Source organism: Pungitius pungitius, chromosome 16 (assembly GCF_949316345.1).
Source record: "Pungitius pungitius chromosome 16, fPunPun2.1, whole genome shotgun sequence".
Taxonomy (NCBI): Eukaryota; Metazoa; Chordata; class Actinopteri; order Perciformes; family Gasterosteidae; genus Pungitius; species Pungitius pungitius.
This window is the reverse complement of record NC_084915.1, coordinates 14,026,287-14,169,348: the sequence shown is the minus strand read 5'-3', so window position 1 is coordinate 14,169,348 and position 143,062 is coordinate 14,026,287. Positions and strand designations below refer to the sequence as shown.

At 43.8% G+C, this 143,062-nt stretch overlaps 7 protein-coding genes across 13 annotated transcripts; 3 read left to right on the top strand and 4 right to left on the bottom strand.

Annotated features, from left to right (window-relative positions):
* Positions 1-27,928: 27,928 nt before the first annotated feature.
* LOC119214933 (glutaredoxin domain-containing cysteine-rich protein 2) lies at positions 27,929-32,860 on the bottom strand. The gene is made up of 5 exons (XM_037466615.2): positions 32,490-32,860; positions 31,928-32,111; positions 30,938-31,047; positions 29,828-30,064; positions 27,929-28,293 (listed from the first exon to the last, which is right to left on the bottom strand). The coding sequence occupies exons 1-5, from the start codon at positions 32,544-32,546 to the stop codon at positions 28,120-28,122; spliced, it is 762 nt and encodes a 253-aa protein (XP_037322512.2). The 5' UTR covers positions 32,547-32,860; the 3' UTR covers positions 27,929-28,119.
* A 19,560-nt stretch (positions 32,861-52,420) lies between these two features.
* plac8l1 (PLAC8 like 1) lies at positions 52,421-54,815 on the bottom strand. 3 transcript variants are annotated; one of them, XR_009942523.1, is made up of 5 exons: positions 54,733-54,815; positions 54,033-54,265; positions 53,790-53,926; positions 53,267-53,604; positions 52,421-53,045 (listed from the first exon to the last, which is right to left on the bottom strand). XR_009942523.1 is itself a non-coding variant. In XM_062558110.1 (4 exons), the coding sequence occupies exons 1-4, from the start codon at positions 54,756-54,758 to the stop codon at positions 53,473-53,475; spliced, it is 528 nt and encodes a 175-aa protein (XP_062414094.1). In that variant the 5' UTR covers positions 54,759-54,815; the 3' UTR covers positions 53,127-53,472. The 3 variants fall into 3 exon arrangements, 1 of the variants encoding a protein (XP_062414094.1); XR_009942524.1 differs by having other exon boundaries at positions 52,421-53,032; XM_062558110.1 differs by lacking the exon at positions 52,421-53,045 and having other exon boundaries at positions 53,127-53,604.
* Positions 54,816-56,023: 1,208 nt separating this feature from the next.
* On the bottom strand, positions 56,024-74,355 carry LOC119215105 (leucine--tRNA ligase, cytoplasmic-like). The gene is made up of 32 exons (XM_037466944.2): positions 74,195-74,355; positions 73,727-73,848; positions 73,214-73,301; positions 73,025-73,105; positions 72,730-72,870; positions 72,384-72,545; positions 72,085-72,197; positions 71,718-71,781; positions 71,357-71,445; positions 71,043-71,268; positions 70,742-70,829; positions 68,498-68,574; positions 68,290-68,343; positions 68,045-68,185; positions 67,427-67,504; positions 67,201-67,286; positions 67,037-67,102; positions 66,702-66,784; positions 65,851-65,989; positions 65,243-65,455; positions 64,955-65,012; positions 64,597-64,660; positions 62,595-62,778; positions 62,217-62,307; positions 61,832-61,972; positions 61,026-61,166; positions 59,927-60,037; positions 59,624-59,734; positions 58,865-58,969; positions 57,893-57,988; positions 57,485-57,617; positions 56,024-56,928 (listed from the first exon to the last, which is right to left on the bottom strand). Exons 1-32 carry the CDS (start codon positions 74,198-74,200, stop codon positions 56,723-56,725), a joined length of 3,558 nt encoding a protein of 1,185 aa, XP_037322841.1. The 5' UTR covers positions 74,201-74,355; the 3' UTR covers positions 56,024-56,722.
* Positions 74,356-74,438: 83 nt separating this feature from the next.
* Positions 74,439-88,057, top strand: rbm27 (RNA binding motif protein 27). 4 transcript variants are annotated; one of them, XM_037466946.2, is made up of 21 exons: positions 74,439-74,777; positions 75,999-76,117; positions 76,466-76,593; positions 77,613-77,692; positions 78,335-78,531; positions 78,955-79,272; positions 79,901-80,128; positions 80,683-80,856; positions 81,332-81,478; positions 81,586-81,739; positions 82,112-82,265; positions 82,900-83,151; positions 83,267-83,398; positions 83,746-83,871; positions 84,077-84,151; positions 84,278-84,454; positions 84,596-84,700; positions 86,307-86,534; positions 86,670-86,753; positions 86,853-86,972; positions 87,470-88,057. In XM_037466946.2, the coding sequence occupies exons 1-21, from the start codon at positions 74,719-74,721 to the stop codon at positions 87,566-87,568; spliced, it is 3,156 nt and encodes a 1,051-aa protein (XP_037322843.2). In that variant the 5' UTR covers positions 74,439-74,718; the 3' UTR covers positions 87,569-88,057. The 4 variants fall into 4 exon arrangements, with proteins under 4 accessions (XP_037322843.2, XP_037322845.2, XP_037322844.2 ...); XM_037466947.2 differs by having other exon boundaries at positions 74,440-74,777; positions 83,264-83,398; positions 84,278-84,406; XM_037466945.2 differs by having other exon boundaries at positions 74,440-74,777; positions 83,264-83,398.
* A 3,682-nt stretch (positions 88,058-91,739) lies between these two features.
* Positions 91,740-94,126, top strand: pou4f3 (POU class 4 homeobox 3). The gene is made up of 2 exons (XM_037467613.2): positions 91,740-91,941; positions 92,295-94,126. The coding sequence occupies exons 1-2, from the start codon at positions 91,822-91,824 to the stop codon at positions 93,231-93,233; spliced, it is 1,059 nt and encodes a 352-aa protein (XP_037323510.1). The 5' UTR covers positions 91,740-91,821; the 3' UTR covers positions 93,234-94,126.
* A 6,661-nt stretch (positions 94,127-100,787) lies between these two features.
* On the bottom strand, positions 100,788-118,647 carry rad50 (RAD50 homolog, double strand break repair protein). Of its 2 annotated transcripts, none has more exons than XM_037468023.2 (31): positions 118,538-118,647; positions 117,780-117,917; positions 117,522-117,605; positions 117,222-117,373; positions 116,912-117,097; positions 116,587-116,791; positions 116,253-116,381; positions 115,839-116,004; positions 115,489-115,547; positions 115,233-115,367; positions 114,874-115,080; positions 114,455-114,637; positions 114,035-114,192; positions 113,772-113,947; positions 112,754-112,991; positions 112,062-112,251; positions 111,122-111,248; positions 110,377-110,570; positions 110,122-110,232; positions 108,414-108,506; positions 108,190-108,303; positions 107,853-107,980; positions 107,656-107,757; positions 107,309-107,431; positions 103,759-103,844; positions 103,492-103,634; positions 103,220-103,353; positions 102,015-103,040; positions 101,829-101,873; positions 101,557-101,688; positions 100,788-101,351 (listed from the first exon to the last, which is right to left on the bottom strand). In XM_037468023.2, the coding sequence occupies exons 2-28, from the start codon at positions 117,906-117,908 to the stop codon at positions 102,854-102,856; spliced, it is 3,939 nt and encodes a 1,312-aa protein (XP_037323920.2). In that variant the 5' UTR covers positions 117,909-117,917; positions 118,538-118,647; the 3' UTR covers positions 100,788-101,351; positions 101,557-101,688; positions 101,829-101,873; positions 102,015-102,853. The 2 variants fall into 2 exon arrangements, with proteins under 2 accessions (XP_037323920.2, XP_037323921.2); XM_037468024.2 differs by having other exon boundaries at positions 118,421-118,544.
* Positions 118,648-130,900: 12,253 nt separating this feature from the next.
* drd1b (dopamine receptor D1b) lies at positions 130,901-133,269 on the top strand. Its single transcript, XM_037468472.2, has one exon. The coding sequence runs from the start codon at positions 130,901-130,903 to the stop codon at positions 132,290-132,292; it is 1,392 nt and encodes a 463-aa protein (XP_037324369.2). The 3' UTR covers positions 132,293-133,269.
* Positions 133,270-143,062: the final 9,793 nt, after the last annotated feature.

The window sequence follows — 143,062 nt, the reverse complement described above, 5'->3', positions numbered from 1 at the left end:
TGCCCAGGAGGAGACCACAGCCGACCACGCGCACAACACACGGACACGTAGGGACACTCCGGCAAATCGCTCATCGGGGGGGTTTGACGATGCCACTCTGGCTCTCTGAGTGCTTGAAGCAAGGTTCATCAGCCAGCGAAAGAGGCAGAGCAGCTCAATCAATGCAGTGGTCAAAAAAATATATTTTCGGTTACCGGAGAGAGAGCTCAGAGGAGAAAAGACCGATTATCTGCAGAGAACACTTGACTGGCTTTGTTATTCTCGTGGGGCTGTGCCAAGATTGACACAAAATTTGTACTTTATTCTGAGAAGGCAGTTCTATTTTTTTGTTGTTTGTCTATTTCTCTTATCTGTACCTTTCTCCCACTTGTTTATGTCTGGTTTTGTTCTTGTCTGTCATTGGAAAGCGTCTTTGGGTACCCAGAAAAGTGCTATAAAAAACAAAAGTATTATAACAATAATACCATTATACTATTATTATTATTATTATGTGGCTTACCTCAAACTAAGCCCAAATTAAACAGACCCTCGTCTCTTTGACCTTAACGATTAATACCACTAAGAAAGCATCTCAAGAATGGTTAAGAAATAATAGCCCGTGCTGCAAAAGCATTTGAGATAACGTTGAATTAAAAATACAAAAAAAAAAGTCTAATAAGAGAAATTTAGAATTCTCAATTAAAAAAGCCAGGCTTCCATGGCAACAGTACTACAAATATTCATGTGACAGAGCTGTTAGAAACACATTCACTAAGACAACCTGACACCTATAGAGCGTAGGACGGAGTGTGAGGTTGATGGGGGGATAAACATGGAGTGTGGAGGGGGGGGCTTTGATAAAAGTTAGAGAGCGAGGACAATGTGAGGACAGCAGTAAAAGGATCAGAAAAGGGTGCGATGGTGCAAGGACGGCGAAGGGAAGGCATCACAAAATAAACGCACTAAATGAATCGTTGAAGTCGACGTGTTTCATTCGCTCAAAGAACTTCATCGTGAATATGAATCAAAGGGGAACGAGGGACCAATTATTGGAGGAAAAATAAAATGCACACAGTAGCAGCAGTCCAGCAAAAGTAGTCAGGTCCACACACCTGCTATCTCACAGGGAACTATGGATTTCTGCTCCATGTTTTCCCACGAGGTGAGTCACGAGGCCTGGGTGCTTTATTCATATTCTTTACTTCAACGGATTGATCACCTTACGTTCCTGGTGAAAGGCTGAATGTTGTTTCAAAGTCTCGTGGACGTTTCTTTAACGGCACGATTATTCAGAGGGAGAATTTCCCATTAAAAAAAAAAAAGAAATGATGATGAGTGCACATATTTCACACAACCCTAACTCAACGTTGGCAAGCGGCAGCGCTGGTCGCGCTCGGCATTAGTTATTAACATACGAGTGGGCACTGGGAATGATTGCGAGGTACAATCAGTATCTGGTTCTTTTCCATCATTACTTCCATCCCAAATGACAGTTAGACAGTCCGGCGTCCATTCCCACGTCCTCCATGACCCCGTGCCATGTATCTAATACGATCAATATCAATACCATGTGATGTGGACCTCATCGGCTTCATTATGTCAGAAAAGCTACATGAATAAACAAAGAAAGCACGTCGGCAGAGATGGAAACATCTGTGTTGTTTATACAACAGCACAAAGCGGATCTCCTTTGTTTTACCTCCGTTTCTCCCCAAGAAGCAGAGCAGGAAACAGCTCCCTCTCTCTTAGGGATATGTTAACTTGGCACTCCCAGTCTCCATAATTACCATCTGGTTTAATTAAAAAAACAAATGTTAAAACCAGCTGACTGGTAGGTAAATGTTTACATTGTCACCAGCACTTTGACACAAAGGAGTTATGCCTTTTACATTTAGACACAAGTCAGACAACGCTCTGTGTAATGTTTGGAATTGTGGATTCAAGTTAACAGCCTGATTGAAAATGAGAGAGAGAGAGAGAGAGAGAGAGAGAGGGAGAGAGGGAGAGAGGGAGAGAGAGAGAGAGAGAGAGAGAGAGAGAGGGAGAGAGGGAGAGAGAGAGAGAGAGAGAGAGAGGCCCCCAGCACTGCCGGTGTGGTTTTTGGTGCCCGTGTGACTCGGAGCCTTCATTTGTTACCAGTGATGGTTCTGGTTGGATCTTTGTCCTTGGTTGAGGACGGTGTCCCCCCCCCCCCAGGTCTTCCAGAGGGACAGAAGCAGTTGTCATGGAAAACAAAGCAACAGATGGCCGTCTTGAATTGAATCAAGTTGGGAAGTGTGCAGTGAGGCTTCTCGACACGGTGGCTCTGCATCAACTCGATGGGAAGCCGTCCGCCTCTTTTTTTTTCTTCTTTTTTTTTTGTTCACATAATGTTAACACAAAAGAAATGAGTGAGAAAAACAAAACATGTTAATAAGCAATTAGTGATTAACTGACTTAAAAACCTTATGGTAAATAATGAGTTTTTTTCCGCCAGTAGACAGAGATTCATGTTGACATTTTAAAAAGAGGTTTTCATGAATATGAATGAAACAAAACCACTTTCTTCCTTCCTGATCAACTTTTAACCAGCAAAAAAAAAAGACTTCAGCAACGACTCATCATTACTCTTTCTGTCAACCACTAATTAAAGTGAAACGTCTATTATACTGACATTATTTGTTTTAAACTTTCTAATTTTAGTCCGCTCAGATGGCTCCCACCTGAAAGATCAATGACCTCAGTCAAGATAGCATGCAGGTAAGTTAACATAACAAATCTTAAGCCTTTTTACAGCTGAGGACATTGCTGTTTAGGGCTGAAATCTTGAAATAGATTTGTGAAAACATTCAACCTGCTTTAGTCACACATACATAGATGAAATGACCCTTATTGGGTGTAACTATGCCCAAAGAAAGACCTCTGGAAATGTATTCTGCTTTTTTTGGCTCCACAAAAAGAATAAAGCAAATCCGCAGTGTGTTCGGAAACGTGGGCTGAAAAATCCAACTTTAGAGTTTCCACAAGCCTTAGTGGTCATCACAACCTTTCAGGAAGAGCAGGCGTGACACTCGCTGATGTGCTGGTGTGTGATGCACAGCGGGTTTAAGCGAGGCAGCCTTTAGCCATCTGTTTAACACGTCGGAAATCACGTTGTTATACATGAGCCTGGCAGCAGCATTCCCGACGTCCCACTGGCTTTGGGCCTAACCCTGTTCATGTTATTCTCCAGTTGCTCAAGCGGTAAAGACTTAAAAGCCAGAAGATTCGGGAGGTCTATGTCTCACTTTGCACATGCACCGATAACATACTGAGGTTCATGGGGTCAGTGAAGCAGTTTGATGTGTGTGCACTTGAAAAAATAAGGTCCAGAAGTGAAGATTTCTAAATAAATCAAACATACTTGTCATCTGTAAAAAAAAAAAAAGTTCTACTTTTCAAGTGTATTGAAATTTTAAATAGTTTGCGTGTTTCATTATACTGTTTGTAGCTTCCACTGCTGCATATTCAATATTCAGTACCTGGGGGATCAATGATTAGAGGCATTGTAGAGGGAGCAGCAAGTATTCAGAGTTATCTTTTTCTTTCCTGAATTAAATTAAAGAAGAAAAAAAAAAAAAAGATAAGCCAGGAGTTATAGCCCAAAATGAAAAAGAGATTTAAATATATGCTTAAATATGTATACATGTGTGTTTATGAGCATTAACTGTATTTGTGAAGAGGGCTTCTGTGTTTGGTTAAAGGTATTAATTTGTCTATATATACATGTAGCTCCTGGCTCGGGTGCTTCACCGAGGAGAGAAGGGAGAGATATTGGAGGAAGAGAAGAGCGGATGATTTCGGTGCAGCTCGGCCTCCGAAGAACCGATTCCCGAGGGGAAACTCGCAGGAAACTAACAGCCACGAGCTTCTAGAAAAATTAGGACACTGCCAGTGTTTTTTGGGGGGGGGGGGCGTACAAAACACTCGAGTGTGGGCGAGTAAAAAACAACACAAGTAGTGAAGGATGCTAAGGTTAAATGCATAAAATAATGCATTTTTATAACAGTGCTCAAACCTTTGACCATTTTCTATGAAGTGACCAGAGAACATGTGGAAGGTGAATAAAGAGAGAGGTGAGAGGTGGTGGAAAAGATGAGTCGATCACACGTATCCCCTCCATTGATTAAGCTCCTGAGCAGCCTTCGTCTATTTCTAGAACTGCAACCGTCCTCCAAAAGACTCTGTACGTGTCAAAATACAGTAATGGGCAATATTGGTGGTGCGAGTGCATTTTCTGCCAAGTAAATGAGACTAATTTCCAAACATATTAGATCAATTAGACACGGCGAAGCTCTCTCATGGAGACGTTGATCAGCAGTGAAGTGAAGGGCGGATCAAAAGCTGCAAGCTTACTGGGTCACAGTTATTGTTGTGCTCTCACATAGGGAGGCCAAAGGGAGCTGTGGTAATTATTAACAGTATTTACAGTCTAGTGCAGTATTTATTAGCCAGGTTAATCTAATTGAGATTTTAAATAAAAAACCTGGTCAAAATGGCAGCGCAGAGGTTTCACTTGAGGAGAGTGATAAAAAACAATTAGTATAAGGACATACCCAGCGTGCCAATGTATAATGAGTGCTAAAATGTTCCATTACCCCGTTTTTAAAAAGTGTGCACGCCCCTGAGAGACAGCAGCTGGAGCAGAGTGGCTGGATTTGTGCGACTTGGCATGTTGCGTCAGTGTGTTTCACATGCGATGGAAAATTGAGGTGGTGCTTTTCAAGCGTAATGCAATTTATAACCACCAACAGTGTCCGAGTTTAGCAAGTGGGTGCGATTAAAGAAAAATTACAAATTTGGCAGCAATAAATTCAGTTCAGTTTGAGGGTTTGACACCCGGATATAAACCAGTTAAAGGAAAACACACTAAAGAACAAGTGTTAAGCTCTTTCTGAACCAGTGATAAATCATATAAAAGGTGTGTTCATAAAATATGAACATGATACTTCTGCACTAATCTCATGGGTTCGTCCACCTGAATATGACCAAGCCAAACATTTGGTCAACAATGACGCAGCTCCGGACCGTAAAGTAGAAATACATGTTCCTGGAGAATTAAGTTTCCTTCGGCTTCTAAATGCACGTTGAACTATTTGCATTTGATCTGACCGTAGGCGGATCAAAGGCCTCAGTCTGGAGATATGTTTAATGAGAGCTCCCGGCAGCCAATTATTCAGAGTGACCTAATTGCACGGGTACAAACACACACACACACACACACACACTCCTTTTCTGTTCCCCTTCTTGCTGCGGTTTTCCCTTTTGCTTACATATCAACGTCCATCAGTCTCTTTCCTTCCTCGGCCCCTCTCACGTTGAATCGCATTCTCTGCGACTCCCAACGCATTTACAGATTTTCAGAGAAACATTGATCGATCGATCTGATTACAAAACCGCTGATTCCCGTGAAAGAACAGCCAGCGTTTGGGGTATTGATTCCGAGCCAGTTCACTTGATCCTTACAAACCCCACTGCGGGTTGTTTTGCTAAATTTAAAAAAAACGACCAGCGAAAAAAGAATACCTCACAGGACATATATATATACATATAGTAGTTTACTGCAAATTACTGTAATTTGCATTTAATTTAGAAAAAGGTCTTAAAAGATCCTAGTTTATGGACTATGATCCGTATAAGCAGTACTGTTGTGCTCAAAGGACTATTCTACGTATCTTTTTTTTTAAAGCCAATATAAGTCAGATCTGCTTTCTAAACTTTCTTATGAATCTCCTCCTATCGTTGCTCACCCTTTATTTACGTCTAAATGCAATTGATAAATGAAATCATTGACCTGTTTTTTTTTTTTTTTTTTTTTACAGAGTCACACGTCATTATCTTTCACCACATTATCCTCCATTGCCTTTTATTCTGGTCTCAGAGTGACTGATGCCTCTCTCCTTCGACAGATAACGGCTCTGTTGGGTTTCTCATACAGCCAAATCGCTGCTAGAACTCTTAAATCATCAGAGTGCACTCCGGAAATAAGGAAAGATGCATCTGAGTGGCGTGGCCAAAAGGCTTTGTGAGGAGCAGGATGGGAAACAGGAAATGTATTCAAAACAGAAGAAGACAGTTTCCCTCTCTCTCCACTTCAGTGTGTAAATACACACAGTAGATATTCAAATAATCTCCATTTTCTCTGCCAAATTCAGTCAAAGCATTTATTTTCAGTGCTTGTTCTGTCATGATAGCAGCAGAAACACTATTGTTAGAATTCATTATTTTTATAGATTTACATATCACTGGTGTTTAAGTTTTTTTTTTTTAAGGATGGGCATTTTGAACAAAAAGGAAGGAAACACAGCGTGCAGAACTGAAACATTTACTTTGGCGAATTAAGAAATAATTTCAGCCAAATTGTCGGAAGAGTGGAACAGGATTTCATTTTGTTTTCTGTCAAGTTTTCGTGAAATGTATTTTGCATTTAGATTCAGCCCGAATTTCAGATTACTAATCTAACAGAAAGACACAACGTGATTGTGCCACATAAAATAAGCCAGCATTACATCACTAAGCAGGTGCATGAAAAAACAAATTAAAACGTGAGGCAAGTCAAAACCATCCGACTTTTGTGTAGTTCATTTTCCAAAGTTCCACGGATCTGATCCCTTGCGTTTTGTGACAATTTGAGCAAACCCCCCTGCTCGGCCACGCTGTTCCCTCTCAATCAAATGTAGCATCACGGTTGCTTTTTGATTCATCAGCAGAGTTTGTTCACCTCGCTGAACAACGTTTCGCTCTAGACAGCTCATCCAGAGGAGGTACAGTGTGCCTTGTGAAGAACGGGCTCCTCTTTTCTTTAATCGAAAACCATGAATATACCAATGTGGAGGACTGTTTTTACGTCACGCCTGGGCCCTCTGCATCTTGTGATGATTCCATCCAAGCACTCAGCATCCCCCCTGATGGACCTCCAGAGGCATTGCCCCGGACTTCTTCAGCCGCCCTACATGAATTTTACCAACCACGTTTTTAATGTTTGGAAAGTTTAAGGTTTTCCTGCACTTTTAACCGACTGGTAATCTGTCGAGCGGTGGGCGTCACATTTCCAAATCAAATGAGTTCCCACGAATAATCATTCTTGAACTTTTGATAAAGTTTGAGACGAGACTCGCTTCATGATTTATAGGCTTTGTATCAGCGTAAGTATTGATATTGCTTTCACTAGATTGTTAGACTTCGATGCTGTGAGTTTCATTACGTCTATTACAGTAAATGTTTTAAGTTTAATATAAGTTCCCGTCCACGAGGTTTAAGGTCTTTGTGGAAAGTCTGTTCAGTGAAAAGATTAATTACAGTGGAGGAAAAAGACAATGTTTCTACCCCTCTGCTAATTATATGAGCCATTATTGGACTCAAATGAACAGTCAACATGACAATCCCATCCATTATAATGCCCTATGATTGGACTAATTACATGGCGGCTTTGCCCCTGCTCCCCTCAGAGAAATACTTAATTTATTCTTTACATACAGAAACGTGACTCAAATTGATTGGCACGATGAATGATTAGACGCTTGATGTGCCTTTGCAGATGATAAAAGTGCTTCTGAAGTCAAAAGCCAAGAAGTAATCCTCTTGTCTCCCCCCCCCCCCAAAAAAAAAGACATTTCTCATAGATCCTATCTGCTTGTGCTCATACTTTATCAGTGTGAGCGTGTAAATAAGATGAATTGCTTTATACCTCCCGGCAGTGACATTTCATAACACGTCATAGTCGCATATGTTGAAATGCTGCGTGGCTCAAATTCAAGACCTGTTGAATATTCATTCAGGTTTTGTTTTGCACACACACACTTTTAAAAACCAAAGCAAAACTGCAAAACTTTATTAGTCCCGCTCTAATGTCCACGCGTCGAATTGACGTAACCCGCTATAAATCATGAAAAAATGACTTCATTTCTTTGCAATGCTGCAACCAGGAGAACATCACTTCGAGTGACAGTCAGAGCCCATTTTCTCCCTCAGCTCACATTACGATCCTCTCACATACTCATGTTCCATAATTAATTTGCTGGCGGGCCTGTTATGACGAAGGGAATTGGTATAAGTTTGACTTGATAGCTAATAAACATCCCCAAAACATCCACACGCAGGCAGAAATAAATGTGGATGGCAGGGTGGGATGATAGAAGAAAAAAAAAACGTGCATGAATGAGATACAGAAATAAATCGGGGAGGAAGAGAAATTACATCGTAGACGGTTTCATTAGAAACTTAATATCAAATCACCTTTGTTGAAAAAGGAGACGCAGTGATGTTAATTAGCCGGTTAATTAGCAGGGCAAGAGTTTCTTGAAAGATGTACAAACTGGGAGAGGCTGGACTGAATGCAGTATTTCTTTCTCTAAACTGCCACATACTCGTTAGAAGGGGAAAACATTTAGGTTGAAAAGCATATGAATTGTGTCTTGCATGGGAAAATTTAAAATTTAAAAAAAAAAAAAAAATTCATCCTGTGATTTTATTTTGAAGGGACTTGCAGCGGAGTTTCGTCTTTTCGGCTTGTCATTAAGGGGTAAAGGTGGGTCCCGGAGCCAGACAAGTTGAGAACCACTGCTTTAAATAACAACCAAAACTATTATGATTTACATTTGCTTCATATTGTATGACAGATGCAGAAATCTCATTTGCACTTTGGCAAATGAAATATCCAAACATATCTCCCTGGCTAGATGCTATCAGGGCAAAGTGTGATTCGGATGAACTGACCCTTCAAAAATGATCATACCAACCATGTTGCTTAAAAAAACGTCATCTCAGTGATACTCTTTTTGACAATTTTGACAGCATGTCATGAAATCGGAACTTGACTCGAGTCACCAAATGCAACTCAGCAGTTTTAATGAGGCACAAAGACGCAGCTGGAGCCCTAAATATGCTGGCAGAACTCTCTCCCCCTCTGGGACCACTTCTACTGCTACTGATACTAATTAAGTGACTCTGGAATTAGTTCTTCACTCATTCTGTTTGCTCTGCTGCAAACCTCATCGTCCAAAAAGGCCCCGTCTCCCCCCTCTCTCTCTCTCTCTCCCTGTCAAATTACACAGGCTTTATGCTCATGAATTTCGATGTAGTAATGACTAGAAATTAGAATAATCGAATAATAAGAAATTAGAGGCTGTCCACCGGATATATTCACTTAACACACGGACACTCGTGGATGGAGACGAGACGAGACCAAGTGTCTGCTTTGGTCAAGCGAAAGTTCACAAGCAAAAACTGGCCAATTTACATCACAAACTCAGCCATTTATTTAAAAAATGACGACCTAGAAGAACATCTAGCACGGCCAAATGAGAGGACGGTGTGACGTTGTGCGGCTGGACGGATGCGATCTTTCGGAGAAGACAGAAAGAAATCACCAGCCCCGTCTCCTGGGAGACATTGAGCAGCAGGTTGTGACAGAGGCAGCTTTCTGAGACTAAATGTGCTCTCCAGCTCCGGCGGCCTCACTACCTGCTGAGGCAGCCCACACAATGTCTGCCCGGTCAACCAGAACCTTCTTTAGCTGCGCACACACACGTCAACACACACACACACACGCATACACACACTTTGTGACTTGGTCCTCCAGCTTCCAATATGACGAAAGAGGCTGTTGCTCGGGACACGGGGGGGTTGGTGGCGTTCTTCTCCTTCGCCCTTCTTTCTTCTCCTTGCTTAATAAATTAAGAGATAAGTGGTCGCACCCACAATCATGGTTTCAACCTAAAATTGAGTCAATACTGAGTACACCAGATTTTACGCGACCTTTTAGCTTTCAGCCCACAAAATTAAATCTCACAAATGATCGTTTTCAGGCAATGCGAGCTTTTGCATGGACAATTAATTTGGACATCATGAGCGAGGTGAATGAATGAGGTGATGTGGGAACAATGCGCTTTGCATGCACGTACGGGGACTATTTTTCCTCTAGACTGATGAAATGTGAAAGGCAGCTATTTACTATATTTATAATGTTGCTGGTAACCGTGTTATAAAAGCAATAAAGGCACGAGAAGCTGTACTTTATCGTCCAATAATGTAACAGTTGGAGGGTGTAGTTAGGCCCGAAGTACAGCCTCTCGTACCCTATTAGTTAGTTTCTTCTTTTGAGGTGATTTCGTGCAGTCTATATCGCCATATGGGCCGTCCCCGGCCCCAGAAACACAATGTGAAAAGGCCAGAGCATACCAGCAGCTTGGTAAACAACCACCTAATTAGACCCATTGATCACACACCTGGCTCAGTCAACCATGACATCACGGTCTGAACGGGGCCGCCAACATTCTGTCAATCCAAAAGGCTTCCGCACACTCGGCTTTGGTGTGATTCAGTGTGTGAGGGAGGTCGCACAGAGAGGGGGGGGGGGGGCACAAGGTTGTGCATGAGTGGATCAGAGCGAATTATACGTCTTTGACAAATAAATGCTTATTAGAGGCTAACATCCAACTCTTCTATTCACATTAAACTCTCTCCACTGAGCCATTAGTTTAAATGACAAATAGCTCAACGGTAAAGCAAGCAAGTCCTTAAAACACTCTGCCATTGCCTTCCAGAACCAAACAAAACATTCAAGCGGGCCCATTTTTATTTAAACAAAAATAAGCAAAGACTGAATGAAGATGGAAACATGTGCTTCCGCCGTCTGGTTCAGAAACCAATACCAGCCGACAACACATACATAACTACTGGAGGACTGGAGGGAGTGGGAACGGATTATTGCGATCAATATTTCTACTTTTTAGGTTGTGTGAGTATATTTCAAACGGCCTGAATCCATTTGAGAGAATAATCTGTCTCTGCCTCCTGTAACAAGGGGGCGGGAGAGCATCCTTCACAGCACTAATGGCATTTTCTTCTCGTCTAACTAAACTGATCTGACACACGTTTTATTTCTTCTTAACCGTTACATTTTTTCCCTTTTTTCAAATCGTACAAAACATCCTCCGTCTATGCTGCAAAGTTTCGCTCGGGTCTTACGGCATTGTCCACTCGTTGAAAGTCGCATCTGCGACGTCCCTCTGCTTCGCCCATCCGCCGCATTGCACTGCCCCCGCAGTCCCCTCCTCTCGGCCCGTCTCATTAGGAGAGCTAAATTAACCGTGGCGCTTACCTTCGGACCATGCAGAGATTTTACAGCGCCGCATCGGCCTCGCCTCACAAATGCTCCGACGTGTAATTGAATCTCAATCCTACCAGGCCCCTTCATTACAGAGGGGCCCTCTGCAGGCACATGCAGCGGCTGCATTACAAAGACACTAGTAGAGGCGTCGGGGGTCGGCTGGATGATGCTCTTTTCTACGGTGGATACAATGAGAGCTCGGTCCACGCCGACGCCAGATCAGCGCCGCGAGGGCCAGAAGGTGGAGGCGATGAGTATGGATTTTTTGGGAGGGGGTTTGACACTGTGCCTTGGCGGCCGATTGGTCACAGCGGATGCCACATGTGTGCAATGTCCTGTCAAGGTGTTGAGACAGAACACAGTGTAGTTTGATCTCACATGACTCTTCTGTTGAAGCAGTACATGATGATCAGTGATGATTAAAGCAAACTTTGAGTTCATTGTTAGACAAATGTACGCTTGCAGATTTTTCATGGTATGTATTAAAAAGAGCTGCACTTTGAATGGATTTAAAATGTATTTTGTTTTTAGAATGAATTTTCCATTAAAACATGGGTCCACTTATACATTTCCATTGCATTGCACAATGCATTGTTAGTTACTCTGAATCAACTTGATTTAGACTATGAAGCATTCATTTCAATTCTTGGAGGTAACCCAAAAATTATACTTTACCAATCCTGCTTTATACAGGTAGCATGTGTGTATCTGAATGTGTAATAGCACCCAATCTTGACAAAAGAATTGCCCGTTCATTCATTTTACATCACATTTGAATTGATGTGCAAGGGATAGAAAAGCTAAGATGTCAAGTTCACAGCCGAATACACTGGGCTTAAGATTCTTCAGTAACTATTGGCAGTTTGTAGAAGCTTTGATGACATATTTTCAATCCCAGAATGTACACACATTAAATGTCAGACATGCACATCTATATTCATTACTGCATATAGTCCAGCTGAGGGGACAGGGGAGTTTGCAGGGCAAAAAGAAGCTTCTCATAATATTAGTTCTCTCCAATCAGGTTTGTCTTTTTTTTTTACACATTCCCGCTTCCTGAGGTTTGTCTCTGATTTCACGAAGGCTTTTAATGTCACACACTTGAATCTCTTTTGCTCTTAGCTGTTGATTCTTCTCCAGGTTTGGTGCATCTTGTCTCCCCCCAGATCCCCCAAACGCCTCCGAGGCTTACTGATCCCGCATGCTGCCCCCTACGTGCAGCCTCCACTAATGCAGTCGGCACAGCCAGCTGTGGTGTAATTAATTTCTCATTAGTGTAGGCAATAATGACTATCTCGCAATCTCGCTTTCCCGTTCTCTCTCTCTCTCTCTCTCTCTCTCGCTCGCTGCTCGAAGCATCTTTTGTTGTCCCTCTCCTCAATTCACCACTGCTGCCAATTGCCTGCTGCAGGGAAACATTCACATCCCTCTGAAAAAAAAAAGAAGCAAAAAGCAAACAAACAACAATTAGCTTCCTGCTGACATGCAGAGTGGTAGACTCATCTAGTGCAAATTACCCCTTACTGAAAAACGGGCAACGGAGACTTTCCCTTTAGGTGTTCTTTAATGAACCGTCTACTAGATGCTGATTATTTACAGCACGTAGCAGCCGAGCCCCCACTGAAACAACACGTGCACGCCGTGCCAACGGGACAACGCGGCACCGACAGCAACTCAGACAGCCAGATGTGAGAAATATCCGCGCAGGTGTCCGTACACATATTTACAACTGAAGAACGAATCAATTCATCTTCCCCTTTATGGACTGAAACACTTCAGGCTTAACTAATGATATCAGTTTTACACATTTACAACACGGAGCATAATTTATCTAACAACCGAATAGAACAGTATTCAAACATTTTGAAGAGGATTTGGATTGTGTCATCCTGTCTCAATGTCTGATATAAAAACTTCTGATTGTAGTGAGAAAGTATGAAAACTTTTGATTCTTTTTAACCTGTGCTTCATGCGCTAATGTGCGTCTCGCTTTTTCCACCCCCCACCCCCCACACACACACACACACACACAATATCCATCTACTGCATATTTGTCCTCGCTTCCTTCCTTCCACTCATCCATACCGGTGCAAGTCCTTGTTTCCACTGTAATGTGGGAGAAAAAACCCACAAATGAACATCTTTGCAGGCCTCCTCTTGGAAACAATGTGGCATTAGAAAGGAATAACTCATGGCAAGCCAAAGTTCTTGTTTTATAAGAAACATGTTGAAATAGAAATTAAAACTTCAAATCTTGGATAGAGTCTTGAATCAGTGGCATTATCTCACGTGACGTGTCTTGATCTGGTTGTCTGTTTATACCTTAAGTTTGGAAACTGAAATTTTTCTAAACTAGCGTAATTTCCAAAAGGTGAAACCACGTTGCTTTGTTTGGCTTATGTTTCACATCACAGGATAACTATTTTCTATTGATTCCAAAGAAATAGCATTGCAGCCTGGCCAAGTTGGAATGATACAATTACCAGCAGTGCTGGGCTGCATTCTGCCCTGACTAAGTAGAGGAAGCTTAATAATTTAACACCAGGCTTCTTATCATTTATTAATATAAATGCAGACTCATCCACTTTTACGTGACGCAAACTTCGATATATCACTTCACTTTCAACCCGCTGAGTGTTCTACCTAATTGGATAAATAGTGCTTGGGTTTATTACAAGAAAGATCACCCTATTAGAGAGGGTGAAGGAAAAGAGCAAAGACTTGTCTTTTTTCTTCTTTCCCCGTTTTGCCTTCAAGACCCAAACACCCACGCAGTCATCGAATAAGAAAAGCCTTCATGGACTCCAAATTAGATACATTATAATGCCAGCATTGTCATTCCCTTGACAGTAAATCAACAGGCTGATTGAACAACATGATTTCCACACAGGTGTGCATTTGGCTCTTGACAATAAAAAAGGCCATGCTAAAAAGAGTGTGCCATCGGCCTGCTGACTGCAGGAATGTCCCCCTGAAATTGAATATCCATCCCACTGTCACGGTTTATCTCCACGGAGGTCCAACAAGCAACAGACGGGCTCGCAACCGCAGAAACACCGGTGACCCCACCCCCAGACGACCTCCACATCCAACCTCTTCACTTCACAAAATGTACAGTATATTTCAGAGTTCCTCCATGTCAAGAGAAAACTGCACATTTTACAGTGGTCAATTATTGTGACAACCACACACATAATAATACATAAGCTGCAAAGAACTGCAAGAAAATGAAATCCGATTAGGGTAACAAAAACGTATTAGGTCTCATTTAGGTGAATTGGCTGAAAATGATCTACGAAGGGCCGCCATCCAAGAGACAATCAATCAATTTAGCCCTTAATACTCATGACACCAAAACAGGCAAATCCGTATTTCACAACTCGTGAAATAAACAGTCAATCAAATAAAAGCCAAATTAGTTCACTGACTATAAGAGTTCGGAATTTATTTATATTATTGTAACCACAATGAACAAGGTTACCTTACCTTAAGTACTTATTTTAACCTAAACCATTATCCTCCGTTGAACCTAAACAGGCCTTCGTGCCTCACCCAACCAAAACCATGTGTCATAATACAGTCAGGCATGGGGAGCACTTTAAAAAACTTGAATAGATATTCTTGCACAAGTACAGAAGAGCACAGGATCAAAAGTAAGCGTATGTGCTCAGTCGGTTCCATTGAGAGGAAAAAATTAAATATGCTTTCTCCTCAGACAATGGAAAGCAACACAATATCCTCAGAGACTATTGACCACAGAGACCCCATCAGAGAAGGTATTGTCTGCAGTGTTCACAAGGAGTCGTATCTGCTGCCCTTTGGTTTCCTCCCTAAATCTTAAGGTCCACACAAATAATTGGATGCAGCCTTCGACACGCCCACGTGAACGAAAACACATGTTTATGAATGTAAAAACATTTACATGAATTCATGTCTGAAAGGAACACATCGACGCTGAAGTCTCAGATGAGTCTGAGCTCAGTTGTCAAAGAGTCACTCAGAATTGGTCTTACAAACAAATTCAACCAATCAGGGCTTGTGCTGCCTTTCATTTGTGTAACAGTGCTTTGCTTTCTACTCGCACAACCAGAACCCAATCAGAACATTCCCTGTTATTGAGTAAATCTCACAGCTAATCTGCGCTGTGCTCGATGTGAATTTGCCAGCATTAGAGAACAAGGCCCTCTGCTCTGAGCTGAACTCAGGCCGGACTTACAATGACCAGCATCTCTGCTGTTTGGAGGGTAATGGAACAAATAAATTATGCATTAAAGATTTAGCGTGCGGGGGCGGGGGAGGGGCGGTGGGGGGGGGAGTGGAGGAGAGAAGCTGGGCTTGAGCCAGAGACAAAGCCAGGCAGCGTTTGAGTGTAGTCTCTCTAGAGGTACTTCAGCAGGACGGGTCAAAGACAGGGAGGGATGAGAGAGTGGCAGGATGGGGGGGTGAGTGGGGGGGGCTCGGGGGGGGATCGATTGTGGCTTCATCTCTGGGAAATTGAACTGAATAAGAAAGAAATGAGTCAACTTACCACAGACAGAGTTAGGGGGATGCAGAGTTGCCATACACTGTAATATACACACACACACACAGTGAGAAGGGATTTGAAAAACCACAAGGTGCCCTGAACTTGTTTAAAATTATAAGAGTACTTTTTACCAACACAAGCGTCAGTGGACTGTATAGAATCCTAAAGCAATATCTAATATATATAATTCAACATTTTCCTCTCTCGGCAGTTTCAGCGTGGCAAGAATCCATGAACAGCAAGGTGTGTCTCTGTAAATGTCCTCAGAGGACACGTAGGGTACTATAAGTCTATAAGGCTCTTTATTGTAAAGGAATAGATAATAGAATAGATGGTCAAATTAAACTAGTAAACCTTTTGGGTAGAAAGTTTAACATATATATACATTGTAGGAACCGATCCAGGGACACTTGTTTCTCGTTCTTTTGTGTTTTCAGAATAGGTTGGATATGTAAACGAATGATGTGAATAAGACCGATAGTAGTTCATTTGCACATTTTAGTAGAGTAAAACCCTCATGGACCTGAATGAGGATGTTCAGGTGGGTAGGTGGTGTTTTTTTGTGTGTGTATGTTCCTCTTCGGCTTTATGGGACTTTTTCCTTGCTCAACAGCACTTATCACAAAAAACCTTATTAATATAAATACGGTGATGATTGATCATTTTTTACATATTTGTCCTTATTTGATGTTGATGCTTTTGCTACAATTCCATAAACACAACCATGACCAGCCCACCCTCTCAGGTGTTTTAACAAATTAAGGTTAATTAAACTTCTGCTCATGTGGAAGTTGGATACACCCCATCAACCATTTAGAAGTGCAAAAGGTTTGTTGACATCTTCCCCCCGAAACAGCTGCAACAAAACAGGTCAAAAGGTTCAGGCAGATGTTAATTAAGCACAGCGGGGCCTCAGGTTTGGTCCAGTGAGGTGAAAACATGAGGGAGGAATGCCACTGGGTTCTTAGCCCTGCAGAACTCTGGGTTTAATTCATTCTCAATAAGCCTCCACCCAGGGATGTGTCCCCCTTATTGACGGGGGACAGAGTGTCAGCGGAGAGACACGAAGCGGGTGTTGTAGGCTGGATGAAGACCGGACATGCCACTTGATTCTGGAGCCTCCACTGAGCAGAGCCGAGAGCTCAGCTCATCCTCACTGGGCCTCCAGCCTGGAACGGCATTGTACCCACTGCTGGCAACGATGACAAATGATGTCCTTGGTCCTCGTTTTTACACCGATAATCCCAAGTCATTGGCGGAGGAGGTTTTAATTAGTTAAGGGGGAATATCTATCTGGTTGAAGTTCAAATAATGTTGGTTAAAATATCATATATAATATAATCGTTTACTTTTCCGTCAACTGTGAACATGGCAGTTCTGTCCAAGATAAAAAAAAACGTATTAAAAAAATTAATTAAAAAAAAAAGCAAAACGGGTTGTTCAAATTTTTCCTTTAAAGTGCCACTCATTATCTCATGAATATATAGCCATAATTAACTCAATAACTTCATTCAGGATTCAATTAAGATACGGCACACTGATAGAGTACCATTCAAGAGCCAGTAGTTGCAATCTCCTCCTCCATCAAAGTACTACACCATCGCCTCACACCACAAACAGCTGTCTTTTATCCAGACGTATGGATGTGCTAAAAAGCACGTCTGTTGACTGTGACATATAAATGCATGAGCAGTTAAGCGTGTGCACACGTCACGCCTATCGTCGCGCCCATCGAGTTGCACATGAACACACACCCCGGCTACATTCACAGCACGATTCTTCCAAACACTCGTTAATCACTTGAGGTCCCGCTCGCAGGGATTGTGCCGTTCCTGTGCACTGCAACGCGCTTCACGGGAGGCCTGCATTAAAGAAAAGAGACAAGATAATAGGAATCGCTTCGAGCAAGGCTTGCTCCAAAATCAGGGTGTCCCGCGTGGCTGCAGAAACTGGGTGAGAATGTTGATTGCTGGTAAATAAGGTTGCAAATGAAAGGATATGAAAAGGGAGGATGCAGAGAAATGGATAAAGGAGCTGGAATCCAAAAGGACTGTTTGAATTATTAAGCTCTATTTACAATTTGATCCCAAATAAAGAGGCTTTTTGGCCCATCACTATCGTAGCGTTGAAAAATACATGTCATTAAATGCAGAAATGTATCAGTGCTGTAAGTGCATCTGTTTTTTGTAGCATCCAATTTCCATCTTCTTTTGCCTGAACAGACCTAAACATTTTTTCCATAAAACAAACATCAAGTCGGCTTTACCAGAAGAAAAAAAAGTTGGTAAGATTGGTATTTATTTATTTTTTACACAATCTGTATTCATCATTCAGAGGTTAACAGGCAAATGCTTATGTCGGCCTCATTTAAATGAGGAGGGGGAGGAATTATTTCGTCAGAGAGGGTCCAGGCATGACTTAAGCTTCCCAGATGTTATCTGGTCATTTCAGTAGAAAAGACTCAACACACAGATACATACATCTGACATTCAGTCAGTCGAAACAGATATTTCTTAAGTCACTTCACTTCCAAAAGATTATACATCACACTGGCACATTAGCCCAGTAGGCACATGTGAATACACACCCAACAATGTACACAGACTGAAAATAAATACCGTCACGTCTCCAGATAGTCCCCATCTTCTCCCTGTTGTTGTAAATTGACGCTGGAGCGTCGTGTTCCACCTTCTAATGGACGACCCCACTTTTGTCACCACCGACGAAGAGCTACATCTGTAGGAAAAAAAAAACCCTCCGCCTCGACCCCCCCAAAAAAAGGCCCACGTCACAGAAACAAGGACAAAACCGCGGTTCGATTTTGCCGTCGCCTCCGGGGAGATTCACGTGCGCGCCTCAACCCGGTGCCTTCACCTGATTCAGGCCCTTCCGGGTTGGTGGGATTGAGGCGATGCTTCCATCCAATCAGCACAAGGATCCGGACACACCTGAGCCCGACTCGCCCGCAAAGTAACGCGACGCAGCTGTTCTCTGGGGTTTTATAGAGACACAACAACCTCAACAACCACTATCCCCCCCCCCCCCCCCCCGCTACTCGTTTCTGTCTTATCTGCTCCCCCGGCAGCTCGACTTCGTCTGAACGGATGAGGTCGAGAAATCCCCCCCCCCGAGGTATACGACCTGTAATCCCGTCATTATAGGGGGAAATAAAGATAGCTCCAAGGGAGGAATCCCCCTATCCATCATCGTCCGCTTGTGATATAAAGCTAGAGCAGCTTTGAAAGAAGCACTTAAATCCGAAAGATCCAGAACAAAGGTTTAGCCCTCGACGTGGTCAATGTAAGACTATTTCCCAGAGTGCCACCTTGTTTATGGTGGTATGGTGTAGCTCCGGGGACGTTGATTGATGCTTCTTATTTAACTTTCTCCCTTTAACACAACGCACAGGTGTCATGAAATGAGAGAATACAAATACAAGGAATACAACAGACGTATTAAATGAAGCATAGGCGTAAATTCAGTCTGGAAGACTGGAGTAGCTACAGCCCCTCTGTCTATGTCCCTCCACGTCTCTTTTTGAAGTATAATGAATTGGACAAACTAACTTGGCACCTTCATTTCCCCAAACATACACGGAGCTTTGAGCTGTGCAACATCAAACATAAAAATCCACACTACCTGTAGCTCCAAGTGAACTAACAGTGTTTTTTACTTGTTAGATGTGGATAATAATGTTATAAGTAAATTAGGATCTACATGGACACCAAGCACGGGCAGGTGAAAGCACCTTGTGCGCCGCGGTCCTTGGTTGTGAGGATGTGTAACTGTTGACAAAACTGACCCAGAGCTGCTAATGGACGTGGTTTTGGTGGTATGTCTTCATGCCTGGTGAAAATAAACAGTTCGTGCACGCTTGCACATGGAAGAAGTTTGCCCTTCGGGGTATTCTGCTAAAAAAAGGGTTTATTTTAACTCAAACCAAAGATCTTATCCGAAACCTAACCGTTTGGTTTTTTGCCTCAACCCAGATTTCCTGCAGAGTGGCCTTTCTGACAGAAAGAGGATTTCTGGCAAGAAGCCCAGAAGGCAAACATCTCTCTTGTGTGTTTATCCATCCATGTGTGCTACAAACGCCAAAAAACACACACACACACACGCACGCACACACACACCTGAAACCAATAAATCAAAACAATGCCGCCATGAAAGGATAAGATATATCTATTTTATTTCATCTGCTGTGGGTGTCAACAATTACATAATAGAAAATATTAAGTGATGCAAAAAAAAAGGAAGGAATAACTTAGTGGTTCTTCGGTGTCAACAAGTCACTGTCACTTCTGCTTTAGAATTCCCTTCATCCTATCAAGGATGTCCTCTAAAAGCAGTCTAAAAAGATTTAAAGTTGGCAACCTAGAACTACTTGAAAATATGCTCTACTTCAATTCGATTGGACCATCTGAGTAGTGCAGAGTAAGAGTAGCTGCACCGAACACACAAAGAGCGCATTTTCAGATCAAAACCGTTTGTTCAGAGTTTGAGTGTAATTCAAGAAGTTAAAGGTCGATATGTAGTGCCTCCCACATTCGTCCAAGGCAAACAGAGGCTGCGGTCTATGGCGACTAAAGCGATGAATAGGATAGGTGGTGAAATTGGATAATTAACGTCCACGGTTGGTCACCAGCCACTTTTAATGCAGCACAACCTGTCGCTTATCTCCCACCTTCACTCTCAGTGGATGTGAGGCCCAAGCAAAAGGCGACAAAGGGACTCACCGCCTCCATGTGGCGCAAGCCAACAAATTAGCAGCAAGAACTGAAAGAGAAAATTGCTCAGAAAGGTGGCACTCAAGGAGCCGGCGGAGAAGGAAACAGGCCGAGGGGATCGGAAGGACTGGCGGGCACACTGAGATTAGGTTTCTGAAGTTTAAGACGGGAAATTGAGCCCTTCTTCGCTTCATTGGTTTGCCTCCGCTCTGGCAGAACAACCCTCCGTGATGACTTTCCATCTCGGGCTTAATATTCAGAGTCAGAGATGATTTAGAAAGAAAAAAAACACAAACAAAATTGCATGTGGCTGAATGCTGCTGGAACCGTTGGAGGCCAGCACGGCCTCATCAAATGGCGACCTGCGTGAATGGAGAGATGACAACATCAGCGATATTATGTAAGAGTGCACGTTTGGTCGTATTGCCAACGTTAAAATAACACAAAAGATGTTGAACATTAGTTTGTTTCTTCTGCCCTGCTCCAACGTAAAAGCAACCCCCACGAGATACTGTACAAGTAAAAGGTTATATAACACCATCATTAAAAAAATAAAATAACACAAACTATTTCACTAGCCCCTAGAGGTGTGAAATGATCACATCCACACTACCGCCAAGTTCAGTAACGGAACCCACACACTCATTCACACCACAGTTGTACCCACAGCTCGCCAAAACCATTCCCATAACTGCCAATGGAATCCAAGCGAACCCTCCTTCTCCCGCATAATGCAATCTGCTGCTGCAGCTGCCTCGACCATCGCCTCGGCATCTCTCCCCCCTTCTCCTCTTCCATCCAAGACAGGTCGGAGAGCAGCTCAACCAGGGATGAACCCGACGGCCCCGTATCTCTCCCTTTGCTGATTGGACTCTTCATGGTTGGGCGGCGCTGGCTGTGGTGGGATCTGTGGTGATTATTCTGTGCCACGGGCGGCCTGGTGGAAAACAATTTTCCTCTTGGTTTTTCTAACTGTATCACTTTTTTTTTTTTTTTTTTGTTGTATCACCTTTTTAAAATGAAAAGGGTAAACAGTCTTAGAGCCTCAAGACGTTTCTCATAGTTCTTATTTTTAGTCTCCTGATGTTGAATAATTCCCTGGGTGAGAAGGCAATTTTTTTTTTTCTGGACGTGCAACGCAAGCCTCGGGGAGAAGTTTGATTCATTTAGTCGTGGCCTGTCAGTCATGTTTGGTTAAAGTCTTCCAGGATACTTGTCAAACGTAGAATAGGAACGCACAAATGTCATTGACACAATCCTTAATATTGCGTGTGTCACATTAAAGGAATGTTTCAAGTGGTTTTAAGTCATGTTGGACTTGAGCAGCGAAAAAACATTTTTAAGACCCCTAAACAACCCCCCCACACCCCCCCCTTAAGAAACAAATGTCATTTTAGCTGAACGGTTGCATTTAGAAAATTTCCCATGAGTCCCTGAACTGAAATTGAAACTTGTTCATTCATGAAGCAGTGAAAATGTTCTTATTATAGAATGCCCTTAATGGAGTAAACCGATCAAATCTTTAAGATGTCTTTTTTTAGGTTTCTAGAATTCATCTCATTGCTGCTCCCGTCCAAGGAGTTAAAACCTTTGCTTCATATAAACAGAGATACTCAAATGAGACAATACCTGGCAGCGCTGCAGGAACATTTGAAATTTTCCAGCATTCTTGAGTTTCTTTCAGTTAAAGATGGAAGTGTGAATCCATCTAATGCACATATAGCAGGGCCTACATTATGTAAGATTAATAGTCGGCCATTAATCTATATTCACATCCTCTGCTATTGATTGAATTCAAAATAGCTTAAATTCTTAATGTGAAGCGGGATATTCACGGCTATGATGGTGCGCATTACTATATCTCCATGGATGAAATATTCTATTTCAAACCACAGCAACCTCTGTGTTATGCGTATAAACCTTTTCGAGTGGTGTGTTTTCAGCCCAGAACGGAGCGTCGCATCTGTCCTCACAGGAGAAAGCAAATGGATTCCATTTCAGGCGTTGTCACACAATTGTCTAACCGTAGTAATTGCAAACGCATGGTGAGGAGTTCAGACTGTGGCGCACACACAGAGGGAAGGCTCTCCATGTGTTCTTCAGTCGCTCAGGTCCGGAGAGAAGGGACACCAAGAAATACGGTAAAATACTGTGATTTTACTGTAAAAAACAAAACAACGTCTTTGTGTTAAAATAGTTGTTTAGTCTCTCCCACTGTTTACATTCTTTTACATTTCATCACGTTCAATCAAACGTGTTTCAATCAGTGAGGGCATTAAAGTGCCCATTAAATGACAGCGCAGTCAGATCAGGGGGAGAAGAAACGGCGTAATAGAGAAAAAGAAGCAGATAAAAGACAGAAACCGGCAGAAATACAAGCGGAAAAAATCCTCCATCCGTCAGATCAGCTAAGGAATAACATTCCTTCCTGTTTGCACTGCGCGAGGCAGATGGTGTCTGGAGCTCATTTAATCACCAGAGGGGTTAATAAAACAAACGTGAACTCCACTCGGCGAGTTACTGACTGAGAGGATTGTCGCAGTAACTCCGCGCCGCGGTAACCCCTCCACCTCCAGCCGGGCCCAGAAAAGTGCATCGGATGCGAAAGAGCCTTCGACATTCAGCGAACTCTTGAAGAAAGCCTCGTTGTGAAGGAAAAGGGGAAGTCCGAATGGATGGAATATGAGAAAAACGCCCCGACGTGGTTTTTTGCTTCGAGTGACTGATTCCTCCCTCCCGACGCGGCGTCCTCACCGCCACGCGCATCCGTCATCGTCTCAACCTCGGGCCCTTTGTTTCACGCCATATCTCAGTGTCTTTTGGATTGTGGTCTGCATAGATATGCAGATACCAGATATATATATATATATATTGTTTGGGCACTGGGGAGCGTCTTCGGGGTCAATGCTTATTGTGCCAAAATAAAAGAGTAAACACATTTATGTGATTTCTAATCATCTTGCGACTTCGATATGATTTCCTGAAGGAACAACAAATAAGAAAGCTGAGGCCATATTCTCTTTCTCGTATGGCAGATTCACACAATTTGAATCTACAGATAACTGTTAGGTGTGCAGAGGAATTCTTGTGCGTCTAATATTTGTTTTTATCGTAGTAGTTAGTTTGAGTCACACGGGGGGAAAACACCGGGGAATTTAGAGGAACAAAATGGAGCGCCGAGCATTCCAAGCAGTTACAATATTTTCATCCTCAACATTGTTTTCATACCGAGAGAGAAATTCATTCTAGTTTCCCCGACAGTGTGATGAAATGTTTTGCATTTGCAGGAGCGTGAATTAAATTCTGTCTGCGACTATGATTACAGTGGCCTGCGTTTGCTTGGGGTGGGGGGGGGGGGGTATTTTTTGACTAAAATAATTAAATTTGCCCTTTGCTTCAGGACTATGAATGTTTTAGTTGCTCTGTTCCCCTATGCACTTCTGCACCATGAAACCAAGCAGTGTCAAGAGTGGCTTTGATCAAATAATGGCTGTGAAATTAGTCGGTAACATATGCAAATGTTAATATACGGATTTGTAGATGTTCTAAGCAGCAGCCTTGAGGTACCGCTGCATGCATATGTCAATATACAGTTGGCATTCTATGAACTTGATTTTTCATTCATTAAAAAAAAGAAAAAATCCTTTTAGTGTTGAGCTTCAACAACAGTGGCATAATGTAAAAAGTGGTGATAATGGAGATTAATATTTAGTCGAGAAAACTATTCAGATGACCTAAATCAAACTATGCTGTGTTAGGTGATGGTCTTTTTAATATCCAAAACAGACTCTGTTTCTAAGAGAGTGGAGTTACTTTGTGATTATTGTGCTATGATGAGAGCAAACATCTTTGGTCAAACAGAGTTTCTTCTCACAGGGATAAGTGAATTCTTGCTTCATGAAGTCAGTTTTAGGTGCGACCTTCTTGGTGTTAAGCATCGATTGCATTACAACAGGACCTAAAATGTCAAGTTAGTTAGACAAAATGCAGGTATATTTGATTGTGATATCTCAGATCCTAACACAAGGTCTGGCCCGGGCCTTCATAATGCATCACGTACAACTATTTAACCCAACAAATCACAAACACCATGATAGAAGTACGTGTCCTCTTGCTCAAGACATTGGGCGATCATCAGCATTACCTTACATTCACATCTGATTTTTCATCAGCATTATCTTCTATATATTTTATATATATATATATATATATGAAACTTCTTCTCCTTACTTTGCATGAAGAGGTCTGGATTGGATAATGGAGCCATTAGGAGCGATTCTTCTGCAGCGTCAGGACTTGCTGTGATGGAGGCGTGAAGCCTCATCCATCTGATCTCTCTAATCATCACATCCCCGTGCAGCTCCAACTTAAGGGAACATGCAATCAACAGAGCTGGTACAGAGCTGGGACTTCTGTCACTACCCGCTAAAATCGAGTGAAAAGATGGTATTTTGTGGGTGGTGGCTGTAGAGCAGAATTACACCAAAAATGTTGTGTATTAATGGCAAGTTGTAAGCTCAGCACGGTGGGTTTCTGGTGGTTAATGATGTGGGTTGATAAACAAAAGGAAGGTGATAAAGGGGGGTAAAAACCCACCGGTTGCAGATTAATCGTGTCTCACTTTTCCCAGGCGGTGCTAAATATTACTGTATGATATTTTATGATTTATGTACCTAGTCTGCTCCCAGTCTGCTCTCTACGTTGTTTATTACAAATGGGCTATAAGAGATCGTAGATTTATCTGTAAAGCATCATAAATGATGATGCTGCCACAGGAGGAAGGTATCACTCTTTTTATTCAGAAGGAAATTCTATGCAAGCTGCTGTGATTAAACAAGCCGTTATTTAATAATGGAGATCTCAAAATGAAAGTTTTATGTAACGTTCCACAGTATATCACAAGAATAGCAGATGTTATGGCTTTACGGATATGTGGGCAGTGTGTGTCCTCGTGTAAACTATGGTGAACAAAAGCCAGGGAGTCTGTAAATGGCTGCAGGATATTTGTTGAATTGCTCTGAAGAAGTGTTACGATTTAGATTGAGTAAGAACTTTGTTACCAATAGAGCAATGAAACATGTATCGCTGATACAAAGTCTGACACAATTTTTTATCCAATCCGCAAACTTTGTTAATGACGATTCCATTCTTATCTCTTTCCCTAAAATCAGGTATCCAGGGTTGCGGTGTGGCTGCTCATCTTTTAATTTTTGTCATTTTGGGGTGTGTGTTTTTCACTCTTTACCATTCAAACTTAAACAATATTACTATCTAAATAATAATACTATCTCACCTTTTGTAGAATATTATCTTTTTAAGAAGCAATTTATTGTGTTGTTTGTAGGTGTTCCTTTGAAACATTTTAATTCATCTTGGTACTTTGCCTGATATGCTTAAAAAAATGTCTGTCTATACTAGTAAAGCAGCCATTCTCAATATGATTTTCCCCTTTCCTGAGCACTGTAAACCCACATTATTTTAACACTGTATTTTTACCTATTCTCTTCTAAACAGGGAAACTCAACAAACCAAAATAAATCAACAATAATTATACTCTTCAGAAAAGGAACAAACATTTCCAGAATAGACAAAGTTTGTGGCTTAACTGTATTTCTTTTTGGCAGAGATGGGGACTTGGGTCTCGGGCTCAAATCACACTTCACACCTATTTGCATGCAATTTGGGATATCACCTGACCACGGGACGCTCCGGGCCAGAAGTCTTCCTGCTGTCCATCCTGTGGGACAAGAGAGGGCGACGACAGATCTGTGACCCATTTCTGCCTCACTTTGACCCCATTGTGAAACACTGTGTGAGAGTAGGAGCTTAAATTACAACGCTCCGTTTAAACAACATTTTGTAAGCAGACAAAACCGAGAGAGAGAGAGAGAGAGAGAATAATGAGAAGGAGGGAGACTGCAGCCTCACGCGTCTCTCCTCGTCCCAGGAATAGGGATTAGATTGCTGATGGGACATTTTGACCAGGCTGCTGATAAGCCATACTGTCTGCTTTTTGATTTAGAGTGTGAGGCTATCTAATGTAATAAGACAAAATAATGGAAATGCCAGCACAAAGATAGTTGGCTTTAATGGTCTGGGGGGTGCTTGTTCTGGCATGACTTTGGGCCACCAGCACCTTGGAGGATGTGGTCAGTGCTTTCAACTTCTTACATTGATATTGATCGAGTATCTCTGACTTGCAGCTTAAGGGTAAGTGTGAAAAAACGCCAATTCGGCACCGGCTGCAATACAGTGCAGTTCATTTCTGTCAAATACGAGGGGATTTGTTACTGGGTTGTTTTCAGAAAGGTAAACTGGTAACTTTAGCTGCAGCTATCTGGTAAAATACTGTGGATATTGATATTATTTGATGTTTGCTTGTAATGAGTTGATGGAATCTGGATACAAAATTGATAACTCAGTGTGGAAAACTGTTCATTCACAACAGTTTGCCATTATGGTGATATGGTGATAACGTTTTTTTTGTTTTGTTAAATTATCCCGAAATGACACGCTACGAAACCTTGTGGCTGATTGCAGTCATAATGAATGGAAATTTTGCAGCGTGTTGCATCTGTTTTTATTGTGACTTTTTATTTTCCTTTTCCAGCTGGGATCACAGAAAACAAACAGTTCCCACCCTACTGTGAAAACACCTCCAGCATTTCAGCAATGACTTTAACACATCAGAGTCACAAGTGATGCTGCTCCCACTACCGGTTGAACTTAGTTTTGTCCCGATTACTGCCATGAAAAACGAATGATGACATTTACACAACAATGAACATCTTTTACAGTGTAGATATACTGTATACGTCATCATCATTGTGGACAACGAGGTGATATAATAATCCTGTGTTATTTACTGAATACAAAAAAACAATAACTTTCAAATAGCTGAACAACTGTTGAAGATTAAATATTGGTTTTATTTCATGTATAATATTATTTACAAAAAAAGCAAAACAGTTCCTCTAGTGAAATCATAATGGAAGTGTCTGCTCTCCTTTTCTTCCTAACTGTCATTTTCCAATAGGGGCCTGAAAAAAGTGCTATTTGCAAGTATTGGGTTGAATGCACATGAATCACTGACCAAACAAGTTGTTTTGTTACCATTTATGCAACAGTCTCCCTTTGAACCACACACTCGTCATCATTCTGGCTGTAGTTCCTATTGTCTCTTTCCACCTCAGAGTCTCTTTTTCCCTCCATTTGAAACAGAAAAAAAGCATCAGTTACCAACCAATACAACATGTTGGGATGTAAAATGTTTTATTCTCTGTGGTGAATAGAGAGGGGAGATTTGAACGGGGCCCTATTCTCAGTACATAAAGATAACTGGCAAAATGTTTGCATCATTTCAATAGAACTGATTTCATCGGGAAGAAAGGGCGCAGATGCAAAACAACACGACAACGCACAAGTGATTACGTGTTTGTGTTACCGCGAGCCACGTTCACTGCACACAGTGATTGTATTTTTATCATTTTGGGCCTGCCTGCCGCGCGCGGTTCATAATTCCCCTTTTCCAACGACGGCTTATGTCTCCTGGTGGGGTGGGGGGGGGGGGGGGGGGGGTGAAAAAAACCCTCGAAACGCCCCAACAAGAACACTTTGGATTGGAGCAATTTAGCCCCCCCCCCTGAGACGAGACGCGATAAGCCCACAGCACATGCTCACTCCCGGGCCGCACACTCTCATTCGCTCACTCGCTCACTCGCTCACTCTCCCGGCCAGACATGGGTGGCAGCCAGACAGAGCTATTTGCTGGAGCAGGACTGGCACTTCTCCAGGCCGTGAGGGTAGCAGGCTTGGCAACGCAGATCGCTGATGGACTCGTTGAAGCGGTTCGCCAGCATGGACAGCTTGCTGCCGTGACACAGAGAGCAGGGCGCGCAGCCCGAGCCGCGACAATGCTGGCAGCTGTCGGCCTCCTGGAGACGGAAGAGACACGTTTAGAGGGGAGGAAAAAAGGGGGAGGAGAAAAGAGGCGGCGGAGCCCAGGCGTTGCGGTAAGCGGTGGGCGAGGGGAAAGGGGGAGGAGGGACAAGGGACATTATCGATAGAGAATGAACTGAAAGGGGAAGTTGTTTTGGTTCCGTGTACATTTAGAACCAATTCAACAACAAAAAGGAAACTATAACTAAGCACCTCGCAGCACCTTCTGCCAGGGCAAAAACATAAAATATCTGCTATTTGATGAACCTTAACGACATGAAGGATCTTCCCCATATTATTTATAATTGAATGAGCGTGGCACAGTGAGTAGCTGTGTGTAATATATACAACCGGCTTGTCATTCGATCAAATGTTGAATAGCAAGCAGCTGCCTGTGGATAATAGAAGACACGAAGCAGGACACAAACAGAAGACGTAAATCTGAGTAAATGGATTTTCCGTTGGTTGCAATCTGCTACGTCACCACTAGAGGCCTAAATACCACCCACTGCTCCTTGAGGTATTTACAGACTACAGTATATGTCCTTCACCCTTTGAGATTTTATCTGGGAGTAGTGAATTAAAAGAAATAGTTAATATAGCCGGAGTAGACAGGAAAACGGCCCCACAAATCACAAAATACGATGGCCTTTTTCTAACAAGCATGTTAATCCTTTAGCTAAACTGAGACAGCTGGTTACACTTTATATCAGATAATCAGTAACCAATGTTGCAGTAATAATCAACCCAACGAACGAGCGTCTGTGGTTGAAAAGCATTATAACCCAACATTTATTTCACTAAAGACTTTTAGTGAATCTAATTATTTAAAACTGCACACACTACGCATTTAGTGATATTCATCATTAGCTCGTTAGCATTAGCATTGCACTGGGATAATCAGCTGCCAAGATTTTGGCAGCTGTAAGCTGTAAACTGTCCAAATTGCAGGTACATTCACATGAAAACAGAAACAAAGACACAGAGAGAGAAACTTTAAGCACCTTTGGATCAGGGCAACAAAGACAAAGACGATAACAAAAATAGATTAACATAAAAAGCTGTGAAATTGCCGAATGATGAAGAAAAGCAGCTGAGGGTGAACTTTTTCTTATTCTACAGAGGCAGAGAAGATGAGAAAATAACAAGATTGGTGAGAAAACAATGGAGGGAGTGAGGTGAAGAGAGCAGTAATCAGCCGAGGCGGTGAGGAGGGCCGGGGGAATAACAGCCAGCCGGCTACCTTTTTGCAGGCGAGTGCTGCAAGGGGCGGTGAGTGGAAGTGTGGACTCATCAGAACGTGGTCACACCGGGAACGACGAGGCGGGCCGGCGCAGCGCGGGAAAAGGGAAGCGGCGGGGGGGGAGGAGTCGAGGATTGTGTCGTTCGGCTGCACAGACATCAGATCGCAGATAAAGTGAGGAAAGGGGGACTGATGCAGAGACGGAGGTGGAATGGCGCATCCGGGGAAACAGGATCCCACGAAACGCGAGGGGCGGGGGGGGGGGGGGGTAGGCCAAGGGCCGTTACCTTGGCGTCTGTGTTGCAGACCTGTTTGCCCTCCTTCTCCTCCACATCCAGGGAGAGAAGAGCTTTAGCCCTCCTCCTGCTCCCCCTCTCCCGGGCCTTAGGGTGCCCCTCCATGTCCGCAGGGGGCACCGTGTGCCGCGGTGCTTCGGGCGTCCTCTGCGGCGCCCTCTGCGGCGCTCTGATGATGCGCAGGTTACTGGTGTAGATGATTATCTTGCCAAAGTCCAACACTGGGGACTGGTGAAAAGCGTCAGATGGTATATAATGTATATCATCTTCATTTCTTAAAATCATATATATATTACATTTTCAATGGGAGGATAAAGAATGGGATGACCATGTTTTCCGGAGTTACAAGTCTTTTCTTTACTTGTGAGCTGCATTGCCACGGTATGAAGGTCAGAGGCTCAAAATATATTGAATTCAGAATGCAAAATAAAGCACCACAGTTGCTGAATTAATCCCAGATTGATCTGGAGCATAAAATGATGTTTTTTGAAGAACAAGATACTGTATGTTTGATCTTTTGCACTGATGATTACCAATCGCTCTGTGATTACTTTGCTAATCCCTGATGTTTCTGACTTTTATAACTTCTCCAAAAGGCTTTTTTTGGCCCTCAGTGTTTTGGAAATATATATATAAAATTAAAAAAGGAAAAGAGCATTTCATGTGTGTAATTCTCTCTTATTATAAAAAACGGAGCCAAAGCATAGGTTATATACATCAGGAACTCATTAGGCTTTGCAAATGGGGCTCCTGTAGGATCACTGTGTCACTTTTTCAATAATGTCCTAAAAGGATAAACTTAATCCAGATTAGAGGATAGACAAATGAAACTGACAGGAAGCTAGCAAGTGATGTATCTGCCCGCTTCTGCATTAGTGAAGCCACTGGCACAGCAGCTGTAGTCATTATTAACACGTTAACTCACATTCAACAGAATCGTGTCATGATTTCTGCTTTGCTGCATGGGAGAATGAATGAAGACCATGAAGGTGACCTTCACGCAGACAAAACTTGGCCTTGTTAGTGGTAAATCTAATGTAAACTGATCTCGATTAAGATATATATTTTTATTTTTATTAACCAGCCAGCATTATTGCTTACTTTAGCGTCTCCCTCTGCTTCTTCAGTCTGGCCTGCAGCGGGCACGTAGCTTCCCACTCCTCTGTACACGTTTATCCTCTGGGCAATGGGCCCCTTCGGAGGATACACACCTGGGAACAGAAGGAAACACGTTGACGGGATAGAGCTTTTCAAGAAATGATTATTGAACCCTAGTCAAAGCGACTCAATATAATTATCAAACTTCTTTCTTGGGAGAGTATTTTTCCTCTGTTGTCAGTCTGTGTCTCAAGCTAAGCTAAGTGGCTTCATTTTCACGAGGGTCGTATTGATCTTCTCATTTAACTCTCTGCCACAAAAAAAGTATTTAACCCAGATGTCTAATACATCTATTAACTGAACACTGCACCAATTGTCACACTGTTTTAAACAAGCGCATTCTCGCTACACTAGACACTTCATCCTTGAAATTAGTAGCGTTCCAAGACCACAGTTTGATTGACCTCCTGTGGTTCACGCTGCTATAATATCTGAGATTTTAACTGAATGAATTGAAATCTGTTGCAACATTTGTTCTCTTTCCATCTTTCTTGGGTTTCAGATCAGCGTGTTATTCGTCACCAATAAAACAAGCAATTGCAAATCACAATATGATCGCTTCACATGGGTGGGCTATCATGCCTGTAATTGTGTGGTTGTGAGATGTTTCCCATCATCCTCACATAGATAGCTGTAGCACTTTGTATTTTAGATGTTTGTAGGCATCCTGGCCATTTTACTGTGCGCAAACCATTTGAAACACGCTGCACAGCGAAGGCTTAATCACACACAGCCATCACATTACCATGAAAGCTAAAATGTGCCACAACCCTCCAAAGGATAGCCGGGAGTACCACGCACTGATGTAATGTACACATCCTGTTGGTCTCCATGGTTACCTGGCATACAACCCACACAAATAAACCTCAGTGCAGTCATGCATACGAAGTAAGAACCGAGTAGTACTGTGTAAAACAAGGAAATAAAACCCACCCGGTTGGTCCCCGTGGGCCTCCTGAAACCCACAGAGCTGCTCCACCTCCAAGTGGCTGGGAGGGATCTTGCGGTGGACGAAGCTGTGAGGGTATTTCTCCTCTGGGCTCTCCAGCTCCTGGCCGTCCTCGTACACGTGCTTCAGCACCCGGCCGCTGTAGGACGACGCCAGCTTGAACCTCACCTGTGGAATGCGACAAGGTTTTAGCCGTGAAGATGCATGGGCATGTAAACTGCTGTTAAGATACTTGCCAGCAAAAAAGAGAGAAGATTTCAAGGTAGAGATACAAAACTAGAGTGGGCTGCATGAGTGCATTTCCTGTTAACTTCCCGCTGTATTACGTATGCAGTTTGACATCACGTGCAATAAGAAGCCGAGAAGCATCTTTAAGCGCATCAGCTTCAGCGATAGTTGAGGACCATAAAGCCACGTGCCTCTCACATTAAAGCATAGCTGAAAGCCTGCGGATGACCTCAATATGTCTTTCATCAACAGAGTGTATTTAATAAAGTACTTCAAAACCCTTGCATTTCAAAGAAAGCTGTCCTATAAATAACTCACCTTTCTGGGCTTGGTGCCTTCATAGCGTTGATTGAGTTTTCTCTGGAAGTCCTCCATGGTGGTTGGCTGATGGGGGGGGCGACGTTGAAAAACCGTCAGTCCGTCCAAGACGAGTTTTTTACCTCGGACATCAGCTGGACACCTCGGACCGCGACGCGATTAAGGAATGTGCAGACGGGTGGATGAAAGAATTGGTTTAAACGCAGCTTGATCGAGCGCGACCAAGGAGCTGCGTGCAGGGGGGCGGTCGGACGTGGGGATGAGATGAAGCTCCCTCCGTTTGAGTTCGGAAATACCTGCTGTTTCAAGGGAGCACCTTTTTTAGCTCCTTTGTGCTAAATTATTCAAAGCTGGATCGTGTATACAAAAGGGGGGGGGGGGGGGGGTTGAGAAACCAGAGGCCCCGGCATCAAATAATTATGATTGCCAGAATAGAAGGTAGCCTGAACTGCGTGTGTGTGTGCGTGCGTGTGTGTGTGTGTGTGTGTGTGTGTGTGTGTGTGTGTGTGTGTGTGTGTGTGGGACTGGAGCCGAGTGCATCAGTGTGGAAAGTAAAACACAACATTGGCTGACTGTTGGTGTCAAACCCTCTGCAAAATGTATGTATGATTGCATGCATTAAAAGTTGTATCACGTTGATTTAACACCTCGCTTTAAGGGTATTTCTTGGATTTGTTTACTGCATTTTCTGTCCTGGATGTGTTTGTGCCAGGAGAGTGAGTTAGCATGAAAACCTTCCAGGTTACAGAGCGTTACTTTATAAGTCAGTCAGGACTAAGTCTGCATATTTAAACGTCTAAACTAAATGAGCATCTTGGGTGAAACTGAGCATTTTTGTTTTTTTCACTGAGGAACACTGCAAAGTTTTATACTACGCTCATGGAGCTCATATAATCTGATATTTGTACGTATCAAACAGACTCGTCACAAGTAAAACTCCTTTATGCAACACAGACAAACATGAGGAGGTTTTCTCATTCCAGGCATTAAACTGAGGTGAAACATACCTAAACTTAAAAGTTATTCCCAATATATTCTCAAAAAGTATTTGAAGGAAACAGATCACAGCTAATATTTTTGCGATGTCTCCCTTTAACAACAAAGCGTTTGTGAGAATAATAAATGTGATTAAATGGACGGAAAAAGTACGTAGCACTTTGAATTAGAAAGAAATGCAGTTTAATCTATTATTTCAATTTAAGGGAATCATTGGAAGTATAAGCGGTTTTCCCCTCCAATGTTACATTGTAATTACTCGAATTGATGAGTCGTACAATTAGTCCATGTTTTTTCTGTTTTGTTTGATGGCTTCAATTATTTGGAAAATTGTGTGACCCTATTTTGTGTTTCACTTTAAATGATTCACTACTTAGTGGGACTAATAGGACGGGTAACCATGCATTAGACTCTGTGTAAACATTCTTATTCCCACTATTCCATTGTTACAGCCCGAGAGGACTTTCAGACTTGAAAAATGTATTAAAATTGTGAATTTTTTTGTCAATTATTAGAATGTTTTCCCAGCAAACACATTATACTATGATTGAATAAATCTAAGAGCAGAGGCCGTTCGTGTTCATATTTTAGTACTTTAAATTGTGTATTTCTCACAACTTGTATTACATTCAATGAAACATGTTCCTCCAATGGTGTGTGTGTGTGTGTGTGTCTGCTTTGTGCAACGCCACAGTCCGCAAATGTACACACACGCCATTTGAATGATTCAATTTACAGGTTTGCATAGTATTATCGATATTTTGAAAGTGCCGATGGCGGCGGCCCCTTTTTTCTGCAGACGGAACAAACGCTAAACCAACAAACGGATGCCATTAGCCCCGCGAATGTGTCACGACCGATCTTACATCTATTCCATTTATGTGCGGTTAGTGGACGGATGGTTTAGAGAATGATGACCCCCCCCCCCCCCCCCCACCCTCCCCCACACCCTTGTCTCAGAATCATCTTAATCAGACTGCAGAACAAGCAGCCACGGCCACTCGAGCGGGAAATTGTTTTGGGTGCAAGGAATCGTTTAATGTGCCAGGTTCCTCGATGCTTTCGCTTTAAATAATTGCTGGTGTAAATCTGTGTGTGTGTGTGTGTGTGTGTGTGTGTCACCGCATTAGCAGTTCATGTACATTCTATCATCCCCATTATCCTGCGTAAATATATGCAACGTGGTCTGCAGTGCTCAGGTAGAGCACACACTCTCTGCTGGCTAAAGATGATCACATAATCCATTCGTAGTGCTCTGACGGTACAAATGGGAGCTCATGAATAATAGTTCTGGTTCCACCGTACTGGTTGATAATACATTTTGGGCCGCGGGGCGTAAAGACAAGGCTCACTGAGCCGCAAATTTAAACCCAAATCGAAGTCAGATTCCCAGGATTGACGGATGCAACCTCTACAAACTACTAACTGTGAGTTTGATTGACTTATCGTCGACGTAATAATGAGTTAGTGCAGGCTCATTTTAGCAGGTGTGTTTCCTTTATGTTGATTGTTCACCCCCCAGGTGCCTCACTGTGTACTCAACCTAACCTCTATGGACTTTTTTATCCGTAAAAATATATTTTACAAAAAGGGGAAACGCTCACTTTAAAAATGAAACCTACTCATTATTTTTGCGGCAAAATACAGACTTCTTCATTTCGGCAGGAACATTTTTTAAAACCACACCGGGGCAGAGATCGCTCCGTAACCACTGGTTTCAATTTCTCCGTGGCGGCCATTAAACTGAAGTCCCACGGGACCCAGATTTTTTTTTGGGGGGGGGGGGGGGGCGGGGGGGGAGGAATTACTGAGCTATGCAAAAAGTTTCTAACAAACTGTTCCCTGAGGACATAATGATCACCTGTTGTTTTGTCATTTTAAATCAAAACCACTATTATTCTGCACCTTCTCTCTCTCTCTCTCTCTCACTCTCTTTCTCACCAAACAGATTGTGTTTCTTGCTCAGCCCTCAGGTGTCTGACAGGCCGGAGAGGGGGGGGGGGGGGACGTGGGAAGAAGACAGAAACAGAGGGAGGGCAAAAGTGAAAGGCCTGAAATTAAGGATGAGTGAGTCTACGAGAGGGAACCAGCGAGAGATGATTGGGGAGACGTGAAGCCACAGATGAATGTGAAAGACCACATTAGTAATAAATCGTATCTGAAGATACTAATGTCACTTCCTCTCTAAAGGTCGCAGACGAAAAAAGAGAAACCATTGGCAGCTCAGACAAAGGCTGAGGTCCATCTCACTCGTAAGTGTCTCTCTCACTGTAGTTTTATTACCTCTGTTTCAGCAATTAACCAAATGGAATATAATTATCCAGATGTTCCTCGTGGACAAAAGCCCAAGTCACAGGCTGTTCTTTTGGGGTTGATACAAGGTACTGAAGATCTCAACAATGACAGATTTCTCGGGTTGTTATTTTTCCACCCAAATCGGTTTTGAGGGGTGTTTTCCTTCCTTTTTTAGAGCCAATCGAATTCAGATTTTTTTAAATTTCAACATTTAAAAAAAGAATCGCTGGCTCATGCACATTTAAAATCACAGGCCACACACACACAAAAAGGAGATTAGAGTAGATCATTCTTACTCAGCAAGTCTGATATTAAAAATCAATAAAGAATACCAAAAAACGTGATATATTTTTGATTGTTTATTTATTTCCACCATAAATTGGATCTTAAAAATGGATGGAAGGAAATGATGCTACAAACTTTATATTTGTTCCCCCAGTGGTGAAATGAAACATGAGAAATCCAAGCTGACACTGCTTTGTTGATTTGTTGCTGTTTGCGAGCAATGAAAAAAGAAAACAGACTAGTTTTCCTTGACAAATAGCTTTTATTATATGAAAATGTTTTCACCCCCTAACCTAAAAAAAGAAAAGGAAAATGACCGCGGGGTTTGACTTTACTTCATGTTCCTTCATGCCCGCGACTGGATGACAAAGCATATAGCTTAATTAACTGTGATAAAAAATAGACTGATACAGCGCAGATTTACTTAAATGATGACAAGGCAGACACCTTCAACATTGTCTTAGATTAGACTGCCATTAAAAAAAAAAAAAACCTGTACAAAAGCACCTCTGGAACAGATGTTTTTAATAGAACTACTAATGCATTTTAACATCGTCATCGTAATTGCAGTGTCTGTCAAATGATAGATGTTGCATATCACGGCGAAGTTAATATTTAATACTTCACCAGGAGTCTCTCACATTTTAATTAGCCGTGTCGTGGCGGTGATTGCGTTGGGCTCTCATGAATCCTCGAGCACAAGCAGCAACTGCACAAGCCCTGTGACCTCTCCACCACACTCTAATTTCATCTTCGAGAAAATAAAGCATGCGTGAGTGTTTCCACCAACCCGAAAGCACGGAACGGAACGAGACGAGCAGCGGGGGAAATCGGCCCAACGAAATGTAGCTTGGGGAATAAATCCAAGCTGACCAGGAGACACAATTGTACTGTTGAGTTTCAAAGGTCGCAGCCTTTTCATTTTTACGTAGACAACTCATCAAATTAAAACATCAACGGAGCTTTTAGGAAGCTGCCCGAAAAAAAGAATAGCTTTTCCTTTCTATTTGCAATCCCCCGTGTCGGTCATGTCACAGTGTATCGTGACAAACTAGAGATGGGCAAACCTGTCCAATTAGCATAATAAAGGTTATCGTCGGCAAAGGCATAATCCATCATTGTTGAACCTAGGTATTTAAATGTGACACTATTGCTGTAAGCCAATTAAGACATGTTTTGGAAGCACTGTTAATGTGCAGTGACGCATCTCTGAAATAAACTATACAGATCTAATCAATTTAGGCAGGAAATTACGTCGGAGCCACAAATGTATTAAAATAATTGAATTATTGATGTGTGGCCTTCTTTAAAACCCAGTGTACGCTCTCATTGGATATAGTGTGTTTTTTACTTTGGACTATTTGTTTAATAGTGTTTCCGCGAAAAAAAGAAAAAAAACGAATACTCCGGATGATGCTGTTGAGGATTCAGAAGCACAACACAAACCAGCAGGGATGTCCAGTTTGGCAGTAAAAACTGCATCCAACACTGCACTCTTTGTTGCAATTGCACAGGCTGAGAAATTGTTCCTGTGCTTCGCCGACCATGAAGCAACAAAATGCGTTCATTATTTGTAATAACGTTATGTCGCTATGTGAGCTTGGCGCTGCAGGGTTCGAGTTCCGTGAGGTGAAGCTCATCATCTTTTTAGATCTTTTCCGAATATTAAATGCGTTCCTGTTTGTTTTGTGCTTTTACTGTTTCCCAAAACCAACAACAGGAGAGGAGAAAACAGAAGCAGCCAAATGCTCCTCGTCTAATATTTGTTTTTTCCAGGCTTTTCTCGGGGGGCCTTCATCTCAACGAGGGAACGGCCCGTAATCCACGTTTCCAAAGGTCGCATTAAATTTTGCTTTATGAGCTACATTTTGTCTTACCTTTGCTTTGTTGTGATTAATAGTTGCGTTTGTATTCATACCTGTGAATGTTTTATGGTTGTTTAATGAGACAAAATGTAATTGCTGCTAGTTTTCCTTTACAGCCTGGTTGGGAACTACATACGTGCCCCCCCCCCGTACCGATTAGTACAGTTTCTTAGTATGTCTTGATCCAATGCAATATGCCGAAAATATCAGTGTGGCCTTCACGGCGTCTGGTCACATGTTGCAGCCTGAATGCCTCTCAGGCTATTCTTCCCCACAATCCTCTGCACGGCGATGTATGAGCAAGAAGGTCTGAGTTCATGCCGCTGTTTTATGATAGCGGCGAATGTTCAGTCGCATTAAAACTGCATTGCAGTTTTATAGTTGCTTGAAAAAACGTGGTACCCAAATGTACTCAAAACAGGCAATTTTTGAAAGAAATTCCAGCAAAACGTTTCTCTATGGTTGAACTACTCCGTCTTACATGCTTGACTTCATTTGCATCAGCTTGTACAGGTTGTTCAGATAGTTTAATGTGGTGCATCAGAGGATTTAGGATTGCAACTGCAATTATTCCAGAGGAACATTCAGTCTAAAAGTGTACAGTTTGTAAGGCGGTTTTCCAATCCCATTTTTATCATTGTAATACAGTAAAAAATGTACTGACTCTACATCTCTGGAGTGCTATCTTCTTTGCCAGGAAGAGATTATTTGAATAGACCGTGCGGACCTGGTTATGCATTTTTGAGCCAAAAGCCAAGGGTTCATTAGGATAAGTTAACCATGTGTGCAGGAAAGGCTTTTTGGGCATTGTATTCATTACTTGTGTATGTACTCAGAACATGGTTAGTGTTATTTTAATGCAGGTAATGGGGGACAAAATCCTCAGTCGTCATCCTCTCCAAAACTGGATTTCAAAGCGAAGCTTATACGAGGCTTCTACAATCTGATTTAGTCAAATCAATGAATCAGAAGTAAGAAATGTTCCACCTCTAGAGCTCAGCAAGAATACACTGTTTGGGGGAGAAAGAAAAACTGTGAGTATTGAATTAAAGGCTGTGAGGCACGATTTGTAAGATCTTCTTCAGTCCCACAATGACAGTCTGTAATTATTAAGGTAAAAAATTAAATCACGCACTTTGTAGATCCTTTCCATTATTGCCCTACACATTTCCCCCCCCCCCACAATAAGTCAGCAAAGTTTTGAAAACGTACTTTGTGATTATGCATTTTTTTGCCAATGAATTCCCCCGAGGTGTCTCGTTTGTTCTTCACCTTCACTGTCTTTGCCAATCTTTCCTTTCCCCTTTGCCATCCAGCATTATAATTGGTCTAATAATGGAGTGAATGACAGCCTGTGGCTGTGTGCTCAGTCTGCCTACACCAACACGCCGCCTCAACCTGCCGCCGTCTTCCATTATTCATCGTAGGGAGAACAGCCAGTGCTTTCTCTGCAGGACCCTTCTTCAGAGATCACTTTTGAGTCTGTTCAATGCCACGAGAACAGAAGACAGAACACGAGAATTTTCCTTCGTTCTTTTCATTTTAAAGGTAAAACAACATGAAGATGAATCAAAGGTGGTGTGCACGGGGAATACTTTATTTTAATTTGTAACATTTAGAGAAAGTTCACAGCTCGATAAGAATGAGGTTGGAATTTCCTTAATCCTCCTAGCTGTGTTTACAACCTATTGGTTATTATTGGATCCAAACAAATCCACTGATGACCTTTAGAAGGATTTTACTGCATATTAATAATAACATGAGCCTGCAAAATAGGATTATTCCCCAAAAAGACAGAATACCATCATCATCCTATATTTATTGTAGCGTAGGTTGCTGGATCTCTTTTCTTTAGTTAATCGAGTTTCAACCTAATCGAGAAATCTTACATCACCTTTATTCCTCTCATATAATTACTATAATACAAAAAACTAAACATGCAGGACTCAAGAGTATGGCTATATGTTATCTTAAATGATTTGCATCAGATTCATTGTTGCTTCTCAGGCTGCCATCAATGAGAAACATAACCGTGGTATTATTTACGTAGTATTATTCACGAAAAACTTGATTTATTATCTCTGGTATCTGGAGTCTGGTATCTCAGAACTACAACTTTGCAAACATGCGTCATATCTTCCTGTGTTAGAAGAACCAAAAATACAAGACTGTATGGGCTTAAACATGAGTGTCCCCTTTTTTGGAGCATAGGTCACGAGGCATGTGAAATGAAACTCACCTCCACCTCCGAAATACATACAAACACTGTAGCAAAAGCTGCCATTTATCATCTTTCCAGTCCACTGATGAATTCTTCTTCTTCAATCCGCTTCAGTCTCTTTTTGTACTCGCAGTAACCGTGCCGCTTTCTTATGACTTTGACATGGGAGTAATTTGATACTCTGGGTCTTCCCTTTCAAAGCCCGTGGCTCGTGGGCCTATAAGGCTGAGTACTGCGCCAAGCGCCTCACCCACGCTTCAATTACGCATGGAGGTCTGCATGATTGCCAAGCGCAGATAGCGCGTGACAAAAAGCCACAGTGACAGAACACATAGTTTGGGGGGGGTGGGGGGGGGGAGAAGCGGCAGTGTGGGGGGAGAAAAGAAATTGGGGATGGTTAGAAAATGAGGCAGAGAGAGAAGAAGTTGAAATCATGTTTTCAAATATGCAATTGCTCTCTTATCGGACCTAGGCCACATACAGATTATTGCAGTCTTCAGATATCAATTGAACCGGTTTATCTCATCAGCCATGTTGTGATTCATGTGCTGCTGCACTGATCTGGAACGTCGCAATGACTCAAGGGGTCTCTGGCTACGGCGCCGCGCGGGACTGGCGTCTTCATCACGGCGCGGGTCAGGTTGATCAATGGGCCACCGAGTAGATCGTATGCCTCCTCCTTCCCAGCCATCTAGGCTTCACGGTGCTGCAAGAGGAAGAAGAGCAGCCAAAACACTGACGGCCCTGTGTTGCCGTGGGAAACCCGAAGAAGCGCTGGCATGTAGCCCGTGTCTATCATTGACTCCTCCTTGCCCATCTCCGGTCCAAGGACCTCACCTTTTGCATTCCCAGAGCTTCCCAGAAGAAAAACCTTTAGGCTCCCGCCATCCTTCCTTTCCTTTTGGAGCAGGACTCCGTGAGCCACGTTAGGCAGGAAATGGAAGGAAAGGTCAAATTTACAGAGCTTGTCAAACTAGGCTTCAGATGCAGCCATAAGAATGTGGTGCTCATTCTCGGGAGATTTGTTCTACATTTTGTAAAGACATTTTGCTTTTCAAATACCCTCCTGGCTCCTCCCTTTGTTAACGAGATACCTTTTGGCACTGAGAGAGTGACACACTGCTAAGTGAGATTTAGAAAATGATGGAATACACACAAGAACACATATACTGCTATTGCATGGGATATACAATGGATTTGTAAGAGTACTCACACAACCCTGCGCCCTGCATACACACACACACACACACACACACACACACACACACACTGTAAAGCAATTCAGAGTGAATATTGAAGGAAGGGCAAAAATGAAAACTAGACAAGCAATTATGGGGTTGTGAAGGACAGGTGATGAGAATCCTCCCACAAACAAAGGCCACGGAGGGGCTTGCTTTCATTCCCATTATAATTTGAAATGAAGACAACCGTTTATGGAGTGCCTTTAAATAGGCTGAAACATTGCTATAAACAGACTTCTTCACGCAGCTTTGCAATAAAATATATTACAAATAAATATCTCTACGCACCCGTGACAGTTTAAATGGCAACGCGAATGACGGATATTAGATATTAAGATATTAATACATGTTTACCGTTCTCTATTAACAAAGTTAACAATGTGATAGATAGAATACCATTATTTATGGAAAATCAGAACGCATTGGGATTCTTAATTCGTCAAACCTATCCCCAACATATGGTCCTATATATCAGAGAGGGAGGGAGAGAGACCAAAGGTGATGGATTATGCTATCTCCTACAAACACGTTCCTGCACCAAGATTTGTCATATGCCTGACCTCTGAGTTGAGACCCTAAATCTACGATGAAAAGAATGAATTCTTTATTGAATAAAATGAAATTGCCATGCAAAATATTATTCTTCCAGATTATAGGTCTTTGTGTTTTAGTTTAGTTAACAACATATATATTATAATGCAATTTATGCTTTAAAAGTGCGCCATAGAAGAGCATTTAAGATGCTGCTCAACAATCATCACACAGCCCAAATAACGAAGACATTATTGCCTCGCTCGTCCCTTTGCACGCAGCCTCGTGTTATCCACAGCTACTTAGTCCCCCCTTTTACAGGGCTAATCAGGGTTAAACTGCTGCAGAGATGGGATCGTTCAAAGAGAGCAGATTAGTATGCATACGAGCAGTGGTTGTGAAATGCACAATTCAAAGATATGTGTACATTAATGACTAAATCTGCTGTAAACATTTAACAGTCCAGTGAAGTCAGAAGATCTGCCTCTAAACGCAAATTCTTGACATTGCATAATGGCTTTTTTTCATTTTATTTTTTACTTTTTACTCCCCCTATCTGCCTACTTTATCTAATATCTTCTCATTTGTCACACGTGGGTCGTGGGTGTCCCTCAGCTTGCCATCACTAGTGAGCAGAAAAGGTGTTGCCTCAGTCATGAAATTATAGCATTGGGCATTAGTGTAAAATGCAAAATGCTATAGTTCGTGCACGGTTGTCACCAGAGGTAAGTATCCTGCAAACCCTTCGGTGCCACATTAGCTCCTACATTTGTCATGCACAGTGCGCGAGGTGATGTGGTTTAAAGGTTAGAATGTGGGTGTGTATGTGGACCTCGAGTCAACTGTGGTGGATCGGAGCTCATCTTGTGGAATCTTTATAATGAATATTTAGGTATATTCCTTTAGTTTGCACGTCACATAGAAACTTCATTTTTTGCCATTCACCATCAGTTTAAAAACCCAGAGCCGAAATCTGTTGAAGTTTGTCAGCAGCGTTTCTGTGTGACGGAGGAAAGGCTTCAGTGTCTCATGTCAGCACAGAATCTACTTCTCCTTTTCCTCTTTCTTTTGCTTTCTTCTGCCATTTTGTAGTCGATAAATGTAGATTTTCATACGCACTAGAAATCCATCCACGGACCTGAGGGTAAAGCTAAAGGCATGAGCGATGGAAAATAACCTGGTCTGATGACCCCTCTATTTTCCGGGTTTAAAGTAATCCTTATCTCAGTTACCTAAATCCTGAGTATTTGTACCTCAGTACCTCCGGCCCACTGAACCAATCACGTATTTGATTGGATAGATATTTAGAAAATCAAATCCAAATCAACTGGTAGCTCATCATCAAACACACACACACATCGGCCACAGAAGAGGGGCCTCTGACATTTATTCTACTTTTGGAAATCTTAACCAATGTAACATCTGTCATGGTGTGTGTGTGTGTCTGTGTGTTCTTGTTGTGTGTGCGTGTAAATGTTCCTGTTCTGTCCTTGAACAACGTGTAACCTCCACAAAAACCATGTACAGAATGAAATCACAACCGTGATTGAATCGCATCGCACCTGCCTACCGGCCGGAGATACACTTTCCACCAGCTACATTTACTCATGAGCTGATTAATCCTTTAGAATGATGAACTGTGTTTGTGTGTGACAGAGAGCCAGTTCTACGTACACGAGGGGGGGGGTTGAAAGATGAAAGCTGGTTTCCATCATGCAGCGTGATAGCGGCATACCAGCCCCCACCAGTAAATGGATTACCTTATCGCAGACCTCTATGAGTGCGCCTGTCACAGTTGTCATTTAGAGATATGACCGGAGGGACGTCCCTCACGGGGCGGGCGGGGTACCGCTCTTTCTCCGACCGCCCGCATCCCTCACTTCTACACCCCGCCCGGGCCCCCACTTGTGTGTGTGGGGACGAGGGGGGGAGGGGCGCCCTCTAGGTAAGCATACGTCTTTCTCTCAACAACATTGATTAACAAAATACAAATGAAACAAAACCCTGGTTAAATAAAACCATCATTAAAACAAATAAACATGGCGCCCTCGCCATATGTTGAAATTCAATTTTATATGTGTTTGGGGGGGGGGCGCAGCGGACCTTATGGTTGCGCGCTTATGTCTGCGTGCGTTTCAAGGCGATGGTCACACTCAAGCTCAAGATCAAGCTAACGTAAAATCAATGGCGAAGAGGAAGAGGAGAGGAAAGGTCTGCATCTCAGACAAGTGGTTTCATGTCGCACATGGGATGCTTTGGATTAACACCAAAGCGCTTGTTGGCCAAACTGCTTCATGCCTTAAGGAGCCTTCCAGCTAGCATAGTGATGGTGCTCTAATCACACATTCTAATCCCGAGCCAAGCCCAGGCCATATGCAACTTTTTGCATTTGAGGACCCGCCTTCTCGTTCATTTATTCATTCAATATCATGCTTTATTCCCTGTGCTAAGTGTTTTTTTCCAGCTGGAAAGTAGCACAGCACAGCCTAAGGTCATCTCATCCATTTCCTTCTTTGGCCAAATGCGAGGCCGCAGATGAAGAAGAGGGGACTTCTGTATCCGCGCACATACCTTGAAGCCGGAAAATCTACTTTTGTCAATGATAAAAATGTAAATTAAAATTGTAGTCTCTCATATCTTGATTGCACTCATTGATATGCGGAACCACGAACATCAGCACAGTTAACAGAAGGCAAAAGAGAACATAATTCATTAACGTTTGTGCCCACTGAAATCCATTCAATTGTTGTCGATTCCATGAATATCTGTACACAGTCATGGCAAATCCATCCAACACAGCATCGAAAATCACCGAGGTTCACATTCATTCATCAAGTTCCACAAAGTCTTCCTAAAATCAAAAAAAACCTTCCAGGCGCGATTTCACTCACCTCCGAAATCCAAGAACATTAAAAACAAATACCACAGATGCCGTGTAACTGCCGAGGTCCTGATCTCCCCCGCGGGGAGACGTCTCATAAAAACATACTCTCCGCGGTGTGAACAAATGTGGAAGACTATAAATAAACCAGAACCAAACTGCCTGTCTCTCTTCAAACAGCCCGGGCTGCCGTCGAGCAAGCGTGTCCAATCTGGAGTTCTCCGGCGATGCAAACATCTTTTGAGGATGAGGTGTCAGTCAAACCGACAGGAAAACAACCAACAAAAAAAAAAGAAGAAGGAGAAAAGCAATGAGGCGAGGAGGAGGTGTCATTCAGCGCACATGGGACACAAAGGGGGGGGTACACGCGGAACTTGAAGTAAATGAAGTAAATGAGTAGAGAGACCCAACTCATTGGTGTTTCGGGAGCCATTCCAATCGTCACATGCAAAGAGTGACCGCTGACAAAAGTAACCCTCTCGAAAGGTCACAGAGATTTGAAAATAAACCGAGACAAATGCACCAAAGGAGCACTTGGTCTCCCGGGGCCACACCTACGTCACTACATCGCTTGCATCCAGCGAGGAAAGAGAGAGAGTGAGAGAGAGAGAAGCGTAGTAAAGGACAGAAAAGCGACACAAAGAACACACATAGAAGGCCCTGGATAAGAATAGCGAGGCAGAGAAGAGATAGAGGTGAAGATAGGCTGACAAATATTTACGTTGAAGAGAGATGAAAAGGGTAAAGGAGGAGGAAGCCACCGATCTATGTCTCTATGCTCTACGTCCTCGTCTCAGAGCTTCATTGGCAGTCTGAAAGGGAGGAAAAGTTGACATTTCAAAGTCTGCTGGAACAATGTGCAAAAGGGGGAACGAGCAGACGAGCATCAGACAGTAAGAGGAGACGAGGAGGAGGAGGATGAGGAGGAGAAGCACACTCACTCAAAGGCAGGAGAAAATCAACGACTGCCAGAGCGTATGTTCTCAGATCTCACACAGGACAGACGGGAACACTGGGACATTTGGGTCAATCTCCGCACTGTGTGCTAGTATCAGTAAATCTATTGGGATGTGTGGCTAATTGACTAACACAGGATTCATTTCACTATTTAAAAGGTCATTCCAAAACAACGTTTTGGTGGCGGCCCTTTCAGTACAAAATGCCTTTTTGTGTATTTCCAGTCTTTCTTTGCTGAGCTGCAGAGCATCACAAAACCAGCTGGATTCTCCCCATTTTTTGTCCCTCAGCCTGTTCATTTAACAACAGTGCGAATACAAGCCTCTTGGTTTTCTTCTGTGTTCCCCTTTAATTGTCCCTATTCATCTGCCTGTTGCCTGGCTGCGTGATATTCTGATTGTTCCTCTGACTTTTTACCTCAGGCAGGTTTTCCTTTGTGGTTTTTCTGAGCTCTCTCTGGGTTTTTGACTGCAAGTAGTCGCAAGCGTTTGTGTGTGCCTTGCTTTCCAAGCAGTCCAACGATCATGGGAACACCTGTTCAACCAATGCATCAGTGTGAAGACGGCAACTTCTTCTATTTGTTTCAATATAATATATATATAAATTTAATCTGATAACTGTTCTAGACACACACTTGAAAAACTTTACCTTTACATCTGTGGCTGTGGATTACTTGGGTCCATTCTTGTTTTGGGCACCGCTCTCAGAATCGTGACATTCAGATTGATTGCCGCATCTTCAAACTTAGAGTTTATCCCTTCACGCTCTCTGTTTTGAAGTTGATCCGTACGGACAATATTGGTCCTCCGAGCCGGCAGGGAGAAATGAAAAGGGACCCGATTGTGAGAAACACAGAACAGGGCAGCCTGCAGCTCGATTGGTAATTCTTTGGAAATCCAGCAATTTAATCAGGTTTCATCTCTGGGGGAATACTTGATTAGGAGCAATCACAAACCAAAAGGTTCAATGGGCAGCTTAAACATTACAAGCATTCTCAGAATGCACGACAAATCGCTTAATAATTATACTTTAATCCCAGATTAACATAATTGCCAAGGTCACGTCCCTCACATTGTTTACTCACCAACGCTGTCAAGGCCCCAGACTAACATCATCCAGTGGGACTGTGTGCCATTCAACAATTCGGGCCTCATTTTATTTCCACATTTCCAACTATATTTGAAAGAGCTGCAAAAAAAAAAGAAAAAAAAAAAAAAAGAACAGCTCAATATTCATGAATGTGGCCACGAGGTTATATCACCGAGGCATCAGGGGAGAAACATTAGTTTATAGACATGGTGCCATTTCGACATGACATGCCTGATGCGTCGGTAGCCATCAATCACAGTGTGCCGCATGGAAACAGGACTATAAATGGAACGGTCCGCCCACATGAATACAGCCCAATTGGAGAGATAAGTGGCCCTGATGGTTGGCCACAGTAGTTAGCACACATTCAGCTTCAAAAACATCTGCAGTCAAGATGAGGGATGCCTCTTGACCGCATGTGAAGCTGCTGCAAAAGTCTAGCATGCGAGCATTAAGGGAGAGGAGGGAGGGAGGGAGGAGGGGGAGGGGGGGGGGGGGGGCGCGGTGTGGAGAAGATTGTGCATTAGCCGTCCGCAGACTCACTCTCTTTTCCTCTCCGCATCACTACAACCGGTTTCAGAACCCACACCTACAGATTATTCCACACTCACTGAGGCACGGCAGACTTTTGACATGTAGTGATCACACAAACACACACCCGCACACACACACACACACACACACTTTGGATGTACCAGATGAAAGAACACCTACATCAATGGCAGGAGTGTGGAAGTGTGTGTCGTAGAGGTACAAGCATTAGGCTACGCATGCCGGCCTGTAACAGCCTTTCATGTCGCGCGAGCCGGACACACAAACAACGCTAACGTACACACATGCAGTACATAACACACTTATAGGTCACGTGATATTAGGTAAGGAGAGGCATATGGGCGACATGCAGTACAGCTAACGTGAGAGGGCTGACAACCGCCTGCAGGAGTTGGCTAAGATGTGCAGAGTAAGATTTATTGCCTGAGACTAGTATATCGTGATGCAACTGACAGATAATGTAAAGTAAGTTCTAGCAAGACTGCTTCACATGCAAAGATAAACTGTGCATAAATCATTAACAATAGCGCAAATAAGAGTCTGAGATTGACAGGTAAGCAGTTACGAAGCCGGATAGGAAATTGAAAGAATACATGATTTAGATGTTAAATGTGTATATGACGGATTTCCGGATGCCACTTTTCATAGACAATTCCCCGGGCCTACGTGTTGAGTGAAAGTTGATTTTGAACCTTTATTTCTCCCAGTCAATGCAGCACGTTTGACCTTTTCCCAGCAGCCAGTCCTGCACGGATCCCCACTGGTTGTACAGAGATATTACGAGACACGAGCGGCAGAGCTCCGAGTGAAGCATCGTTCTGTCAGAGCTGCATGCCATCTAGCCTCCTATGGCACATCAGCCAGCAGTAAATTGAGTGGATAATGAGAAGTTAATCTCCAGGGACAGTGTTGGGTCTCGTCCGCGCTGACAGTTTCCACCAGTCTGCGCTGTTATGTGGAGCAATGGTCTTATTGCATAATTCTGTTTTCTAGTTGTTTGGTAGATCTTTTTCTATGCAAATGTGAAAAATAAAAGTGAGAAAATGTTGCCTTGCCAGTTGTTATTTCCTAGAACTGCAGACTTCTTTTAAATTTACTTCATCCTCATGGTGGCAAAAGGTTCTTAGTACATAGTGAATGAGGAGCAGAGAAACCTTCAAAATATTCACTGCACAATTTTAAAACAAATCGATTATATCATGTGAAAGCTCATATAAATACCCTACAATGCTAGACATTATATCCATGAATCTTGTATGATGTGTCATGGAAATAGGATGATTGACAAGTACTACTGTATAATAAACACTTTGGATATTCATTCTGAGGGGACAGCGCTTATGTGCTGATGAGTTAATTAGTTATTGAATAATGACTGGAAGTACATTTAAAACCAAAACAGAACTGTAAAAACAATAAGACCCAATGAAGTCATTGCATTGGTCATATACGTTGTTTTAAACATTAGTTCTTTTGCAAGCAGATGCATCATAAGATGCACCTTTTTTTTTTTGAGTGGGAAATAGATGACTCGTCGGGTGTCAAAACTTTTTTTCATAGCTCGTGGGTCTCGGTTCTCCCCTCTCGCATCCACGGATGGATTTCAGAGCGAGCCAAGTATACATAGATCAGTGACCCCGGGGGGGGGGGGGGGGGGGGGGGGTCTAGGGGTCCCTACAAGAAGGGTCTCTGCGTGAAGTTACTGCTGTTAAGATTCCTCATTGCAGACTGAAATGCCAGAAAGACCTTCTGGCACATAAACATACACTTTGAAGTTGTCACAAGAAATAAGCCATCATGACACCTTCAAATGGAGTGTTTATCCCCTCAGGTGTTCGGTTGCACATTTAGGGCTCCTGCGTTATTGGTGCTCTGAGCCTGCAGGAAGAAATCAAGGACTATCTGTCAAGATAATGTGTGTTTTTTACATGACCAAGACTCCAAAAGCCAATGGCAGTGCGATAATTGGTGTGTCTGTATTATTCTCTACAGGAGTTTCAAAAGATGGCAGAAAATGACACCTCTACAGGAGGAGCAAGACGTGTGCGTGCAGAGCGGCATCACGGCACCACTGTGAATACTGATGGATGCTATGCAGGAGGCCAAGAATACGTCTAGAAATCTTTGCATTTGCTGACTTTGAAGGCATTCAAACAAGAATGAGTAATATCTAACAAGAAGGCATTTCGTTTTAAGATAAATTGAGAATATTTCCATGGAAAATGTTTAGGTAAAAAGACATTATTTTCTTATTCAATTAAGTGAGAAAGTGTGTCCAGACCTTTGGTACTGTCCTTCTGTGGTAGAAATTATCTACTTATCTATATTGGTTTTATTCCAAAGGGTTCCTTTTTAGCTTTGCACTTTTAAAGTATGTTTTTCATTCTTTGCAGGAATAAACTATTTGACCTCTGTTTCTTGCCTCGTATTGCTTCATCTCCTATATACATTTTGGTCAGACCTCCTTTGAAGTTGACTCATACCAGTAATTGAAATTTCAACTTTGAAGTCAAATTTGGTGTTTCTGCCCGGTCATATATATAACTGTTTTAGCATTTAGTCACAATATATAACACCATTCTTTCGCTTTCCGCGAAATTTAACATGTAATACTAATCTGCAGCTTTTGGCATAAGCAATGGCACGTTACTAAATTAATCATCAACTGCTTTCATGTTTTCAAACATTCATTTTTTAAAATACATAATAATAAATAATAAATAAATAATTCAGCACAACCCATGACAAAATTGTAAACATTGCCCATATTTGTTTATTTCAATTAATGGTGCTGAAAATAAACCCATCTGCCATGTTTTCTAGCTCTGGTTACTGCCATGTTTAATTAAAAAGAAAAAAAGCATCCTCCCTTTTCTTGTCCTCCAAGGAATTTAAGGATAAATTCTTCAGCAGGCCAATCTCTAAATTTGTAATCCCTGTTTGTTTTTTTTCCAAGTCAAATCCTTCCTACGATGAAATCCTCCTCCTGTGTGTCTCCAGGAAGTGAGGAGCAGAACCCAATCCAAGCCTCCATCATCACACACAAACACACATCCCAAAACAGGACAACTCCACCGAGCGGCTTCCACCAGCAGCTGAATGCCCCCCTGATGATGATGATGATGATGTGTGTGTGTGTGTGTGTGTGTGTGTGTGTGTTTGTGTGTGTGTGTAAGAAAGACAACATGAAAAACAGAGTGAGAGGACATAGGAGGGGCAAGGATTAAACAAAAGAAAATCAAGGAGAACGCAATGTGAGGAGGGAACGTGAGGCAGGGTGTGCTGTGTAAACCCCAGGTGGGGCTTGTTGTCCTGGATAGAAGTATCACCTGGGGGACGCCTGCTCCAGCTCTGCAGGTCCCTCCACTCCTCTCTCTCCTCCTTCTCTTCTCTCGCCTCTTTGTATTCACAATCACACACACACACACACACAGACACACACACACACACACACACACACACACACACACACACACACACACACACTAGCAGGAGTTTGGAGGACGGGAGATACATAAAACGAGGGCAATGGGAGGAGAAGAAATGAAATTATTGAGGGGAGGGGGGGGGGGGATGGAGGGGAGGCTAGAAGGAAGAGCAAAGAGAGGGGATGCATTCAGGAGGAGACGGAGGTAAAAAAGAAAAAGAAGGGATATCCATTAAGAAGACAAATCAGAAATCTCAGTGTGTAGTTTGGGAAAGCGCTTCACACCTTGGGCTGGTTGTTATTCAGTCACGTGTGCAGCTCAGGGGGGGCATGATCTAATACCCCCCGGTGCTGTGTTTTGCATCGGATCTGTTTACTGTTGCTCAGCTGTGCAATGAGCGCAATCGTGGGGGGGAAAAGCCTTTTTTTTGGATACATTCTGCATACATCACACACACATTTTCCACACACCCCCCCCCGAGGGGGCCGTTGTCGATAACAGCCTGCACTCCACACCTGATGCGTCTGTGGGGACGGTCGCATCCACGCTGAGACAGCGAAAAACAACAACATCAGCAGAGATGTTTTATGGTCCCTGTCCGGCTGCTGACTTAGGAATGGCTTCATTGCTCCAAGTCTTGACCTCTACGACTGCTGTGGAAATCCCAACTCTGACCTTAGATCAGCACTTAAGACTTGGCAGCTGCGGGGAATGGGAAAGAGACAAGGGAGATCCAGATCTGGGACAAGACTGCCCCCTAGTGCTTCGGTCATGGAATTATATCCGTTCGATGACGTAAGGCCAGGCAGTCAGTGTGTGAGTCAGTGTGTGTGTGTGTGTGTGTGTGTGTGTGTGTGTGTGTGTGTGTGTGAGGCGATACAGTAAACGTGCAATATGTAAATATGTTGGAGGGTTAACTCTGAGCACACACACACACACACACGAGGGTTCCTCGTTTCAACCGTTTTACCTGTTGGGATTGTTCGATTGAAACCGCAGAATTAAAGGGATAGTTCCCCCCCCAATTACAGATAAAAATGGAATGAACTGACCCTTTAATAGTGGAAATGCGGGGCTTACTTTGGACACTGGCCACAAGTCATGCATTATGTATAGCTCAAGCAGGGTAAAACCTTTTATGGGGCCCTGGGGGGGGAAGTGTTAAATGTCCCTCACAATACCAGCTGCTACTTTGGAAGCAGCCGTCACAAATACATGCGTTAATGTAGATCTAAAGTGCCCCTAAATGCTACGGGTGTAACTGATTTGCAAAGCAAATATATTTCCATTCTACGCAAAAAAACAATTCAAGTGCTACTGATGCCGAAGCAACGCGGAGTGGTGGGGGGGGAGCGAAACACGTCACCACGGTGCCTGGAGGCAGCTCTGCTCCAAGCAGATCCAGCTCACTAACAACCCGCAGTAGGCGGAGAGCCGTGGAGCTGCAGGAAGATTTATCCAGCCGGGGGCTGCTCAGGAAACACTGGGGCCTAACGCAGCTACCGCTGACCTCATTACCACCGTGGTCATGTGAGATTACCGTATGTAATAAATAAGATATGATCCGGTTTCAAAAACTCCTTGTTTTTTTTGGGGGGAAGATCCATTTTCTTTCTTCCATCATTTCATTTGAAGCAGATCACATCCGTGAATGACACATTGGCCCTTTGAGGATCTGCTTCTGTGTAGAAATGACCCTCGTTCGCAGCCTCGTTCTCGCTGGTCGGCCTCTTTCTACGGTTCAGGGAACCACAGAAATCAGGGATTCGGGAATATGATTGAATGAGGTGAACTGAAGAAAAGAGGGATAATAGAATATCAATGTGGAAATATGGAAATGGACTTGAGCTGTCGGCTGTGATCAGACTAATGCTGCGGCCTGTTTGCCGCGTAATCAGACAAGTGGTTCTGCATTCTGAATGCTCCTCGCACAGTTGTTTCCATTCCACACGCCGCAACTGAGAAAACAGCTCTCCAAATCAATGAGGATCCACTGGCTCAGCACGCAATGCCCGGTTGGTTCTCCTGCTTTCCTCGTATTTGGACTTAAATGTGAAGCTGGACGTTAAGATGCAGCAGTCTGACTTGTAGTTAACCGTCCTTACAGTTGAGTCACTTCCTTCAAGTTTAACAACTTGTCCATCAAGGTGCGGAAGGTGTTTTTCAGGTGTTTCCTCACTTCATCTCGGCCCTGGAGAGAGACTGAAGAAGATCTCTGGTGACCAATAAACAACAAACGACATTTTTGGAGATGATATTATAAACAAACTCGGAAGCAACATTTGTTTCGGGCTTCGTTTTGGTTTCTGCACAAACCGCACTAAACATCTGTACAACTCAGACAGCAGACACTGTCTCTAGTTCATTAGTAATTCATTCCATTTCAACTCAGAAGTGTACAAATAAAGTGGAAAAAAGCGATTTGTGTGAACTGACCATTTATTTTTGCTCTTCAAGTTCAATAAAAGTTCCTCCTTCTAAGGCCTCTTAGGCTCGATTGACTGTCCGAGACATTCTCAAGGGCATCTGAAGCCATGTGTCATTGATCCTTTGTGATATTCATACGGTGCGTCTCAGTTGGCCCTGAACCCGTCCCCGCCGCGTGGCAGAAGGACGGGCCTCAGTTACTGGCTAGAGTTTCTTCACGAGCATTCAAGGGCAGTGGACACATGATAGGTCTGTGTCTTCATCCGCCGCTTCATCTCTCTTATCATCTGACACACAGCCAGAGGGTAGCAGCAGTACACCGTGGTCCAGTCCTCACACACACTTCCCTGTGGATAAACATGCGGACGGACACGCGCGCACAAGCAAAAGCAGCAACACGTCCAGAACCATGAGGAATATTACATGTAAAAACAATTTTCAAAAAAAGCAAACTTTCAAGTTCGCTTTTACCATCGCTTTTACTTTCATTTATTAAGTCTTCCTAGTGGTGCGTTCAAGGGGTGACACTCACCCGTATTTTGTACCGCTCCCTGATCCCGACCCGCATGGCAAAAGTGGATCCGGGCAGCAGTGGCACGCACAGACATTCTCCGTACTGATGAGCCAAAGTCAGGTCCAAACAGCACGGCACCAGAGCCCCGAGCACACCTACGAGCACAGGGTAAGCACAACGTATGTACCTTTGTGTGTGTGTGTGTGTGTGAGAGAGAGAAATATGTGTACATATGCATGGGAGAATGCGGCTTCATGTTACATGTGGTCTTGTCCCCGCAGACGTTCAACAGGCCAGTGCTCCAGTCTCCTCCCGTCTGGGTGATGGTGGTGACGGTCGTCGTGGTGATGCCGAGGCCGGGCTGCGTGAGCATTGGATCGGTCGCTGCCGGGGCGTCGTTTGACCTCAAGCCGTCTTCACTTCCTGTGCTGGAGACCCTCGCTTCCTCCTTTTCAAAAGCTGACACTGAGCCTCGAGTGACTGACAGCCTTGGTCTGAAACATACAAACAATGTGTTTTTATTGTGTATAGATAGATGAATCATCAAGGTTGTCCCACACTGAAAGAAGTCTTAACTTGTGCTTTTTGGGAAATTGTTTCAGAATAATTTTTCTAGTGCACCATGGTTTTGTACTGCCTTAAAATGAAACTATAATCCACTAATATTACCAAGCCACTATTTGTAGTACGTCATTTATTCCCTCATTCAATTACTTAAGGCCTTCAGCAACTTAAATTACACACACACACTTTAGTGAAGGCATAGGTTTTAACATTTTAAAATGCAGCAAGAGTGTATTTCATTTGCATTATCAGTTATCATAGACACACAAAAAGGTAATGAAATTAAGGGGAAACCAAGCGGCACCTAGAACAACAAAACAGACCAAGATAAGTGAGCCGTTTGCTGTAATTCCATCGCGCCTCAGCGGTGTCAACAAAGACAAGAAAAAGCACTCACTGCTGTGTGACTGTCATCTGCTCCATTAGTAGAAGCCACGGGCATCCACAGAGGGGAGAGAGGGGACTGGGGTGAGAAGGGAGTCAGCAGGAATGAGGAGGTGGAGGAGCGACACCCCCCCCCCCCCCCCCCCCCCCCCCCCAGTGAGAGAGGGTGTGTGCAGGGGGCAGATAAACCAGCAGTCGAATGGCTCGGCCTGAAGCTGTGTGACCGAGATAAGTCCCGCCGATTGCCTTCCGTTCTGCGACTTTTACAAACGCAGCGAATGCAAAGAGGGAGAGATGAGCGTGAAATATTCAGATGTGGCGACGTTCACACGGCCAACGCGGAGCGACCTGCGGGTGGGAAACAAGATGACATCTCGTAATGAGTGAGGACTTATTCCTCATGATTAGGCTTAAACAGAGCTAAATATATGGGAAGTGATGCATGTCAAAAAGAATGTTTGACCTGTGATGTTCAAAAACCAGCATCATTTGACATTAAAACGTTAATATAAGGTAACACTCACCAGCAGACAGACTCAAGAAGAGCTGAGAACAGACAGATGGGTTTTATGACCAAAGGAATACGTGCAGTTCATATTTAGAGGGGATTGTCTGCGTTTCCTACTTTGACTCTGACCTTTAAATTTAGTGTGTGGGTGTGTGTGTGCGCGCGCGCTGTACGTGGTGAAACGACACGAAGTGCGACCATCGTGGGTGTGGAAGCCCACAGACATTCACAATGGGTCTCAACCCAGATGTGGGATAAACATCGCTGATGTACTACATGAGAGCGAGCTTTAGAAGGGCCTAAGGGCAGATGTTCAGACCTTCAGAAAGCCGGTCAAGCAGTTTCCAGTCTGCATGCTAAACTAAGCTAAGCTTCAAGACACCATTTCACATCTTAGCATAAAACATGTGGGCAGTGTCTTTTGATAGAATACACAGTCCTTTGTAAAGGTATCTTGACCCCAATGATGAACTTTTTAGATTTGATAATATATTTTTGCTTCTAAGTCAACTGAAAGATATTTTGGCTGTTTCATTTTATTTGCATATCCCCATTGCATTCATCAAAAAACATTTCAACCCTTTAATGCTGAACTTTTAAGAACCAACATCTTCTCTTAGTCGCTCTATTTATATGACTGTGCACATTGCAAAATTATACAATTCCTCACTATCTACATTACAGGAGAAAACATCACATAGCTTCACCAAAATCATGACTCATAAGTGCCATTCTTGTATTAAAAAAAAAAAAATTCAAACCCACATGGAGGGTAGCAATAAACAAAGAAGGAGGCTGAATATTTCATAGGTTTTATTATTTCCCTGGAACGCACAAGTGAGACAAGCACCATCCAACCCCAGAAAACACAAAGATGTCCTTTAGGATGTCACATCACGAGGGAATGGCAAGTCTCACCTTCAATGTTTAAAACAACACAGCAGACACATTACCATCTATATGAAAAAAGAAGGATGCAGGAGCAGTCTCACCATGTAATGTAATAAAAGAAGGTGGAAAAAGAAAAGGACCTGGTTGTAGGTTTGTTTGTTCCTTTAAGAAAAGATGACTTTGCTTCTGACCAAATAGGAAGAAAATTACAACATTACACTTAGACGATTAAATTGAGACTGAACAGAAAATAAATTCTGGTGTCACCCTCAAACACAAAATCCCATTGATTTTTAAAATCAGTTTAGATCTGAATAGACTTGAATTGTGCTGTTGATGTAAGAGAACAGATGCAACCTCGTGAGATCCAATTCGTTTCAGATGGTCACTGAGGCCGCATTCAGCAGAGAAAAGAGGTGAATAATAACCTGTCACATCCACAGAAACACAATTATAAAACAGATATATGTTTGAGTCAGTGTTCTATGGCTTTGAGTCAAGAATACCCTTTTTATGGCAACAATTATTGATTCATTCAAACCGTTTAGAAATATTTCATTGCTGAATGCGGCAACATGTATGTGTGTGTGTGTGTGTGAGAGAACTAGAGAACCAGGTAAACCAGGGAGTTCCCGATGTCCACAGTGAGGCCGTTGTCGGCCAGGGTGACCTTCTTCTCCTCCAGGTTGACGCTGAAAACAGACTTGTTGGAGATGGGCACTTTGCCCTGTTCCTCGAGTCCCAGGACGGGCACCCGGCGGGGCCCCAGCACAGGGTCCTCGTACCTCATCAACTTGACTCTGGACAGGTCTGTTGGAGGAGGAGGAGGAGAAGCAGGCAGAGTCAGGTGGAGGTGTGACACATGGGAGGTATGAACTGATGGCAGGAAAAGAGTGCAGAGGTCAGGGGGGGTGAGTGATGGAGGAGAATACGAGGTAGCGCCCTCTACAATCACAGCTGTGACACTTTTCCATTACGGTGACATTTCAGATCCGTTTCCAGTTATGATATATCAGAGGCTAATTGTTTTTTTTTCCATTTTATAACAGCTATCACATAAAGCACATAGCTTTGTCTTCCATATAGTGATTGTTAAAGTCCAATGTGGACAGATACTTATTGGCAATGAGTCGGCTTTGAGTTGCAGTAAGTCAGCTGAGCACCAAGGCGTGATGTCGTTTATTCCATGAAAGATGAACGATCCGCACACACCCTTTTAACCTTTGCCTCAGCGGCTTAGAGACATTTTTCATCAAACAAACCATCCTATTTAGATAATGACCTTCATTCATGTTCATATAGACCCATTTGTGGTTCCTAACCACAGTTTATGAATTTCTGCAGTATATCCATTTGTCTTACTAACCTTTAATGAGTCTGTTGACCTTGGCTAACCTACGGATGATGCCATCGCCGCTGTCTCCCTGTCGGATGTCAACCTTTGTGGAGAACTGGCCGTTACACGGCTGAGGGTTCACGAGGGACACACACACTCCAGGCTGGGGAAATAGAGGACAAGCGCAAATTCACAAACACTCATTTTAATTGTAGGTTTATATGTATAAACACGTATTTTGTTAACCAGGAAAAACTAGCAGAAGGGATGCGTATAAGCAAACAAGCAACCGACAGATACAAAATGTGTGAAGAACACATTTAAAAAAAAAATACAAGTCACAAAATCTGATGAATGGGTCGCTGAAATAGACTTTTACACACACACACCTGCACAAACACACACTTAAGAGCATCTAACACAGCCAAACGCATTTACCTCTGATCTGAAAACACAGAATGGTTTCCCTGGGCAACAGTCCTCCTTCACTTTGTCGTCGCCCTCAGATGCGAACAAGATGTCAATCTGTTCCAACTGTGGAGGATGTGAAAAAGAACAATCATCAGCCGGGATCAATCCACCGCCGGGCTAATCTGTACAGCGGCGTGTTTGGTATGCGGACTGGCAGACGCTGGTGGTGTCAATCTGGCTCCGGCAGAGATCAGAAACACAACATCTGGCTCTGTGGCTCACACGTTCCCGACCAGGGGATTCAGCTCGAAATGGAACAGAGTTATCAACGGTATTGTGAAGTAGATGAACACTAGAAAAGAAAACCGTAACAACTTCCCTTTCCATCCACACATGCAGCATAAAAAGACTTCCCATCAAAACAGTAACTTTTCACGAATGCAGAGTTCCACGGACTTACGTTGGAGTATTAAACAAATCATATCAAGACTCAGTTTTACTTCTCTGTTGAAGCTTACTTTTCAGGTGTGAGCTACCAGTAACATTGGAAATGGATTCAGGGTATTAGTTTGACGTAGATTATATGCAGTTTTCTTTTTGTGGTTAAATCTGTGCTCGTTTGAGACAACTTTCCTAGGGACCAAGGTTTTACTTTCGACTAAGCCTCTTTGCAGACAAAAGTATTAAGGGCTTCCCTGACTGACAACCGAGCTCAGGATTGTCTCAACTGACTTCTGCAAAAGTAGCAAAACCCGGCTCTAAAGCGGAGGTATTGTTGAGGAAACCAAAATTCTGTGGCTGCAAGTTAGTGCTCGATTTGGACTTTGGACTGGATTTGTGCTGCCCGGAGTTGTTGACTAACAAATTTAGTATATCATCAAATCTTTAACTCTGCACTCATAAAATTGCAGACCTGTCAGGCGTGTTCTTAGCTGGCTTTGAAGACTTGGGCCATCCATAAATATCATTTCTGATTTTAGAAGTGATCCCAAAACATACCTCGAGAGAGTTGGTCAAGTAGACCAGATTTTCCATCAAAACTACCCGCTCATCAAACTCCAGCTCGAGATCCAAGACTCGCGAACCGTTCTTCTCCAGGTTCTCCTGCGGAACAAAAATGGTCAGAATCAAATCATTTGTCAGCGATGGGGGAAAAAAAACAAAGTTAACATCAAAAAAAAAAGTAGCATTATGGAGCGTCATGATAATACTGCCATAATGACATGATTGAATCTTCGTTCTAGTACTTACCCAAGTAAGTTTAAAAGTGTGATGGAATTTGCAATTTGAAAAGGAATTCAACACATTCTAAAGGCGAAGCAGCCAAAGTATAAAAGCAAACATTTTAAATGTTTATGATTGTAGAAAACATGGATGAGAGGCTGAGAAAGACTTTGAAAAGCTTGTTTTGTACTCTTTCAATCAATAGAGCAAAAATCCCACTCTTTGGAATTTCCAGGTAGCTCAAACAAAATTGGCTACAGCTTTGTAATTATTTGACACAAAGAGGAAGAGAAAAAGAAAAAAAAAACTGCATTTGATGATTCATACTTCAACCTTTCAACAGAAGCAGTAGGACAGACTTTGGACCACAACAAATAAAAGACGAGCTACCTCGAGCAGTGAGTTGGGTGGTAAACAAACAAAAAACAGGAAGCAATGTGTAGAACACTGACATTTAAAAGAATTATGAAAATGACTCTATAGACAGTATGTGCTTTTTCTGCTTTACAGTGCACCCGCCTGCTCCAGCTTTACCTTGATCATAGCTACAAAAGGCATCACTCTCTTCATGTATTTCTTCAGGTCGGGGAGGGCTCCCAACTCGGTTGCGATCACTTTGTTATCTGGAAGGACTCCATTGTTGCTCTGGAAAGAAAAATGGTAGAAAATACATCCGACCACAAACAGAAGGATGTACCAAGTTAAACACGTAGCGCAACTTAAGTGATCATTTAAAATACAAGGGAAAATATATCAGGGCATCACTTTGCAATGGACCCTATGCTCTTACATGTAACCAATGCATAGAATTGCATATATAGGAACGTTGTTTGTCACCTTGTAGTGCTTGCCGAGCAGAGACAGGGCACTGTGCTGCCAGGGAGGGTAGCTCTTGGCAACGTAGATGTTGCAGTGGGAAGGCTTGGCTGGGGGCTTTGAGTCACCTTTCTGTGGGGGGGGGGGGGGGGATTACAGATTCATCTCGTATTTCTATTGTCAGGTGCAAGACTCTGAGGGTTGTCATTATATTCGACACAGTGACAGCATCCATGGTGGAGGTGGGCGGCCTCAATCGGGGGATGGTTCCAGCCGGGGAGGGGAGAGGTCAGGGGGGAGACACTCATTAGGCAGAACAAATCTGCTTACTTGACAGAAATGAAAACAATATTGTTATGAGAAGACGTCTTTCCCGATCTCCCCCCCCCCTCGGCCATTATCCTTCCATCTTTCCTTCATGGCAACAAAACATTTACAGCAAATCAATAACCTCAGTCTGGAAGCCTGAGATATCGTCTGTTTCAAATCTTGCCAATACTTTTTGCTTTTCCCAAACTGCCTGGAGATACTTATTGAGCAAAAAAAAAAAAGCAGACCAACTTTCCTGCTGTGAACAGACCAGACGTAAAAGAACATTCAAAGTATTATTTAAAGTCTTTAAACAGAGTTATACGAGGTACTTAGTGTATTAATAAAAAAGGGATCATCTAGAAAAATCTGTCATATACAAATAACCTTAGACATGCCATATACAAAATGCCATTCCATAAAAAGAGAAGGGAAACACAGACAACCTACAAGTTTATACTATTTTCTTTTATCATCAAGTTCCAAACTGATTGCCTTTTATGCGATCTCAACTGTACCATCGGCAAGCTGCCTGATATTGTCAAGATGTTTTATTGTTTTCTGCCTCATTGTCCTCAAACAATCATAAAAGACCAGAGGCAGAAAAGACTGACACAACACTGCCTCGCATTTAATTACCAAACTTAAAACAGCCTTTAGACAAGCATTGAAATTTCATAACTGTAAAAAAGAAAGCAATCAATTGTTAAACCGTAAATCTTTTTTTTTAAAGAATTAGTTCAAAAAGGCATTAAAGCAGTGAAGCACAGTGAGGGTGAAGCCTGTGAAACAACACGGAGCGATTTCTTACTTTGCTTTTGGGCGGCTGCAGGTATGCCTTCAGTCTCAGACGGAGGTCATGTGCCGTCTCCATCAGGTACTGGGATGATCGGATCAGAATCTCATCCACCGGGCCTGCCACGGGCCACGACGCCTTCATCAGAGATGTGGTCTTTTGGGGAAAAGGTGAAAGAAAGCATGGCTGACGAGCTCAGGGGGAAAGATGGAAAGTACATGACAGGCGGTGGTTTTTATTTTCCACACTATATAAACTATGAGTAGGAACGCCGGGCGTTTGTGTGCGTAGCACCGTGTCCACCAAGTGCCTCTTAGCGCTTTAGCTAGCGGTGCTGAACACATGATTTGAGAAAACACCGTCGCTTAGCAACAACAGAAGCCCGACAACCAACCGAATCAAATTAAATAAATAAATCTCCAGAGCGCCGGCAGCCGCCTCACTCTTTCATATTCATAAATTCCCCGTGTTAAAAATATTCTTGGGTCTCTGCTGAGCTGTCGGGAGCGTGCAAAGTGTCTGCGTCCCCTTCATACTGATGAGAAGCCCACAGCGTGAACACAGGCTTCTGCTGGAAATGTACGGCAACTGTGTGTGTGTGTGCGTGTGTGTGTGTGCGCTGGTAGCCATTGAACATAAGAGTCAGTCGTTATGTGAAAAAGTGCTACTTCAGACCTACAGTGCAGGAAGTATGTTATCTTAGCTTGTTGATCTCAGGTGTACACACGAAGATGAATGCTTCTCACGCACCGTATTTCGGTTTCACTTGCGAGTTTTGAAGTGGAGGTTAAAAACCGAGGGGCAAACCCATGTTTTCTTACCTTGCCCAGCAGACCCCAGGTATATTCACACAGGTGTGGGCAGATGGGGGCCAGCAACAGTGTTTGCCTCTCGATGAACTGGAAGACAAGGTCCTTGTGCATGCCCTCGATAGCAAGCTCCCGATACTTGTCTTTGGCTGCCTGTGTGAATAAAACAGTTTGAAGGGTCTTTGACATGTAATTATGCCATTTGTAGACAGCGTCATTATTCCACTGGATTCACGGCATGGTCAGGATGAAATTTCAATCAGTCGCGTTCTCTTCGCAGTATTAATCACCATCACAATATATATATTAGTGGAGATGAACAGCGTGCTTGTCTTTAGGCCGTAAAGATGATTGAATATGTATTAGAGAGCGGTTTGAAAATAGACATCTTATTTACCTGGAACTCAAAAAAGCCACTCTTCAGAGCTTCCTTGTACATCATCTTGTCATAGTGCTGCTCCGTCTTCAGGATGCCTGCATTCATCTCACTAGAGAGACGGGACACAAAATCCTTACAATCAGGAGGCCAAGCCAGTAAACCGTTCACTTAATTCAGCGCTAGAAAGTACAGGTTTTTGCAAGGGAGCCATAAAGACTCTGAAGGACTGGCTTACTTCTACCTGGTTAATCTTAATAATGGGTTATTCTTCTAATTAATAATTCCAATCCAACTTGCAATCTTTCTTGTCCGAGTCTTAAAATGTAACTTTCAGATACTTAATTAGAATAAGACCACATACGGCCTCTGAGCTGTGCAGTGAATTCTGGACGCTACCTGGCAAAGACCCGATCGTTGAAAGTATCTGCAGGTCCGGTCCTCAGGTTGTTCTGGTTGGCAATCATCTCCTTCACCCACTCCACCCAGGTGTAGAGGCGCAGGATGCCGGCGTCGGCCATGGTCTCCACGAAGTTGGCGTCCTCCACCGTGTCCCCAGCATCGGCGAGAGCCAGACGCATACCTGAAAGAGGGAGTTCAAATGGCTAGAAGGTGATTTGTAGATGTTTCAAAGCAAAAACCTCATGCGGTGCAATGGCTCCATTCTCCTCAATGTCTTATTTAATTTATTGGAAAATCCATATTCAAACACTAAACATCGCACTCATTTTTCTGTTCTGCAAAATTACTTCAAACACAATATGAAGTTCAAAGGATTCCAGGGAACCTTCCACAGAAAACTTCAAATACCCAGAATACACCACACCACAAGCTCTTTGACAGGAAGTCAATTTAACACATCTATGTGCTATCTGTCACTGCCACAGGGGGGTGGCTTCTATTATTCAGGTCGTTCAGAACATAACAATCAACAAACAAAATAGGAAAAAATGAACTAATCCTGAGGTTCATCTATGTCTCCAGCAGCTATAAAGGAAAACATTCAGATCAACCATAGCGAGAACAACCCACACAAAACCAAGTAAACACGTGGAGAGATAAAACACTGGGCTCAAATTCTCCTAAATGGATTATCATTAATTATGCCTCACACAATCCACCCTGCCCCCGAACATGGGGGTTTGTTTTAAAATACATTTTCCCTGTGCTTCTATTCCCATTCTTGGTCTCACAGCCTCCTCAGTGAAAAGCACGTCGTCCTCTCATGTTCCTCTAAATATTTGATGAAGAGTCTATCTTTTGCTTCTCTCCTCTGTAAACTAAAAGGTTCCTGACTTTCTGGCATGACGATCATGAAAATACATCATTATTCTCGAATGATTTGGAACATTTCTATTAAAATAATAACAAAGCTGCAGGGCCTCAATAACTTTCTTCTGATACAGAGATAATGTTAAATACGAACCACCTTACCGCTACACCTTGACATCCAATTATAAAGAAAGTAATCTCCGTCTGACTGTCCTTCGCATATCTCTGGAGAGCAGCTCATCGGATCGACATCACCTCCACTAATTAAATCCATGCTCTACTTTGTAACCACAGTGATTATGCCAAAAGAAAGGGACTAAAAAATGCCTATTTGGTAATTAACCCAATCAGCTTATTATACAACATTGTTTTCCTCTAAAGTAGAAATACGCAGGAATTTAGTGGTATAAAAATGCACATCTTTTACATACTTGGGTTCTACAGAGTACAACGAGTTGGTAAAGCAGATATTTTGGAGTCCTTGCCCAACGGCAGTTTGCCCTCAGTGTTTTTCTCTCCCCACGAACCAGACTGATGTTTCTCACCCTAAAGGTCAGTTGTTCTTGCCAGTGAAGCTGGAGCGAGGGACGCAAATTAGAAACTTGGTGGGTGGATGCAATCATGAGACTTTTCAAAGATGGCCACCTCGCATTTAGAGGTTTTAGAAACTAATCTTTTTCGATTCTTCACCATTGAAAATGTTCTACGCGTTTTGCAGAACGATGCCCGATGAATAGATAGAGCATCAATGGCACACAGTATTAACGGGACAACGGGCGGCACAATGTTGAGTGTGATGTAGTTTTTCCATGAGCGAGCTTAAAATGAGCGCTGCATTTATTATAAATTAATTCAGAAACTCATTAGTTAGAGTGCAATCAAATTGCTTTGATGTTTACAATAGCTCATGCCACCCAGTGACAACAGCTTAACTATATTATGAAGACTGGGCGTTTTCTAATTATCTTCAGAACAGGATAATAGATGCTTATATCATAACCAAGACTAATGGTCCATGCACTATAAAAACACTTTGTAATCTGTTCGGAGCGTACACCTGATTTGTTTCGTCTCCCACGCTCCAATGAGAGACTAAAGCAACAGAACACAAGGAAGAAAGGGAGCATACCGTCCGCTGAGAACTTGTCAACGGCTTGGCAGAGTGTGAGGAAGTTTCCAGTTGATTTTGACATCTGGTGAACAGAAAACAGATGTCAGCAGCTATAGTCATTCAAGCGTGCACACGTTTATTACAATGTTTAGTTGAATAAACCATCGAGTCCCAGCCTGTTGGTGTTTAAATCAAAATCACAAACACCAATTGAAATTCTCAACCGCATTACCAGCACATAAGGAGCGGTATTTGAATACAAAGCTTTACAGCTGAATACAAATGTTGATGGAACCAGACATTTATTACCAAGAGCATAACGTTAATATCAAATGAAGGGATTTAAACTATATTACACAGTCAAAACTTAACACACCTTCTCAGAGTTGAGGAGCAGATGTCCGTTGGCTCGCACTGCTTGTGGCCATTTACCACTGTGGAGGACAGAGAGAACGTTGGCGTCATCAAGTTCAACCCAATATAACGGCAACCTTTTTTAAATTGAAATGCAATACTTTGTTCAATTAAGGCATAACGCATCAAATTATTTCCCCAAAACATGCCATCTTTGGATCTTAGATCTGGATGCCATGAGTTATAATTCATGCTATAAGCCGCGTGACTTGCTCCTCTCTGCACTGGTCAACCAAGCGGGCGAACTCACGTGTCTTTTGGCCACATGGCCACGTGGTTGTACAGGTAGTAAGACAGGTGGTTGGGAACCAGATCTTTGCCCGACACGCGGACGTCCACGGGGTACCAGTACTCAAACTCCCTCCGAAGCCTCTGCAGCCGATCTTTAGGGATGTCCGTCTTTGGGAAAGGAGACGTCTTGAAGAATATGAAGTCCCAAACTTCTCTGGTCATCTGCTCCGGCCTGTGGAGCAAAAAAAGAAAGAAAAAGGGTCAAGTATTGGGTTAAATGGAAGGATGAAGAGAAGTAATTTAATGGAGCATTTGGCAGTGTCATCATTTTATCTCAGATTCAAAGATACTTAAATAAAAATCAAGCTATAGTTACTGAAAAGTCTTGCTCCTCACCGAGTGGACATTTTTACTATTCGTTTAATTTTATGCATCAACGCGAAGCAAAGCATCAAGCTTTTTTTTGCTAAGCAACGCCTGTAGTTGAAAATATTAAATTAAAAAAAAGGTATTAGATGGGAGACTTTTCTCCACGGTTGTTTAAAATGACTAAGGAAGGAGAGGAGACAGAGTGAATGAGTTGGGTATTAATCCTTGTGCAGTCTAGTGTGTGTTGTGTGTCCGTACTTGATGCCCAGCGGTGAGGCTCCCTGTCCATTGAGCACACCTCCCTGGAGGAGGTGTGCTACGGTGTAATAAGCCATGTAGATGGTGGAGTCTGATAGTGACTCAATCAGCCAGTGCTCGTCCCAAGGCAGCCGCGTTCCTATGGTAACCAGAAGACGTACACACACACACACACAGATAGAGAAAGACACACATGCACACAAAACGGAGAGTGGAAAAAAGCAAAAGGAGACAAACTTATTAAGAAAGACAATTGTGTCCTGCGAGCCGACACAATCTCTGGAAGGATTTGCCATCTTGTTGAGTTGGTTAAATACTGGTGCCAAGTAGAACATATCAGAATGGAATAGGTCCTGGGCGTCATTGTGTTATTCTTGGCAAACAAGCTGAGAAGTAAATCTTTTGTTGTCAAATAAACTAAACATTGACAGACAGCATCCAGTCTTCACGCACTGGTTTTCCTCACAAAAAAAAAAAAAAAAAAGTTAGCTCTTATTGAGATCGTTGTTTCCAGCAATCAATTGTTGGAAAGAAAGGTGCTTATGTCATTTGAGTTCTGCAACATTAAATAGAAAATCTTGAAACAAGTTGTGCCCCCAGTCTACGACTGCTCCTGCATGAACAGAGGCAGACTCTTGCTCTATCGTCGGTCCTTTGTCTCCATCTATGGGCCAAGAACGTCACCAACAAATCTTAAATAAAGTCCGGTTTGGCTTTGGCCGGCTGGTGCAATACACGAAACAATATTACATATTTAATGCAGCAGCGATTGCAGCAAAAAGAGTTTTATATATTACTGTGATCAAACAGAATAATTCACACATGAAAAACACAAAGAGATAGACGCTCACCAAGCCCATAGGTACGAGAGCAGGCGTGCTCCTGTAGCCAGGCCAAAGTCGCCTCAAAGTTCCTCCTGGTCTCGTCACAAAATCTGCATAGCAGGGTGGAAAACAGAGCATTTAAAGCACACAGGAAGTAGTTGTGTATGTTTATTTATATAAATTTAGCATGACTGGATTTGTTTTCACTATGATAATCAAAGGCGACAGGGTGATTTAATATTTTGTGTAAACTCCACACTAGGTGGTTGAGACTGGAGCTTCACATGAGCCTGGACCAACACCACACAAAACATGACGAGCAAAGGGAATGTGTAATGGGAGCGCAGAGGCCCCCGTCTTACGTCTCCAAAGGTTTGAGCCCTTCATGAGCCTGCTGCTTCCACTCTGCATCCCCATAGTCTAAATACCTGTAGTTTAAAAAAAACAAAACACCTTCCATGAAGATTCAGATCCCTCCTAATAATGTATTCCAGTTACACATTAACCACATTGAGCTGGCACTCACCACTGGTCACAGAGAGCCACCACACACTCATCCGCCGATCGCGACATGACCTGTTTTTCCGGCTCCATGTAGATCATGGCTTCGCCCTGTGATGAATAGACAAAGATCCAACATGAGTCCAGCTAAAAATATAGACTGAACATTTATCAAAGATGGTGTACAATTGGCTTCGGGATTAAGTCAGAAGTTAAAGTTTAAGATTTGACACGTCTTTTGAATGTCTTACCCTCTCCGTCATCATCTTCTGGATGGGTTTTTTGACATCCTGGACTTTCTGCCCCTTGAAGCCGTCAACCAGCATGACCTAAGACATTTCATTCATAGTGATGCAATTCTTTCACAGCGTTGACAGTTCAGTCAACTAAAAGTGGGTCACGTCTCTGGAGTGCCTTCAACAAGCACACATTATCCTAAACTGCTCAGTGGAATGACATATATGCAGCGTACATATAAGAGATGTGCTGTTGAGTTGCCCCCTAGTTTCTACATTTACATTCTTATTTTGTTCAAACGCACACTACGCTGACAGGTTTGACTTGTCTAATGTCATGCTATATTGTAACAGGAAAAAGTATTCTATGCCTGGATATGTGTTTCTTTCTCTACAATCCAACTTGCTGCAGTAGAGTTTTCCATTGTCAAAATGTCTGAGGGAAACACTTAAACAATAGCTAGTCAAATAATAATTTAGTCCCCCCTTAAGCTGTGAATTCCTTGTTTTGTGTTTGAGATAAATCATAAAAGCTTCATACTTGCTTATATGCAAAAGGGGGAGGGGCTGCATTTTGCTGACCTATGGGTGTATTCTTAACTCCACTCCATTAACCACTAAAAATCAACTCACCCCTTCATAAAATCCCTTCAGGTAGACTTTCTCCTTGGCCTCGGCCAGCTTCTCTCTGTCATTCTGGCTCTGGATCTTCAACTCGTCACACACCGAGGGGGCAGACAGGTTCCCATAGCCTGGGATCTCTATGATGGGGATCTGACATGTGCACATACACACAAAAGATACAACACGCACATTAAGGCTCTATTAAACACCTGATCTGAGTGAATTTGTTCAATGCATCAAAGAGAACAGCTTACCGGTTCAAAAGGCAACACCATTTTGTCCTCGATTCCATACTTCTCCCGCAGAGCCTGCAGGAAATTAAGCACGCTTAAATAAAGGATGCACCTTCCAAAAGTTTCTTCCGTAAAATGTTTATTCCCCTAAAAATAGGGATTTAATCCATCCGAAATTGGGTAAATAGCGCAGCAGATTTTATAAGCAGCAGAGAAGAAATCTCCTCACCTGTTTTTTCTTGATGTCTCTGAGAGCAGCGATGTCGTCGGGGGCGTCAGAAGGAACGCTGGTAACTATTCCCGTGCCTGAGAAAACACATAAATTGTATTGATACACGGCAGGTGGTATACACTCACCGGCCACTTTATTAGGTACCCCATGCTAGTAACGGGTTGGACCCCCTTTTGCCTTCAGAACTGCCTCAATTCTTCGTGGCATAGATTCAACAAGGTGCTGGAAGCATTCCTCAGGGAGTTTGGTCCATATTGACATGATGGCATCACACAGTTGCCGCAGATTTGTCGGCTGCACATCCATGATGCGAATCTCCCGTTCCACCACATCCCAAAGATGCTCTATTGGATTGAGATCTGGTGATTGTGGAGGCCCTTTGAGTACAGCGAACTCATTGTCATGTTCAAGAAACCAGTCTGAGATGATTCCAGCTTTATGACATGGCGCATTATCCTGCTGAAAGTAGCCATCAGAAGTTGGGTACATTGAGGTCATAAAGGGATGGACATGGTCAGCAACAATACTCAGGTAGGCTGTGGCGTTGCAACGATGCTCAATTGGTACCAAGGGGCCCAAAGAGTGCCAAGAAAATATTCCCCACACCATGACACCACCACCACCAGCCTGAACCGTTGATACAAGGCAGGATGGATCCATGCTTTCATGTTGTAGACGCCAAATTCTGACCCTACCATCCGAATGTCGCAGCAGAAATCGAGACTCATCAGACCAGGCAACGTTTTTCCAATCTTCTATTGTCCAATTTCGATGAGCTTGTGCAAATTGTAGCCTCAGTTTCCTGTTCTTAGCTGAAAGGAGTGGCACCCGGTGTGGTCTTCTGCTGCTGTAGCCCATCTGCCTCAAAGTTGGACGTACTGTGCGTTCAGAGATGCTCTTATGCCCACCTTGGTTGTAACGGGTGGTTATTTGAGTCACTGTTGCCCTTCTATCAGCTCGAACCAGTCTGGCCATTCTCCTCTGACCTCTGGCATCAACAAGGCATTTCCGCCCACAGAACTGCCGCTCACTGGATGTTTTTTCTTTTTCGGACCATTCTCTGTAAACCCTAGAGATGGTTGTGCGTGAAAATCCCAGTAGATTAGCAGTTTCTGAAATACTCAGACCAGCCCTTCTGGCACCAACAATCATGCCACGTTCAAAGTCACTCAAATCACCTTTCTTCCCCATACTGATGCTCGGTTTGAACTGCAGGAGATTGTCTTGACAATGTCTACATGCCTAAATGCACTGAGTTGCCGCCATGTGATTGGCTGCTTAGAAATTAAGTGTTAACGAGCAGTTGGACAGGTGTACCTAATAAAGTGGCCGGTGAGTGTATGTCTGCTTGACATTGTAAAAGTCCACTGCTAATGCCATCACATTTATTCAACTGCCAAGCAGCTGAACTGGGGCTACTCTAACGAATAGACAAATCTGAATACCGAAAAACTTTAGCGGTGGCCGCAGATTCAGCCTCCCTCATTACTCGCCGTGACCCTTGAATCCCGGACACACTGGGCATTCCAATTAAGACTATTTACAAAACAAACCTCAACGGGACACACAAAGTCACTCAGACAAACTGCACCCCTCCAGCTCCACGGAGCAGAGAAATAGATAGTACTGACTTCCAACAGCAAAGAGGCACTCTGGGTGCAATTAGGTTCATTTCACATGTTTACAAACGTTTTCCCTCGGGTCCAAAAAGCAGCCATTATTTTCATCCTTTGACATCGCAGCAAAGCACCCAATACATTCTGCGGGGACCTTGGACTGCTATTTTCAGACTTTTCTTACAGCTTCCCCAATTATATCAACGACAAGGAAGGATCAGGGATGAAGCTCAGTATTGATTTTCTGCGGAAAGTAATACCTAAAGCAATTAGAGCAGGAAGAAGTTAACTTAATTTTAACGAAAAGACATACATTAGGCAAATTTAAATCCCCTTTGGTTTAACTATTCACAGGGTGGACCCTGGACTGCGATCGTGATTTTAGCAGGGATTGACTCGAGCCCCCCTCCCCCTCAACCCTCTAAGGACAAGCGCAATGGCAAATGACTGACATAAAATCCAGAAAAAAAAGTGCTTCCACCCAAGGGCATTCTCACTGCGGTGAGTGACACCGCTATAGAAACCGTTTAACAATGAAGACACCAATGTGGAAAATATCTGCCTTGAAAAACACTAAAATTCAATAAAATATATCTCTTTTATCCCCTGAGTTCTTGACTCATACCTTTGTCCTCCTTGATGGTGAGCATGGGCAGAGCGTAGATGATCTGATAGGAGGTCAGAGGAGCAGTCAGGGCACAGCCAAGGATATCCTGGAAGGAGAAAATGAAAAGCAGAGCCTGGTGTAATTTGCATTGTAAGTACCTATGCACCTGGCCTTGACCAAAGTGAATTGCTTCTTCCCGGACAAAAAGGTGGTGGATAAATAATTCAAACGAATCAATTTTGCATCATGGCCATGAAACATTGTGTCTGATTAAAAGTAGAACACGTATGCAGCTGAGAGAGAGGCACAAAGTTAATACCTGACCCAGTATTTCCATGACCACGGGTACCACTCCATTCTCTTTGGTGAAGCCCTGGTAAGACATGTTCCTAGCAGACCTGCTGGTGCAGATGAAGATGTCCCCGCTGGTCGTCTCAAAGGCGATGTACTTCATGTCGGGCCGTACCCAGCAGTTGGTCTGACCGAACATGGTTTCTGGTCTCAGAGTGGCAGCCACCAGGTAGATCTGTTTGCCCTTCATGGCGCTGAGGAAGACAGTACCAGTACTTTACTTTTGTTTTGTAAAACGTTGCGTAGACAGACATAAGTCTGTCAGTGATTGCAATTTGTTACCTGCTATAAAAGACTTTGGACTTGAATTTTGCTGTGTAGGGTTCAACTATTTTCATCTTGATGAGGGTGTACTCCTGAGGTCCAACTCCCTGCCGGTGGAGAAAAACAGTAGTTGAAAGGCGAAGAACAAAATACAGCTTACAAATAGTCTCGGCAAAAAGCGGGTCAAATAAAATCACTAACGATTGTGTCTTGGATACGATTGATCAGGTAGTGTTGGATATTTGTAGTACATTTAATTTTGAAAAGAATGTGAGCCCATAGTTCCTTTTAACATTTTTAGTATTCTCAACTAATCACATATTTATTTTTTCAGTTTTTCACAATGAATTCATTATTTCATTGAGCCAGGTAAGTTCACCTCTCCGGTCTGCCTGTCGTGGTCCATGCATGGCTGTCCATCCTTGGGGGAGAAGATGGTATACCTGAAGAGAAGTCGAAGGACAGTCACAATATATTTCTGAAAGAACGTACGATGCCTAAATATCATGAGACTAAGGCAAACTTATGTTACCTAGTACTGTTTTGATTTCAAACATCTCCTTTGCTTTTACCCAATGAAAAGAAAATACATTGGTACAGCATTGTTTTAGGGTAAACAGTTCAACTGATCCTGAAAGCATTACTACCACATACTGTAGGGCATGTCCTACTTTCCTTATTTTTCTATTCATTACCACCTAGACAGTACTACGGAGAGTTTCACTGTCACTCCAAAACCAGCTCACCTTTTGCCAAACTTGATTTTTTTTCTCTCCTTCAGGGTGATGAACTGCCACCTGACGAACGAGTCATAAAAGGGGTTCACGTCAGTGGTGATGAACGAACGCCTCCAGTCCACCTGCGGAGTGATGACATGGCACCAGGATTTAGGCACAAACCACTAAATATGGTTATCAACAGGGTCAATTCATAACGGTTAACACATGTTTCGTTAATTTAGCCGTAACAGTAAGTTGTACACAATAATGCAGAATCATGGCATATTAAGGTAAATAAAATACAACTCAGGATTACAATTGTTTACCTTTACTCCCATCAGTTTGAGATCTTTAACAGCCAGAGGAGGAAAGTATTCCAGCCAGTGTTCAGCATTGGCAAACTCGGAGATCTCCTTGTCTTTGAGGCCCAGAGACCTCATAATGTCCCACTGGAAAGTGGCGGTTCCAGATTTGGCCGCTGCTTTACTCTAACAGAGGAACACGTTTCCTTTAATGCAAATTGATGCAACATTGAAAAAAACATTTTTGAATGTGGAGTTGAAAGAAAAGAATACTTAAAGCTAATAAGACCTAGTTGTTAGTAACAAAAACTGTATTTCTTTGCCATCCACATGTGGAAATTGGTCTCAGTTAGGCCTCTTAGATTCAGACCTTCTTGCCCTTTGCTTTGTCTTTGATGATGAATTCATCAGATGTATTTGGCTTCTCCTTCTCCTTCTCCTCTTCCTCATCTGGAAACTCTGGAGGGTTTCCATAAAGCTCCATCTCTCTCTTCAGCTTGTCTGCGCAGGCCTGGTGGAAACAATGATTGTATGAATGCGAGGAATAATAAAATGGCAGCGTTGTGGGGAGCTATACGGTGCAGGACCAATTGTTGAAGAAAAAAAAAATGTTTTTGCAACTTCACACATATGTGTTGGACTGAAAAGACAACAACCACACTAACTTTGATTGGCATTCCTGTACAGTGCAGCCCGAACGGGAAGAGGCATTTCTTCCCTTTCAGAGACTGGTAACCAACAGCAAACTACAAGAAAAAAAAACAACTTAGTGAGTTAGTGGTTAAGATCATCAACAACAATGTGTCATAGGTGCATGTGAAGTTCATTTTAGTTGCTTTTGTATGAAAACTTACTTCACATTTTGACAAACTGAACGTGTGACCCAGGTGCAATCGGCCATTCATGTAAGGGTAGGGGAAGGTGACAAAATACTTGTTTTTGCTGGAAGGAAGGAGTTTATTTCATTAATATTAGAAGAATTTCAAACCAGGTATCTGTTAATGAGCAAAGTCATGTAGGTTGGAGAAAAACATGGGAACAAACATTATGGAACCAAAACAAACAAATCTCAGAGCTTCACCCACAATTACATTGCTTCTTTCGGTTTCCGAAAATGACAAAAGCACAAGTAGTGTACCTGTTATTAAACTACTACTTACATGTTAGACAGCACAAGGAAGAGTTTAGTTGAAAGAAGTATACCTGACAGATTTGCTTTGGTATTCATGAGTATAGCAGACTGTGATAAGTGCTCTCTTAAAGATGGTCTTATATTTTTGAGTATTCCTCACTAAAGTGTGTAAAGAAAGTTCCTTTTTGGGAAATAACATAAGCACCTAAAAGAGAAGATAACGTAATCAACTCACTTTGTGCTTTCCCCGACTGTTGTGGGTGCATCATGTTCAAATGCCTTCTCCTTCTCCCATTTCTCCTGGATCTCTATCTCAATCTTTCTCAAGAAGTCCAACTTTGCTCTTCCCTTTCGCTCCTTGAATACAATGAAGTCCAAGATTATAACGTTGGAGAAAATCGGGTAGAGAAGTTTCTGCAGTTCAACTGAATAAACATTATTTGAGTACACAAATACACATTAATTAAACTATTAAGTACAATAACATAATACGTTAGAATAAACTAAATACATTAAAAAAAAATGCTCCACACGCTTTAAAGAATAAAACAGCTGTAACCTCTTATTTTAGGTATGCGGGCTCGACAACTAACTAGCTTATGTTAGCTAACGTGGCTAGTAGCTACAGTAAATTAACGAAGACACTTTCTGCAAACCAGCATTAACCTTTTTGAACTGTAGATACGTTGAGCGTACAACCTACCGTCATTTCGACCCAAATCACGAACAATTAAGAGAACGATTCTATTGTTTAGAAAGATGAAACAGTAGAAGTAGTTTCCAGTTTGACAAGAGAAACCCACGCCACCGGTGCTTGGCTGACGACACACAAGATCAGGTCCTCGCATTGCTTTCTGGGAAATGCAGTCCGGAGGACTTTTCCGAATGCTTATTTTTACATATGTGGTAAACTGAGACTTCTATTCACGTGGTAATTTTTGGGGGTCGGGGATGATCCTAAATATTTTAATACTCAACTTGCCTAATATACCGCTGATGTGAATAATCACGAACGGAGTTAAATAACGGCACGACATGATTTTAACGTCCGGCGTCTGTCCAGCGTTACGACAACTGAAGTTGTGTTGCCATGCCGTAAAACACTTTCGTCCGACCTGCCAGTGAAGAGAGACAGAAGGCCTTAAAGCTTAAATATTTGTAGACGATGAAAGCAGGATTATCGAAACGCACTTTCATTTTATAGACAGTATTATAGTCTTTCTCACAATGATCATAGAGAATGTTGAAGCCCTGAAGTCATGGCTGGCAAAACTCCTGGAACCGATGTGAGTATTGAATTGAAGTGGCATTTAGCTTGCATGGTACGTAGCTACGTTAGCTAGCTAGCTAGGTATGTTCTGCTAGCTAGCTAGCCATTGGGTTAGACGGGCATCAATGGGGACTTGCTAGAATCTGATGACGAATTATTGCACGAGTTAGCAAAACACCATTGCCGCTACCTGGCTTTCAATAGGAAAGACCATTTGTACGACTTATCGTGACTTGTAGATATTTTGTACACGATGTAAAGGGTTTGTCGCCCAGTTATTTTAAGGTAATTAGCCACCTAGCTAGTCTGCCCACGATTATGTGACTTTAGCACAGCTCTGGGGCAAGCTATGAAGTTGAAACAGATCACTGCAAGTGTAGGATCGTGTAATATCAACTGTTACGTTATCAGGTTATATAACTATATATTTCTAAATAAATGAGAGCTCTCTGAGTTACCATAGTGACACATACTCTTTCGCTCTCTCCCTCTCTTGGTGCCTCTCTTTCGTATGTAAATAATTCAATTACATTGTAATGAAGAGGACACAGATGTTGTCCGGGGAACATGCATAGTTTGAATGGTGAATTTACGTACTGAACAATGTGACTCAAAATGAGTTGGTGCTTTGACTAGCGGGTGGTGTTATGGCCTGTTTAAGTGGTGCAGTAACAGCTGCCTACTGTCTCTCAAATTAAAGCACGGTCTGCAAAGCTGCTGCACTTTGTCAACTTCACAAACAGTATTCTCCCTGACAGCTTAGTTTCAGGCGCTATAATCTTTGACCCCACGGTTCTTTAAGCTCAAATGGAAGGGAAGGTAGTTTTGAGAGTAAATAGTTAGCCATTTCGTTTTGTATTTAGTTATATATTAGCTTGGCGTGGTTATGTATACATGTGATCTTCTTGTTTTAGCCACATTGGCCATTAGTAGTTGTGTGAAATAGAATCTTCTGGTTTTAAAGGTTGGCTGCCGATTCTATATGTTTTTGTAGCTATGTTATACCATCCACAATTTGTAAGGGTTTCACTTGGTGCTGACTACGTTAAGTTTCTTTTGGAAATGTCTGCATTCATGGTCCGGCAACAGTCCATTTATTTGAAAATCAAATAAAACAATGTTCTCCTGCTTTTGTCTCCTATTTCAGTAATTAAATAGTTTCATTTTTTCCCTTTCCCGTTGTATTGTTAAAGTTGACTAGCTGAATTTGAGAATCTGTATATATTTGATCCTTCAGTTGTGATGCTGACCCCTCCGCATTAGCCAACTATGTGGTGGCTCTTGTGAAGAAGGACAAACCGGAGAAAGATCTGAAGGCACTGTGTGCTGACCAGCTTGACGTCTTCCTACAAAAAGGTATGAATGCTATGCCATGCCACACAAAGCTCCTCTGCTAACGGGACTGAGTGCAACATGATGTTATGAGCCCTCAGCCCCTGCTGATCAGAAAGGGTTTTCCGCAAAGTTTTGCTCTGGCAAAGATTTCTGTTGTTAAGCCACCAAGCTGAATTCATCTTTACAGTTAGAGGCGCAATAAGCTGTACGTGATCACTAGCTACTTCCCTTACATGTCCACTAGACAGGTGTTGCGTCATTTAAAAGTAGTTTTTTGGTTCTAATCCAGCAAATACATGGTTAAAATTCCAAACACCATTCATTTCTTTGTCCTTTTGTAATGTTGGTCCTTGTCCTCTGTCTTTGCAGAGACAACGGGGTTTGTCGATAAACTCTTTGAAAGTCTGACAACCAAGAACTACCTTGGGAATCCCGCTGCCAAGGAAGTACCGAAAGAAGAAGTCAAACCACCTGCAGTGAAAGCTGAGGCCGTGGAGGTAAGAAGAGTTATATAACATCTCCTTTTGGTGTCTCCGGGGTGTTGCACAGCGCTTTGTCCCAGCGTTTTATCAGGAAAATTATTTGACAACACGTGACCACTCTGCAGAGGTGGGACAAAGTCATTGTAATGCAAGTCACAAGTAAGTCTCAAGTCGTTGCCCTCGAGTCCCAAGTCAAGTCGAGTCAAAGATGAGGCAAGTCCCAAGTCGAGTTAAAAGTCAAAGCCAACAAGTCTCAAGTCGAGTCCAAAGTCTTACCATTTTAGTTTCGAGTTATTTCAAGTCCTCATATTATAGTGGGGACGGGGAACCCTGGGTGATGGTGCGCTGCCTCACAGACCTAGACTACGAAGGGAAGGGAAGGGTAATGGTGGATCGACTGTGACTGTGTTATAGTACTTTAAAACGGACGTTGACATAATGTTGGCGAGGATTTCCATCGGAGTCTGAATCCGGGTTCAAAAATCCCGATTTTTGTAACCATGAACGAGCTGTCTCGTTGATACGGTCAAATGGACTGCAGTGATTGGATGTCGTGCAGGCAGCGCTCTCTGCATACAGGTGGCGCACATTTTTTTGACAGATGCAGATAAACAGCGGCGCGGCCGTGTGAAAATGTTTTCCCCCAGTTTTCATGGGAAGTAGCAAGTCTTCTCGAGTCAAAAGGCTCGAGTCCAAGTGAAGTCACGAGTCATCGATGTTGAAGTCCAAGTCGAGTTGCAAGTCTTTGTACGTTTTGTCGAGTCGAGTCTGAAGTCATCAAATTCATGACTCGAGTCTGACTCGAGTCCAAGTCACATGACTCGAGTCCACACCTCTGCCACTCTGCTAATCGTGGTTCTATGGACTAGCAAATGCTTTTATTTATCTATTTGGGAAGAAGGTGATTACCTATTTTGAATCAACAAATGTGAATCTTACTCTTGGTAAATGTTGTAGGACAATACATTTTCTGTTTGAAAAAAAATAAAACCGAAGAGTTTAAAAATAAAAAATAAACTTTTTTTCCCCTCAAGGCTGAAACTCTAGAGGAAGAGAGAGAAAACAGGCGGAGAAGAAGTCCTCTGAGAAACCGCCCTGAATTCAACGATGCCAGGTGAGGCTGCATGTGCAGATACTATTCTGATATAAGACATCGAGCTCCTTTATTCTAGTCTGTCAGTCTAAATATTCTGATTTAAAAGGCCCTTCGTTTCTTACTGCCGAAAAAAGCATTAAGGAATTAAATCATTGTTTTGCATTATCAAGCTGTGTACAGATCTAAACCTGTGCTTATATTTGCATGGTTATTTTGAAATCCCATGAGTTCTACTTTTAGCTTGATGAAGACCTTGGTGTCCATTAGATTGTCCCTTGACTAGAACGCACCTTCTCAGTAACGGATGGGACAAAACAATACCTGTCATGCTAACAATCAGAATAACAGTCAAAGGGTTTAATGAGTTTTGGCACATTGTTTGTATTCTTCTGCATTTAAAACAGTAGAGTATTTCATACTCCACACATTTAAGATATGTATAATTACACAACAAGAAAACAAAAGCTTCTTTCTAATAAAAACTTCTCAACTAAAAGCCATGTTCTTTCTTTAGTACTTCTAGCAGAACTGACTAGAGGTATTTTGGTTTAATCATAAATTGTTACAAGCTACAAGCCTCCTAAATATAGTTATAAAAAAAATTAGAAAGAGAAAACCGGCATAGAGATGCTAATAATTAAATGTTCATCTTACTCACAGGGGCCGCGATGACAGGAGGCGAGATGAGCGCAAGCGCCGCGACTTTGACCGCCACGGGAAGAGTGGAAGCGAATCCAACCGCGAGCGGGAGCGCCACGAGCGCCGCCCCCGTGGGAGGAGCTACAGCCGCAGCCTCAGCCGCAGCAGGAGCGGCAGCCGAGGAAAGAGCAGGGACCGGGAGCACAGAGGAGGCAGAGGTGAGAAGGTCCACCCTTTAGCCCTCCCCTCCCCTCCCCTCCCCCCACACAGCCAATGACAACAGCACAGGGAGAGAACCAGACCCACTAGTGATGCACGACGGACGCTGGAGAGATCTTTGCTACAGTTTGCAGAGAGTAGATTGAACAGAGTTCTGGATGTAGCCGCTTGTATTGTGTTCTATTTGATTGTTGGGCCGCAGAGGTTTTTTATTTTTTATTATCTGTACAATGTGGACAGCTTTGAAATTCCATCAGTGGGGAATCGACAACACAGTCTGGAATTGGCCATATCAGCCACAAGGTTTTTTTTTTCTTTTTCTTTTTAAGGCTTAGATATTGTTCATGGTTTAGACCTCTGCTGTGATCCACAACTTTAATGCAATATTTAAGAGTGTTGTGCTGTTTCCCCGTCTCCAACAGACTTCAAGTCAAAGTTTGAGCTGGAACGGAAGGATACGGACTGCTACAACTCTTCCAACACCTCCGGCTCGCAGCAGCAGCAGCAGCAGCAGCAGCACCCGCCGCCTCTCCTGCCCACACCTCCGCACCAGTTTTCTTCCACGTCGTCCGCTGGAGTCTCGGGCGCTGGAGGGGTTCCCATAGTGACGCCGGCTCACCTGCCCGACAGCACCACAGACAGCTGGTCCGGCTACTATGGCACCCAGCGGCAGGACGGGGTCGGCAAGCCATTCGGCAGCAAGAGCGTTTCGCTCAAACAGCGCTGCAGGGATTACGATGGTAGGAACCAACCACCTTTTCTTTTTTTCTTTTTTTTGATTTGAAGCCGGTTGACATTGAAAATGTTTCCTAAGACAACAACGTGGCCATTGTTTGAGGTTTATCCGCCACCGTTTTCCTCCCGTGAGAGTTGCTGATGGCCTTGTTTAGAGTCTTCACTAATGACCACTGTTGGGCGCTCCCTCGCTTCTTTCTCCCTCGTGGAAAGGAAGGAAAGCAAGGAGGCTCGCAGCCACCTCGCCCCAGAGACACGCATGGTTTTAAACTTACCCGCTGTCCCTCAGGCCCTCTGCTATCTGTCACAGTGCTCAAACACTGCCACTAAGGACCCAGTTTCTTAATGAGACAGTGGAGTAAATACATCTCTGTCTGAGCTGCTCTGAACTTGGACAAGCTTTCATCTTGTTTTTTTGTTGTAATTTTATTCTCTTCAGCTTTTCATTTGTTTGTTTCATTTTCCTTTTGGACATATTGTTTGAATTAATTTAACTTCCAGGGGTCAAGACTCTTTTAGAAAGAATACGGTATTGCGGTTATCGTGGTACTGAGAGCATGTTGATTTTTTTTTTTTATGTGTGTGAGTGTATATAAATGAAAAAGCATTGTTTTATTTCTCTGTCCCGCTCAGAAAAGGGATTTTGTGTTCGCGGTGACCTTTGTCCGTTCGACCACGGAAACGACCCACTCATCGTGGACGATGTCAATCTACCCAACATGATTCCCTTCCCTCCTCCGCCTGTCATGCCCCCTACTGGGCTGCCCAGGCCCCCGATCACTGAGCCACCCCCTCCTCTCAGGATGCCTGCGATGCCCCCTTTTGGCCAGCCTCCCCCACCAGGTGTCTTCCCCATGAGTGGTAAGTAGCACCACCACACTGGTGGGGTTTTTTCTATTTTGTTGCACTACAACAGGGACTCAATTTCCTTTTTCTTTAAATTATGTGCAATCGGCCTGCATAGTATGGGGAATAAAATTGGGTAGGAGGGTAGTGGTGGGGCTAAGTGTGGATTTACATGCAACACCTTTGCTTTGATCCATTGAAACTGTATTTACATTACTCCAACAAACGGGTACAAATTCTTTCTTGTACTTTAACTTTTTTTTTTTTTACTGGGAATCCAGCTTCGCTTTAAACAGTGATAAAATGTGACTTGCATGGTAAAAATAATACGGATTCCTAATATTATATCCTTACTCCGACGGGTTTTTTTTCTGATAAACTCCTAATCGGATTAAAAATAAATCTGTTATTGCATTAAACAGTTGGCATCACATCCCGACACCTTTTAACACCATATTAAAGCAAACTTTGTGGCATGAAAAAAAACGTTTTAGTTGCACAAACTGAAGCCTCGCTGTGATACCTGCGAGATCCCTGAGACATACGCTTGGGCTTGTTATCTCCCTCAGGACCCCCACTGATAGCAACTAGTGGCATTGATGCTCCCAACCACCAAGCGGCAATCACTTCTTCCCCTCCTATCGGACCACCCGGTCTGGGGCGGCCGCCTCCTCTTCCTCCTCCACCTCAACCCTCCCCGTCCTCATCAGTGTCTCTTCATCCCCAATATGTCCAGTCCGAATGTAAGCAGCGATGCTTTTCGTATTCAGATTAGAACATTCTGTCTGATTCTCTATGTATAATTTCCAGCCTGCAGTAATGGTGGTTGGCCAGAAGGGGGCACTGTTTAACTTCAGACAGAGTAGCTTTGAGCAATTTACATGAACTCCACATCTTATTGTATTGTGTGCTTTTCCCATACTTCAGCTCATGAATAATTCCCAGTCAACAATTGCGTTGGTTTATTTTTAGTTTGTTAAAAACTTTGGTTTCAACCGTAATTCAACTCTGATGTGCAAAAGCATTGAGTTCATGACAGATACCACTTACGTTTCTAAGAATGATCATCTTATGCTGTTTGAGCTTGTTTATCATCTAATGATATCTATATTTTTTCTATTGTTATAATTGTATTGTTTAATTGCTGTTAAACTGATTCATATTCCCTGTAACCCTGTGTGTTGATGTTCTATCTCCTTGTTTATTTTTACCCATTAGATAATTACGATCCAGAGGGCTATAACCCAGAATCGCCAGGCCTAACTGCAGCAGGTCGTAACCCGTACCGTCAGTTCATCCCCCGGGTGCAGACCCAGCGCTCCAACCTCATCGGCCTCACCTCCAACGAAGGACAAGGATCCAGAGGTAGCAAGTATTGTCCTTCTTAGTGCTCCCACCTAATCCTTGCTGTTAGGCACTGACTGATGTTGATACATATCTCATCCGTTAATTCTGGTTTGTTGATCTTCTAGCCGCGAACATAGTGATACAGACAGAACCTGCCATTGCAGCCAACACTCCAGGAAATAACGTGTGCCGCTTCAACACTGAGCAGGACAACAGGAAGAGGACCATTGGACCTAGTACGGCTGAGGGACCAATAGTTAAAAAACCCTGGATGGAGAAGTACGTATTTTTTTCATTTAAATAAAATGTCACCCCAAAGTAAGATTTTACCATTTGAAAAGGAGAAAATTCTTACGATTGGATTAAATGTGGACTACTGCATCAAGACGTGCGAAGATCCCATCACACAAAACACCCTGCAAAAGTAATGGAAGCTTTGTTTCAAACTAAGATGACTCCTAGTCAAGAGCTGCTCTTTTGTGTCTGGTGTGGGAAGAATGTGGCCACATCTCAAGTGTTGACCTGTGTTGCTAGTAACTAGTATATGGTTTGTAATCTGGATTGCATTTCATGCAGCCATCATGATCATCAGCGTTGGTGAATACAAATTCCTGTTCAGATGTCGGCATCACACTCTTCTTCTCATTTCAGGCCGAACTTTAACAACCAACATAAGAACCCTTTTCCCAAGAGGTATTATTATGTGAACACCAAGTTGGAGGTACGCAAGATCCCTCGTGACCTCAACAACATCGCCAAGCTCAACGAGCACTTCAGCAAGTTTGGAACAATCGTCAACATCCAGGTAAAATGCTTCGGTTGCCGCGTGGCACCAGTGCCGTATATATACAGAAGTCCCATTGTGAGCGATCACGGAGAAACTCAGGCCTCAGTTGATCTAAATAGCCCTCTACTCTTTTATTTACCTAAAACGCTTGTATATCACTAGTCTTGTAAACCATCATCACCAGGACTCCCTGCATGACATAGCCAGTCACGCGTTGCATGACAAAATGTAGTGGGATTGTATGTGACTAACCTGCACAACATGTGGTAAGATGATTTAAAAAATAAAAATAAAAAAAAAACACTTGAATCCAATATTTTTTTTAGTGACATTTTGTAGCGCTGCATCAATTCTCAGATACACAAAAGCTTCATGGCTGATGAGTGCCTTGATTATCCATGTTGGCACTTCTTACTCTGATTTTGTGCACATAGTTGTGTGTTAATTACACAGTTTTTGTATAATTATATTGAAGACTTTGCAATATATTGCCTTGCTTGAGTATGGCAACAAATTGCAAAGTTTTGATTTGTAATCCCTCTTACCGTGATCCTTATCATAACATTCTTGCCAGTACGGCGTCCGGAAGGTTAAGAAGAATTAGCTTCATCACGCACAGATCTCTGACCCTCACGCTGCGCTCCAAATCCAGGTGGTGTTTGGCGGAGACCCCGAGGCGGCGTTGATCCAGTACACCAAGAACGAAGAAGCCAGGCGGGCCATATCCAGCATCGAGGCGGTCCTCAACAACCGCTTCATCCGCGTGTATTGGCACCGCGAGCCCGGCACCAACGCCACGGGGCTTCAGGAGCAGAGTTCCGGCAGCCAGTCGGCCGGGTCGCCGGCCAGCCCAGCGCTGCAGCAGCAGCAGCAGCAGCAGCAGCAGCACGGCAACATGCACAAGGTTAGCGCCGCCGAGGGCCCGGAAACCTGCAGAAATGCTGATCTCCACGCTTCTGCGTGCCTTCGTTGAGGTCACCTTTTTTACCCCCCCCCCCCCCCTTTCCATCTACCAGCAGGGGATAAAGCAGCACAGTCCAGCCGCCTACGTGTTTAACAAGACGGTGCCCAAGCATCGCGTGCCGGCATTGCCGGGGCTCACGGCCGGGACCAGGCTGGACAGCCTGAACCCAAACGCCGACGCAGTCACTGTGAGTTTTAGGCTCTGCGTATGTGGGTGTCAGGTGATGCCCGACATGGGGGGGGGGTGAGGGAGGAATGAGTTGGAATACTACACTTGGTAATATCGATAGTCCAAAAAACAGGGAGAGGTTTATCCCCCAGTTGTCTGTAGTGTGGAATATTCATAAAACATCGGTATCAACGCACGCAGCCCAGTGACAGCCTCGCTCAGATCAGCTTTAGGAGCAATATTCCCCCCCCCCCCCCCCACCCCCGAGAATGCATTCCTTCTCCGGTCCATCGCAGCTGTAGCCGAGCGCCTTCTGGGGACATGAATGTGTCGCTCAATCTCTCTCTCACTCTGTGTGACACTTAGGTGGCGCCTGCACTGACTAACCCCCAGAAGAGCCCGTACACTTCCACAGCCCTCAAATCCTCCTCAAAGAGCTTTGGGAAAACGGGAAAAGCACTAGAAGCACAGGAAGTCCTCAAGAAGAAACAGGCATGGAGCTTTATTTTTTAATATGCATTTTGACCGGTACTAGAATAGCAGAGCTGGGACTAACATTTTATTTATTTATTTATGTTTCTCTCAGAGGCCACAACTGAGAAGCGTGCTACTATTTAGAAACTAAATTACACCAACAGCAAATGGCACATTTTGCACCCCAGTGACTATTGTTTTTTTTTTTTGTGTTTCCCTTTAGGAGGCGATAAAACTCCAGCAGGACATGAGAAGGAAGAAGCAAGAGATGTTAAAGACTCAGATGGAGTGCCAGAAGGTAATACCGGCCCCAACGTCCCTTCCTGTCCATTTATCCCGGCGGTCCTTCATGCCTGTGGTTTTGGTCTAATTTTGAGTCCCTTTTGCACCTCCTCCTCTCACTGCTTGTCGTGCCATTTCAAAGGCCTTGATAAACCGGCTGGACAAGAACCGAGGGATGAAGCCGGAGGAGCGGGCCAACATCATGAAGACGCTAAAGGAGCTGACGGAGAAGATCGCACAGCTGCAGAATGAAATGAACCCCGCCTCCCAGGTATCCAGTGTTAAACCGAACCACGGCCAGTCCAAGACAAAGACTGATGTAAGTTTAGGCCATTTTGGTCGGGAGCATGGCGGGAATGCTTCATCTCCGGTACAGACGGGAGTGGAGCTTTGTCCCGCCACTGCATCCGTCTCCTAATCGCTTTTTCTCTGCTCTTTTATGTATTAATTTTGTGACCAGGCCCAAAAGGAATTGCTGGATGCTGAGCTGGACTTTCACAAGAAGATGAGCTCTGGAGAGGATACAACAGACCTCAAGAGGAAACTGGGACAGTTACAGGTCGAGGTAATGCAGACACACGCGGTAGATCACAGTAGACCACAGGCCACTGAAAAGATCCTAGAAGATGTGTCCTCGGATGCCCTCTACAAACAATGAGTTAGACAGTGACAGCATCTTGCATCGGCAGCCTTTTTTCTTGGGTGCGAAATTTGAGAATTTGTGATTCGGAGAAGCGTGAGGAAGTCATCAAATCAGATAGTGTTCGCATGAATCGCACAATATCGCCTGATTAGGGCTGGAAATACAGAGAAAAGAAAAGTGCGGTGCACATATACTTGTAAAAAACTTCTTCACGGGCCTTGTTGAAAAGCGCTTCTACACAGGGAGCCTAAAATTATTAAAAAGAAGTTTATAAAATGAATAAAGCAACATTTTGAACCAGAGAATACATAATGGAAACAATGCTTACTTTTTACTGCTGTTTTTAGATTCATGTTGTATACATTCTAGGGAGAAAGATGGTAGGAATGAGTTTAAATAAGGAGTCTCACTCAGATCTGGGAGATCTGAAGATGTGTGTTCCTGCTGTAGGAATCAATACTGACTAGAATGTTAATAAATGACTTTAGCATCATATGAAAAGTCCTTGACACTAATGTGAAGTTGGGTGAATTATTTTGGTAGCATTACAACTCGACGCGTTTTTCCAAATCAAACGTATCTTTTGCAGACCATGTTTTCATATCGAAATATGCAGTCCCCTGATGTTTTGTGTAATGTGGGTTGACACGGACTTTAAAGCGTGTTGAAATATCTTCCAATCTGGCGTAATTGAGGTGATGATGTATCTCGTCGCACACCCATAAAGTGCTCGAAGACTTTGGTTGCGCCGGCTTCAGGTCATAAAATGAATTAGAAGAAAGGGAAAAAACTGAATGTCTCCACGCTGCAGCTGTAGGTGAGCTCCGACATCTCGAGCACAAGAACACAGACGAGGTCGGCTGTGTCACAAGATCAGTCCAACAAGAACATGACTTGTTAGCAACTCCCTGTCGAACATGTTTTTTTTTTTTTTCTCTCTCTATCCCTGTGGGTCTTAAATTAGCTAGCTATTAAAAATGCATATTGCACCCTTCCCCCCCCCCCCCCCCCCCCCACACACCTCATGCAACTCCAGCCCTCCTTCTGCACATTAAACTGCAGCCACTTAAGCAAGCCCAGAGGAACAGGCGCTAAGGAAGCCGAATGAGACACAGGTCCTGCTCTGATGGAGCCCGCCTCATTAAAGTTTGAGCTGCTGGTCCTTGTAAGAAAATTGTGGGTGAGAATTATAGGGAGGAGTGAGCACGGGAGAAATGGATGAGAGTGGATGTGGAAGGGTTGGGAAGCAAGGAGATGTCCCTTTTTAAAAATGTAGGAGTGACAACTAATGTTAAAGGGCAGAAAGGGACAGGAGGAGGCGGCAAGAAAATGTTATGAGTGCAAAGGCAAAAAACATTTTTTTTTTAATTTTCCATGAGGTTTATTATACGAATTAACATTTTATTATGCTAGACAATATATAAAGTGTATTTTCAAAGGCCGCGTTGTCCATAGTAATGTGTAAAATAAGTAATTAATTTTTCTTTTTTATGATGATAATTAAACTCCACAAACTCTCCTCCTCTAGGCCACTCGGTTGGGTCTGATCCGGTCCCCGGCGGGTCGAGGTCGGGGCCGGGGCAAGATGGCGCTGGAGCCCGGCCTGGTGCACGTGGGCCGCGGGAGGGGGCGAAGTCGGGAGATGATGGCTCGGGGTGGGACCGTGAACCGTATGGTGGTGGACCACAGACCCAGGGCCCTGGCCATTTTGGGTGTCACTCAGGAGGAGAAGGAGGAGCTTATGCCCCACTTTGTGGTGAGCGACCGCTTCAGAACTTTCCTTCTATAATTTGGTTACCGCTTCAGCGGCGACACCAATGACTGAATTGCTTGTTGAAGAAGTGCACAAAAAATTAATACTGCTTTTTTTTTTTTTTTTTTGTGGCGTTAGAATTTTGGCGAGATTGAAGATTTCCGCGACCAAGACGCAAACAGTGTTGTCATGACCTTTAAGACGAGAAGCGAAGCAGAGAATGTGAGTCCCATCACCCTCTTCCTTTCCTAGTCACCTGAATACTATACAAGTTTCCTTCTCTTTTAACTGGCACAAAACCTCTTGTTTTTCTTCTTCTAGGCTGCTAACCAGGGAGCAAAGTTCAAGGGTCGCGTGCTGCAGATTTCCTGGTACAAGCCGAAGACGCCTTCCGCCGCAACGGAGCCGGAGGAGGAGGAGGCGAAAGATGACGAGAACCCGGTATGACACTTGACCCGAATGTGCTCTCGTTGGTAGCTTCGAGCCACCCAGCAACCGTGGAAGGAACTCCACTTAAAATGCTTCTTGGGCTTTTAATCGGGAAAAGTTTCTGAAGTTTTAAGTTTATACTCCCAAATTTCAGCACATTTCATTTATTTCCAGTGCTTCTAAATCTTTCACTGCTGCTCCCAATGGAAAATCAGGGCGAGCCTCTCAGTACTAAGAGCATCGAAGCCCTTTGAGTAAAACCGCATTACTGTCAGGTGAAATCCTCATACTGAATGACTTTTTTTTTTTTTTTTTTTTTGAACAGTTCAGCGAGAAATGTGTTTCATGTGAAAACCCTGAAGCTCTTCATTGCAGAAAGTCCTGGCTGTTTTTCTTGGCTTCAGCCTCCTCCTACGGACATGTTGTGTTGGATGGTTGCTTGTCTTTCGAGTCCAACCAGCTAATATGTAGAGAAATAAACGATGGGTTTGTTTTTGTTGTTCACACAGAAGGAAGCTAGCTCTTATTTGCCCGGCGAGGAAGAGGAGGAGGAGGAAGAGGACGACGACGAGGACGACGAGTACGAGAGCCGGTCCTGGAGACGATGAGGCCGCTGTGAGGCGTCTCGGGTCGCTCTGCCGCAGAATCGGGCCTTTTCTTTCCCCACGTACCCATCAATCCAATAGACTTTTTTTTTTTCTCCCCCTTTCCAGTATTTTCAGAGTGAATCATTTTAGAGCATATACTAAAGTCAAAACATCTTTACTTGACTGTACATGAGAAGAACTTTTGAGGGCCGGCAGTTTTTGTATCCCTCGGACTGAACACTTAAAATGTCTCACTTTTGCTGAGAAAGATAAATGTTAAGTTGTTCTTATAGATAGAAACACCTCTAAGTTTCAGTGTGCATACCAGATGATTAATATCAGTAATGCACAACATTTGTGTCTACTGTGAATAGGTATTTTTATACGTACTGTATTTAAACTTTTTTTTTTTTTTTTTCCTCACCACTTTTTTTTTAAAGATCTTCCGTTCCGAGTCAGCCATTCCTCCCCCCGATACAACGTTCTCCGCGGCTCCCCGTCAGCTCTTTATTTATTTTTTTCCACCGCGTCGACGCTCTGTGCCGGACCTACGTTGTGGCAGCACGCCGTGGTTTTCCATTTCACTTTGCTCCGTTGTATTTTTAGGTATGGGTGAGCCCGACATGCTGAGCGATAGCGACAGTGACACCCCCCCCCCCCCCCCCCCCCCCCCCCCCCCTTATTCTAAACAAACACCCGAAGGTGCTCGCACAGGGCAGGTATAGCAGGACACCCGAGTAATAGAAAAAAAGAGGAAAAAGAAAATCCAAACTATGTTTACAGATCTTCAGTAAATCTCCAAACGTCCCCCCCCCCCCTCCCCCCCTCGCCTGTGTTTTGTTGGTCACTATCTTTCATCACATCTTTCACTTGTTTTCCTGTCTCCTGGTCATCCAAAGGGCCGAGCAGGACACGGATCTGATCACCCATTTAAAAAAAATGTGAGGTCCCCAGACAGGTGTTTGAATGTAATGCTGAGCAGTTGATTTTAAAATATATTCTACACACACACACACACACACATTTCTTTGCCTTAAACGATCAGCAGATGGCTGAATTTTTACAAGAGATGTGATTTAGTTTTGCAAATGCTTGAAAGAGAAATTACTGGGGTTTTTCTTGTGTTCATTTTAAGCAGATGACACGGTTCAGTCAGGTAGAAAAGGTCGAGCGATGCTTAGCATCTCTGCTTGAAGCAAGAATTTTTCCTTTGTCTTAAACGAGTCCCATGTTTTTATTTTACTCAATGGGTGATCTACGTCGGACATTCATTTTTTTTATCAGTCTTTGCAAATATTTTAGAATCCTTTTGTGTGGGGAGAAATACTTTTTTCACTTTTTTTTTTGGGGGGGGGGGGGGGGGCGTTCCTGACAAAAATAAATTTGTTTACATGCAACCTAGCGAAGCGATTTCTTAGCGAACGTGTACCATAACTCGACTAATCGTATCTAACAACACAATCAGTTGGGTGAAAGCACCAAAAGTAACTCGTTAGTAAACTGAGGCAGGCTTCTTTACACTGAAGGGCAGGTAGAGATCTTCCCGCATGTACATATACACACAGATTTCTGCCGCCATTGGTATCGGTCGGTGACTCCGTTTCTACCGGCGCTGGTCTGCAACGTTCCTTTTGGCGTTTAAATATCTCCCACCTTTTACCGTCTCCTGTTTGGATTCTCTCTCTCTGAGACGACGCGGAAGCCTCCAGCCAGTGACCTCGCTGTCCCATTCAATACGTGGAGCCGCGTGTCGGTCAATTTGGACTCCCCTTGGCACTCAGTACTTCAGTCTGGTTTTCCCGGTGTGATCATTTTATTTATATGAGGTCACTGGCATTTGTCACAGGACCAACCTATGTAGGCAGGGTTCTGGCTTGTGAAAGTGAGGATACGAAAGGTCTTTCCCACTTTTTGTACTATCTTCTGTATGCTATTACAATGGTGTAAAAAAAAAAAATGTAAATGTTTATTGGATAATAGTTTGGGATTTGTTACTGTTTATATTTGCAGGATGTGGATGTATTTTCTTCATGTATTTTGTTTGTAAAAAATGGATTTCTAATCTATTAGCATGTTTGCTTTTGCCAATAAAGATGGAGGAATGGGGTGCTTGGAAAACAATCAAAAGAAAGGGGTGGAAAAAAAGAGGGGAAATACTATTTGAATTGGATCTAGCAATGGAAAAAAAAAAAAAAATCAAAATATGGAAATTGACCAAAAATGTCAATTTTCACAAAGGGGGGGAAAAAATGAGAGCAAAAGCATTCCAAAAATATTACCTAAAACTCTTGTGTCGTCTCCTTAATTTTGCATGTTGTCATACATGAATCCGCTAACCTGAAGTTCCTCAAACTGCACAGAACTCCCTGACCAGATCCCCTTGTTTATAACAAGTTCTGACCCATTCACTATCTTCATATGACGGAGCGCCTTTATGTGCTCAGAGCTCTAAATGGTTCTCAAAGATGAGAGTTTTTGGAATACATATTACATCTTGTGCACAAATTTACAGAACTGGTTTGTCAATACATTCCAATGTGTGTAACAATGTTGGAATATACAGGTACAACCTCCACGTTGTCACTCCCCCAAACAAATGCCATCACGGTACAACCTGAGACCTTTGACACTCAGTTTAATCACAGCGACAATGACCGGTTAAAATAATCCTCAATAATGCAATTGTGTGTCTAACACGGTCTCTTGTAGCCAGATTGTGCTCTATGGAAGCCAATTACCAGTACTTTTTTTAATGAACAAAATCAATAAACACATTTGACAATTATAAGTGATATTTTCTTTAATGTTGTGGAAATGACATTAAAATTACTGCAGCATCTGGGATAATGCCTTCGTCAAGTTGTGCATGCACAAGTTTTATATTGTTTGAAATAAATATACAAAACAGGTTAAACAGATCCTCAAATAGACCCATATAGTTGAGAAAGCATAAACAAGCCCTATAGCCTATAAAACAACTCACCGCAGCGGGTCAGTGACAGTCAGGTCTTCTGGTGGAGGGTAAAAAGAAAAGAGCCTTTTACATTCTATCACCGCATGAAAGCACTCTTCATAAAACATATTCCTCTTTAGAATATGAAGAGGCCAAGATAGGAACATAAACATTGGCCCCTAAATTATAAATGGTCCCAGCTCTATTAAGGGGAAAGAAAGAGGGAAGGTGAGAAAAGGGGCTTTATTCAGGTACAACACACAGCAAGTTTTGCAGCCTTCATGTTTCAGGACACTTTTTAGGAGACTTCCTTTTTTTATGCAGAAACAATATCAACATCCAGCCATACAGTAAAAAAAAATCCAAACGTCCAGTAATAAAATATATACATTTGTCTATTTTGGTTATTTAAATGTATCTGCAAAATGCAAATAACATCTTTTCCCTCCCTATATCCACCAGGAAATACCCGACACGCATGCTCCTATAGTTCGGCTCCACAGGTCTTTCTGCCTGGTGAGAAAAAAGACCTCGGTTGTTTTAATCTGTGTAATGAAGAAGAACATGCCAGGGTGGTAATGGATGCCTGCCACCGTGCAGCTAAATTATTCAGGGTCGGGGCAACCGGAGAGGCGGCTCGCCGGATCGGATGGACGCGCTGGTGTCATCGGTCGGCCTCGGCCCACCCCGACTCGGCGAGTTACCAAGCAGCCACACGAGAGGCTCCCCGGACATATTGACCCCTCGGGGTCAACTGGTCAGCAACCATGCAGCCCTCATTACTCCTGCGATTGTGGAGGGCGCAATACCAAAACTACGGATCCACTATTGCGGACTTGTAAGGGTTTGATATTTCATTGAATCTGTGACATAAGGGGACACTGCTGTTCTCAATGGCGATGCGCTGTCCGTGGTGCTGAAACAGTTCGGATCGTCGTGCAGCGGCGTGGTTTCATTTCTGTTACGCCCTTCTACGTCATCAGTAGAACCGATGAAAACCAATGACGCCATCACCACAGCACGTCGTTTTTTATTACATTATCATTAACGATCGCGCGTGGGTTCACTTGACGCTTGCGCACACTGGACAACATTTTTCAACTTGTAAACTGAGCAGGTTGGAGGGAAGGAGGAGAGGGAGGCTGAAAGAGGAGGAGGGGGAGGGAGGGAGGGGGGGGGGTGGTGGAGGGATGCCGGGAGGCGCTGTCGATGTTAACAGCTCAGTCTGGTGAAGGAGAGCAAGAGGGAGCTCCGTAGCTGTCCGCTCCCCGGCTTTCATGTCAGGGGCCACACTGCCGGCGAGGTGCTTGAAGGGAGGAGGATGATGACCATGAACGGCAAACAGCATTTCTCCATGCACCCGGCTCTGCACGAGCCCAAGTACCCCGGCCTGCACTCAGGCTCGGAGGGCATGCGCAGAGTCTGTCTGCCCGCCCCGCAGGTAGGTTCGGGTCAGGGGAGAGTGTCTGCGGGGAAGAGGAGGGGAAATATCACGGTGGAAATGTCTGTAAAGTTGATTTGACAGGACTTTGTTCTATCCACGATCCATACCCCCCACCCCCCACCCCCTCACCCCCTCCCTTCTCTGCCTCTCTGCCTCTCTCTCTCTCTCTCCACCCCCCCCCCTTTTCTCATCCGTCTTTTCAAGCAATGCTCTTGCTTTCATATTAATTTTTATGACCTGGGTTCTATCCTCTCCTCCGCGTTGCTTGCCTTTGGAAAATGTTTTTTAGATCCTGAGAGCTGCCTGACAGAATTCCCCACTGACTCCAGTATGCGCACTCTTGCTTGCAGCTGCAGGGCAATATATTCGGAGGCTTTGATGAGAGCCTGTTGGCACGGGCAGAGGCTCTGGCAGCTGCTGACAGCATTGTCTCTCACGGCAAGAGTCACCCCTTCAAACCAGACGTGACTTACCATACCATGAGCAGTGTCCCCTGCACCTCAGCATCCTCTTCTTCCTCCACCACGGTGCCCATCTCCCACGTGCCCTCCACCATCGCCTCCCACCACCATCACCACCACCTCGGACAGACCCTGGAGGCCGGGGACCTCCTGGACCACCTCTCCAACAGCCTGTCCATGACCGGGATGGGCGCACCGGAGCCTCCCGGGATGACCGCGTCGGGGCACCCTCACCACCAGCACCCTCACCACCACCTGCAGACCATGGGGCAGCTGCACCAGGCGATGGCCAACATGGCCCACCCTCACTCGCTGTCCGTGCACGGCGGCATGGCGTGCGTCAACGACGTGGAGTCGGATCCCAGGGAGCTGGAAGCCTTTGCCGAGCGGTTCAAGCAGAGGAGGATCAAGCTGGGAGTGACGCAGGCGGACGTCGGGTCGGCACTGGCCAACCTCAAGATCCCCGGCGTGGGGTCCTTGAGCCAGAGCACCATCTGCAGGTTCGAGTCCCTCACGTTGTCCCACAACAACATGATAGCGCTCAAGCCGGTTCTCCAGGCCTGGCTGGAGGAGGCGGAGGCTGCGTACCGGGAGAAGAGCGCCAAGCCGGACCTTTTCAGCGGGAACGAGAGGAAAAGGAAGCGCACCTCCATCGCCGCGCCGGAGAAGCGCTCGTTGGAGGCTTACTTTGCGATCCAGCCGCGGCCCTCCTCGGAAAAAATTGCTGCCATCGCCGAAAAGCTGGACCTGAAAAAGAATGTGGTCCGAGTGTGGTTTTGTAACCAGCGGCAGAAACAGAAGCGAATGAAATACTCTGCGGTGCACTGAGTTTCACACATCATGAATAAAATAGCCTACTACATTTTTGATCGAGTGATTAATAATAGCCCGAGTAGCCTAAATAATGGGGATTTATCAACAGCTCTTCACGTCTCGACTGGGATTATCTCCAAAAAGACTTTTACCTTTTTTTTTTTCTTCTTCATTTCGTGTCACTCACTCTTCGTTGTCGCACTTTTTTTTCTCGATTGAGTTATTAATGTGGCACTCAAATGATTGCGTTGTAGATCTGTGAAGAGGGATATTTTAATGTTGTTGATCATGTATCTTGCACACACTTAATATGAACTTTCAGCAAATCCACCCTGACGGTTTGTCATATTCAGGGATATAAAGTCACTTTTTTTCTAATAACATAATAATAAAGGGGGCATTAGAGGCTCCATGTGTGGGATGCGTATTGGTCAGTGGTGGAAAAACTGATGCTGTTTAAGGGAGGAACACCTGATGGAAATGGATTTTTTTGTAATATTGACTTGTTGGACCACAACACGTGCATCCCATCTTCGACTGTTCTCACTCTTTTTCTTTTTTTCTCATGCTATTAATTCAGACTAATGTGAGTTGAAGATGAGGGGTAAAAAAAATCCACATTTTTATACCACGTTTTTTGTATTTAGATACAAACCAACCTGTTCACCTCGCTAACTGTTTGATGGTCATTTACGCACAAATATGAATAATTACAGCAATGTAATTTCACAACACACTGAGTCTGTTTATCTTGAATTATTTAGAAACGGAAATAACACGTTCATATAAGGCACATATATGTGGCTTTGGTTGCTGCTATATTTTAATATTTTTGATGTGAACATGTGTTTGAGCATTACAGATGAGCTATAATTATTATATACAGTATCACCTAATTTAAGTATTTATTTTTTTCCTCACTCTTGATTTCACTTTAAAAATTGTGTGAAGTTTAAATCGAATAAATTATTGGTTATTTTTAAAAAAGAAAATCACTTGGGCAGCGACTTTTTGTGTTTTATTTAGTTGTATAAATGTAATCTTGAGGCATATCAACGACTCGTGAGCGTATGAACTAACTCCAGTACATCTACAGCTGGCTGTACAATCTTTGTTTATTTGGTGGGAATTCGAAAGACTGTTTTATTTATGGCTCAACCTCTGATGGGATTTTTTTTTTTTAAAGTATTGTCGTACACGATATAAACGCCACAGAAAAATGAAGGGCCTCGATTTTGACAGCTATCTTGCCAGCACGGGGCGCTGGGTGTGCGTCCTCGCGCTGCGGAGGGCCCTTCTGATTAGTGCGCTTTAATTATGGATGCCCTCGTGTCACCGGGTTATCTGCCGCACGGGGTTTGAAATCATTAAGTAATGACGATGCAATATTAATTATATATTGGTATAAAACAAAGTAATGTGGAGGCGCCGGGAGTAGAAGTCTGACTGGGAACTCTAGGGAGGGTCCAACTGGATACACAAGAGAGGCTTGCCGGAGAAAGAGGGACTTTCAAGTAGTTTCTCTTTCTTTTTTCTTTTTACTCTTTTGACTAAGTAAGTATTTTTTCATTTATTGTATATATTTTTCCTTAAAAAAAATCTCACTTCATCGGATCGAGGCACAGTTTTACCAGGCCACTTGCGTAACCACTTATTAATTTATATTATTGTTATAATAATGATCCCGGTTTTGAGGAAGTCGTTCACTCATTCATTACGTTTAATGTAAAGCAATTCCAGATGTATTCCAGGTCTGTGGATATCCACTCACAGCAGTGGGCAGTTTTCTCCTAATTCTATCACCAAACACTGCGTGTTTAACTATAGTTCCAACAATAAAAAGCCGGCACCGGAATCCTCCCCCGGGACCGGCGGCTGTGTGCTGACTGGGCGCCTCCGCTTCAGCCCGCGGACCAACACCCCGCAACGAGGCGGAAACGTTTGTGCCTTTTATAAATATTCTCTTTGATGCCGAGACGTGATTAACCACGTAGTCTTTAATTTATGGCGTCAAACACAATTTTTCTTCTCTCCTTTTTTTCCGAGGGAGGGCAGAATAAAATCGGCGAATATTCATTTTTGTCATTATAAGCCCTAAAGGCCTCAAACGCAACCGCACCTCCGTGTGTTTCCGACATAACGCAAAGGTTACCCCCCCAAAAAAGCAGCTTCGCCGTGTGAATTATTGATCTTTGTAATACCCGTATTGATATCATAACGCACTATGTGGTAAGTTGAGCTGAAGGCTTGTAAGCGTCAGCGCCATGTGGCGACCGAGGGGCACTTGAATTATTCAGCAGCAGCTCAAAGGTGTGTTGCATTTTCTCATGCAATAATGGAGCTGTGTTGGGCCCAACGTTTGCAATGTATTTCATAGGAACACTCGTGCAGAATCAATCCTCGTGCACGCTGATTAGCTGGTGTTTGACACAGAGACGATGATGAGGAGAGATTTTTTTTTTTTAAATTAACAAAAAATACAGACGGAGAGGAACAGATATGAGAGATGAGGGGGAGAGAGAGAGAGAGAGAGATTGAGGGTGGTTGCTTGAGATGTTTTCATGCAGAGAAGACCCTCTTTGACAGAATGAGGATGAAAGCTATGTTTAATTGCTGAAGAATGCAAGCACACACACAGACACTAACACACACACACACACACACACACACACACACACACACACACACACACACACACACACACACACACACGAGGTGGCTGTCATCCTCACGAGTAGAGTGAGGGAATTCAACGAGGGGAGGGGTCGGGGGCCGAGACGCCCCAAAACTCAATAATTCATCCTCTGCCAGCAGCAACACATGAGAATGTGACCAGAGCGAAGGGAGACAGCTACCTCTGCGCTCTCTATTGGTCACCTTCTATTATCATCACCAGACAAACCATGGGGACCAGACCACTGCCGAAGTCTGCACGCACACCTGTGTGCAGCACAAGTTTGGACACACACACACACACACACACACACACACACAGGGAGATTGTGTTACTATCTAGAAACTTGAGGCTGGGGTGACGGAGGTGTTGGAGGTGCTGTCCATCCAGCTCCCGTTGCTGCACGTCTCCCTTCTCTTTGCCGCGTCAATGCATTTTAGATGGATTCTATTCAAGAAGGACTATGTGTAGTGCGCTAAGATCTTTAAAACAATAGGCAAATACAATAAAAGGCTTTGTTCATTAGCAGCAAATGAAACTATACCTAAAAGTATATCATATTCTTAAAATCATAATAACTCTGACTCTGAGACTTTAGCGGGCAAAGTAGGTAGTTTAAGGTATCCTGATACTACCCTTATAACACCAATAATACCTTTAAGTAAATACAATTTTGATTGCAAACTTTCAACTATATTTGAAGTATAAATAATATGTATATTGGAATAAAAGCAATCAATAACAATTCTGAGTCGGATATATCACATGATTGAATCCAAAATCCACATAAAAAGATATTTGAATAACGCAATCAGCACCACAACTAGAATTCTCACTGAGTATATGGAGTGACTTTTTGACATTAAAAGATCGTTGCTGTTATTTCACAGCGAGCATCAGAGAGAGAGAGAGAGAGAGAGAGAGAGGGAGAGAGAGGGAGAGGGAGAGGGAGAGAGAGAGAGAGAGAGAGGGAGAGAGAGAGAGAGGGAGAGAGAGAGAGAGAGAGAGAGAGAGGGAGAGAGAGGGAGAGGGAGAGGGAGAGAGAGAGAGAGAGAGAGGGAGAGAGAGAGAGAGGGAGAGAGAGAGAGAGAGAGAGAGGGAGAGAGAGAGGGAGCAGTGAAACACTCGTCTTCATAGGCTCCGTCTGTCTGCCAGGTCAAATTGTCTGCTAACTAACACACCATGCATTATGTAGAGCCCACTGAGACACACACACACACACACACACACACATAAAGAGATATCAGCACAGAGAGAGAGATCCTTCTTCATAAGGAATGTTAAAGACAGTTGTGTAATTCATATATTTCAGCGAACATTAACAGCATTCTGTCATTCCACTATACGTTTGCGCTCTACAAAAACACAAAATAATAAGGTGGTATTCAAAGGACAAAGGAGGAAGCAGGACAACTATATTACAGTCAGTAACTCGTATGTACCTGCTTAATTCATTCAGTGGGCTTGAAGAACAGTATTATATACTGCATTCATTATTCAAGTCCTCTCCATTATCAAAGGGCCCAGAGAAATAAGATTAACCCAGCCAGAAACAACTCACTGTGGCGTGATTTTTTTTTTTTCTTCTTCTAAAAACCACTTAGCTGGTCGGGTTAGACTAGATGAACATATAATCACCATATAGTCTGCTGAACATAATAATCCTCTCCAAGAAAATGGGGCTGTAGATACAGGAGAAATGGCTGAGGCAGGGAGGGGAGACGAGGGGAAGAATGAAGGAAAGGACAGAAAAAGGAAGGAGGAAGTTAGGTAAAAAGAAAGGGAATCCAGACATGACATGTGAAGGAAGAGAGGGAAGGAGAGAAGGAAAGAAAGAGAAGGACTAACTCCCCGGTTGACATATCCGTCATTCTGACTGGATTTTGTTCTTCTTTTTTTTTTATTTCCAGGTTGATCACGTCAAGGTGAGTGCGTCCCTGCCGGTCCGAACCATCTGACACTAAACTTGTGAGACAGGAGGAGCCCCCTGAGGACGCCACTGCCAAGAGGACGCCGCCGCCCAGAGGAGGCCACTGCAACCGCTTCTTAATTAGCTCTTCACTTCTTTTTTTTTTAATGTCGATTTTTGAATTGGTGCACGAGAGAAATCGAATCCGAACTCCCCGAATGTGGCAGTTTTACCCGAGGATGCATTTAAGGACAAAAGACAGATGGAATTGATTTTAAATAAACATGATGGGAGACGCTCCTTCTTCTTTTTGTTGCACCTTGTGCGATTGTTGTGTGTAACTGTTAAATGTTCACCAGAAAGCCCAGAAAAAGAAGAAAAAGGTGGCAGGGGAAAGAATTTCCTTTGATTCATTTATTTTTAACAAACAAAATAAGCCATATGGGATCGGTTTAAGTGCCACAAATGAATGAAAAGTACTGTTGAATAATCTAAATCCTTATTAAAGAATATTAAAAGTAAAGTACAGGCCGCGGAAGCATTTTGTACACAAATACAACCATTTGTAAAAAACAACACTTCATGAATAATAATCCTGCTGCACGTGAAGTGAATCAGAGACAATTAGAGGGCCTCAAAGAAAGCATCACGTGGAAACACATTGTATTTCTGATACAGCCCTGGGGGGTGGGGGGTGGGGGGGGGTGTAAACAAGGAAGTGAAAAAGAAGCTCATTGTTGACATGTTCCCGCCACTTCAGACCCGTATACAGACTGAGGGGAACAGGGGAAAACAGCGATGCCAGCGCCATTGATGGCAAACTGCCCCCTCCCTCCCCCTCCCCCTCCCCACTCCTCCCCCATCTCTCGCCTTCTCTGCGCTTTTGAAGACAGACATGAAAACCGAGCCAGGACACAGTGGGGCCCCCCCCCCCCCGGAGGAGGTCCCCATGCCGATTCTGCCAACCCCCCCCCCCCCCCCCCCCTCTCTCCTCTCCCCTCAAACTCCCCGTCTAATCCCACCGGCTCCAGGCCCCGAAGACAGCCCCGAGGCGAATAGACCAGCGTGCACGTCTGATCGTGCTCATACGCCATGTGCATCGAGGCCCTGTGGATGCGAGCTCAGGATCCCGGGCCCTCTGCAGACAGAAGGAGGTTAACGTTGACCCGGTGAGAATCTACATGATAGAATGTCGAGGACCACGTCAGGCGGGAGAGAGCAAAGACAGCGTGATGCTGGTTCGGGTGTTAAGTTGCCTCGTGGCGATTCAAGATCATTTGCATGCTTTCAAACACCTCCCTCCTCCCCCCACCTCCCTCCTCCCATGGGGTTTGGATGCGTACAGCCAGGATAACGGGTCTAAACAAATCTTATTTTATCCTTTAATGAGGCCACAGGATACCGCTGGTAACTCGACATCAAACATAGTGTGTTCATGGATGTCTGTGATACGCTGGTATTTGCGATAGCCGTGATATTGTAAAATAAAAGGTTGATATAATTTGTGTAAAGGATCATAAATACTGTATTTGGAGTGATGTGCTTCTTATGAGCATTAAACTGCTACATATGTGGATGAAAGTAATGATGAAATTATAAAAAACAAGTAACATAACCCCCCGACAGGTGATATTTCTCATTGCACTGCAGCTTTGACTTAGATAAAGACTTAACATGCTTCTTCCACCACTGCTGATCGTTAAAAATCCTACGAACAAAAAAAAGTAAAAAAGCATGGCAGGAAAAGTATTGGGAATTATTCCAACGGTTCTATAAAAAGCCCAGTTGAAAAGGAGAGTGATTCTCTTTACTTAGTAATGAGGGAGCCACGGTTCAGTGGCCCACGTACACACGCCGCCGGGAGCCACATCGCATCAAGTCACCGAGTGACGGGTACATTGTCCACGGCGAGCCGGAAAAGAGTGGTGGAAGATGTTTCTCCCAGAGAGCTCCTCAGTGGCCGCAGCCGAGGCGCCAAACGCACCTGTGGGCCTCACCGATTGGCTGAGAGCACTGTACGAAAACAAGGGGGGGGGGGGGGCAAATGGAGCCATTCATAGTTGAGCAAATCGTTTGTTATTTCTGCACACATGAATACAATTAGTTAATGAGTGGTTACCCCTAAACAATTCCCCCAAACAGATCATTTGCTTATTTACGTGTTGAACTTGAAAACCCTATTTTGAAATCAATACAATTTGAGGTTCCACTATTTAACACATAATGAAAACTCTGTCCACTCAACGTGAAAATCGACCCCTATTTCAGCTGCGGGTGAAGTTACGTTTAGGGAGAGTGAGACGACAGATGACGACGACCTAGTGACGTCACATCGCCAGGTGCAGAGCCTCGTCAGGGGTCTGCGAGGCCGGGAAGCCACGCCCACTTTCAACAGGTACCCTGTCCGCCCGGTATTACCGAGTAACACACCCGCCAAGTCGGCGAGTGAGCGAACGGTTCCGAGGCATCAGTTCCTTTCTTTCTTTCTTTTTTTTTTTTTTACAGTTAATTAGGAATAGCAACTTTTTGGATGAACAAGGACACGTCCTGTACAAAGGAAACTGTTAATGCTTCCCTTGTCATGTACAACATATATATGGTCATTCAAACTACCGGCGTATTGGCAGCGCGTGCTCTATGTACCTGCAGGCATTTTTGTCAATTACCATATAACGTCATATGCTGCATTTATAATTGGCAGTTTAAATATGATTCAGCACATTTTAAGGCTTTTAATAAGATAACTGAATGAGAAAAAATGATTTGTCAATGGTAAAGCATATTTTAATATAACCGCAACATATAAATAATAGTGGGGAAAAAAATAGAACAAAGCATTTCCATACACACTCCACTCATAGGCAACACAATTTATTTTTTCTCTATTCACTTAAACATAAAAATGTTGTACATATACATAAATATATTGTACATATAATAGCTTTAACTTATTAAATTATCTTAAATACAATGCAAACAATGAAATAAATATCCATAATAATGCCCATGTTTTTTTTTTCTATGAAAGCTGTTTGAGTCAAAACCCTTTTATCAAGTTGTTGAAGTGAGCGTTGTGATGAATAAAAACAGATAACTGCCCAATAAATATGTGTTAAATAACACATTATTGTTGTTTACTTTAGTATGGAAAGGCTGTGCATTTTGCCAAGGGACTGCTGACATAAATTTGTCAATATATGAAGTCAATATCATGTAACTCTTTGTAAACATACTGTATATATGAAAAAACTAATCAGTAACATCTTATTCTACATTTCCAATATATCTCTAATCACATGCCCCAATCATTTGATTCTTATCACTATCTTTACATTTTGAAATTTGAAATTAAAAAAATCACACACTCAAGGACTCAACACTGACAGTCGGGTCGCCCGTCTGGGAGGAACTCAAGCTTGGCCCGTCATGGTGACCGCATGGAGCCCATGTTGAATTTCTGGATACATTTCACAAGAAAATCCATAAGTCGATAAATTGTCACGGCGTTTTGAGTAGTCTTCGCGTCCTTCAACACCACTGCACAGGTTTGCTGAAAGACAAGAGATCAGAGGTCAGTTTAGCGCACTATACTTACATTAATGGTTCTCAACAATGCCGCTGCATTTGCTCTTGAGGCAGGAAACAGAGTGAGTGAGTGTGTGTATGTGTGTGTGTGTGGGTGGGTGGGTACTCTTATCCTTTTGTAACACAGACCGTCTCATTTTGCAAATGTAATGTTGAAGTGAAGCTCTTACATTTTGGGAGGTGACGAAGGCTTTCAAGTTTTTTGCAATCGTCTTATCCCAACTATGGCTGGTCGTTTCATTGAAGTGTTCATGCCTCTGCAGGATTTCATGCACTTTGCAGAAGACAAAGTTGTAGTCGGTCTGTATGGAGACAAGCAATACATTGGCATTTAAAAATAAACAAGGCAAGCACATTCTAAATGATGCATTGTGGCCATCGTAGTTTGTCTTCTTCTGTCAGAAAACAGATACTGGATTAACAGATAAGTCAGAATTCTCACCGAACAGTTGTTGGCCAAATCTTGGACTTTCTCCACCATGTGTTTCTAAAGAACAGAGAAAAAAAAGGACAATATAATATTTGTAGGCAGCTTTTTAAGGTTTTAACAAGATCACTCACCAATAAAGTGTTTAAATAACACAAGCACAACAAGTTACATTATAGTGTTCATCTGATGAATATTTACCGCATAGGGAGTCGAATCTTTATGTTTGTCCCACTCAGAAATGACTTTCTCTAGGTTGAAGTGACGTGGCAAAGCCGAAGCAGAGAGCAGCGCCCCAGCAGAAACCAGCAGGAAAATCATCTTCATCATAGTAGCTCGTCGGGTAGAAGCGGTTTCAAGAAGCCTATGAAATTATTCCTTAATTGTCAGCTTGCAGCTTGTTCTGAGCTCTTGGCTGAGAACACCAGCATTTATAGCGGCCTTGCCCACGGTTTTTCCCCTTATTAGAACTACAGCAATGAGTTGGCATTTGAGATAAGATTTGTTTGATTAATCTGTGGTTGGTGAGGAACGTCACTAACATTGAGATACTTTTCTTAGAACTGAACTTGTGGGGTAGGCAACCTAAAAAGCACGACATTAAATCAAATGAAAAAAGACAGAGTCACACACATCTACCGCAAGTCTTTCAAACAAGGTTTAATGCCAAAGCATTGAACACAAAGCGGAAAACACTGAAACAGAACCCGTCCTTCTGTTACCGGCGCTGGCCAGCAGGTGGCTACTGGACACTGTATAAAGACAAAAAACCTTTTAACCAGGAGACAGATCACCAGGTACAATCGTGATCTTTTCTGCAAAAGACCTCACCAAGAACTTTCTCAACTTATTTCAGTGTAGAAAACAAATGTTTAGGTATGGGCACATAGTAGTTCACTCTGTAGTTCGCCAGGATAAATGTGCAGATGAACACACTCTCCAAGCAGTTCCTATTCAACTAAAATCATCTGAACACTGATTTTTGTGCGACCGCAAATGAAAACGCGCATGAAACAGGGTTTTTGGAGTCCTCGGTCTGCTCAGTGGAGATAGGTAGAGAGGGAGGTGATGCTGCACTTGGTGATCTCAGAGTTCTGGTCCTGGTTCTTTCGGATGCGGTAGAAGTGCTCGATGTAGCTCGACCGGCCCAGCAGCTCCACGAAGTCCTCGTCGTGGGTGATGATCAGCAGCTGGAAGTTGCGCTGGCTCGAGCGACTCTTGATGATTCTGGCGAGGCAAACGAGCGAGACGAGAGACAGTCACATAGTACCAGCCAGATCAAAAGGAACGGCTCAACGGCCTTCAAAGGGGTGTTTGAAGACTGAGACCTGGTTTCGGGGAACGTGCCACGTGTGTGTGCACACACACACATGCACACACACGCACACACACGTGTGTATACTCACTCTACGAGGGCGTGTGCCAGTGACTCAATGTTGTCTCGGTCCAAGTTGGTGGTGGGCTCGTCCAGGGCCAGGATCCCACAGTTCAGACAGAAGGTCTCGGCCAGGGCTAGACGAATGATCAGGGACGCCAACACCTGGACACACAATGTCATGGGAAAAAAAAAAAAAAAAAACTGGAATGAATCCATCCAAAGTCATCTGGATTGGCTTTGTACTTTCCGCTTGCTTACAGGAGCAGAAAGTGCCGACATAGAAAATGCTTTTTCCGGTACCTTCTGTCCAGCGCTGCAGCGTCCTCTCATGTCCAAGGCCGTGTCTCCCTTGACCATAACTACTCTGTAGTTGTAAACGCGCCGCCTCACTCCGGCGGACGCGTTTTCGTCCACGTCGGACCGGATCTCCACGTACTCGATGTCTGGAGAGGGGGGGGGGGGGGGGGCCAAGAGCGAGCGATGAAACACAGAGGGAGGAGAACTAGGCGCGTTCTAACGCACCAAAAATGGGTACAAAAAAAAAAAAAAAAAAAAGGTGAGACGCACCTTGACCCCTGTAGGTGCTGCGCCACAGATCTCTGACAATCTTGTTGATCTCATCCATCTTCATGCTGTGGAATTTCATGATGGTTCTGAGGAAAACAAAAAAATAAAATAAAAGCTAATAGATAGCGAAAATGATGCTATGTTTACCAAGTGACACTTCCAGGGCAGACAGAAGCAGACCATGAGCATCAGATTGTTATTCATGATCGAATGCACAAATTGAAGAATATCAAAAATGTTAGTAAGTTACAATGCACCGGGGCACTAATGGCTAAGAAGCATGTTTGGCGCGTTGCTTGTATATCTGCCATGGAGGAAAGGTTGTCATTTAACGTGGATGAGGAGAGAGGGCAGAAAGGTGAACATTCTGAGCATGTTGCAGACCACACTGTGTGCACACATGAAGGGTAGCCACGGCAGACATGGACAACCTTCACCAAGCACCAAATGAGATACGCAGTGTTGCACTGTCGCACGCATCACCTGCCTAACTGCAATCTTTTTTTTCCGGATCATTCGCTAACAAAAGGATAGCTTCAGCATATTCTTTTTTTTTTCCCCCCTCTACAAAATCGATGTAAAAAAGGAAAATAATTTGAACGTCGATAAAAAAAGATATGAAGGCAGGACTCTGCAGGCTGTTTTCCGGCGTACTAGGAATCCATTCGTCTACGATCTGACAAATTGATGAGAAACTCCATGTGGTTTTAAAACACCAGAGTGATAACAGCATAACCAACGCCGCTTCTTCCGAAGCCCTTATTTGGTGGTGTATTTACCCTTTTTGCTCATGTGGTAAGAATACAGCCACGATCATCGCATTTGCTGACAGGGACGATTAAAAGTGTTCCCTGGACGTTAAATTGTTAAAGAATATTTTTAGGGTTACGATTAAAGAACATTCCTTCAGTCGCTCTCCCATTCGTAGCGGCTTTTTAAAAAGCTTCTTCCCGACAGGCTTCCAAAGCACGATCGGTTTATAGGTTCCTCAGACGTTGAGTGCAAGTCGAACCCTGTCTGTCTTGATCACATCCAGCGTGTTCCTTCCAATGGTACTCGCTATTAGTGAACAGAATTCTCTCCTGGTTCTTCATTAAACAGTTGCTCCTTGCCAAGCTGTAGTTGAAGGGTACTTACGTTAAGTTTAAATGTTGTACTAAAAACAATAGGAAATAACTATATCTGATAAAGTTTGGTAGACTTATTTAAGAAATTGTCTGCTTTCTGTTTTAGTACCACGTAGAGTTCATAGCTGCACACTTGCTAATAAGCAATTAGTAACTAAAGTTTGAGTAATTCTTAAATGGAGTGCCTTTCATGATGTCACTATGGCCGTAACAGATGGTGATTACATGTGCCACAAGTTCATTTTTTAAAAAATAACTAGAGAAAGCAATGTTTTTTTCTATTTAAATGCCATGGAATTAACATCCCTTGTCGAGTGTAAATAAACAGACTTTCATGTTCAGTTTTGAATCAAAGTCATCTTATAACCTCCAAACAGAGAATGTATGCTGTTGCGACATTGTCTTCTGGAGTTTATCCGATGATGCAACGGGTGGTTGCAGAGTGAACGACAGACAAGCGCTTCATACAGATTTGGTTTCCACTTCCGAATCAAAATATATCTCACCGTGACACCACTTTCTGTGTATTAACACAGAAGACTGTGAAACTGTGACCTGCATGTACGGCCTGCTTTCGATCTTGATAACAGACACGGCACCAGAGCGGGCTCCAGGGCCGCAGCCCACACACACAGGAAAAAGGCTTCTGCTCTCTTCTCAGATGGTATCTGCGACTCGAACTTGCAGACACTCACCTTTGCTTTTTATTATCAGTTTGGGTGTCAAACTGATCCAAATATCCCAGAACCAATTAAATGTGTTACCACAGAAATTGATTTTGATTGGAATTTGGATTAAATGCTTTTCCAAAAAAAAAAATAATGTCACCAGTTTGACATGAACCCTGTGCATTAGTGTTCATTTTGGCAGCTATTTTTGCTTTAGTCTTTGTTTTTAGTCTTAAGACAAAAATGCATATTAGTCACATTTAGCCATTTTAATCCTTGTTAAATTTAGTCGAAAACTAATTACATTTTAGTCTAGTTTTGGTCACATTTAACAGCCATATTAAACTCTTCTTCCCTTCTCAGGCCCGGGGTTTTAGCGTTGCCACGCCTCTGAATATCGGCATGTGGCTACAACAAGAGAGGGACATATGTCTTGACCGCACATGAGAACCCTCTCCAGTGACTGCTAGTGGGCGGGGGGTGGGGGGCAATCCCTTTGTGTTCATTTCTAAAGCCTCGCATTAAGACGTACATCACTTTATTTAAGACGCTGCGCTACTTGCAGGTTGCTGTGTTGTGCCAGATCCTCAATAAAGTTAGAAAAAAATCATTTACGACAAACCCACGGTAAAGAGTACATACTTTTGCCTTAACGACGTGAGCCCTACAACGCAAAGAAAAGTCTGACTGATTTCAACTAAGGACCAACTCAACAATAGTTCAACGAAGTAGACTAATTGAAGACATAGCAAGCCAGCGGTATACTGGATTTTGTATCAAATTAGCATTGTGTTCATGCTACTGGTGAGAGTTCTGCACCACGACAATGTCAAAAACTCAAATACGTAAGGGCGAAACTGGCCTGCAGGTTCCAAACACACACCGTTCTTGTGGTGATGTGAAAACTGCATCAACAAGCCATCGTCATTCTCAATAGTCAGTGGTTGAACTGTTGAAGTGGTTGAACTGTTGAAGCTTCCAGGTAACAAATCTAAAGCCCACACTGCCACTGTCAGGAAGAGTTACAAGACGAGTGACACCACGGCTAAACTCGTGAAATCCCCCCACATGAGACAACAGATTAGACTTCCGGGCTAACGATCTAGAAGCTCTTGTGGTGGGTTTGAAAACTTCTCATAACAGAAAAACGTGGTGTCAGCTGTTTCAACAGATGACACGCTACAGATGACGTGCTACAGCTGACACCACGTCTAAAATCTAAAAAGTCCTTTTAATGAACACAATCAAACGCTGATAGGTTGTATTGTGTGTGTTTGTTTGTCAATAAAAAGTTCTTTGCAGTCTTCTTAATATTAATAAATACATTTGGGGGGAGATTTATTTTAGAGCCGTGGTTGATACCAGGTAAAAAAAACGCTCAACTGTGCTCTATCAAACATATCCATGCACCACGGTATGCATGTTGCAGCCTTTATAAATTTCTCAGCCTGATTCGCCTTCGCGGTCCCACACAGAGGTTGTTTACTCAGATCTGTTTCAGTTTGTGTCATCGTCTACAGACATTGCCACATTGCCATTACAGTGCTTACTCAAAGCACCACCACGCTCATGGGAAAATCACAATAACCTTGAGATGCTATTGTGATATTCATAAGGAATTTGATGAGTAATAATTCACAGATGGCATTGATAAAGTTTAAAAAAGAGACTATCCATGCACTGCACCTATTCATCATAATCTCTTGATGAAAGCTTTGTGGTTAGCACTTACTTCACATGTACGCAGATACTTACTGATCGAGGGCCTTGTAGTAGAGATCCAGGTCTTTAATGACCAGCTCGGTTGTCCTCATGGTTATCATCTTGTTTTTGTAGCGCTCATCTGCTTTGTCGTACTGATCTTCTCGTAGTTCTTTTCTGGAAGCAAGCAGTTCAGATACGAAGTTAAATTGATCAAATATACCATAATCATTCATTTAAAGCAGCGCTGATGAACACTAAAGCTGCAAAACGGTTGGACAGAAACAAGCAAAATCATTTTTTTCCACTCAAAAACACTTATTTCCTGATTACTAAAGATGCACTGACAAAGATTTAGAAGGTTTATGAGCATCTCGGCTGAATCGATCTGCATGTCTCACCTGCAATCCATAATCTCCTCCTCGAACCCCTTTTGACGACCCAAAGCGATACTGCGGTTCTTCTTCAGCTCCTCCAGCCTGCGTTCGGCCGCACGGTGTTCTCTGGGCAGCCACAGAAAGCGATGAGGTGGAAACATTGTACCAAGAGACTTGGGATGTCTTCAAATGTGTCGACGTGAACGGCGTAGTGCACTTACTGGCGTAGCTGCAACACTTGCATGTTGCCCATGTCTTTCATTAGAGCCTCGCGTTTAGCCACAACCTCCTTCAGTTCCTCAACACGCTTTCTCAAGGTCAGGTTGTCCTGCAACCAGCGTTCTTGGACCTGGAAATGTAAAAAAAAAAAGCACAAAAGAAGTTGCCCTTTTCGGCTGCATCCTCTAAACAGGTGAAGAAAAGAAAAATCTGAATTTACTAAATCCTTGTTTCCACCAACTGGTACAATGGTGGATAAAATTTACACCTTTGTTTGAAAAGCAAGAACAAGAGCGACAAAGGAGATAAGGACGACAATGATGGTTGGGAAGGGCGCACCTTTTGAGTGTCTATGTCCTGACGGACGTTCCCCATCTCCTTGTTGATCTTCTCTTTGTCCTTCTCAGCCTCGTGGAGCTGAGTGTTGGTTTCTTGAAGCTCAGCCTCTTTTTGCTTGAATGAAGACAGAAGGAATACGTTCACGCTTCTGATATCATGGGCGATTGAACAGTGGAGATATCAGACTCACAGCGCACCACGTATGAAAGTAGCAAACACTTTACCTCTTTGTATTCATCTTTGCCGTCTTCCACGTATTTGGTGATGTCTCTTACCAAGTTGGAGATCGCCTTCATTTTATCTTTAATGTTACTGATCTGTCATGTACAAAATGGGAGAATAGTGACTAGTTTAACATTAATCGAACGTAGCAGAAGTAGCTAATAACTGCTTTTAATATATGTAACTTAAAGAATACTTGTTCTACAGTACATCTTCCTTTGATCATTATCAGGAAATATGACTGTTTGAAAGCGTGTTTTTTAATTTTTTTATATATAGCCACAACTTAAAAATGTTTTTTAAATCATGGCAACTCACTTTCTAATGATACATTTTCACAATTGAATATACACTCACCGGCCACTTTATTAGGTACACCTGTCCAACTGCTCGTTAACACTTAATTTCTAAGCAGCCAATCACATGGCGGCAACTCAGTGCATTTAGGCATGTAGACATTGTCAAGACAATCTCCTGCAGTTCAAACCGAGCATCAGTATGGGGAAGAAAGGTGATTTGAGTGACTTTGTACGTGGCATGATTGTTGGTGCCAGAAGGGCTGGTCTGAGTATTTCAGAAACTGCTAATCTACTGGGATTTTCACGCACAACCATCTCTAGGGTTTACAGAGAATGGTCCGAAAAAGAAAAAACATCCAGTGAGCGGCAGTTCTGTGGGCGGAAATGCCTTGTTGATGCCAGAGGTCAGAGGAGAATGGCCAGACTGGTTCGAGCTGATAGAAGGGCAACAGTGACTCAAATAACCACCCGTTACAACCAAGGTGGGCATAAGAGCATCTCTGAACGCACAGTACGTCGAACTTTGAGGCAGATGGGCTACAGCAGCAGAAGACCACACCGGGTGCCACTCCTTTCAGCTAAGAACAGGAAACTGAGGCTACAATTTGCACAAGCTCATCGAAATTGGACAATAGAAGATTGGAAAAACGTTGCCTGGTCTGATGAGTCTCGATTTCTGCTGCGACATTCGGATGGTAGGGTCAGAATTTGGCGTCTACAACATGAAAGCATGGATCCATCCTGCCTTGTATCAACGGTTCAGGCTGGTGGTGGTGGTGTCATGGTGTGGGGAATATTTTCTTGGCACTCTTTGGGCCCCTTGGTACCAATTGAGCATCGTTGCAACGCCACAGCCTACCTGAGTATTGTTGCTGACCATGTCCATCCCTTTATGACCACAATGTACCCAACTTCTGATGGCTACTTTCAGCAGGATAATGCGCCATGTCATAAAGCTGGGATCATCTCAGACTGGTTTCTTGAACATGACAATGAGTTCGCTGTACTCAAATGGCCTCCACAATCACCAGATCTCAATCCAATAGAGCATCTTTGGGATGTGGTGGAAAGGGAGATTCGCATCATGGATGTGCAGCCGACAAATCTGCGGCAACTGTGTGATGCCATCATGTCAATATGGACCAAACTCCCTGAGGAATGCTTCCAGCACCTTGTTGAATCTATGCCACGAAGAATTGAGGCAGTTCTGAAGGCAAAAGGGGGTCCAACCCGTTACTAGCATGGGGTACCTAATAAAGTGGCCGGTGAGTGTATATATAGGGTTTACATGGAAGGGAATATTCCCGTTATATTGGGTAAAATCAATAATCTTCGGAGACCAGTCCCATGTGAGTGAAAATTAACAGTAACATTAACAGAGAACAGTCAATAAAAGTGAAAATGTGTCCACCTTGTCCCGCCCCTCTTCCTGCCTCTGCCTCTTGTGCTCCACCAGCTCCTGTTTCTCCTGTTGCAGCTTCTCCAGAGCAGCAGACAAAGGGGAGAGCTGTTCTCTCGCCTCCTGGTTGGGCACAACGTGAGAAGGAAAGTGACAGCATGAAAAACAGGAATGACTTTATGAATGAAAAGTCTTGTGTGATCTCCACTACTTCACAGATACATGTTCTGAGCAGCAGCTCGCATCAACGGAAGCCATAAAGTGTACCCTGATGTCCCTGGTTAAGGCCTGCAGTTCAGTGGCGAACTCGATGCACTGCTCCTCCAGCTGCTGCTGTTTCTGCATGGCACTGCTCAGCTGCAGTTTCTCTTCCCTAGTCTCGTTTACAGCACTTTTCAGCAACTGAATCTGATCCTGCTGGTCCTGGACCAGCTTACGTTTCAGCTCCATCTTGCTGGAGGCTGCAAGAAGAAAAATGAAGTTCGAAAAGGACAAAGACAAAAATGATTACACTTCATTCTCTTTATCATCTCAGTCGACATAATCTGGCGCTTCTGAAAAAAAAATTCTGCCGTATTGCTTTCAGTCAAACAGGAAAAAAGGAGGGAAATTGGACACTCTAGTACAGTACATGTACATTATTGAAAAATGTATCCTATTATTAAAGTTCGACTGACCAGACTGCATGAATGAATGCAGTGTGATTCGGCAGTCCTGTAATGCATAATACCTACATGTAGTTCTGAAAAAGTTGGTGATTCAACTTGAGACTGCAGTTTGTGTTAAAAAGACAACTCAGAATACCCTCACTTATATACGTGAGGTGGACAAATAATAGAATAGAACCCCCCCGCTCCCCCTCTGTCAATATATTTGTTGAAACCCTTGACTTCAAGTGAATTAAATTAAAATAGACTTGTTTCAAACTGTTGTTCATGTGGTCAATTAAAACTGTTGCCAGAACTACATTAGCACTGGAGAAAAGTGTAAATCCCTGCAGATGTGGTCTTACTGGTGTCTAGCTTGTGCTGAGTCTCTTGTTTTTCCCGACTGACTTGCTGGACGGTTCTGGTCAGGTCCACTCCCTGGAGCCTCGCTGCTTGCTGAGCTATTTTCTTCTCCAACTCTTTAAGGTCCATCTGGAGAGAAAGTAGTAAGGTGAAGAAGGACACTCTGGAGAAGAGGGGGGTGTATGTACCTTTCCAGGAATTAGTAATGTCTTACAGTGATGTTTCTTGAATCATTTGTCACTTTAATATCTGAAAAGAGAATAATGAATCTCAGCGTCTCAGTTTCTGTAGAATCAGCAGAGGCCCCATGACAAGGTTCACCCAACAATATTCATCGTCGCCTATTCCCGCCATTAAAACTAACAATTTGATTATTTGTAACGATACATCAATAATTTAGATGTATTCTAACAGTAGTGTTAGGAAGTAACTATTCTGCAGTGAAAACATCTCCAAACATTAATTTAGTTTTTAGTTCCTCACCACTACATTTTAGATGACAAGAGTGCAGGAAACATCATTTTTGACTCAATATAGCTTGATATCAACCGTGCTTGTGAGTAACGTTAACTGTTGTTGTGCGTCGGCCTAAACAACAAATCCGGTAATGTGTATTTCATAACTCACTGCGGGGCCTCTTACTGACATCAGCGCATGTCACTGGAGGGGAGGAGTTACGTTTTACTCTGACGCACGCACAGGCGCGCTGACCCCAGTTCACTACAGCGTGAGAAACATGTCATGGCAGAGAGATTCAAAGGGTTCTTAGGCAATAGATGCCGAGACGTCACCCCGCAGTGTATGAAAACATTAGGTGAACGAGCTTGGCATAGATCTTAAGGGGAATGCCCAGTTTTTCAACTGCTTGGCCTGCCTCTGATTTCTCTGCCAGCCCTTTTGTTACGTCGGTCTGAAAGCGTGAGACGGAGTGGAGGACAGTACCAGGTATCGGTCCATGAGAGATATGTCTTGAAGGCAGGCCTTGGCCGTCTCCTCCTCCGACATCAGGGTACCGAGCAGAGTCTCCTGCTCCTCCACGTTGCCCTTCAGCCTCTCGATTTCCCTGTTCACCGCCTGCAAGCGGTTCCTCAACTCCGGCAACTCCTTTTCCTGAAACTGCACAATGGACTGCCTTGGGGGGCATGAAAAGAAATAATATAAATATATGATTTGAGCAGGTAATCAAAGCACTGCCATCCAATATCCGTACTTTGTGTAAAATTAGTAAAAAATGAGAATGTGGCTCCATCTAGTGGAGTAACACAAATGTAATGTAAACAGCAACTCATTGCTCTACACAGATTATATTAATGTAAAGTGACTTTGAACTTTCAAAGTAACAATAAAGGACAAACGAATAAAGAAATAGCCACACTCAAAGGTCGGAGTAAAGTCAGCAGTCAGAAAAGGGGAGATAGAGGATAGTTGTCCAAAGAAAGTTACACATTGTTTTTGTTACACAACTGTTTTTCCCCCAAAGGACATTCACTGTGATGCACTTACAAAAAGAGACAGTTTTCAGGCTCCTCTCTATCTGAAAGTACATTTCACATTCATATATATATCCCCAGGAGTCCTGTACTTGTGGCGCTATCACACCATCTCTGTCACGCCCGAGCTGGCTGTCTTCACACCTGACAGGTCGGAGAGCCATCATCTCGTCCCTCTTCTGCTCCTTCCTATTGAGGTCCTGCTCCGTGTTTTTCAGCTTGTCGGGCACCAGGCGGAGTTTGGACTGCATGTCGCTGATGACTTCGTGCAGATCAGAGTCGGAGGGGAACGTCCGCTGGCACACGGGGCAGCAGGGCTCCCTCTCCTCGGTCAGCTGGCTGATGAACTGCGTGTACACAGCGGTGGCTCCGGCTAGCATGGCTACCGAAACACAGGTGGGAGGAGGAGAGAATGCATATATTATTACTATTTATAACGCGGGTAGATGAAATCCAGCGTTCTGATTGGTTGAGAGCGAGTCAAGGGGGGGTGCATTGTTCAGCGATAATGTACAGCTGCTGTTCACACTGACCCGAGCGTTCCATATCACTCAAAGTAACAGGTTTTGCGTGACCGTTAGTTGACATTTTAGCTTTTCAGCTCGGTGGCGATTGCCGGAAATCCCAGAAATGATTGTTTGGGAGCAATGCGAGCTTTCGCAACCGGACACAAAAGGTGGACGTCATGAGCGATGTGAATGAATGAGATGGTGCGGGACACAATGCTGTTCACATGCAGGTACGGGGGTTCGAGGGTTTCTGCGCGTCGGGCCTAACTACACCGTCAAACTGTTACATTATTGAAGATAAAGCACAGCCTCTCGTACCTTATTGCTTTATTAACATATTTGTACCTGTGCCTGTAACCCGGATCTAACTTTGTGGTTTTACTCTGAGCATCGAGATCAGTGCATTAATCCTAACGGTGTCACATGGATGCATCTTACTTATTTAGCAAATTGAATTATTCCATAAAGCGCTGAGTAAAAAGCGGTGAACATTTTTCATTTCCTTGTGAGCAAGGTGAATGTTTTGAATGAAATTCGAAATCAACAATATACAGATCCGTTTCTTATTTTCGTGAAACCTCAACCTCAACTCTTCATGTGAAAGTCTAGTCGCGCCTCAATCCTCCTTCCGATTTTCATTTTGAGGAGCGCACCTCTTTGCTTGGAGATCTTCTCCAGATCCTCTCGTAGTTTGCCCAGGTCCTGCTCCAGGTCCTGACTGCCGCACACGTTGAAGAACTTCTCCTCGTCGCTGGCTAACTGCTGCTCCTTTTTACGCACCTCAGCAGCAATGTGGCTTTTATTCTGCTCACTCGATGCCAGGTCCTTACTGAGAGAATCACAGCATTATACCACTGATTGCACTCACATTTGTGTTTCTTGCGCGTGAGCGTTAATGTAAATAAGCCGTACTAACTGGAGTTTGGAAAGTCTGTCCCTGGTACCGTTGATTTCCTTAGATTTGCCATAGATCCAGTCCTCCAGTTCTCTCTTGTTGGGAAAGTGGCCTAGCAACGACACTAGCGCCTCACTGTGGCGGGACTTGATCTTACGAATCTGCTCCTCCTTCTCTGTCTGGAGGAATGAATTAGAGGGAAGATGAGAGGGGATCCAACCGAGGAAAGAAAGGCGCAGGTTAGGAAGGGAGTAAGGAAGGATAGATGAAGAGGGGAAAATGGAGGGCGAGGAGACGAGCGCCCAGGATTAAAGCCCCACCCACAAAGGGGTCACTCCATCGCTTAGGGAGGGTGTAGGAGGAAGAAATAATAGAATAATGCAAGGTTTCCGAATTCTTTTTGTGTTGCCATGCAAGAGGAGAATGCATACACCATATTACCTTGTCCTTTTTCAGCATGTCCATCTGGGTGCGTGCGGTGGTGTGTGTATTGAGCATCCCCATCTCCTGGTCGAGCTGTCTCTGCGTGCGGTCAAGATCAACCTTTTCACTCTGGAGCTGCACCACCTCAGCCTTCAGCGCCTCCACGTTGGAGCTCTGAACTGCACTTTTTAGCTCACGCTCCTGAGGATTAACAAAAAAAGACACACGCATTTATCGGCTTAGCTGATCTTGCAGCTTCATACTGTATTTTACAAAGTTATCCAACTGGAAAGAGGGTGAGGGGAGAGCAACTTCAATAAAACCATCAACACAACAGATAAAAAGCATACCTATACACACTCACTCACTCACCCCCTCACTCCCTCCCTGCCATTGGGATCAAACCACCTCATCTTGGCTCTTGTGTGTACACCCACCACTTTGGCCAGCTCGTTCTCCAGTTCCTGCAGGCGGCTAGACGAACCCTCCAGCCTCTGCAGCTCTGCCCTGATGTTCCTCAGTTCCTGCTGCTTCTTTCCCTGCATGTCTCCCTTCAACTCCACAGTTCTCTCCAGGCCAGTCTTCTTGTCCCTCATTTCATCAATGGACTGCTGCTTCTGCTGCTCCTTCTCCTGCAGGTCAGCCTGAGTGGCAGGAGAAATAAGAGGAAGGAATCAGCTATTCCATTAGTAGTGGCTGAATGTAACCGAAAATATTTCTTCACTTCTAACTCTGCTGTTTAACAGCATTAAATACCACAGCAATAATAATAGTATATATACACATATTTTCTTACCATAATCTGATTGATTGCCACTTTTTCCTGCTCAAGTCTCTGTGCGACGTGCTGATGGAAGCTCTCAAGCTGAAGGGCACTGAAGGGCGGCCGGTCGTAACCCTCCATCTCCAGAAAAGCCGACAACGAGCGAACCTGAGAACGAGATATATGCAAGGATTTCTGTCAAGCAAGTTTTAAAATGAGCCATTTTTTTGTTTTTAGATAAACATTTTATTATTTTTTTAATCAACCACCAGATTTTCTCCCCTCTCACCTGATTGTCCCGGTTCTTGATGTTTTGAGTGTGGTGGTCAGCCTTCAGCTTCAGAGAACCTGCAAAAAGAGAGGTGGATTTTAGCAGCCAACTTAGTCTTCAGAAGATACATCTGTTTTTCCACCCTTCTGTCCATCCTTCTTTGAAAGAACAGCAGGATTTATTCCGACATTCAGCCAGTGCACTCAAAAGATGTATGCCATCAAAAAATGCTGCCTCAAAAAGAGATATCTAGAACAGGGGTGTATATCAGGCTGGTAAATTCAGCAAAATGCTATTTTGGGCAACAACGCCCAGGACTTAGACTGGGACACGTGTGCATGTGCATGTGCGCTGCGTGGCGTGGGTACCTTGCTCTACCAGGAGATCAGCCTTGACTCTGTTGAGTCTCTGACACTCCCGTCCAGCTTTCTCCAGATCCTTCTGGCACTCTGTCAGCCTGCGCTCCTTCTCCCTCACAGTCCTCTGGTGGTTCTGGTAACCATCCTGCAGCTGCTCGTCTGAACCCTGGAACACCTGCAGCAGGTACAGTTCACTGGCTTAAGAGTGGCGCTGAAGCTCAATCAGGACGGCTTGGCCAACAGTCAGTGACAAATCGACTCCACTGGGGCCATCCTGAATTACCTTTCATGCATCTTGTTGGGTTTCCAAAAGGTATTTTAGCCAATGTGTTGCCTCCCTAATAGGAGGTTGAGCACTGCTTTTAGTGCAGTCAAATGATTCATTTTCCATTTCTACACAATGACGGTAGTTTGATTTGTTACCTGTTCCATGGTTTCCTCCAGCTCCTTGTTATCTTCCTCCATCTGTTTCTTCCTGCTGTCCAAAGCTTTGATGTCGTTGTCCAGCTTCATTACTTTCCCCAGTTTTATCTCGATATCGGCCATTCGATTCTGAAAAATATCAATAGAAAACGTTTGATTTTAGTCGCTGGGCTCTCACGCTTTGATGTCTCCTTTTCAGAAATACGGATTGTAAAATAATTGTATATTTTGTTCAGCGGGATAGTATATTAATTACTGAAACTCACTTGATTAATAATTTACTGCATTATACGTTTTTGAATGAATTGACAGTCCCATATCGCACACAACCAACCTCCAGTGGATCAATCTGGCTCTCAATCTGCTGAACACTGTCTCTGGAGGCCATCAGCTGGGCCTCCTTAGTGGCTACGGTTTCCCTGATCTGATGAGCTTTCTCCTTATTCTGCTTCAGGTAGCGCAACTCCACTTGACACTCTTTAACCGTGTGACCCTTTTTGACACGCAGCTGACGCATCGTCTCCAGAGCCTTGATGTACCTGAGAGAAACACAAAGAGACAGTGATACTGAGTTTCCTGAGATAATATTTATATGCATATTTAATAAATGATAGCCAAATATAATCATTCTGAAGCCAAGCGTTACGTGTGGTCTTTACTTGGTTGCAGCGAAGATGGAGTCAAACTTTTCTTTGAGCGCTTTGCCCTCGCTAAGCGGCCAGTTGGCCTCTTCTTGGTGACAAAAGATGACGTTATTCAGCACGGCCTTCGACACGCCCATTGCAGAAATCATCTCCCGATCCACTTCTACACACTTTGACGACAAGCTCTTTTTCTCCCCGTCCCTGGGCGAATGAGGAAGACGGTCACATGGTGGGAAAAGGGTTAAGTACGCTAAATATCAGTCCAGAAACCTTTATTTTTTCCTCCATCAAAAAGTGAGTAAAGAAAGGTTTGACTTTTGCTCACTTTATCCTGGAAATGACCTGCTCCAGGCTTTTGAAGGTGTAGTTCTTTGCCTTCTGAGTGCAGGACATGGAGCGGTTGATAGTCACTTTCTCTCCGTTGACATCGGTGAATAGGAGTCGAATCTGTGCGCGCACGTCCGTCTCGTGGGCGTCCTAGTAGTTCACACAGCAATATCTCACTTCAACAAAGGCAGCCCAAGTGGTTCTTAGACACTGCTTTTCATTTTTCCAAATGAGAAAGGAAGCTGTAGGCCTAAGATCCGAGCATAGTAGGCCTCGAAGGGGAATTGAGCAAGCTCACCTTTGGATCGTGAACAAATGCACCTCCTTTAGATCCAGGGGGAAGTTCTCCTGACGTGGCGTACTTCAGGCACTCAATAATTGTCTGGAAACAGAAAACACAAACTATTATGTATTTCCTAAAAACATGACTTCCAGTGCTCATTTTGAAATATCAAATTTGAGACCACAATGCCTGCGGTCAAACGTTCTTTTTTTCTTCTGTACAGGTCATGCTTCACAGTTCAACCTTCGCTCTCTCCGGAACACGTTCCCATACCGTTTTTCCTGCTCCGTTGGGTCCAACCAGCACAGTCAGCGGGGTGAAGAATGAAATGACTTGTTTGTCTTTATCCTCAATCCCGAAGCTCCTCACCCCGAGGATGCTCATCTTGTCTATCTTTGACATTTTGGCTTTCTGAAGGAGAAAAACATAAAGAAGGAAAGTGAGAAAGAGGAGGAGTGCATGATGAAGGAAAGCATAATAGAAAAAGTAGCTTCAGATTTACAATCTATATATTCATTTTTTGAAGATCTGTGCCTCTGTGTACTGTAATAATGGATCATCCTTTCTCGATGATCATTATCTCTTTTCCATGTCAGTTTTGTCGTTACTGCATTCAACAAGTCTACCTGAACCCAAGATATGAATAAAATTAAAAGTATAACACAGTCGATGACTGAAATGCTGCTCTTAACTTTAAATTAGAATTGCAATTTAAAGCGGCGTTGTTACGTTTTAACAGACGGGACCGTGACGTTTTACAAGTTTAATACCCGTTAATGAGACTATTGGGTCAAATCCTTAAACCTCACATGAACAAACTCGTGGCTGCGTGTCAACTCTGCAAGCTAATGCTACGTAGCTTGTTTGGCTAACATACGTGCTAGTATGCAGCGTTTTAACACTGAGCGACTCACTGTCCAAGTGTTCCTTCGCGCGGTCAAACGAGAATGATTCTTGTCAGTGGTAGAAGACTCCAGACGCCTGCGTGCGTGCGTGTGTGTGTGTGTGTGCACTGAATTTATTCCACCTACCGGTGTTGTTGCGGGTTCACAAGCGAAAGTAAAGTTTTCGCGCTGAGAAAAATGTGACGTAGACGTCGACTCCTTACTTCCGGGTCTGAGGCACGTGAGCAAAGAATAGAAACACATAGAACGGCAACGAGTCCTCAAATCCATTCAATTTATTTTGTATAGCCCAAAATGACGAAGCACGTGCAGTTGATTATTTTCATGGGAATGTCCACGTTTTTTCTCCTTCATCTCCTTGTAATACGTATAATTGACAATTGCATCCTGTATCCCGAGAGATGAAAATGTTATATTTCTTTACCCGTTGTAGGGGAATTATTATTCGTCTTTCATCCTTAAAATCCTTATAAAAGTACAATAGGATAGCTGATAATATTGTATTGTACTTTTCTCAATATCAACAACTCCCATGAAAACAATGACACCAATAATGACTGTGTGACAGCCCAGACACCTTTTTTTGTTCTAGTGGAGAGTTAAATTGCATTTGTTAATTAAGGATGAGTTATTTTTTAAGACAGCTTGGTCCTAACGAGCCATCCCGCTGAAATATATTTAGCAATTCAGCAGTAGGTCTACAGAACTTAAAATGTCCCTTACAATTCTTTTACTTTATTCCACAAGAGGACAGTGTTTCTCTGTGAAAAAGCCACGGCTGTCAAAATCCCACAGTTTAAACCATGATCTTTGATACAAATAAGATGCCCACATTCCAAGCCCAAATGTAAAAACTGTTTGATACAAAGTAGCATATTTTAATGGAGAAGAAAAACAAAACGATCTTCAAAAATGTGAAAAGAAGAAGTAATAATATTCCTTCTTACACATTTGATCAGAAGTTAATAAAAAAGCATATACACCTCTCAAGACTGCAGAGAAACTGAATGTGTGAGTTGGGCGGGAGGGAGGTGGATTTGTGTTATAGGGAGAGAGAGAGAACGAACAGATCTAATTGGGATCAAGGGATGTGAGTTATTCTGAGCTGTTTGGGGTATGAGGAGCAGTTTGGTGACATCCACAGGGAGCTGCAGGACTGGTGTTCCACCACCTGCAGCTAAACCCCTAAAGACCCGGAGTAAATCATATCTCTGACTTCCTCTCTGTTTTCTCCCCCTTCAAATAAGCCACACACACACACACACACACACACACACAAACCACCTTCTGCTTTCGGCCCACTGATTCAGTCTGTCTGTGCTATCAGCACTGACTCATCGTGCCTCGGCCCATCCAGCCCATGGCCCTTTTTCTATTTCCATCCTGTCCCGTCATGGAAATGCCATGACCTTGTTTCTCGTGTTGGACCACTGGAGGTATATGTGTACGTGAGTATTATCATGTTTATGTGCTCGGGTGTGAAAGCTTAATCCTACATGCCCACGGTCATGGCTAAAGGAATTGGTTTACTCAGCGTTTTTGATGATCACACGAACCAGCTGGTTCTCTCCTGAGCCAGTAAAGATAGAAAGAAGGGAGTGGAAGAGGGGCCTCAGAGGAACATGTGGGAGAAGCTAAAATGAAAGCAATGTAGAGAAACTAACTGCCAAGAAGGTGTGTTTGAAATCTATAATTTTCTTTTAAATGCATAAACAGAGACTTTCCAATAAAATTGCAGCAGAAAAACGTCCTAAATCCCAGGCGACTGCTTTAATGGTAAAATGGCATCGCTGGGAAACGTTTCAAGAGACAGAGAGAGAGAGAGAGAGAGAGAGAGAGAGAGAGAGAGAGAGAGAGAGAGAGACAGAGTGAGAGAGAGATAGTTGACATGAAAGAGGAAGAAAAGGTCATTGAACTGATCCATCAGAAGGTGCTCTCAGGGTGCAGGAAGGATTGATACTATACATTTACTTTGTCACAGCAGAGTAACCAACAATAATTCTTGAAAGCTGGTCATATTTCCTTTTTTTAAAAACTGAGTGCTCAGAGTAGGGACAATTTTGGCCGGTGGCTTTAAGATGGTTGTAAGCCTAAAATAAAGATGGATTGAGTTGTAAAAAGCAAACGTTTCCCCCTCACATCCAGCAGCCAACGATCAGTGACTTCACCTCTTCTGTCTTTACCGTTTCTTTTCACGTCCATTTCCAGCATTTTATCTTTAAACTAAAAACAGATCGTCATTGTTTCAACCTGCATGGTACATTGCCTCTGTGCCTCAGTCACCTTCAAACTTTAAGAACATCCCATAGTTCCTTCACCAGGAGTTCATTCTTTTGGGCTTGCTTTATGGCGGACATCAGGTCGGGGCTTAAAGACTAAATTTGTCTGAACTGCTTTTCTTTCTCAATTTTTTCAACGAGGTCTTGCGCGCACTTTGAGTGGAAAAGGGTTGTAGAAACACCAAAATGAGCTTCCGTTGGGTTGAATCCTCTTTTGTTGAACTCACTTTACTCCCATCAGATAATATTAACAGAAATACTCCCACTTATGAACCACTTTCAGCGCTTCACAAAGACCCGGCTCTTTGTCCTCGCCAATGGCTGCACGTCTACTCGCTCCGTTTGACTCCAAAAGGCAGCCAAGGCCATTACGGTATATTAAATGTTATGTAAGCTGAAGGCAGGATACATCTTCACTGTGCCGGCTTCTCCTTAAAACGTGAAATAAGCAGCGTTTAAACTTGTACAGTAAACTTTTTTGTTTTTCAGACTATTCATTCTGTCTCTTTTAATCCTCCACAAATGTTACCCATGGAGATCTTTCTAGATCTCCAATCCCAACCATTGCCATGTCCCATGCATCCACCAGATGCAGAGAAAGAAAAGAAAAATCCATGTAAATTGTAAAACAGGCAGCTGCAAGCAATTAATGTTCAGCCCATTACCAATATTTGCCTAACAATACAGTTGAATATATTCAGCGTTTGCATATCGGCACACCTGAATCCCATGGACCCATTGTTCATCTCATTAGTTGCTGCTGTGCTCCTGACACGTCTGTGAAAAGAGTTTGTTATTAAACCAAATGACCCTGGAGCCAACCACCATTTCTTAAGCTAGAGTGTTTTTCTTCAAACCGAGCATACAGACAACTTGAGGAAAGGAAAGCAGAAAGTAGGAATGCTTGTTAATTATTAACGAGGCTTCTGTCAGCCGCTTCTTTCTACATGAATACCTCTAATTGGTGACAGCGAGTGGAACAATAGTCACTCAAAGGCTTACAAGATCCGGATTCGACATCCACTCATCATCTAGCTACATCACAACCTGTGGATGTGGTTGCTTGGGTTTGCTTGATTATCAGCAGGCTAAATCTGATATTTATCTACCGCACACCGTGACTGGTCAGTTTTTTTTTAAATTAATGTTTTCTAAATGTGTTATGAGTTCTTTTGTTTTTTATACAATGAATACTATGAACGGCGGATCTTTAACACAATATGCCAATCACATTTCATTTTCAGTTTGCGTTAACTGCTCACAGAAATAATTCTAACAAAGAGGACTCAATCAACCCGCTTTTCAGCGCAGACCTGACCTCTAAAGCATGTCTTGATATGGCTTCAAGAATTATCCCTTCTGCTGATGAAGGGGAAGCTGATGAGATAGTGAAACTCTCTGCTTCTGGGTGGACCAAACAACTTGTATTCTGAAATCTGGCTTCTTTCTGAAAAAAGAGCTCAGCTTTAAAGGGACAGACAACGGTTACGACAGAGACAGAAGGAGAAGCACCGCAGAGCGGCCACAGATACTTTCCTCCACTTCCCTTCTAACAAAGAGCGACTGAATGAAGGTGGTTGACAGGATGACAGGCGATATTATATCGAATGATATCACCAACACATGAATGCAAAGTACAAATGTACCTCGTTTTAGCACACGCATAAATGATGCAAGCTGCTTTCGTTTAACTTTTTGCAGCATTCCGATGCTGAAAATGAAGTAGTTTTGTTGCCTAGACCCAGTAAAAATCCTTTCCTGTGTGATGATGGAAGTTGAATTTGCAAAGGGCATTATACGTGCAACAAGAGTAAATTTGACACTGAGCAAAAGGCACAAAAATTGAGAAGTAACTTTTCGTGAGAATACCAACTGTTGTACAATACAAATAACATTAACCAAGGCCTTACTTTGTAAGGCCCTTTTCCACAAATCCACATCCACCCCCGTCGTCCAATTCACGACTAAATAGAATTCAGCTATCATTAATTAAATTTGTCCTGTGAGAAATGGCCAAATGGAATGCAGCCATTGTTAATGTTGTTAGTCACACCTGAGTTAACGTGTCCTCCGTGAGAGCGGCCTATTGCACGCGGCAGCTGACCGAATCATACACATACACACGCAAACGACACGCTGCTATACCTCAGCTATTATGGCGCTAAATACGAGTATTTTAGAGCCGTAGACAAGCCAGAGAAGGTGGAAATGGTCCGGACCGGCCAATGGGAGATGGATTAGCCTTCCTGGCTGAGGAATAGTGGTGTCAGGAGATACGCAGCATCGATGGGACAACAGCAAACAACTTGACCACCGCAACAAAGAGAGGAAGGGCTAAAAGGGGAATGGAATTTAAATCGGATTTAAAATTTAATCTGCTACGGTGCTTTTACATTTTCTGACAGCATCCATACAGTTTTAATCCCCTTTTCATCTAATCCTAACATTGTAAAACATACCATTAGCATTTTCTGCAAAGTATCTAATGGTTTCCTGTCACGGTTTGGGTCTGCTTGTCTTATTTTGTAGCTTTCTTGTGTCTCGTGTCTCTGGGTAACTTCACTTCCTGTCCTGTGATTGCCTGATTGCTTCCACTTGTGTCCAATCACCTGCACCTCCCTTGTGTATTTAAGCCCTGTGTGCCAGTTGTCCTTTGTCGCGTCATTGTCCATGTCAGTCCTCGTTGGTGCACGTTCTGTTAGATTTGTATTAAATAAAGAGCACGTCAGAAGAACCTGCATTTGAGTCCTGCTTCCGCCTGCACCAGCACCCTACGTGACAGAATGACGCGACCATGGAAGGACTCAGCGGGATTCAGTTTTGTGAACCCGTTTTTGGGAACCCGTCTGGCCCTCGGCGGTCCCCGCAGCGTGCAGCAGGCTGCCAGGCGTAACGCCGACCCCGGCTCGCCAGCAGGCTCCGGGCGGCGTCCCGGTCGACGCCCTCGCCGCTGTCCAGACACCGCTTGGGACTCGCAGTGGGAGGCCAGCGCCCAGCCTCCAGTCCTCAGCGAACGCGGGAAGCAGGTGCTGGAGCTGGCCGCCCTCCTCCAGGCCAGGTACGATCCCCACGTCCTGGACCTCCGAGGTCGGCGGCAGCAACACCGTCCACGACGCCTGTCAGCGCCCGTTCCTGCGCCGAGACGCCCGTCAGCGCCCGTTCCGGCGCCGAGACGCCCGTCAGCGCCCGTTCCTGCCCCGAGACGCCCGTCAGCGCCCGTTCCTGCCCCGAGAACCCGGTCAGCGCCCGTTCCTGCCCCGAGAACCCCGTCAGCGCCCGTTCCTGCCCCGAGACGCCCGTCAGCGCCCGTTCCTGCCCCGAGAACCCGGTCAGCGCCCGTTCCTGCCCCGAGAACCCGGTCAGCGCCCGTTCCTGCCCCGAGAACCCCGTCAGCGCCCGTTCCTGCCCCGAGAACCCCGTCAGCGCCCGTTCCTGCCCCGAGAACCCCGTCAGCGCCCGTTCCTGCCCCGAGAACCCGGTCAGCGCCCGTTCCTGCCCCGAGAACCCGGTCAGCGCCCGTTCCTGCTCCGAGAACCCGGTCAGCGCCCGTTCCTGCCCCGAGAACCACGCCCCCGGTCCCGGCCCCGCGGCGCCTGACCATGACCCCTCCCTCCCACCCTCTTGGGACCGCCTGGAAGTCGGTCCTTGAAGGGGGGGTGGGGTCAGGGGTTGGGCCGGAGCCCCACGCCACGACGACGCCGCAGCCGCACTGCTCGGCGCCCCCCGCCACGACGACGCCGCACTGCTCGGCGCCCCCCGCCAAGACGACGCCGGAGCCGCACTGCTCGGCGCCCCCCGCCAAGACGACGCCGGAGCCGCACTGCTCGGCGCCCCCCGCCACGACGACGCCGGAGCCGCACTGCTCGGCGCCCCCCGCCACGACGACGCCGGAGCCGCACTGCTCGGCGCCCCCCGCCACGACGCCGCAGCCGCACAGCTCGCCGCCCCCTGCCACGACGCCGGAGCCGCACAGCTCGCCGCCCCCCGCCACGACAATGCCGGAGCCGCACCGCCCGGCACCCCCCCAGACCCTGACGCCCGGTCGCCGACCCGGCAGGCCCCCCGAGACACTGAGGCCCAGTCTCCGACCCGGCAGGCCCCCCGAGACCCTGAGGCCCAGTCGCCGACCCGGCAGGCCCCCCGAGACCCTGAGGCCCGGTCGCCGACCCGGCAGACCCCCCGAGACCCTGAGGCCCGGTAGCCGACCCGACAGACCCCCCGAGACCCTGAGGTCCGGCGGTCATCCCGGCCGGAGGGACCCGACCCCGTGCCGCCGACCCTTGGAGTCCCCTGGGCGGCCGGGGGTTGTCGGGTTCCCCGCCCTCCCTCCCTTGTCTGTTTTTCTGGGTTCCACCCTCCTTTAGGACCGTCTGGAATTCGGTCCTTGAGGGGGGGGTTCTGTCACGGTTTGGGTCTGCTTGTCTTATTTTGTAGCTTTCTTGTGTCTCGTGTCTCTGGGTAACTTCACTTCCTGTCCTGTGATTGCCTGATTGCTTCCACTTGTGTCCAATCACCTGCACCTCCCTTGTGTATTTAAGCCCTGTGTGCCAGTTGTCCTTTGTCGCGTCATTGTCCATGTCAGTCCTCGTTGGTGCACGTTCTGTTAGATTTGTATTAAATAAAGAGCACGTCAGAAGAACCTGCATTTGAGTCCTGCTTCCGCCTGCACCAGCACCCTACGTGACAGTTTCCTTTCTCTAACGTTATCCCTTGTGTGGCTGTGTCTGAGTGACACAGAAGTAGATGAAAGTCGGGCTTTCACAGCAGTGAATGAAAACTGCTCCATCGATGGCTCAAAGTTATTTTTAATATCTTCAGATCCCGGAAAGACTTGAATAAAAAGGCCGTGGAACTCACTTGAGAGTTACTTTTCAAATCAGATACTCTTGTACTTTTTAGAATGCACTGCCCTGACAAAGTCTTCATCTATGCATGCAGTATTCCTGAAGATGGGACAAACCACTTTTTCATAACATGGCCCCAACAACAGTGACCTTCTTTGCTCGTATTTGCTGCGCAAGGGATTGTGGGTCAGAATATCGAGAATAGCCAATTTTGGATATTCCGATTGTGGTGGAACAATACATCCTGTTGTATTCATGTAATGAGTCTTCTTCTGGCATGAGTAGAAATGTGGTTATGGGAGTATTTGAGTGCTCATAGTTGGTTCGGAACTTAACCAGCGAGCGCACAACGAGTCACGTTAAAGTTAGACTTTTTGCGTTCAATCCACAGCAGAATGTGAGCTGCACACGAAAGATGAGCTGCAAAGCTGACTGGTGGCAAGCTATTCTCTGCTGTGTGTTTGTGTGTGTGTCTGTGTGAGTGTGTGTGTGTGTGTGAGTGAAATGGACTGACTTAAATGAATCAATTCCCTTTATGATTAAAATTTATAACGCAGGAAATACAATTTTCTGATCCTTTGGTGAGATTTTCCAGCTCGTGGGACGTTATCAAGACTGAAGAGATTTATAAAAGATACAAAACATATCAAATTAAACCTCATTGGGTTTGAGATCAAAAATACTCATACAATAGGGAATCATTTGACTGCAAATGAACAATCGGTTCGTATAATTATTTTGAGTGTCTTCGGAGGCTTATGACACAAACAACTAATAGATGAACAAGTTAGTGCCAAAAAAACGGTCCCCTGTCTTTGATTTGGTAGAAAAAAAAGACAATTATGGGGGATCATTACTTAATGCATAATCAAATGTGACAAAATAGGTGAAAAGAGAAGAGAAAACTTGTTTTTGTAGCTCTTGACAATACAATAATTAAGTTGAAACCATTAGAAAGCAAGTTCAAAATATAAAAAACGTATAAATGTTTAAAAAAGCGAAGCAGGAAATAATTTTGAAAGGCAATGTTTATACTGACCATATTAAATGCTGCAACAATGTGTGCAACCTGCCACAAAAGTAGTGAAGACAGATGAGTAAACATTTCTGCTATGATAGCCTAATTTATTACAAAATTCATAGGGTAAGCAAACATGCTGGATAATTCTGATAGATGGATGGATAGATAAATAGTGTGTCTGACCTCCTCGTGTTTGGAGATTGACCTTTTGCGTGACTGCTGCCTTCACTTCTTTATGAACCTACTTTATCAAATGAAACTCCCAACAGATGGTACAAATATCCTCGACTGTTGTGAATTTATTATCCTCAGACACAGAATAAAGTGACAGGGGAGGATGCGCAGAAGAAAAGAAGATGAGCAGAAAGGCTTGATGGAGCGTGTACGTGTAGAACTGGAATTTACAGAGATTAAACACACAAATATTACAACAGTACATTTAATGGTATTTTTAAAAGGATGTGAAGCTCTAACATGTACAGTCCCTGAATGTACATGTAGACTTTTTAATGACCAATGGCATCATGTGTAATAAATACCAATTTAGCTCTGAGAGATTTCAAGGTACAAAATACAGGCCTAATAACTTAAAGAGATCAAAATAGAAGTTGCTCTGTGAGCAGAAATAAGCTTATATGAAAAAGTACCAAATACATGAGGTTACCACAAAGGACAATTAAGTTTAATTTCACGAAGGCTGTGTGTATGATGTTTTTTTAGCGCCCAAGACTGGACAAATCAATGGACTATGTAAGAAACATATCCTTGATACAGCTGATTGGATATTTACATTGATCACTATGATTATGGTCATTCTAAATCGAATTTCTGGATAGATCTCATCACAGGAAGCTAAGTATTCTCTGCTGTTTGTAGTTAATTGCCCACATTTCTTTTAAGAAAAAAAGGCTTCAGCTAATGAGTAATGAAGGCAGCCTCTGGTAAATGAAAAGAAAGCTATAATTTTAATTGGTTGCTACAATAACTGCTGTATATGCACTGCACCAGATGTGCAATTCAAATGAAGGCAACCACCTGACATTTGGAAGACACGCCCCTAAATATGATGATACACAAAACCAGCTTTTTAAAATTCAGACATGAATAACAATTCTCATAAACATTGATTGTTATGCTGCCGAATGATGCACGTTGGCTGCACACACCCCTTCTGACCGCTGTTATCATTTCTGAAGCTTGGATATAAAAGTATATAAATGTAAATGATTGTTGTTAGTAGAGATCAATGCATTAAATACAAGCATGGGACACCTCGCTGGCCAGTTTCAGCTTTTCTCCTCCACTGCATTGCCCGAAGGAATGACAAAAAAGAGATGAGCAGCAGGGAAAAATGAAGCCACACGATTAACTTCCTGTCGAAAGGCGAGCTGCCACACTCTCTAAACGTCACGAAAAGTCACTGAGAAGTTTTGTGAAGCCTCTTCATTAGCAAGCTCGCTGCATTAATTTGAATCAAACCAGCAGATGCCTGTCAGAAGACTCTTGCTGCTCATTTCAAATGCATTCAAGGACATTCAATGAATCATGCGAGACGTGCGCTGGTATGAATGTTGATGCATGGAGCCCGATGACTGGAGGGTGTGCTTTTGTTTTAAATTCTGGCATTTTTTTAAATGTAGGGCGCCACGTGGGGAATCACAGAGAAAGCCAAATACTGTGGTCAAGTCATGTTTGGAAAGATCAAAAGGACGAATGAAACATCTGACCCATATATCTGTGAGGCAAAAAGTCATCCCAAAAAGACATTTATAATCTATTTCATTTTATTCTATTTTGTTTGCTTTTTGGAGCAGACATAAATTACCCCGCATGGCTGGTTGTGTGTGCCTGCGTGAGTGACTCTGCGTGTGTGTTTTTGTGTGTGACGTGGTCTTGGTTTGAACTTTGTCGGCTGCACGCACACTCTGGCTCTGTGCTACAGGGAAATGTGGGCGTTGTGTCTGCCAGGCCTCTTACACTTGGCTTGTCTACATGCATTACTCACACACACGCACACACACACACACACACACACATAAGCACACACAGAGATGCTCGGTGGTGAAGTCAGCACACATGCATAACAAAAAGTCACAAACACAGGAGGACGGAGTCCATTGAGGATTTCTGTCAGGCAGCAGCTAACGGCATAATAGCATTAGCTTCTGTAATTCACATCCACACACACACACACACACACACACACACACACACACACACACACGCACACACACGCACACACACACACACACACACACACACACACACACACCTACACACACACACACACACACACACACGCACAGAAACACATGTCTCAACACTAGCTGTCTCCTGGGTCTTCCTGCTGCAGTGGCTCGTGGGACTCTAATCACATGTCTTATTGAGGTGACGTTAATGCAGCTGCAGCTCTAATCTCGCGCTGTCTTGTATCCAGTAGATGGCCTCATCGTGCCTCGGCGTGCAGGCCTGCCGGCTACAGGTTCATCTCAGGACATTAAGACACCTTGATGTTTAGCCCCTTCTTTCCTTCTTGGTACTTTATAGCACTAATATCATCCCAGTTGTTGTCAGTGGAGATGATAAAAGCATGACTATCAAATATAACCGTGTTTTAGGCAAAAAATGTACATATTTTAAGATTCTGAAAAAAAAGTAAGCTGATGTTTTCTCTCTGTATATATTGTCACACAATACTCCTTATTTGTCCTACATTTAGGACGAAAAGGTTTTGATCATGTAGCAACGTATGGTGAACATTTGTGCGTCTTTGTCCTTCACAGCCTCCCTGGATAGATGGAGCAGTTGTGGCAACGAGCGCAGCGCACAGCAGCATTGCCGCAGCTGAGCGGAGAGAGAGGAGCGCGCATGAAAACGGCTCTTGGAGAGACCCGAGGCATTGCCATCACTCTCCGCCGGCCAATCGGACCGCAGACACAGCGCCGTGGAGAACAGGACATCGCTCAAAGTGGGACGAACGCGTAAAGCGGGCGCACGTGGACTGGTAAAACAACCGAGGACTGGAGCGCGCGGCGCGGAGACGGTGAGCTCCCTCTCCTTCGCTTGGTTCCAAGATACAAGTCGGATGTAGACCGAAGAGATGTGGATTCTTGGCGGGACTAAATTGTTTTGTTTTTTTAGTCAGTTCAATTAACAGAATTGATTTTGGATTCAATCACTTCCATGTCCTGAACTGACCACCGTCCACAGAGCGGAGCGCGCAACGAATAAAAGACTCTGAAAAACAAGTCAAATAGACCGCGGGTCTGTTTCTGAGACGGAAAACACACACGGATTCTTTTTGGGTGGGTGGTCCGAGTCACACCTGCATGTTTTTGAAAGCTGAACGGTGGTTTTGCTGCGCCCACACAAATGATCGAGAGAACTAGAGCCAAAGGGGGGAAAACGACCTCGAATCTGGATTACAGCAAAAATGTCAGCACTAAAAGAGCGGCGATCCTACATGGAATGAATTAAACGTTTAATATATATCTCCCTGAACCTCGGAAAGGACTGTTGAGACTTTTGAATGCATTTTCACCCTCGTTTTTTTTGTCATTTTGTTTCGGTTAAATGCTGTGCCACGTAGCAACGGGCAGCGGCGGTCAATTACAAATGTGTAATAATTTACAATCGGAATCAAAACGCGACGCCTCGTAGCCGCGGTGGGTCGGCTTCTATACGGGCTCCAATATAATCACACGGACACGCCTAGAGGATCATTAAACAAATCAAACAAACCCAGCGCGAAACACCATCGATAGAAGCTATTGATGATGTGGTATAAAAGGCTAGTGATTGGCCGAGCCTCCGTTTTCCCAACAGTTCGGCAACTACACGCTGTGAAACTTCGAGGCATCCCAGAGAGAGCAGAAACATGAACGATGAGTTCACTCCTACTGCTGCTTTACACTCTTTCGTGACGCCTGTGCTTGGAAAAATAACTGGGAACATCAGCTGGAATATACCTCCTCCTCCTCCTCCTCCTCCTCTTCCATCCGGAATGTCTACCACGGGAGGAATTTTTGAACCAGGTGTTTTTTTGGGGGCCGAGCCGTGTTTCTGCTGAAACGTTTCTAGCGGGCCCCTGTGGAACGATGGTGGTTGCGATGAGGAGCTTATGGATGACCAAGTCCGTGGGAGAGCTGGTGCCGAGACAATTGACCTCTCCGCCAGCCACACCGTCCGTCTGAAGCTCCCACCTGGAGAGGCACAGCTGCTGCAGGCTAAGGATGTGATGGGGTGACTGTTGACGCCCCCCCTCACCTACCCTACCCTCCCCCCCACCCCACCCCACCCCACCCACACGCCCCTATCTCACTTTAGTAGCACTGTAATATAAACAATGGATCAGAATTTCTCAACGGTGCGAGATGGAAAGCAGCTGCTGCCGGTCCGGGACTCGTCGAAGCGCGTGCTGACGGGATGCTTCCTCTTCCTCCTCATCTTCACCACGCTGCTGGGCAACACGCTGGTGTGCGTCGCCGTCACCAAGTTCCGTCACCTGAGGTCGAAGGTCACCAACTTCTTTGTCATCTCGCTGGCCATCTCTGACCTCCTGGTGGCCATCCTGGTAATGCCGTGGAAGGCGGCGACTGAGATCGTGGGCTTCTGGCCGTTCGGCGCCTTCTGCAACGTGTGGGTGGCGTTTGACATCATGTGCTCCACTGCCTCCATCTTGAACCTGTGTGTGATCAGCGTGGACCGCTACTGGGCCATCTCGAGCCCGTTCCGCTACGAGCGCAAGATGACCCCCAAGGTGGCGTGTTTGATGATCAGCGTGGCGTGGACCCTGTCGGTCCTCATCTCCTTCATCCCCGTTCAGTTGAATTGGCACAAAGCTCAGACCACCAGCTACGCGGCGCTGAACGGGACGTTCATCGGCGACCTGCCCCCCGACAACTGCGACTCCAGCCTTAACAGGACCTACGCCATCTCCTCCTCCCTCATCAGCTTCTACATCCCCGTGGCCATCATGATCGTCACCTACACCCGGATATACCGCATCGCCCAGAAGCAGATACGGAGAATATCCGCTCTGGAGCGGGCGGCTGAGAGCGCCAAGAACCGCCACAGCAGCATGGGGAACAGCTCGAGCATCGAAAGCGAGAGCTCATTCAAGATGTCGTTCAAGCGGGAGACCAAAGTCTTAAAGACGCTCTCAGTCATCATGGGAGTGTTCGTGTGTTGCTGGTTGCCCTTCTTCATCCTTAACTGCATGGTTCCGTTCTGCGAGCCGGACCCGCCGGACGGGACCACGGACTTCTTCTGCATCAGCTCCACCACCTTCGACGTGTTTGTGTGGTTCGGCTGGGCAAACTCCTCGCTGAATCCCATCATCTATGCCTTCAACGCCGACTTCCGCAAGGCCTTCTCCATCCTCCTGGGCTGTCACCGGCTCTGCCCGGGGAGCAACGCCATCGAAATCGTCAGCATCAACAACAACGTGGGCGCCCCGGCCTCGAACCCCGGCTGCCAGTACCAGCCCAAGAGTCACATCCCGAAGGAGGGCAACCATTCGGCCAACTACGTGATACCCCACAGCGTCCTGGGTCAGGAGGAGGAGTTACAGAAGAAGGACGGGTGCGGATTGGAGGTGGCGGCGGGAACGGCGAACAACGCACTTGAGAAACTCTCCCCGGCCATCTCGGGGAATTTGGACAGCGACACCGAGGTCACGCTGGAAAAGATCAATCCCATAACGCAGAACGGACAGCACAAGAGCGCGCCGCGTTGAGAGAGGGCCACGAGATTGATCGGAGGCAAACCGAGGCATGGATGTACACAAACACACACAAAGGGAAGAGAAGCTCACACAGTGGGGACGGCAAAAGTGACAAAAGAGACATTTATCTTTAGGAACACGCCTGACAGGGAAACACTGAGTGGGATATACAGGACCGTAGGACTGTCAACAAAAATCTACATGGAAAAACCTACAGAATGTTTTAAAGTAAAGGCACTTTATCCTGGATACAACTATCTGCAAAATACTCTCAGCATTTATTTATGAAATTAACACATTTTATGATAAATGTTGATAATGTGAACATTAACGCAGAACACTAGTTTTGTGCAATTATATATACTTTTTTTTTTTTACATTTACAACGATGTATCCATCTGCATGTGCATACTGTACAGTGCTGCCGTGATCCTGGAAGGACTTAAACACAGTATATACAGTGGAGGAGGATGTAATAACTATTAGCAAAATGTCTTGTAGGTAGGTGCTTTGTATGTGTTTTTACGGAAGACAGATCAATGTGGGGAAATTGATTTTCTTTGGTACAGAATAATAGTTCTTTGTTGCAGTTCTTTTTCTTCAGTTCTAACGACGATTTTATTGCTAAATCAAAACACCTCAGACACCAAAGTGACAGTATTCTGATTCAATCTAAAACAGACTGGTGGTAGATGAAGGAGTTCAGAACCGTATGCCATGTCATTGATTTATGAATTTCATATATTTCCTTTTTGCACCCCTGTTATCTCGCAGTATCCACAGGTACCCGTCACTCCTATTGTCCTTACCGTCCTTTCCTTGCATTCTGATCGGACCATCCATAGCTTTGTCTCCGCCCGCCGCTCTCCAGCAAACCCTTTCTAGAGCCCTGTAGTCTGTTTTTCCTGCTCCCCTTCCCTCAGTCAGAAAAGCCCCTTCCTCCCTCATGCTGCCCTTATTTCTTCAGCGTTGTCAACGTCCCCCCCCCCCCACCCAGTGTTCGCTCGGTCAGCGAGTTCCTTTACACCTGCGCGTTCTTTTCACGTATTTCTTTGTCTGTCCGCCTCCTCTTCACCATCTCCTCTGGCAGCCCTCCATTTCATCACATTGCCCACTCTAAGTGGTACTTATTGTTCTATTTTTAGAAAATGCAGTCAGTCAATAATTCAAAAATTATTTAAATCTCTAAATCTAAAACTCCCACAGTGGGACCGAGGGGGCGGCCGCAGCAGAGTTCACTGAAATTCAAGCGACACTTGGTGCCCTTTGCCAACTTGCAGATATCTGATTTTGTAAATTAGTCATGCTGGGAGCCACGGTGTGCCGTAGTGGCCATTTAGAGCGATGCAGTGTGACAGTCATTTTGTGTTTTCATCGCCAAGAACAACCACTATGGTGAGAATTACCTTCAAGATATCGGACTCCATCTCACAGTCATTTGTTTATACACTGTAGCAAGTGTGTGTACATCTATTACTATATTTATAGATATATACATGCAAAGATTGCCCAGATGACAAGCCAAAATAAGTCAGCATCACCAGGAAACCTCTGAGTGTAATAGGTTAGTAAGAGAACATTTTTCTTTACAAAGTATCAACATTTTAATCTCTGCCCATTAAAAAAACAACACAATTGTGGAAAATAGCCCATTCATTACCTTTACTTTACATTAATGTCGAAATTTGCATTATGTAGTTTGCTGTTATTTCTGATCATTTGAATGACATTAGATGCCCTTTTCCAGATTTAAAATGAAGGGAAAGTCTAAACATTATAATCATTGCTCTAAGCCCGCACAGCTTTGTAGATGTTCAGTGTTGCCGGGGAAAAGAATGCTCAACAGCAGGCTTTTTTTGTTTTTTTTTGACACTGTATGCTGAGCGTTTGCTCCGTGTGTCCACGTGGCCGTGAAGCCACTGCACATCGGACAAAGGAAGAGCTGATCCAATAGAAAGCAATTGGTCTTGAATGAAGCGTTTGATTTTCCGGCTCTGGAAAATCCAATGCTATCTAGATGGCAAAAAAAAAACGGGAGGGGAAAGCTTTTAGCTCAATATGTGACTTGGCTTGTGACACAAAAGCAACTCGTTGTCCTCTCTGCTGCCCCGTCCTCGGCTTGCTGCTAGCTGCTACTCCATTACTTTTAAACAGAACCGGGATTTGGATTAGAGATCTTCTGTTCAGAGTTTAATTTAAATGTTCAGAGTAATCGAATTCAATTCCAAGTGCCACAAATACTTCTCCTCTACTCCAACGCCTTTTAGGAACTCTCAACCATATCAGCTCAGCGACTGTCCCTTTTCTCTCTTTCCTCGGCTCTTCTTGATTTACTCCCTAATTATTTCCAAACACAAGCAAGTTCAAGCATGCGAAAAAAAGCATGAACTGCACATAATCTGTCAGGCTTGGACATGGAGGGGAACTGCCTCGGGGAAGATTTGCTTTCCCCCTTCCACCTCCACCCCACCTTCTTCTTTTCTCCATCCCTTTTCCGTTTCTCTTGGCTGCCTCCGTCGACTTGATGAGTGTTCAAAATAATAACACAGATTGAATTTCTTATAAGCAGACAGCGCCTCCACACTCCCTTCTGTGGTTTTGAGTTAAATCGCCGAATCAGAGCCGTATACCTGGCTGTTTGTAGTGTTATTGTTATTAATATATATATGATTAATGTTGCCAAACTTCTTGTGTTGGCTGAATGTGACTGTAATGTAGCGTATGCTGTGATTCCACCAGTGTTTTATAAGCTTGACATTTGGGGGTGGGCGGTGGGGGTGGGGGAGGGTAGTCTTAATGATATAGAGATTAATCTGCCATTTGTTGTGACATCATCGGCATTTACAAGATAACCGGATGCTCTTCGTATATGCTGTATGTACATTTACATTTATAGAAAACATACCTCCAGCTGCGAGTGGAAATGATCTCTGCTGGGGGTTTGGCTCCATGTACAACCCCCCCTCCCTCGTCCCCCCACCTAAGCCCCTCACCTCTTCACCTGGGTGAGTCATCCTCCCGGATGCCGCTGCTTGGACGCTGGAGAAGAACAGGCAGCGGGACGTTCTGGGGGGGGGGTTCTTCTTGCGTGACGTGTGGGACAACTCAAGCACACGTGACAGCACGGGGTCCGTCTCCTGTCCTCGGATGGCGGGGCCCCCGAGGGGACGCGGCGGGACGTTGGGCCCAACAACAGTCCCGGGGCCCCCCCCCGTGGTGGGGGTTTGGAGGGGGGGGGGGGGCAGAGGGGGATGCGTTGGCGCCGCCTCGAGCTGCGCGGGGATCAACGCCGGAGGGCCTACCTCGACATGATTTCAGCGACAAAGAGCTTTGGTGTACAAAAAGAAGCGGCAGTGTCGGAGAGCAGGGATGTAGTATTGTACAATGATGTTCAAAATGTAGTAGTGATGAAACACAAGTGCTTTTTATCTTGAAGAATCCTTAATGTGTGTAGCAGACTTACATGCTGTATGTTTTCCCCGGCGCGGGATCATAATTTACAGTAAGATGCAGCAGGCCACTGACTATTTATATATTTATTTATTTATTTATTTACATGTTTCTGGTGTTCATTCATGAACGTGATGTCAAAGATTATAACCCTCGGAATAATTACAGTATTTAGTTTACAGTTTGTACAACAACAACAACAACAACAAAAAAAGAAAGAAATGTGCCCTTCTTGTAAAATAAACATGTATGTATTTTCTTTTTTCACTCGCGAAGGGGTGTTGTATCTTTGACAATGAGTGGCTATCGGAACGACCGCGTCGCTGCAGAGGATCGAAGGAGATCGATTTTCGGAGAGGTGACGCGTACTTTTTTCCAGCTCCCTGAGCGCGGCGTCCTCGCTGTGCTCCCGCCTTTCATTTACATAACCTGACGAGCACTTGACAGCTGACACGTCCTCTCGCCCTGCTCTCTGACCCGTCTGGTTCGTTAACTTAAACACATTTGCTGACACATTGCAGCCTCAGATGCTCACGCAGTCCCATCTCAAAAGATCAAATCCATCACAAGAAAAAAAAATCTGATTACATCTCTGAAACAAATGCATTTGTGTATTGATACACTTCGACTTACACTATCTTATATTCCTCATGACTGTAACCAATTTATTTAGCATATATCGAGCCTGGAATGATCCATACTTTCTCTCAAGATCACTTGAGCTTAATCAGCTTCACACATTAAGTCATAACAAATACATGTAATACAGTCACTCAGCTCAGAAACACTTGACCAAACCCATGACCTCAATGTTAAACTGTGTGATTGGAGATTTGCACATTAAAGCATTGCTTTACTTCCCCGGTGGATTACGTAGTGTTAGAATCAACACTTAAAAGGATGTGTCTGGTGTTTAATCTCATTTAACCCGTCTTTACATTTCCTTTGTGTGCATTTAGTAAGGGTCAATATTTCGTAACAGTCTCACTTTCAAGTGGTCTTTTGTTTGTATATTGGCAGTATAATGCAGTGGGATGCAGCCAAGTGAAAAACGAGCAACTCTTCAGCATCCCATCAGGTGACTACAGTACAGCTTTAACATCTGGGGAATTTTTGGAGGACTTTCAAGAGGAAATTGGGTAAAGACCGAAAAGCGTGTTCAACTGGCGGAAAACAGTAGTAGTTGTTTTATTGAATAGAAGAAAAATACAATTAGAACTCATACTGTTTGTATTATAATATAATGAAATAAATCCACGTAAGGAGAAAAGTGTGTATTGTAAATATTTACACATGCTTTGACCAAATCGTTTCACGTCTAAATTTGTTATGTTTTCAGATCAACTCAAAGGTTTCTCCTTTGTATACTGAACATCGGGTGTTTTTTCAAGTATAAGCCTTTATGCTTTTGCAAAAGTAGCTTTTTTACAAACAAACCGTGACACCAAATTTCCGATCTGGGTGTGAGTAGCTTTCCATCCAATCGTAGTGGAAATAGTAGGTGAAGAAAAGATGGAGAAAGTACATAGTAGGTTACCTTGCTGGGCTTCAACGCAGATCGGCCTGGGGGCAATCATTTAGCTTTCTAACACCAAAAAAATATACCCCCTCTGAAAAAAAAAGTAAGCTTAGAGGGTTGCAAGGTTGCGAGGCCTGTGTGCCACAATATTTAATTTGCTTTATTACGCACAGCAAAACGGTTGCAATCATTCAAATTGATTGGACATGTGGAGACACGGCCGACTATCCTGTGAGCTTCCTATTAAGGGAGATTTATCATGGTGTTTCCCCATTGAAGTGAGTTTAAGCCCAGTGGGAGACAGCAGCGTGGTGCTTTGGAGATTCAGAGCTATTTATAAATGATGGGAAACAACAGCAATTGACCCTTTGATTCACAACAACAAGAACATAAAGAAAACTATAAAATGTTTGCACAGCCCTGCGCATCGATGTTTAACTAAATCCACAGTCCAGCCTGAGAGAGGGAGGGAGAGGATTGGGGTCACGCTGGAAATACAGTCAAGGTTAATGATAGACTGCTGGCAGCCAAATGCAACAGAGCGTCGTCCCTGTGCCGGTGTGTGTGTGTGTGTGTGTGTGTGAACGTGTTTGGGAGAGAGAGAGTGACTGAGTGTGAGTGCGTGTAATGAGCTTATGTAACTACAACAGCACTTATTCGTATCCTTTGCTCATTCCTAGCTGAACAGCCGCATTATTTCCATTTGAGCAGTCTACGTTTATATATATATCATTTGATACAAATGGACTGGAGTCTGAGATAATCATTTTTTTTTGAGAATTGAGGGACTGCAACCGGCTGCATTAGCAGCAAGTTAACAGCTACACTGGTCATTTCCATTTCCAACTCTTAATTCCTGCACTCTCTATCCTATTTAAATACTTTAAAACGAATCCGCTGCTCTTTCACATTACGAAGTCCCCGACTGCTTTTGGCTCGCTGCAGCATGCTGAGCAAAAAAAGTTATCATGTTAAATTGATGGATTTTGTCTGGTAAGGACATAATAAATAATCCATAGATGTAGATGTTTATCTAGGTTAAGGTGCTGGAGCAGCGGTAATCCACAGAATTGATCTCAATTCCTCTCCAGCGTATACTTTCATGTTGCCACATTAACTTCAAAGGGTTCCCTGAGGGGGGGGGGGGGGTTGATGCTTTTCCTCATCGACTAAACCAAGACCTCTGTGGTCTCGAACCGCTGCTCATGATCATACTGCAGAGCTGCGATGTTTGTAACTTCCTTGTACCACCTGTCACCCGTGGGTCCTGGGCTCAGGAGTCTTATTGCATCGTTTCCTTTTAATTCGATGTCGACGAGCAGCCATTTGAATCCACACCCTCGAGCCATGTCTTTATCTGCTGTCTGTCGGCGAATTCTCCGAGGCCTTCTTTTTGACAGCTACAAGCAACGATACTCGAGCTCCTCCGCTCAACGCAGAGGAGGGGGGGGGGGGGGGGGGCTTTTGATCACTCTGCTCCACTCTCCTGATCCCTTTGGGAAACAAAAAAAGAATATAAATGGTTCAAAAAGAGCTACGTGGTTGGATGACACCATCACAATAAATGTAAAAGAAGTTATAACGCCAAATGAATAAAGCTGTGAAGATCTGTAAGGGGTTATTTTGGGGACCTCCCATAACCTTATGGATTCACAAAATGATTCAGATATGAAAGGACCCTTTCTGTCACTGTGATGAGATTTTAAGTATGCATTTTGTTTCTGCATTGTTTTTGTTTAACATTGTTACTGCCTGTTATTTTGGCGTCTTGTGCTTACATTTGAACATACATTTAGTATGTAGGTTTATGCCAAAACTGTCGCCGAGGAAATTTTTCTGAAAAGAGCCAACTAACTCTAACACTTATAAACCCACTCAACTCTGTGAAGCCGAGAAAGACATCTGTCTTTATTCCCGTTCCAAGTTGTTCAGGCACAAACTTTGAAAAATGCATCAATGCCATCACATTAATTCGCAGAATCACATTTCATGGCCCCCTGCCAATGTCTAAAGCCGACACTCATCCTCTTATCTCCTGCCTTCTTGCCTCTTGTCTTCCTGTCTCTCCTTCCAAAAAACCTCCGTTCCTTCAATCTCCTCTGCTCAAGATGTGCAGTGACTCACACTTCCTCTGGTGTGACGTGCTTTGACTCATTATGAAATGGAGCAAGCCAGGTATTGTAAAAGCCAGGTGACTGACGTAATAAAATAGTAAAACATTACATTTTCGAAAAGAAACACAGTGAAAGGTGACACCGAAGGCATGATGGTCAGAGGCTCACACGAAACGGGTTACAGCAAACAGTGTGGCATCTTATTTCCATAAAGAAGAGATCAACAGTTTGAATGGCAGCTTCCCATCGGCTGGTTAACCGGTCCTTGAGAACCGAGGGCATTATCACTTGTTAATTCTGGTTCTAAGGAGCAAAGTTTTACTCTCTTGTCATGTTTTATTCACAAACACAATGCTGCCTTTCTCAGCCGTGTGCGCTCTTGCTTCCAACTTGTTATGAAGGAAGTTTGGGTTCCTCATTGTCGTACCGCCGTAACGATAATAAAAGGTCTTTCAAGTCACATCAGCGAGCTGTCCTCCCTCTCAGCTCCCTCCACCTCCGGGCCTTCCCCCTTTATGCTGCATTCGGGGAGGTCCAAGTACCTCAAATATAGAGTAAATGTGTCCTACCTGGTTGCATTTCTCCACTCTTCTCCATCAACTCCCTGAGTGTGGTTCGGATATGATAATGACATGTGATCCTTTAAGCTGTGTGTGTTCATTCTATGCATCTACGGTGTCAGAATAGATCAAGCATCTGCATGTGACTCTGTGCAGCTGCTGCTTCCATTTATCTGGCCTGTCCAGTGATGTGTTTCCTGTGTTCTGTGCTGCACCAAGCACCTGTCTCTTCTTCACTGCCTCTAATTTGTAATGATTTATGTACAAACCTCCCGAGGCTTAGCCGGCGCGGCCTACTTTATACTCCAAAAGGATGTTAGGTAGAATTAGAGAACTCATTCTAAACACAACTCAAGCTTTTCCCCTTGAAAATGAATTTCCCTGTTGACCGCCTCCTTGAATATACAGTACATTATACAGTTAGTTAGGTGATGTTTTTTTACATACATTTTCTTCCTGATACATATAGTCAGTTCAAAGATTTACTACTAAACCATATGTTTGTTTAAATCAGGTTAAATATTTTGTTATTGAGTACAATTTCCCCCATAGGGATTTAATAGTGATTTATCTTATAATTCTTTTCAATCAAAATAAATTGACTTGTCAACATTATCAAGATCAATAGGCCTATTAGTACTTAGCATTATTGGTTTTCTAAAAAAGCTTTAAGCTTTGAGAAAGTCTACCGTTAAATATAACATCTTCCTTCCTTGAAACCAAATTTGAAAACACTGTGTAGTATGTGATATTCAGTCATTTTTACTGTATCCAAGAGAAGTTTCTTGCAGAAGGGTCCTGAACTCTCTCGTTAAACCGTAAACGGACAGCTGGTTTTAAAGGGTTGAGTTAATACAAGGAGTTGTAACAGTTTTAATCTATTCAAACAATAAATTACATTCATTTCCTGAACATCCCATTGAGGCAGCTCTTCGTTTTATGGTACTATTCTAGTTGTTGTTGTTGACGCCTTTAGTCAAGGTCACCAAGTTCATCCACTTATCTTGAATTTTTCACCATATTTCTATCATGTTTTTTTTGTCAGTAAATCCACTGGAAATTGCTTTTTAAATACCTTAATCCTTCTTTCGCATCGCAGCTTTGCTTGCTTTTTTCGCACGAGTAACCGTTTTTATCAGTGTCAAAAATCGTAGATGTTTTGTCGTTATGATTCTGCTATTTGCAGCGGGTACCCACTGTTAAGGAAACCAACCTGTTAAAGGGAGAAATGTATAAACACATGATTGATCAGTGGAAAAACATGAACTTGTTTTCTTATTATACACCAGGAATTGGCCAACCGGCCGATTCAATTAGGAGGAACTGATCTTAATGAACTGTGGCTCGTTTTAAATCTTATATTGACCCCTGGGGTCAACTGGACGTTCCTGATACATTACATTACATTACATTACATGTCATTTAGCTGACGCTTTTATCCAAAGCGACTTACAATGCAATTTTAAGGTGTGATGTTTCCAAAGTACAAGCGAGAAGAGGGGCAAGTATGCCACAAAAACGACACACCCACACACTTCCCGAGTGATGCCAACAGTCAACGTACTATATATCTCGGCCCTCTGCAGCTTGTGCTGACCTATTGTTGACCTTTTGCGACAGACAAAGGGATGGACTGGAGTGGTCGGGGGTCCTTCTCTTATCCGCCCACAGATCTTTTAATGGGCACTTAGCGGACTTTGCTTTCACAAGGTGATGAACATGACTCACGGGTGAATAATGGAAGATGCTGGAACGGCCTTTTCTTCATTTTAACACAAACGTAGCGGAGCATGTGGTTCTAACAATTCACCCGTTTGTTTGCTGTTAAAGTTGTCCGATATTGTATTCATCAATCATTTATTTTATTTACGTATACATGGTTCTATATTTAATTCAAGTTATTTTTAGACGTTTATGATTCTCTCTCCAGCGATGGGATAAATTCAGCGTAAACTGCCTTTTTACACGAGTGACCACACAAAAGAGAACAGAATAGATGCACAGGAAAATAGGGTTCGTACCATTGCGATCAAAGATCCGTTCCTTTGCTATGATTTATCAGTGCCAAGTGTAACTCGAATAATGATAGGCTTGATTTACTTTAAAGGTCCGAATCAGACTGTTTTATCGACCGCATAGCCGCAGTAGAATAATTCAAATTATCTTGACTAATTAGGTTGAGAAAGCAGATAACCTTGGCTTTGTGAGGCTCTGATTTCTATCGTTTGTTTAGTTGTGTGAAGCCAGCGAATGCAAGTCTAAGAAATGTTCGGGATGGGCTGCTTGTGTGCATCCGGTGAATGATGATGATGTCCAAGCCTCTTTCACTCTGAAGGAATTAACAGTGACTCCTAATATGGTTACGGCTCAGTATAAACAAATAACCAGTATCAAGCAAACCAAAATTAGACTGCGACACAACCAGGGGAAAATAACAACATCGACAGAAAAGAAAAGTACTTAGTTGTACTACAACAATAAACTATTAATTAATTTGAACAAAAGAAATATTAATTTTCACCATGTGCACACGAGAGGGAAGGGAGTCCTCCAATGCAGAAAAAAAATATTGGTCCCAAAAAGAAAGAAATGACTCTTTGATCAATTCAGGTTGGCAATTTTTCACAAAGGAAAGAAAAAAAAAACCCGTAAAGAGATGCTTTTGAATGTTAATCAGAGCAAGACACGACTCTCATTAAGGGCAGTAAAGCCCACAAGGACACATGCGAATGACTAAGACCACGCGTGTGTGTCTGTCATCCGTTTCGTTGCTCCCTCCTTTGATCCTTTTATGTCTTGCATGTGTGTTTCCCGCGCATGGACGTGAGCTTGTGGGACTGATCTAACGCAGACACATGGTCATCGGGGAGAATCACGCTGCAGCTGACCACTGCAGACAAACACCGAGGGAGAGGAGATGGAGACAGGAAGGTGTGAAAATGCAGAGGAAAGGGCATTGAAAGGTAAACATTTAGAATCTAGGTAGAAGGATGCTAATTGCAGGAAGAGAAACAGGCTTGAGGAAATTAATAAAAAAAAAATGAGGAATTATTGACTTCTTTGTGTAGTAATATTTAAATTTGACATCCGTGTGTAAAGAAGTTTGTTCGAGACGAACCGATTACCGCCAATTGCCGCG

Coding starts and splice junctions, on each gene's coding strand:
- LOC119214933 (XM_037466615.2), bottom strand. CDS start 32,546: ATGGAGGACTTCCAGAGAAAACTCAATCAACGCTATGAAGGCACCAAG. Junction 32,112..32,489: donor AAGGCACCAAGCCCAGAAAG/GTGAGTTATTTA, acceptor CGCATTCCACAG/GTGAGGTTCAAGCTGGCGTC. Junction 28,294..29,827: donor TCTGCAACACAGACGCCAAG/GTAACGGCCCTT, acceptor TTCCGTCTCCAG/GAGGCCGACAGCTGCCAGCA.
- plac8l1 (XM_062558110.1), bottom strand. CDS start 54,758: ATGGAGCAGATGACAGTCACACAGCA. Junction 54,266..54,732: donor CAGATGACAGTCACACAGCA/GTGAGTGCTTTT, acceptor TGTATGTTTCAG/ACCAAGGCTGTCAGTCACTC. Junction 53,605..53,789: donor GGGAGCGGTACAAAATACGG/GTGAGTGTCACC, acceptor GTTTATCCACAG/GGAAGTGTGTGTGAGGACTG.
- LOC119215105 (XM_037466944.2), bottom strand. Junction 66,785..67,036: donor GGGCTCAAACCTTTGGAGAC/GTAAGACGGGGG, acceptor CCTGCTATGCAG/ATTTTGTGACGAGACCAGGA. Junction 60,038..61,025: donor TGCAGCCGCCCAAAAGCAAA/GTAAGAAATCGC, acceptor CCCCCCCCACAG/AAAGGTGACTCAAAGCCCCC.
- rbm27 (XM_037466945.2), top strand. CDS start 74,719: ATGATCATAGAGAATGTTGAAGCCCTGAAGTCATGGCTGGCAAAACTC. Junction 84,152..84,277: donor CTCAGATGGAGTGCCAGAAG/GTAATACCGGCC, acceptor GCCATTTCAAAG/GCCTTGATAAACCGGCTGGA. Junction 86,535..86,669: donor AGCTTATGCCCCACTTTGTG/GTGAGCGACCGC, acceptor TTGTGGCGTTAG/AATTTTGGCGAGATTGAAGA.
- pou4f3 (XM_037467613.2), top strand. CDS start 91,822: ATGATGACCATGAACGGCAAACAGCATTTCTCCATGCACCCGGCTCTG. Junction 91,942..92,294: donor TCTGTCTGCCCGCCCCGCAG/GTAGGTTCGGGT, acceptor TCTTGCTTGCAG/CTGCAGGGCAATATATTCGG.
- rad50 (XM_037468023.2), bottom strand. CDS start 117,908: ATGTCAAAGATAGACAAGATGAGCATCCTCGGGGTGAGGAGCTTCGGG. Junction 117,606..117,779: donor CCAACGGAGCAGGAAAAACG/GTATGGGAACGT, acceptor TTCTGTTTCCAG/ACAATTATTGAGTGCCTGAA. Junction 103,041..103,219: donor CTGGCACACGCCCTCGTAGA/GTGAGTATACAC, acceptor TTGCCTCGCCAG/AATCATCAAGAGTCGCTCGA.
- drd1b (XM_037468472.2), top strand. CDS start 130,901: ATGGATCAGAATTTCTCAACGGTGCGAGATGGAAAGCAGCTGCTGCCG.